This window comes from Bos javanicus, chromosome 1 (genome assembly GCF_032452875.1).
Source record: "Bos javanicus breed banteng chromosome 1, ARS-OSU_banteng_1.0, whole genome shotgun sequence".
Taxonomy (NCBI): Eukaryota; Metazoa; Chordata; class Mammalia; order Artiodactyla; family Bovidae; genus Bos; species Bos javanicus.
Window position 1 is genome coordinate 108,741,218 of NC_083868.1, and position 119,270 is coordinate 108,860,487.

General features: G+C 41.7%; 3 protein-coding genes and 1 long non-coding RNA gene across 5 annotated transcripts; 2 read left to right on the forward strand and 2 right to left on the reverse strand.

Annotated features, from left to right (window-relative positions):
• The first annotated feature begins 13,852 nt into the window (after positions 1-13,852).
• RARRES1 (retinoic acid receptor responder 1) lies at positions 13,853-57,908 on the forward strand. The gene is made up of 7 exons (XM_061425808.1): positions 13,853-13,864; positions 15,545-16,159; positions 41,349-41,411; positions 43,725-43,908; positions 46,833-46,969; positions 57,459-57,521; positions 57,601-57,908. The coding sequence occupies exons 1-7, from the start codon at positions 13,853-13,855 to the stop codon at positions 57,748-57,750; spliced, it is 1,224 nt and encodes a 407-aa protein (XP_061281792.1). The 3' UTR covers positions 57,751-57,908.
• LOC133247990 (uncharacterized) lies at positions 27,633-34,968 on the reverse strand. The gene is made up of 4 exons (XR_009736584.1): positions 33,927-34,968; positions 33,175-33,837; positions 31,925-32,065; positions 27,633-27,747 (listed from the first exon to the last, which is right to left on the reverse strand). It is a non-coding gene; the product is annotated as an uncharacterized LOC133247990 (long non-coding RNA).
• Positions 57,909-60,829: 2,921 nt separating the features above from the next.
• Positions 60,830-116,658, reverse strand: GFM1 (G elongation factor mitochondrial 1). The gene is made up of 18 exons (XM_061417458.1): positions 116,446-116,658; positions 108,619-108,771; positions 107,022-107,154; positions 106,384-106,588; positions 104,311-104,427; positions 101,413-101,563; positions 93,129-93,283; positions 92,493-92,577; positions 89,773-89,910; positions 88,230-88,331; positions 86,871-86,927; positions 84,192-84,329; positions 83,052-83,134; positions 70,855-71,017; positions 69,147-69,291; positions 63,018-63,178; positions 62,202-62,255; positions 60,830-62,043 (listed from the first exon to the last, which is right to left on the reverse strand). The coding sequence occupies exons 1-18, from the start codon at positions 116,536-116,538 to the stop codon at positions 61,912-61,914; spliced, it is 2,265 nt and encodes a 754-aa protein (XP_061273442.1). The 5' UTR covers positions 116,539-116,658; the 3' UTR covers positions 60,830-61,911.
• On the forward strand, positions 75,131-83,016 carry LXN (latexin). Of its 2 annotated transcripts, XM_061417542.1 has the most exons (6): positions 75,171-75,767; positions 76,996-77,058; positions 78,374-78,551; positions 78,867-79,003; positions 82,348-82,410; positions 82,680-83,016. In XM_061417542.1, exons 1-6 carry the CDS (start codon positions 75,639-75,641, stop codon positions 82,776-82,778), a joined length of 669 nt encoding a protein of 222 aa, XP_061273526.1. In that variant the 5' UTR covers positions 75,171-75,638; the 3' UTR covers positions 82,779-83,016. The 2 variants fall into 2 exon arrangements, with proteins under 2 accessions (XP_061273537.1, XP_061273526.1); XM_061417553.1 differs by lacking the exon at positions 82,680-83,016 and having other exon boundaries at positions 75,131-75,767; positions 82,328-82,411.
• Positions 116,659-119,270: the final 2,612 nt, after the last annotated feature.

Genomic DNA, 119,270 nt, shown 5'->3' on the forward strand with positions numbered 1-119,270 from the left:
ATGACATGTTAATATATATTATTTTACATATTAATATATATTATTCTGTTGTCTCTGTTGTTTCTTATTATCTATCTATTGGCTGTGCTGGGTCCTCGCTGCTGTGCACAGGCTTTTCTCTAGTTGCAGCAAGCAGGGGCCACTCTTCGTTGTGGTGCCTGTCATTGCTGTGGCTTCTCTTTGTGGAGCATGGGCTCTGGGGCACACAGACTTCAGTTTTTGTGGCACACAGGCTTTGTTGCTCCACAGCACTTGGGATCTTCCTGACCCAGGGCTCAAACCCATGTCCCCTCATTGGCAGGCAAATTCTCAACCACTGGACCACCAGGGAAGTCCCTATACTATTATATTAATCACAACAGTGTCTTGATATATTTGGAAAGTGAGAGACATGATTTTTCTTTATATACAGAATGCTCAGCTCCCAGCTCCCATTTCTTTATATACAGAATGCTCAGCTCCCAGCTCCCATGTAAGTTGTCCAACCCCACCCTCCTTCCAAGTCTGGCATCCTCAGGGGAAAGGGTGAGGCTGGATAAAGCTCAGGATTCCTTTCAACTCCATGGTAATCTGTGTCCAGGGCTTGGCATCATGCTTGAGCTATAGTTAGTGCTCAGGAAATGGTGGTCACCACTTCTCATTACTGTGACAGCAGCAGGGAGCACACTCCTGTCCTCCCTCAACCACTTCTTTTCCTTCCCAGCTACCACACTGCCCGAAGCAGAGCCCTTGTGGGTAACTGAGTAACCAGAAACCTGACGGAGGCCCTGCTGAGCAAGGGGTTTGTTTTCTCACAGAAGAGGAAGTCTGGAGATCAGCAGCTGCAGGGAAGTCATTAAAGAGGCAGGTCCCTTCTTTCTTCCTGCTCCAGCTTCCTCCATGTGCAGCTCTTGTAGCAAAGTGGCTGCTACAACTCCAAGTCTTGCATCTGCATTCTAGGAAGGAAAAAAAGGAAAAGGAAAGGGATAAGAGCACCCCAGCTGAGCCAGACCCATCTAAAAAGCCATTCCCTTGAAGTCCCACACAGAAGCTCCTTGGATGTCATTGGTCAGTACTGGATCACACAGCCACTGTTGGCTGCAAGGGCATTACCATGGTATTTAGGGGACACATTGCCACCCCGAACAATACTGGGGTCCAGTTAGTAAGGAAGAAAAGGACAACGGATATTGGGAAGGCAGAGAACAGGCCTGCCTCAGCCACCTGTTCTGGGCATGTACACTTGTCACCTCCCTGGCCGTCACCACTCCTTGGGGAACTAAAACATCACCATTCCTAGTGGCAGGGCCGGAGTCTGCAGCCCAACAGAGGGCAAGGATGTCAAGAAGAGAGTGAGTGTCATGTCTTAGCAGGAAGTTCCATGATCCCCCAAAGCAGAACTGGTCACAGTTAACCCTGGGCCCGGGGAATTTTGTTTATGAAAACAGCACTGGTTGGAAATGGAAAAAGGATTGGGTAAGTCTTTTTTTCTTTTTCAAAACTGGTGGAATTAGCATAACTGTTACAAAGAATGTTCTACTAGAACCCTCTGTTCTAAAAAACAAAAATAAAGTGACTGAAAAGTGAGCCAAGAGGAGGCAGGCCTGGTGCAGAGTGAGTAATAATAGTACATGGTTTATACAGAGACTAAGAATACAAAAGAGCTTGTCCTGGTCAGATGATTCACAATTCTGACTCGCTTGCCTACTTGTGCCTAGAAGGTGCCAGTGTGTGTACCTGCATGAACCATACAGGTACCCAGATGAGGAAGCATGTGAAGATGGTGTTTACCATCCCAGCTGCAGATTTCTACACCAGCCTTCCTTGCAGTCTAGTCCCCGGACCTGGAACAGCACCACCTGGGGACTTGTTAGAAATGCAAACCCTCAGGTACATCCCAGACCTCCTGGGATTCTGCTATATGGGCAAGTTTCAGAATCACTAGCCTGGATCAATGGCTAATAGCAGGGAAATATTCAAAAACAGTTAACTGGTCTGTGATTTTCTACCATATAGAGATCACAAGAAAATTACAGTAAAAAATTAAATCAGGACTTCCCTGGTGCTCCCGTGGTAAAGAATCTGCCTGCCAATGCAGAAGACACAGGTTCAATGCCTGGTCCAGGAAGATCCCACATGCTGTGAAGCAACTAAACCCGAGCACCACAACTACTGAAGCCTGTGTGCCTAGAGCCCCTGCTCTGCAACAAGAGAAGCCACCACAAGAAGAAGCCTGCATACCACAGCTAGAGAGTAACCCACGTGCAGCAGCAAAGATCCAGCACAGTCCAAAAAAATAATAAAGGTACATTAAAAAAAGAAAAAGGTATCGAACACTTAAAAAAATTAAATCAGTCTTCTGCACTCTGTACAGTCTAAGTTCAGAAAGAATATAGGATATGAGATGAATTAGGAAAGCTTTCGCTATAGGCCTGCCATTGAATTTAAATTTCTTTTAACTTTTAAATCCTAATCACAGCATCTGTCTTAAAGGTCATAGCAAGTAATGACTTGTTTGCAGAAATTTATTTCATTAGGGTTTCGGCACCAAGTATAGGAATAAGATGTATCAAAAAGTTTTGCTTCCCTGGTGGCTCAGTGGTAAAGAATCCACCTGCCAATGCAGGAGTCAGGGGCTCGATCCCTGTTCCAGGAAGATCCCACATGCCACAAAGCCACTAAGCCTGTGCACCATGGCTGCTGAGTCTGTGCTCTAAAGCCGGAGAACCAGAAGTACGGAGCCCCTGTGCCACAATTACTGAAGTCCATGTGCTCTAGAGCCCGAGCTCTGCAACGAGAGAAGTCCCTGCAGTGAGAAGCCCTTGGACTGCAACAGAGAGTAGCCTCTGCTCAAAGCAGTGAAGACCCAGCACAACCAAAAATAAAAAAAGTTTTGCATGCTCCTAGTATTGTCATAGCCGCAATGCATGAGATAGGCCCCAGTTTTTACGTATCTGTTAAGGGGTGAATTGTGCTCCCCCAAATAGAGGTACCAAGGTAAAGTGAAGTCATTGAGATGGGCCCTAGTCCTATATGACTGGTGTCCTTATAAGAAGAGATTAGGACACCGACGTGCACAGAGGGAAGACCATGTGAGGACACCAGGAGAAGACAGCCGCCCACAAACCAAGAAGAGAGGCATCAGAAGAAGCCAATGCTGCCAAATCTTCATCTCAGACGTCTAGCCGTCAGAAGTGGGAGAAAAATTGTTTTGCTATTTCATCCACCCAGCCTGTGGCACTTTGTTAGGGCAGCATAGCAGACCAATAATGTTACCAAAAGACTTGTGATAAAGCTGGGCCATGCCTGGCACTTCTGTTGTGCCAGGCATTCATGCCGTTCCAAATACTTCAGGCTTCCATGGTGGCTCAGATGGTAAAGAATCCACCTGTAGTGGCAGGATTCCTGAGTTTGATCCCTGGGTTGGGAAGATCCCCTTGAGGAGGTGGACATGGCCACCCACTCCAGTATTCTTGCCTGGAGAATCTCCATGGACAGAGGAGCCTGGAGGGCTACAATCCATGGCGTTGCAAAGAGTCGGACACGACCAAGTGACTAAGCATACATGCAAATACTTCTAGCTCCCCATCTCCTGGGGAACATAATGGTATTGTACCTTCCCACCCTCTGAAGAAGTTAGGCCCAGCCATCGGATGTGCTTTGGCCCATACAAGGTGAGCAGAAGTGAATGTCACTTCCAGCAGGAACTTCAAGAACCTGAGGACAGTTGTCCTTGCTCTCTTGCCCCCTCAGCCCCATCCAGGAGCCGGCACCTGAGGAAGCAGATATGGCAGCCCACTCCTGGAACCAGTGATATGGGCTGGGCTCCCAGCTAACCAGTAATGGACTTACATGGGAACAACAAATAAGCCTTTGCTATTTTAAGCCCTGAGATTACAGCATATTCATTATTGCAGTGAATCCTAGCCTCTCCTGACTGCTACATCAGCTTATTGACCATTTCAAATCTGAGTCATCTCCATTCAATTGTTTTGTTTAATTCAGATGATAGGAATAGCCATTAAATCATTGATTTGGGGGACATTTGGATTTTTTTCATACCTAAAATATGCATGCTCATAAGAGGGCACTGAGCTTCTTGTAGAAGGTGGGGAGATGTCACTGAGGTTAGTCCCAGGAAAAGACAATTAGCAAGTCTCCCTGCACTGAGTGGGCACAGCTAGAGTACAACCTCCTGTGTTCCAAACTGGCAGTTCCCTCTGATTATCATCTCCTTCCTCCCACACCAGGCATTTTACATAGAAGAGACTGAAGTCAGTCTGGGTGGTGAAGCTGGGACTAGACCTCCTCCCTCCTCCTCTCAGACCATAGCCCTGTGCACTAGACTGTACTTGCTAGTCCTGTAAGAATCAAAAGATAAGAATCTCATGCTAGCCAGCAACAGGACCTCCTAATCCTAAAACCTATTCATAATTCTGTTACCAATGAAAACCATTTCCAAAAAACATCTGTTTCCAAAACAAATATTCATATGACCCAACTTGTATGCTTTTTTCAGCCTAGGTTTACAGAAGTTCTGAGGAACCTCCAAGAACAAATCCCATTTCCAGGCCACCAGCTCTTCCAGCTGTTTACTTTACTCCAGGTGGCCCTACTGCTGCCCCTCGTTTGCTGGCTCAGGCCTCCCCTTCTGCCTGGACAGCCTGCCCCTTGATGTTCTCCCAACCTGCCGACTCTTCTAAACCCACCACAGACCCAGCCTGTCTTGAATGGTTTCCTACCTTAAAGATTCACAAACTGCTTCATCACATTCCAAAGAACACCAACCTCTATGTATACAGATGGTGTAGGAGACTGTCCTATACGTATTACTCAGGTGATTTACTTCTCAGCACTTTGTTTTATTAGACTCATGCCCTGTAATGAACCCATGGAAAGAATGGTAAGGAGGGAAAGAAAAGCAGAACGTGAGATTTCTAACACACTGTCCTGTTATCTAGACTGCCATGGCTGGGCATAGGCCTTCCTCCGTGGTATGCAGAGTTGATTTCCCTGATAACATACTCTGTGCAAGTTTGATTGGTAAACATTAGTGCCATAAACAGAGTTTCATAGGTCACTTGCTCCAGGAAAATTATGGTATACAAATATTAACAACTACCGGGGATTTTTTCTTGGAAGAACCTAAAATTCTAAGTATTGCTACCAGAAAAAAAGAAAAAACAAACTTCCAAATCCTTTATTTCACTCTGTAATTAATACAGCATCATGTAAACTTTACAATTTCAAGCTTTATATATTTTTTGCTTGGAACATCAAAGCAGTCCCAATTCATAATTTATTTCACATCACAGTGTACAGATCACCAAATAGAATTTTAATTCATTCTCAGAATGGCAGACATCCTGTTTTAAGTGAGTGATGGGAAAACAAAATGCCATGCCAAGTTCACCAGAATATATATAATTGGTCTACGATGATGCTGTGTTCTTAACTCAAGTGACATGCCAAAAATGACGGCTTACTTTGGAAAACTGCAACATCCAATACATGCAGTACTGACCATGTTCATTTCATTAAAAAAAAATCCATCTGTTGTCAATTACATGTCAAACTCTTTTCAAATCTTTGCAAGAGAAGTTTTTTTCCTCAAAGCTATACAATCTAAATTACTTTTAGTTTCATGGTGGATTTTTAAGGAATTGTTTCCTGCCCACAGTTGAGTGGAGCAGAGAGTTTCCTCACAATTCTATTCATCTGCTGAAGCTTGGCAATAACTCCATATCAAGAGTGGTTGAGCAGAGAGGCTGTTCACGCTGCGTGCTTTTGTTAACATCAGTTTTGAGATCTACAGATGATCTGAATACAGGCTTTTGCTTCAGAAGCCACCAGTTTCTGGTTAGTCTAAATGCTACTCACAGTGCCCCAAGGCTTGAGTTCCTCCTGGACCAGAGTTGGCCCATGGGGACCTGAAGTCCACTCAGGCTCACTGAGATGTGGAAAGAAGTGCCCCCGTGACAGAGGTAAGGCTTTAAAACCTTTTCCTGTATGCTCTTTGTAGCCAGAATTAAGTGCCACTTTCAGTAGTGGTGAGAGAGGCAGCCTGCTATTCTCCTCCAAAAACTAAATACTAAAGACTGATTGGTTCCCTCAGTATTCTTCTCTTAAGATAATCCCAACTTCCGTAACCACAAAGTTGTGTTTTCTGGCCTTAATTAGCTTTGTTGCTGTAAGATAACCCCCTCCAGTCCATCTTGAGTCTCTCTGATTATAGAGCATACAGGATGGTGCTTGGAGAAAGAATGGACCAGACCCAGGGCTGAACCCTTCCCTTGAGCCCTCTAAGGATGCCACCTTGGGCCAGTCACCTCTCTCTGGCCCCCAGTTTATCCCTCTAAATTGTGGGGATTGAATGAGATAATTTTGTTACAGAAACCATCCACCACTGTGTTTGAAATACAACTCTCAAAAACGCTACTTTCTTTCCCCAAATCATTACTGTAGTGAAAGTCAGTTGTCTATAACTGTGTGTCTAAAGTGATCATCACCAGCCACTAGTGACTATGCATATTTAAATCAATCAAAATTAAATATCCTTTAAAATTCAGTTCTTCAACTACACTACCCCCATTTCAAGCACTAAATAGTCACCTGTAGCTTGTGGCTACCATACTGGATTGTGTAAACATAGAACATTTTCATCAGAAAATTCTATTGGATAGTGTCAGTTTTATTCATTTGGATTTCAAGGCTTCCAAACATCCACATCAGTCTTTACCTAAACTACATCATGGGAAATCTTTCCTTTGGTAACAGGAATAAATGCAAGCCCTTTGTTTCCTATCACATCTCTTTTAGAAGAAAACTAGTCTCCAGTTGTGTATCTCAAAGAACTCAGCCTCACTGGATTCAGGCTAGAAATGCTCTCTCCTTATCCTCAGAGATTCAGAAAACAACTATTAGCTGTCCCACCACAGCCTAGACCTATATCTAGGGTCATGGGCACTGTAGCCTCTGCATTGTCCTTGAGAGTCTGGGGGGGTGTGGGCACAACATGGAAAGCTCCAACCCTTCTCTTGTTCCCAAAGCAAAATGCCCTCTCTGGGGACTCACTGCAGTCAGTATGAACCTCAGGTAGCTTATGAGCCCCTGTGTAGGACATGGTGAGTCCCCCACAAGTCCCTGGCACCCTCAAGGGAGAAATGAGGAAGCCACAAGTCTAGGACAGCAGATGGAGTGACCCAAGCCTCTGTTCTTTCCACCACCAGCAAAGCATCTCCCTCCAGGGGTCTCAGGAGAGACACTGTGGACCACCGACACAGCATGGAAAATGTGGAGGTTTGCAGGGTGAACCCAAACAGAAGTGAAGAGGTCACTTGGAGCATACAAGATCGAACCCAAAGAACCAGGTGAGCTGAATTTTCTCCACAAGCGTTCCTAGTTCCAGGGCTGCAGATAGGAGCATCTCAGTCACACCTGAATTGAACTGAACTATGATGAAGCAGCTTTCAGTAGCCAAGGATTGATTATGCATATTCTTCCAATTCCACCAACATTCACTGATACCAGGGAGAAGAATAAAAAAGGAATATAGACTCAATGTCAGTAGCTCCAATAAAAGATGAGAAAAAGGAGGCCAAAAGTAATAGCTGAAATTTTATTTAATGACCCAGCAGTTTTTAGACCCTGCTATTGCTAAAGCTGAAACTCCAGTACTTTGGCCACCTCATGCGAAGAGTTGACTCATTGGAAAATACTCTGATGCTGGGAGGGATTGGGGGCAGGAGGAGAAGGGGATGACAGAGCATGAGATGCCTGGATGGCATCATTGACTCGATGGATGTGAGTCTGAGTGAACTCCGGGAGTTGGTGATGGACAGGGAGGACTGGCGTGTTGCGATTCATGAGTTCGCAAAGAGTCGGACATGACTGAGCGACTGATCTGATCTGATCTCTCTACATCATTTGTGAAAATTTCACAGCTGATTGCATTAGTTTCAAGATTACACCTCAATTTTTAAAGTAAATAATAATCACAATCACAGCCATTACTGTGAAATGCCTTACGTGTGTGTAGATATTAGTGCCCAGGAGCCTCACTGACAACCCTGTGAGGAAGGTCATACCCCCAAGGCCTGGGGTCGGGGTGAAACAATTGGCCTCAGCTCACACTGGTGCAGCTGCTCCTCACACCGGGCAGCCTAGCTCCAAGTCTGAGCTCTGAGCCTCTGTGCTGTCTGCAAATGGAATAGAAACGAACCAAAGACGTACAGTTTGAATACGCCCCTCTTTCCCCAAGCTCCCTTCCACTGTTAGCAGCTTCTGACTGTCCTAGAGACGATCTGGGCGAATGTCAGGATCCAGAAAGGAGCAGTTGGGGTTTTACATCATGTGTGTGTGTGAGCTAAGTCGCTTCAGTCATGTGCAATTCTTTGCGACCCCATAGCTCCCCAAAACCTGCCAGGCTCCTCTGTCCATGGGATTTCCTAGGCAAGAATACTGGAGTGGGTTGCCATTTCCTACTCCAGGAGATCTTCCCAACTCAGGGATCCAACCCGTATATTTACAGCTCCTGCATTGGCAGGCGGGTCACTTGTGTATAAATTGATAAATTGGGGGTTTTCATCTTTACTGTCCCTGAAGTCAACTTTGCTCCCCAAGCCTCCACGGGGAAGAAAACATTATCATTAAGGATACTCGAGATACCCCATCTGCCCCAGCAGTGCTCATGGATCCTACTCTGAGCCACAGCCTGGATTCCAGTCTCTATCTTAGGGGTTCCTTCTCTTCCCCAGGGTCTTTCCTCCCTCCCATTCCTCCTGAGCCTGCTCTTCTTAGAGGAGAGCCTGAGGCAGTGCAGCTGACTGCTGTCCAGCCTAGGAACAGTCACTTCTCCTCCCGGCTCAAAGCTTGGCCTGGCCCCCATAGCTGGAGAGGTAGGGAGTTGTTGGGGGAGAGGGTCTCCCTTCACCACCTGGTTTATCCCAGTGTTGGTGGAATCTGCCAATACTGTCTTCTCAGGTCGGAGGGAGGTCGGGTGTTCCCTGGCCTGGCATGAGCAGACCCCCACGGGGCAGCCTTAGAGCTCTTTGGTTCCTGCCAGTAGTACCTGCCTCAGCAATCCATTAGAAATTTTTCAACTGGGACAGCAAAATCATGCTTCAGTTAGCTTAAACAATAAAGTTGACTCACTGGTTCCTATAACTGAAAGGTCTGGATAGGGCAGGCTTCAGGAAGATCACGAGCCAGCAGGTCAGTAATGTCTCAAGGACCTGGCTTCTTTCTATGCCTCCTCTCTGCCTTCATCCTGACTCCCACTCTCCTGAGGATGGCAAGATGGCACCAACAGCTTCCGGGGCCATGGCTTCTTCTCAAAGTCACAGCAAGAGAGGGAAGAACATGGTGTCTTAGAAGAGCACAAGAGCTCCTCTCCAAGACCCCATCAGCAGCTCTTCATGATTCACTCTCTGTGTGGTCAGGCTGTTCAAGATGGCTGCTCTCCTGCTCTCTGTCCATCCCCTGCTTGACCAGTTCCTGCTTCTCTCATATCACTATCTAGTCTCTTTAATCATAAGGCCCAATCAATAACTGTCTGCGTGCTTGCCCCTTGTCCCAGCCACTGGTTTCCCTGGTAACTGATGAGCCAACTTGATGTTAATTCCCCATGTAAGCGTCAACCTCTTTTTTTTCCTCTTCCCCATAGCAAGACTACAGCCGTGTCCTATCTGCCGTATGGGGTAGGGGGTGTCTCTCCAGGACATAAGGCTTCAGACTTAGATAAGCTCTGCTATCTGATAACCCCTGATGTCTTGCTCTCTGTATTCAGGCTCTTTCTTCCGTCTCATGGCTGGGCAGCTCCAAGGCTTGCAGGCCTGCAGGATGCAGCCCAGCACATGCCCAAATAGGTCCCCGAGTCTATGCCGAAACCCACACACGCCCAGGGGTGTGAAGGTGGAGTGAAGCATGTTCAGCAGCACTGGGGAAGGGCAGGGAATGATGAAGATCAGAGCAGCATCACCCAGAGGAAGAGGAGTCCCTGCTGGGAGACCCCAGCCTTTTTTGTCCTTTTGCTTTTCTTAGCTAGAAAAGATGTTTTCCTCCATTTTATTTGATGACATTTTCACAGAAACATGTTAGTATTTACTAATAAGTCAGTAAGAGACTGCTGGTCAAAAGTCAAACTGAAAGTTTCATTAACAATTAATTTACAAACTCCCCATTGTCCTAGGGATCCCAGGGTGGAGAATCTGGACAGTATTCTGGGCTGGATCTGTAGAGAAACAGAGCTCTTCCAGCTTCTGTAACCTTAGATGACAGCTCTTCTGGCTGAATGCCCACCTGACTCCACCTGTTCTTAGGTGTATTCTTGGGGCTTGGATAAAGAACGGGGGGCCTGTAGCTCGTGGAACTGGCTCCTGAGTCCTCATACACACCCTCTACAAGCCGGGAGAGCTGGGGATGGCCATGGCAGTAGGGTCACCTTGCTCTTCTCTGCACATCACAGCCCAGGCCCCTCAGGCTGCTGTAAAGGCACTTCAGCAAGCCTGTGTTTAGCTACCCGCAGGGAAGGCACATCCCAGCTCCTCCTTCCTGGAAGAGGGGAATCAACAGTTAATGCCTCTCAAAGCCCTCCCACTTAGCTCTCTTGCCTCTTACCACTCAAAGGGACAGGAAGGGGCAGGGCAGGTGCCCAGGGCTGCTGAATACCTCGACTTGGACAATGAACAGCTGCCCATCCTGCAGTCTATTCAATCAGAACTCGGGTCTCCTGGCTCAAGACTCTGCCCCTATTAAAATGGCAAAACCCCTGAAAGAAGCAAGGCAGTGAACTGTGGCAGTCATTTACACCACAGTATGAATTAGCTCTTTGGCTCCTGTCCTGGATAGTCTAATGAGGGGAAACGTGACTGGGCCAAAGACAGGAGAGTGTTGAAAGGTGAGGTGCAGATGGAGGAAGACAAGTGCAAACTGCATCTATAAGCTGAGGTCATGCTTGCTCTGGCTGTGCTGAGTGATATTAATAGAATTGTAATGTCCCTGTAGGAATGGTGATGAAGGAACTGATAGGAAAGGCACTCATACACAGAATTTCATTTATTTACTTAGAATGGGTAATACATGTTAAAAAACACTGCAAAAGATTATATAGTAAAGAGTTTCTCACACTCTTGTCCCCCATCCCGTTATTGCTATTGTCTTATAAACTTGTTCAGACATCTTTGCCTGTATCCACATTTCTGTATATACTCATATCATGGCAACCCACTCCAGTATTCTTGCTTGGAGAATCCCTTGGACAGAGGAGCCTAGCAGGCTACAGTCCATGGGGTCACAAAGAGTTGGACATGACTGAAGCGACTTAGCAAACATGCATGCTTATGTTTATATAGTTTGTTTCTTTTTTTTTTTTCAGGTTGATAATAAAAATTTAACAGTAACATCATAAAATAAACAAACATATAAAAATCAAATATTTAGTTCTGGATGTTAGAAATAATATGAATCATGTAGTAGGATAACTTCGACTTTCAGCAGATGTCTTTGAGTTGGAAGAATTACTTCTGTTTTGAAAAACCTACCAACAGTTTTTATTTATGCATTTAAACATGACTCTTTTTTTCTGTCTACTTGTCATGTCCAGCAATTCTGGGTTAAATAACCTTTTCAAGGGCTATATTTAAATCTTTATTTTTCAAAGATGGACCTTCCAACCTTAAAACATGTTTTCTCAATCCTTTTTCAACCAGTGTCTCTCCTGAACTAGCTCAACCAAAACAGGATACCAAAAGAGTCTTAGAAATCATTGAAAGATTTGATTATGAATGAATAGCTAACATGTATTTCCTGATAATTATGAAGTTGGTTCATTAGTTCCATTTTTACTAGAGGACCAGAACCAGGAAGTTTACCTTTAAACATAGTCTGTGGACTTGAGCACTGACCTAACATATAGCATAAAGTTGCCCTTTTTGTTTTCAACTTTCTCTCATGCATGTGCTTTTTAATTGAAATGCAAAAGGAGAAAGGAATCATTTTTACTTTAACACTGTGACAGTTTTGGTAACTAGTATTCCAAAGTGGGAAAATGTTCACCTCTTTTAATTACATTATGAGGAGATTTAGTTAGATCATTAAGACAGTGGTTACACAGCTTCAGTGGCAGTATGCCAGGTAATACATCATTAGAGATGTCTGAAGTTCAGATGCTTTTTGTAATAAAAGCAGAATATTGGAAACCCTGAGAACAAAACAGTCTGATTGACATAATATATAATTTGAACCATAAAATCTTATCTTGCAGCACTATCAGTACTCTGCTGAATTTATTATGTATATTATTTTAAACAAACAGTAGCATACAATTTGCCCTACCCTACACCTTGCTGTCTGTTAACATTATACCTTAGAGATCTACACGCCTGGATCTCATTCCTTAATGGTGGTAGAGTATCCCACTAGATGGAGGTACCATAATTATTCAGCCATGAGACTTACATTTTTCCAGCTTTTACTCTTCATTCTTTCCTAAAATTTGTACTGATGCCTATGGTATGCCAGACATTGTTCTGGGGTGGAGAGCAGAAAATGAGACATCTGTAAAATGAATTTACAACCTACATAAGAGAGAAACATTCTCATACATCTCTGTGTACAGTGTGGATATATCATTTCTATAAGCTATAGAGGTAGGTTTGCTGGGTCAGTGGGTACATGAATTGCTGATTTTGATTGACATTACAAATAGCCTGGAAAAATATCAATTTTCCTTCTGAATCTTTTCATAAAATTATATCTAAGTACATATATGATGATTTATACCAATATATTTCTTAAACACAAGCCAAATTCTCCATTATAAAAATGCTCACAATCACCTGAGCAATGATTAAGGAACTAGAAGAAGAAAATAGCAACCCACTCCAAGATTCTTGCCTGGAGAATTCCATGGACAGAGAAGCCTGGAGGGCTACTGTCCTTAGGGTTGCAAAGAGTTGGCCACGATTGAGCTAACACACACACACAAACATGACATAGGGGACATTCTTGGCGGGGGGTGGGGGGAGGTGGGGTGGCCAGTCCCACTGGCTAAGACTTTCCTCCCTGCCTGCAGGGCAGTCCTCCCACAACACCAGGGAGGCCGGGGGGGATCAGCCCTGCGACACAAGTTCAGGCCCTTTGGCACACATAGTGCGCCGTTAACATCGCCCGCGCACATGGCATCTGGCAACAAGGAACAACACACACACAGTGTAGAAACTTAGGGGAAAAAATATTAGTGATTCTTGTGACACATCTTGGCCTGCAAGTGAAAATCGCTCAATTAAAAAATCGCTTAATTATGTCTGACTCTTTGCGACCCTGTGGACTATAGCTCTCCAGTCTCCTCTGTCCATAAGATTCTCCAGGCAAGAGTACTGGAGTGGGTAGCCATTCCCTTCTCCAGGAGATCTTCCCAACCCAGGGATCAAACCTGAGTCTCCTGCATTTCAAGCAGATTCTTTACCATCTGAGCCACCAGGGAAGCCCCATTCCTTAGTGTTTAAAGAACTTCTATAAATCAATTAGAAATTCAACAATCTTACAGATAAATGGACAAAGGACACACACACAGTTCTCAATCAAGGGAATCTTCTGTTCTAGAAAATCTGTTAATAAAGTGAATACTGTAATTAACTTTTGAAATGTGTGTTCCTGACCAGTCTGGCCCAAGTGTAGTTACTACCACTATTATAAACAGCTGACCTTGGAAGAGTTCTCTGTACTCAGGCAGCTATGCTTGTTCCCTCGTGTGACTATTTCTTCTTAGGCAAGAATACTAGAGTAGGTTGCCATTCCCTTCTCCAGGGGATCTTCCCAGTGCAGGGATCAAGCCTGGAGCTGTGTCTGGAGCTGTGACAGCCATTCGATAATCATGGAGCTACAGGTGAGTCTATGGACAAAAAGCCAAACAGCTGAGGAGAGCTGTGCAGAAGGATGGAGAAAGGCTGAATCCTTCAAACCATCAGGGAGACACCCGACTCCACACCACTGCAGAGTCCACAACGTTGATGAGTTTTCCCGCAGTTGAAAGCTGCCCAGCACCCACTGGGGGTGAAGCACTGAAATAAAAGAAGGAAAATTTAGTCTTTATAAAACCTGGAAGTGATAACTTCTCAAGAAACCTACCATGATAACCCCTTGGAGAAGATGCTTAGGTTCTAAGAAGATAATTATTTGTGTTAGGCTGCCTCTGAAGGCAAGAAACGGAACCTCCAGCTTCAGTGAACATAAGAAATGAGCTCCAGGATCAGCCGATTTGGGTGCTCAACGTCATCAGGAACCCGGGCTCCTCATCTCTCCTCTGCTCAGCCATTCTTCAGATGGGCTTCATCGCGAGACTGTTGGCAAGATAGGGGCGCACTTACATGGGGCACACCCAGACACAATATACATGCTCTGCCCGTCTTCCCATTGTCCCTCAGACCTGGCGTTCAGTTGTCTTCTCCTTGTCCTCTCCCTCCAGCTGCATCTGCTCGCACTTCTTCACACATGCCAGTGCACTCTGGCCTCGGGGCCTCTGCACTTGCGGTCCCCTCGACCTACAGTGCCCACCTGGCTCCCTCATCTCTCCTTCAGGTCCTTACTTAAATATTACTTTCTCAGTGAGGTCTGCTTTGACTACGCTATTTTAAATTATAACCAACTCCCCATCCTCTTTCAGGTTTACTTTTTCTCCACAGCGTGTAACTGCACGCAACAAAGGGTTCATTCCCTTGCCTCTTGGTCTCCGCCTGCCTAGGTGTGCTCCAGGAGCATGGAGACTTACAGATTGCCCCCTCCTCACTTCCCTCAGGCCTAGCAGGATGAGTGTTCCATGAATACCTTGGAGAAAAGACGGGCCGAGACGGACAACATCCAAACGAAGAAGTCGGGGAGGAAAGATGTTTTCAAAGATGGCGTCCCCATGTCGCGCACCCCCACCCAAGCCTTCCCCCACGCATATCTTATCCAGATTCTTTTTATGTGGGGCTTCAACCAGTAACCAGCAAGGAGAAGGGACTTTCTTCGGCTCCTCGGTAGGGATGGGGTCAGCGAGTGTTGGGGAGGGGCAGACCCCTGAACAAACTAAAGACAGGTGGGAGAACGGGTGCTGGGAGTGCCTCTAATTCCGAGTTCTCCTGGGCTTTCTGTCTGTGGCTTAAGAACAATGGCCATCTCTTCCTTCACTGCCATGTGTCTAAAAAGAGTCGTCAACACTTGCTGCCTCCACAGAACTACAGCCCAATCCATGCCTCACTTCGCCGGACTCTGGTTTCCACGCCCATCTGCGCTCCACCACGGTTATCAACGTTTCCAAGTCCAGTGGGGCCTCTAGGTTCTTATCAGCTTACCACCGCAGCCCCCTCTCCAGCCCCAATTCTCTGGGTATCTGGCTCACTTCAAAGTCATTGTACTATAAGGACCCCCATCAATGCCAGCGTCACGTCCTGTTCTCCACCCGTTTCCAATTTCTTCTTCTGGGAAATAAGCTCCAAGCCTTGAACAACTGAAGCAGGTTTGCTGTGAAACCCTGAGGGCTTCGAAATCACACCAACCGCAGCCAGAAACCAGGTCCCCGAGCTAGGTTGTGGGCGCGGGGTGGCGCCGACCTGGCCGCGCTCCCTGGAGAGAGAAGTCTCCACTGCCCCTTGTCCCCCTGCCCGCGCGGCCCCGGCCAGACATCCCCGCCCCGCGCCGCGGAGGCGCCGCCGCGTCCGGGTACCGAGCCGGGGCAGCTGGAGCTCGGGCGGAGTGGGGCGGGGCGGAGGGGCCCAGGGGTTGCGGGAAAAGCCGAGAGGGACCCGGACGCCCTCCAGCGGGCCGCCCTGGGGGCGGGGGGGAGGGGCCCGCCCGGCCTTATTTCCTCAAGCGCCGGCGCCGCCTACCCGAAGCTCGCACCGGTCGAGCGCCGCGCCAACCCGCGTCCATGCAGCTCCGCAGGCAACCGCTTTCCGCTCCCCGGCCGGGGGACACGCGCCCCGCAGCCCAGCGGCTCGCGGTACCGCTGCTACTGCTGCTCGCCCTCCAGGGGGCGGCGGCGTCCCGGGGCCCCGAGGACTCCGGGTGGCTCCAGGACGCGGAGCCCTCGAGCCAGCTCCTCTCGCAGGCGGCGCGCGCGGCGCTGCACTTCTTCAACTTCCGCGCCGCCTCGCCCAGCGCCCTTCAGGTGCTGGCGAATGTGCTGGACGGCCGCTCGTGGGTGAGTACCCGAGCAGCACGGGGGGCGCGCGCGGGGACCGGCCTCCAGCCGCGTGGGCGGTGACTGCCGTATGCGCGCGCCCGTGCTGGGGCTCCGCCCGCGAGTACGGTATGCGCCAGGTGCGGAGACAGCCCGGAACAGCTCCCGCGCTTGGAAGGGCCCGTCGGGGCGCAGAATCCGCGGAAAGCGGACTTGTTCTTTCTGGCATTTACAAGGACGTAAAGAATTTTCACAGGGTAGCTCCCATACCTGGGAAACAGGTCCGTGGGGAAACTGAGGAACAGGCCCTAAAGGCCAGGCTTGGTCTTTCCAGAGTTGGTTGCTATGAGGTGGTCGCCGAATGCACGACCCACCAGTGGCTTGAGAGTCAGTTCTGGACAGGGTTTTTCAAAATCCAAGCCAGTTCCCACGCCGAACCGTGGACGTTCCCTTGTCAAATGCAGGCCGTCTTGCAAGGGTTTAGGATAATATTGCAGTTTACGCGTTGGCCTGGCCAGGAACCTTCTTAATCCTGGCGTCTGCTTTAATCTAATAAGAGTGAATGACCCAGGGCTGTTGTGTTTGTAAACGGAATGAATGAGAATTTGGCAGCTCGTTGTTTGGTTGCTGATTTCAAGGCTGTAGGTATCATTTTGTGTCCGTGGAGCTACGTTGCTTTTTCAAGTAGAAGATGACTACGAAAGTTACAGAACTACACTTTGTCCCCAAAGTAACGATGCTCTTTCCAGCAACCCCCAATATTCCACAAAGCCTGTAGACTCATCATTGAAGAAGCTAGAGTTTAATGAAGAGGATAAAGAGAAAATTTTAAGGAGTGGCAGTTGAACTTTTAAGATAGTTCTAGACGTGGTGTTGGGGGTGTGAGAACGCCATTTGGAAGAGAACGCCTTGGTTCTTCAAAGACTTAACCCTGCACCCAGTTTGGCTAGATTTATTGACTGGTGAAAGCATTTTTTTTTTCCCCTAGAAAAAGGCAACCTGCTCTTGTCACTTGTAACAGACCTTGCTGTCTCAAGGAGGTTCAGTTTAACTCCCCCCCGCCCCCCACTTCCCCGCAGAGAAGTGAGGGAATAGAACTTGAGAACTTTCTATCAAAGTGGAGAGTAGCCACGTCCCAGAGCCCGAACAGCACCCCCCCCAACACCCCCACTCCCCGCCTGGAGATTTGCTCACTGTTTATCAGTGGGAAGGATTCTCTACAGAAAGCCAAGCTCAGATTTCTAAAGTGCACTAGGAATTTTTCAGCCTCAGAAAAGTTTTTCTTCCTTCTGACCATTAAATAATTGAATAATAAAATAATTTGCATTTTCATGCATTTAGTTATCCCCTTATTTTTTATTTATATAATTTTAAAACCTTTTTATTTTAGATTGGAGTGCTGATTAACAAAGCTGTGATAGTTTCAGGTGAACAGCAGAGGGACTCAGCCATACACGTACATACATGTATGGCATCCATGTACATGTATGGCATCCTCCCATCCAGGATGCCATATAACATTGAGCAGAGGTCCCTGTGCTATACAGTAGGACCTTGCTGGATACCCCCTTTTAAAAAAAATAAAATTTGTGGCATCTTTCACAAAATAAACTAGCTCTCAAAATCCAAGTGAGTGAAGAAAATTTTTCCTTTCTTATCCAGAGAGCTCAGTTACTCTTTTCATCTGCAATAATATAGTCCTGAAGTTTAAAGGGATGCTCCTTTTTGGCCTAAAAAATCCCAGGGGATAATCAATAAATTAGATATGCATGAAAGGGAGGAGGAGTTAAGTAGAAGAACACAGAGCAATGACCCTAAGAAAGGATACATTGCTGTGATCTTCTGGTTTACCTTTACATTTCCTCCCAAAATGATTATAAATGTTTTAACATCAGGGAGCCAAGGAAGAGAACTTAGTGACTTTCAGGGCCAAGACTCACAAGAGACTAAAGTGGTTTCAGTTTCTATGGAAATTCAATGAAATTGCTTGATTGAAATCACTTGATTGATTGAAACTACTTGAATAAGAAGAGACCTTTAATGCAAAGAATTTCTGCTTCAATTACATGAGCAGTTGTATCATTGACAAGAGGTGGAAAATGATAGACTCTCAACTACTTTATCCAGTCAATGCATTGGTAGAATAAGTGCTGAGTTCCTCCAGGACTGACTCTGAGTTTAGCAGGTGGCTGGGTGAGTGAGAGAAGTATAGCTGGTAGCATCCTTCTCCATCCTCTGGGTTATTGTGTCCCTTAGTAGATGAGAGACTGGGACCAAATCAGGGTTTTTCAAGCTAATGGCACACTGGTGGGTTATGACATCTGTTTAGTGGTTTCAGTTGTTTTTTGTTTGTGTTTAATGAAACAATTTGGAATACAAATTGTTTAGTGTGCATTGCAGAGTAAAGGTAAGTAGTGCCTCAAAAGATTGCGAACATACATGTAGGAAATGGTTCATTATGAAGTATGCAGTTCTTGTGCATTTCAGTTGAAAAAAAATTGAAAGCCTGTGAACCAGATGATTTTTAAGACCTCTTCCAGCTCTGAAATTTCTTAATTCTAAGTGATTTTTTGGTTCTGGTCGAATCCCTTATTTTAGGAACACTATTGCCCTCTAGTGGTAAAATGCAGTAACAGCTATGGTAGTGAAAGTGTTAGTCACCAGTCTGTCCCACTCTTTGCCTCCACATGGCTGTCCATGGAATTCTCCAGGTAAGAATAATGGAGTGGGTTGCCATTCCCTTCTCCAGGGGATCTTCCTGACCCAGGGATCAAACCTGGGTCTCCTGCATTGCAGGCAGATTCTTTACTGTCTGGCCACCCGCGATGGTAGTAAATGCAAAGAAGTATTGAGATTCTCAAGTCAGAACTAGCTGGTGAAACCACTTGTGAGTATTCTGTTTTGTTTACTGATTATAAGGAGAGATTGTAAGGAGAGAGTCATAGTGAGGGACACAGGCATCCCTCACTGCCCCTGTCTGATGACCTCTCTTTCCCAACCGTACACTACCCTTCCATGACCAGAAGGCTCCTGTTTCTCTGATGCCGCAGGCCCCAGAGCATGGAAGGTTGTGGTGTTGAGAGCTCCTGTGCTACCCAGGGTACCCTGAATAAGCCTGCTTCTGACCATCTGGGGCTGTCCCCTACAGTGAGGCAAGCACGCTCAGGACACTTGTAAGACCTACGACCACTAGTCCCTGCCCCAGGCAGCTGGTGAGAAGCCAGCCTTTCCCTGGCATTTAGAAAGACTGGTGAGATCTTTGTGTGCACAGACTTAAGAACAAAGGCAACCCATTTGAAATCAGCCCTTATTTGAGGATTGCTCAGAGGACCAGGCCACGACCTGATTGGAAACATTAATCAAAACATTTGACCAGAGGTAAGGCGGGGGGAATTATGCCCAAACCTTAACTGCTTCAATTTAAATGAAAATCAGCAAATATAAAACTATCATCTGTCTTTTGGTGTAGCGTGAAGGACATTAATGGGCACTCCTTGCAATCTTTCAAGCAAGAAGATCCACCCATAATGGGCATCTGTGACTTTCACTTTTGTTTACGTATGATGGCAGAAGCACTTGCAAAGAATACAGTTCACAGTCCTCTCCTTTTACTTCTGACTTTTCTTGCCTAACCCTGATTCACTCATACCCAGTTAACCAGCAAGAGTTTTTAGAGGCTTTATCAATTCTTTTTACAGTATTTAACTTGGATTTTGTGGACTTACGTTTTTTCCTGCCTACTCTTCACCAGTTTACTTAACAATTTTGCAGCTAGGTAATGGGTACACCTGACACAGGCAAGTTTCAGAGCAAACCAGCTGACTTCTGTTGATCATCCCTCCCCCTCCCCACAGGTGGACTGGCTGCTGTGTGCCCCCACCAACCCCAGTGTCTATGGGCAGAACAAAGCCTGTCCATTGAGCCGACAAGACAGCTGGGAGAGTGCCTAGTATACTAAGAAAAAGCTTCTTCCTTTATCCCTTTTCAATCTATAAAGCACTTTAATACAGCATAATTCATCTAATTACTGTTCTCCTTGAAGTCTTCTCTCCATTAATGTCAATAATTCAGAGGTGATAGTTCACAAGAATAGAAAAGCAATGCATCAAGCAGACCATAGAAAAGAAAAACTGGAGAATGAAGAAGGCTGCAATGAATATGGAGGGGAAGGATATGTAATAAAACCCTAAAGTGAAAAAATCTCTACTTTCACACAAGGAAGGCTTCTCAGTGCTTTTACAGCCCCCGTGAAAGAACCACAGGGGGATAGCTATTGGCAGGGTGAAGGTGGTGCTCCTCAGCGCCCTCTGCTGTGTTAATGAAACATAACAATCCAGAAAGCACAGAACAGAGACCTTCCAGGGCACTGCACCTGCTGAAATGGCACCAGTGCCCCCCATGTCTCTGCCCTCCTTCCCCCACCCCCCGCCTGCAGTGCCCACCTAGCCTGCAGGCTCTGACTGCAGAGTTTGGGTCCAGCACCGAAGTGAAAAAGGCCCTGAGGTTAAATCTAGCCTTGGCCTTCCCGGCCTCGTCCTTCAGTCATCTGAGCCAGCTACAAGTGAGCTGGCAAGTAAGAATGCTTTTAACCAGCTTGTAAGAAGTTGCTTTTGAATCACACACTTTTTTTTTTTACCAGCCCACAACATTTCCACTCGTCTTGCCACACAGGGTGTCAGAGCCAAGGATGCGTGTGATCACAGAGAGTTAGTCTTGGCCCCAAATAAAGATCACTGTCATGAATTTAACCACCAGGAGTCTGGCTTGGTGGCATGCTCTTCTTGAACAACCTAGGTGGTTCTGCTGGAGACAGAATGTAAATAGCCCTAAAGTGACTGATCTTAAAGAGACACAGAATGTTGAATACACACACACACACACACACACACACACACACACACACACACAGAGTCTCCCAAATCCCACCCGACCCTTGATCTCAGAGCATCAGCATGAATCACCTAGAAATTCTTTCGCACTTCTGCAGGCTTGGTGTTTATTCGCCTTTGTGATGGTCCCCAGTTTAAGAGGTTTGCACAGAGTTAGTCCCATAGTAGCACTTCTCCACTTTGGGTTACTTCTTAGAATCGTCAGGACGCCTCTGGCCAGTCAAGTTGAGTTGGAAAAGAGCCTTGTACCGTAGTTGTGTAGATGATGTGTCCCAATCCGGATGGCCCCAAGGGAGGTGCCCACACAGAACACTAGGAAGGATCACAAGTAATTTTGTATCTGTATTGATTTCACTGCTGTGACAAATGACCACAATCTTTGTAGGAAAAAACAACTCCCACAAATTCATTCTCTTACGATTCTGGAGGTCAGAAGACTGAAATCAGTCTTCTGGGCTAAGATCTAGGTGTTGAAAGGGCTGTGTTTCCTCTGGAAATTCTAGGGAAGAATCCATTTCCTTGCTTTTTCCAGCTTCTGAAGGTTGCCTTCACTCTTTGGCTCACTGTCCATCCTCCGTCTTCATAGCCAGCAGGCAGCAGCTGATGATAACACTTGTAAGGACCCATGTGAGTACACTGGGCCCACCTGGATCAGCCAGGATACTCTGTCCAGCTCAGGGTCCTTAACCTGATCGTACTGGCCACGTCCCCTCTGCCTTGTAACATGTTCAGAGGTTCAAGAGATTAGGATGTGGACCTCTTTGGGGGCCACTCCTCAGCCCACCACACCCAGCTTCCGGGTGACTGTGAGCTGATGCAAGTACTTGCCACACTGCCAGACACGTGACTCTGCTCAAGAAAGGGCAGCTCTGGCTGATCTCTGCAGCCCCAGTAACAACCTCACCCCCCAGCACGCCTGCCCTTCATACTCTGTCTTGACTGGCACCTGACTGTAGGCTGCTTTGTGCTCCTGCCCTGCACATGTGTCAGCTTCTACAGGGTGGAGGGCATCCCTTCTCTTTATGTCTTCCCCTGTACTGACGAAGGGACCTGCTAAAGACAATAGAAAGAAGTGCCTTGCTGCTGCTAAGTCAGTTCAGTCGTGTCCGACTCTGTGCGACCCCAGATATGGCAGCCCACCAGGCTCCCCCGTCCCTGGGATTCTCCAGGCAAGAACACTGGAGTGGGTTGCCATTTCCTTCTCCAATGCATGAAAGTGCAAAGTCAAAAGTGAAAGTGAAGTCGCTCAGTCGTGTCCGACTCTTAGTGACCCCATGGACTGCAGCCTACCAGGCTCCTCCATCCATGGGATTTTCCAGGCAAGAGTACTGGAGTGGGGTGCCATCGCCTTCTCCGAAGAAGTGCCTTAGGAGGTGCTGATTTCCCCATCTTCAGCCAAATGCTGAATAATCAAGTGTCAGTCAATTCTGTGTTGGCAAGAAATTGAAAGTCTCCAAGTCTAATATTTAATGATTCTATATCCTTGAAGTTTTCTGACTACAAACCCCAAAAGAAAAATATTTAAATATGTAAAACATAGTAATTAAGATATTAAAATTAGATGAAAACAAAGGCAGCTGGAGGGGTGTTGGGACCACTGGGCACCTGGAACAGGAGGAGGCCAGGCCAGGACCCAACCCATTCCCAACCTGCCTACAACAACTCGAATCCCTCTCACAATCAGCCTTTCCTGAGGAGCCCCATCCTAGGCCAGAGGGGAACACTGCCTATGACCACTCCCCAGCTCTTTGGGGAGGGTCAAGAACTCATACCCAGAGCTGACCAAACAGATTAACACAACAGTAGTCTTCCTGTCTCTCTCCACTACCCCTTAGCCTGAGAGTGTCCAAGGCAGAGATCTCCTTCATCCCCACAGGATAGGGCCTGATCTGAAGGTCACTGACTTTTGCTTCATATGTTGCATTCACCTTATCAGGCATTGCCCGAGAGAAGGAAAATGCAATGAAATAACTCCAGGGTATAATGTAATACACTAATGTTCTCCCTGTCCAGAACATAAGTGCAGCACAGCAATTTTTATCCACAAATGAGTTGTTTACTTGTCTCCAACTAAGCCTGACTCATAAAACTAACCTTATAAAATGAAGAAGTTTGCTTTTCCTGGAATGGCATGACATTTATGTTTTCTTACCAAACGTGAAGGCTGGAGGGGACATTTAGAAGCTGAGTCTGTTAGGTCACTGAAGCTCACTGTGCTCCCGAGGGGAGATCAGCATCAGCTTTGAGCTCTCAACAACTGGCCTGTCCCCGCCGCCCACCCCCTCGGTGTGGGAACATGAAGTTTAAGGCTATCACTGCTGGCTCTAAGGCCGCATGAAGGAACTGTGCCTGGAAACCAATGGCAGAGGGGAAAAACATGAGACAGTCTTTCCCTGAAACGTAGAGTTTTCTTTTTCTTTCTTCTTTTTTTTGGCCACACCGCATGGCATGTAGGATCTTAGTTCCCCAACTAGGGGTCGAACCCACACCCCCTTCAGTGGAAGTGGGGATTCCTAACCATTGGACAGCCAGGCAGTTCCTAAGGGTTTTCTTTGTAGAGGTGAGTTTTGGGCAGAATCGTGTCTTTGGAGACTCCCAGAGTCACGGCATTTTTGCAGCCCCTACAGCAGCTGGCAGCAAGATTTCTCTGGGTACCTGCCCTGCTCCTCAATTTGCCCAGGTTTTTGTTGGATTTGATTGAGTTTAAAGGGGATGTTAGGTTTTTAAAATGTGCTCTTAGAATAATAAACACCTATTCTCCATCCCTTACTAGGTTCCTCAGTTTTACATTCAATACTCACATCCCATATTTCAGTGACTTTTAAGCAAGCAAGCATTGTATAGTATCTAATATAATGATAGTGTGGACATGTGCTGGAGGAAACATCTTTGATCCCACTGACATGAAAACAAAAGCTTTGTGTTTTACAGAAACAGCTTTTTACTGAGAAATGAGACACAACTTAGTGGAGTTGCTTTTGGAATGTGTGATTTTTAACTTCTGAATATAAATTGTATTACATGGCCAAGTAGCTACCCATGCAGCAGGAAGCAAAGGAGTGAATTTTCTTCAAAAACAATTTTAGGGACTTGCCTGGTGGTCTAGGGACTCCCCAGGTGGTGCTAGTGGTAAAGAACCCACCTGCCAATGCAGGAGATGTAAGAGACTCGGGTTTGATCCTGTGTTAGAAAGAAAATCGCAACCCATTCCAGTATTTTTGCCTGGAGAATCCTGTGGATAGAGGAGCCTGGCGGGCTGCCGTCCTTAGGGTGGCAAAGAGTCAGACACGACTGAAGTGACTTAGCACACATGCGTGCACTGGTGGTCCAATGGATAAGACTCTGAGTTTCCAGTGTAGGGGACCCAGATTCAATCCTTGGTCAGGGAGCTAGACTGTACATACCACAGCAAAGGTTGAAGATCCTACATGCTGCGACTAAAACCCAGTGCAGCCTAAATAAGTAAATATATCAATAATAAAATAAACTTATCTCCTTTAACCCTTAGGACAACCATAATCCATTCATTTCTTTTTAATCCAGACTACCTACTCCAAATATCCCTGCTTGAAAAACAGCACATCCTATGTCATCATGGAGTTTATCAGTTGCATCCCCTGAAAGAGAGGGTATACCTGTCCCCTGAACTTTGTAAGGCATCATGACCTGATTTGCCAGAGACCCCAGGTGGATCAGAATTTACGATAACACTCCTTCATTTCATTCCGTCTCATGATAGGAGACTCCTCAGGCCTTCGGAGAGAAATGATGGTCATGTCCTTCATCCCCTGGTCATCTGTCTTCTAGTGACCACCTCTGGTGTTTACTTCCTGTCCCTCCTTCTGAACTTCAGTGCCAGAGAGTTCTCAAAGTGTGGTCCCTGGACCAGCAGCCACAGCATCCCCTGGAACTGGTGAAAATGCAGGGGCTTCGGCCCCGCCCCTGGTTTACTGAATCAGAACTGGAGTGGCCCCATAAGACACTGGTGGGGCCAGTGTCTTCATTAGCACGCCCTCCAGGAGATTCTGTTCCAGCTCAAGTTTGAGACCCATTGCTCTAAAATAAAGTCCCTGAAGACACCTTCTCTAATCTGGCCCCACCCATCATGGTAACCTCCACTCCAAGTATCCCCATCACTAACTTGCTGGTCTCCCCAGCCTGGCTGCTCACCTCTCTTCCTGTCCTGAGGGCCCTCACCCTCTCTCTCCCAGGTCGTCTCCATTCCCTCCTCCTCCTGGAGATTCCTGTTCATGTGCTGCACTGACTCAAGTGCCCACTTCAGCCTTGCCTGAAAGGGTGTATACAGGCCCTCCTTCCAGAGTCCTGGATGATCCTCACTTTCATACTTCTGTGGGTTATTGTGCCCACAAAAAAGCTGTGTTGAAGTCTTAACCCCTCTATCTGTGATTACAACCTTACTTGGAAATAACAGAGTCTTTGCAGATGTAATTAAGATAAGGCTATATTGGGTTAGCATGCGCCTTAAACTCAGTGACTGATGACCTTATCAGAAGGTCATGTGAAGATACAGAGAGAAGAACACCATTTAAAGACAGAAGCAGAGACTGGAGTGATATAGCTGCAAGCCAAGAACACCAAGGTTTGCCTGCCACCACCAGAAACTCAGAGAGGCAAGAGGGGATTCTATCCAGAGCCTCAGAGGGACTAGACAACACCTTAATTTTGGACTTGTAGCCTTCAGAGCTGTGAAAGAGTTCATGTCTGTCCTGTTAAGGCACAAAGTTTGTGGTACTTCATTATAGCAGCCGTAGGAAACAGAAATACCCTGCCTGGCCGTCTCCCTTCCAGAAGGTCTTCACTGTCTTGTCTACAGGAAGCATGATTATTGACAGTCCAACTCTGTCAGTCTCTCTGTCCCTCCCTCCCTTTCTCATACCTCATGCACACACACTTCCCACACATACCCCAGGCAGCTTTCCTTCTGTCCTCTCTTAAGGGGAGTGACTGGGTCTATATGTGTAACCTCTGCGCTATTCAAGGGAAGAACAGGGGTCTGGAGCCAGGCTTCACTACTTAGTACCTCTGGGACTTGGTGTAATTCCTTAACTTTGGGTAAGTGCCTCCGTCTTCATCCTTAAATGGGGATAAGATCAGTATTTCCCTGAAAGGACTCTTGTGCTGTGTTAAGTACTTCCTGGGCACTGTGTTGAGCCACATGAAGCATGTAGTGAGAGTTCAGGATATTTGACATGTATTTTGTAGCTTTTATCATGATGCTGCCCAGTGGCTAGCAGGATGCTTTATACACAATCCCTGAATAAATGCTTGACATTTTGATAGATATTTGAGGAGCATTTTTTTGTTTATAAAAAAATACCTAGTGAGATGAGTTGTACTTTGAAGGCATTCTCTGGTACACTTTATTAAACAGGACTTTTAAAGTGGCCTGTTTCCCTCGCAGATGACTCCAAGTGAAGAAAAGTGTTAGTCTCTCAGTCGTGTCTCATCCCGTGGACTGCAGCCCCCCAGGCTCCTCTGTCCATGGAATTCTCCAGGCCAGAATACTGGCGTGGGTTGCCATTCCCTTCTTCAGGGCATCTTCCCAACCCAGAGATCGACTCTGCATCTCCCGCATTGCAGGCAGATAATTACCATCTGAGCCACCAGGATTGCCCCAAATCAAAGTGCTAGTCACTTTTCTAAGGAGCCTGTCCTGAGAGAGGGCGGCTGCGGGGGACTATCCTTGTTCATGGCCTTTGGGGACAAAAACCAAGAAACCAAGAAAAATCTACAGAACACACAAAAAAACTGGTTAGAACATGAACCACATCATTGGTGGTCCATGACTACAATGCATTTACTTCTAGGCTATAGTAAATAAGTCCTCTTTTATATGTAATTAGAAATCTGTAGCAAAGAGTTGCCAATTCATTCCTTCAGGTTATACAGCCACACGGTCAATTGCTTTGTTTACTGATTTGTTGTTGATATAAAAAGCCTCATTCTGGAAAAGATTAGAATGAGGTGCTGTGCCCCGGGCCATGCTTTAAGAGAGGGTTGTGGAGCTTCCTAATCTGTTCGCAGATGGGCAGTTTTGGCAGCGTGATGATGGGAGGAACAGAGCCCTGAGATCCTCTCTGTGGGAACACGCCTCGCATCAGGGTAGCCAGACCTGCCTGTCCCCTTCCCGACAGACCTGGCTCTTAAAAAAGGTTCAGCTTTAAAAAAAACATCTTTTAATGAATGGATTTGCTTTGTACCACGTACCACGTGTAGCAACCCGTGCTCTAAGTGTAGGGAGGACCACCTGAACTTGAGACCTCGGCTGCATCCCAGGTACAGAGCCTCTAGATTCAAAATCACGACAGTGAGCAGTTTATTGCACGCACAGATCTGATCACACCAATATGCAGGTCAAAAGCAGAAGTTTAAGATCCAGGGTGGAGACATCCATACCAAGTTACTTTGGACTTGACTTCTTGCACTTGTTGGTCCCAGGCACAAAGCTGAGGGAGTAATACCCTCATCACCTTTGCTCCCTGGAGACCCCTCTCTGATGATTGGTTATTCTCTTTTATCCCCTTTCCCATTGTCAACTGAAAAAACAAACAAACAAACAAAAGCAGAACCTGGAAGTTGAGAGGTTTGTTTTCTTCGGCGGACTTACTGAGGACTGTAGCCCAGATACAGCTTCTCAGATTGCTCTGAGGGACTGTTCCAAAGACGTAAGGGAAGAGCTAGGAGATGTAGGAGTTTTTGCTGGAAAAGAACAAACAAATATTTGGTTGAACATCCAAAGATTACTGCTGATCACTAAAACAGAGACCTCAAGTTAATGATTTTAGTGTTTTTCTATGTATGGGAAGATGTAGGAGTCTGGGATCATTGAAATCATTCCTTTGATAAACATCTTAACTATCTAGGAGCAATATCCTGTTTTTCCCCTCCTGGTTTCCTCTCAGGGTCCACTTTTGGGGTCTTAAGGCTGCAGTATTCTTTGTTTACTGAAATGGCAGGCAGCATTCTTTGTCCACAGTGCCTGTTCTTGGTCCTAAATTGAGCAACAGTTGGGAGGCATTTCATGACCAGTTTTGTCCCATGGCTCTAGGAAAGCTCATTCCTAGATCAGATGAGGATTCTGTTGATAGGCTACTCAGTGTGCTAAATTTTTTGGACAAGGCCCTGTTGATTATCTAAAATCCTCGGAATTGCCCGTTTTACTAGTCAGTTATCATCCAGGAAATGTTTTCCCTTGTTGCTTCTTCCCATATCTAGAATTTTACTGTTACAGTTATTTTATATAGAGTTATATATGTGATCAATTGCCTCAAGACATTTAGCCATCATTAATTTTTTTCAGTGGCCTGGTTGTGCATTGGGTAATGAAAGAGACAATAGTCTTGTGAAATAGAATATAGGTAATACAGCTAGTAACATTAATAAAATACAGCAGAGAAAGACACAAGGCATAAATAATTTGAAAACAGCAAGAGAAAAAATTAAAACAATGATTAGTGTAACTAGTTGTAATCTGGTCGCAATAAGCCATCAAGTTCACAGGGGAGCCAGCTGGATAAGCCAAATTTTGGAAGGATCATGTAGAGAGAAAAAGATAAATATTTCACCTTTGTTTACAAAGGTATATTTTATCAGCTTGTTGTAGATCAAAAAGAGTATAGGAGGAAAGATTTTCTGGAAAACAAACATTAAAAATCAGAATATTTCAGAAGTCATAAAATTGTAAATCATATTTATCAATTCGTTCAGTTCTGTGTAATTCCAGTTGATTTGTATGAAGTCATCAGGTTTTCCATTAGAGTTTTGTAATTTCTTACTGAGTTCAGTGGTATGATCTCAAAGTTATCAGAAACAAATTTGTCAAAAAGCTCTTTTTATGAATCCTCTTGAAAATCCTCATTTTGTAAAAGCATTAGAGTAAAACAGTGATTGTCTATAAATGACAAAAGACTTAAAATGGCATGGTTAAAGATCTGTTCACAATATAATTGACAAGAAACTTATTTTTGTGGTGAACAACCTTTTAAAGATAATGACTAGAATTATAACTGATAACAGTGTATTCGGGCACATCAGGTTTTTAGGAATTCTGTATAACTTTTGGAATGACTACATTAATGACTTTTACCCATTAAATAAGAAGGTTTTGCTACACTTAGTTGATAGTGCTACCCATGTAATTTAACATGCCAGATAAACCTAATTCATCTCTCCGGGACGCTTCAGGGGTCCTTTGAAACATCCCAAAGTTAGCTGGGGGTCAAAAGAATCTTAATTAGAATTTGATATTTGGGAAGTTTGTTCTTTTTTTTAAAAATGTCAAGTTTTTAAACACTTGATCAAATAGGATCATAGGTCACGGAAGCAACGCTTATTCACTCAACTAAAGAGACAATAAAAGATATTTAAGGCAAATGACAGATCATGTAGAAGGCAGAGCAACTCACAATCTGTAACCAAAAATAGTTCATAAGAAAACTCTATTCTCATAAAAGAGAGAGAAAATCAAACTCTAGTCTTGCACCAGCCCACCCTCAACAACAAAATTTACTTACCTAATTAAATTCAATCCAAACGGAACCATGCACAGAATAACTTTGTCAGAGCAGCCTTTCTACAATTCTTCTACAGCTTTCTATATCCATTTTAGTTTGTCCCTATAGACTACCTGGGTCAGGAAGACCCCCTTGAGAAGGGAATGACAACCCACTCCAGTATTGTCTGGAGAATTCCACAGACAGAGGAGCCTGGTGGGCTACAGTCCATGGATGGCAAAGAGTCAGACACAACTGAAAGTCTAAGAAAGGAAAGATCTTTGATGTACAGGTAGATGCAACAAAGCTTAGGGTGACAGGAGCCCCTGAGAGTTGCCTCAGCCAGACGAAGTCTTCTCAGAACCCCAGTCTATTCCGTGGGTTGCCAGTTGTGCACCATATGTGTACCTTCCAGATGGTAGAGACCAAACTGTCAACACACACACACACACGCTTAAGAAAATCAGGTAGAGCATTTACATCTTAAAGACACAGGGAGAGAAATGCAAGTTTCTCCTAGAAGGGCTTTTGTTTCTGAATTCTGAAAAGATATTTTATTGAGTAGGCTCTTTCTAGCTGCATACACACTTAAAAATGAGTTTCAGAATGTTAAAAGAGCCCCAATTTGACCATTTTGGGTTGAGAGCTCCTAGTATAGTTATTCCAGTCAAGTGAGTATTTGCTAGTATAAATTTCCATATGTGTTGTACATGAACCTGGCTGGGGTGTTAGTTGGAGGCTGGCCATCTATTGCTCTTTTGTTTTGAAAGCTTTGGTCCCCATTGTAAAGTCAGTTTGCCCAGATAAAATGCTAGTGGCAATCCTGTCGCGGACCTGTGTGCCGTTTGCAAGCTTAACTCCGCTAGATGTCACCCCAGAGTCGATCCAGCTCTCACGTGTCTCAGTTTCTCCTTCTGGTAGTGTAAGACCACTCTGAGTGCTCCGGTCACTGAGTGGCCAGCTCGTAGGCTCATCCCTGGCAGAGCAAGTTTTTAATTAAAATGTGTGGGTTTCCCTATAGGGACAGCTGCATGGTATGAGGACGTGCTTCCAGCACTCCCACAAGTTTCTCAATTGCCTGAGAAAGCCCACTGGGAGATCTTCTTCCTTGGAGCTGAAAGCTCTCATGAGATATCTTCAATTTTATTCTGAAAAACTCTATTAAAATAGCCAATCCAAGTTAAAACAACAGGCGAGCTTCCCACCTAATTACATAGTCCAACCCTACTGAGTGTCTTTCAACTGAGGATAACCCAGGTACCTCTTCTTGAAACTAAGTTTTCAGGATAATCTTGGAGGCAAGAGGAGGTTAACACCACCGAGTAAAACTTAGGACCCTCAGCCACTGCTGGGAGAGCTACAAGCCAGGAGAGATTCACCCACATTTGTCTGTACTCTTGTTGCCGGCCAGAATCTTAGCTTTCTCTGCCCACTGAAGCCAAACAAAAGATACAGAGACAGAGCTTCGAGGAAGTAGAAAGGTGGCTTTAATTCTCAGCCGGTGGAGAGGGGAACACAGTAGGCTTATGCCTCAAGATCTGTGCGCCCCCCTCCCCCGCAGCCTGTGCTATGAGGAGTCTAGGGGCTTATGTAAGATGAGGGCTCGAAGTCAGGAGTCGGTGGTGAGGAACAAAAGGGTTAGCATCTTGATTGTTTCCTCTTGCATTGTTTCAAAGACAGTCATAGTCTGCGTCAGTAACCCAGTCACTGAGTCTGGCGGTTGGCTGGCTCTGTGGCCTTCTATAAGAAGAGGAACTATAAGGGGAAGAGGGTTGTAGGGGTAAACACCAGGTCCAGGATGCATTTAGCATAGAGCCAAAGGAAAATAGGTGTGAAGTATAGCTCTTGCAGGGGCTTCCCTGGTAGCTCAACTTGTAAAGAATCCACCTGCAATGAGGGAAACCCCGATTCGATTCCTGGGTCAGGAAGATCCCCTGGAGAAGGGATAGGCTACCCATGCCAGTATTATTGGGCTTCCCTGGTGGTTCAGATGGCAAAGAATCTGCCAGCAATGCAGAAGACCTGAGTTTGATCCCTGGGTTGGGAAGATCCCCTGGAGGAGGCATGGCAGCCCATTCCAGTATTCTTGCCTTGTTCAAAATTCCCAAGGACAGAGGAGCCTGGAGGGCTGCAGTCCATGGGGTCACAAAGGGTTGGACACGACTGAGTGACTAAGCACAGTCACAGCACAGTGGCTAAGCACAGCTGACACAGCACCACTGCAGAGTTAGAAGGCAGAAAAGCAAACTTATTTGCAGACCCGCAGAGTTAGCAGTTAAAGTAAAAAAAAAAAAAAAAAAAAAAAGCTAGGGGATGTTCAGGCCTGCTCACTGTTGTGCTTAATCTTCTTTGTTGTCAGGAAAGGGAAAGAAAAAAAAACTCACTCCTCTTCTTGTCGTTTTCACTGCGACTCTCTCTGAGGAGGCAGGCTGGACTAAGAGGCCACTGCTGCTACCTCGGTTCCGGATCCTGGTGAAGCAGAGAAGCCTGCCCTGGGTCCCTTCATTGGCCACCAGATCTGTCAACTGAAGAAATACATAACCTAAGAGTTGAGAAGTTTGTTTTATTTGGTGGACTCACTGAGGACTATAGCCCAGGATACAGCCTCTCAGATTGTGCTGAGGGGCTGTTTCAAAGAGGTGAGGGAGGAGCCTGGAGATGTAGGAGTTTTTTCTGGGGGGGGAAATGTCAAATATCCAAAGATTACAAGATTACTGTTATTCACAAATACAGACATTTCAAGTTAGAGTTTAGAGCTTGTATATGTATAGGAAGATGCAGGAGTCTGGGCTCATTGAAATCATTCCTTTGATAGACACCTCAACTATTTAGGGCCAGTGTCCTGCTTTTCTCCTTCCTGAATCCCCCTCAGGGCGCACTGTAGGGGCTTTATGGCTGCAGTATTTTTTGTTTACTGATATGGTAGGCGACTCTCTTTGTCTACACCATTCATCCCCCTCCCTTGGGGAACTTGGAGAAGGGCTGATGTATCTTCTTCTGTCTTTGTTTTCTTCTCTTTAATTTGATTGCGTCAGGTCTTCGTTGCAGCCTGTGGGATCTAGTTCCCTGACCAGGGATCAAACCGCATGCCCCCTGCATTGGGAACACTGAGTCAGTCACTGGACTACCGGGGAAGTCTCTGTAAGTGTTCTTATGAGAGATACTGTTGCTGTGTGTGCAAATTTTTATTTAAAACATTTTCGTAAGTGGTATGCTGTGCATTTTCCTGTGTCTGCTGTTTTCACTTCCTGCCTTGAGGGTCTCTCTTAGTTGCTCTAAGTATGGCTAGTTGGCTACCTCTCCCCGCTGTGATCTGTGGTGGTTGTTCAGTCGCTAAGTTGTGCCAGTTTTTATGACCCCATGGACTGCAGCATGCCAGGCTTCCCTGTCCTTCACTATCTCCTGGAGTTTGCTCAAACTCCCGTCCATCGAGTCGGTGATGCCGCCCAACTAGCTCATCCTCTGTCTCCCCCTTCTCCTCCTTCCCTTCTGTGTAGCACCCCCATTCTACCTGCCTACCCCCCAGGGAGGCACAGCAGATCGTCTCCAACTTCCCACCACACACAGAATGCCTCAAGGAACATCCTCCCATAAGTCCCCTGTTACAGTATCACCGTTTCTCTGGGATACACACCTGGAAGTAGTTATTGGATCATAAAAGCATGTATAATCTTGATTTGACTGAGTCATTCAGACTGCCCCCCAGCCGGGCTGCACCGGGCTACCTCCCACCAGCCATGAACCCCCAGCCCTGGCCAACAGGTTGGCCTTATGCACTTTCTCATTCATTGCCAATGTCACAGTTGCGCAGTGGTCCCTCCCTGCTTCTTTAGCTGCGTCTCATAATTACTCACTTGTGTTCAGGCCTTCAGAGCTCTGTTAACCCAGGTAAGACATGTGATATGCTTAGAGCCACACCCAGCACAGGCCCTAGAGGGTATATGTTATTGTTCTATAAATATAAGCATCCTTTAAATGATGGTAGATTTAATAACGTTGTCCTAACACAAACTGTGAATTCTAGTGATTATTTCTGACCTTGAATAATGTATTTGGCTGACCATGTTGGCCTGCGAGTTCACATCCACATCTGTCCACCATACGCTTCCCTGCATTTCTGCCATCCCCACCTTGGTTCATCCCACATCCTTCCCTGTGCAATGTTTGCCAGCCACTCACAGTCATCCTGCTTCCCAGATGGCACAGATGGTAAAGAATCTGCTTTACAACGTGGCAGGTTCGATCCCTGGGTCAGGAAGGTCCCCTGGAGAACGGAATGGCTATCCAGTATTCTTGCCTGGGAAATCTCATGGACAGAGGAGCCTGGTGAGCTACAACCCGTGGGGTCTCAAAGAGTCAGACACGAATGAACATGTCCATACATACCATCATCCTGACATCCCCAAAGTTAATTCCTTCCTAACTTCAGAGTTCAGCTTAAATGTCACTTTTCTGGCCCCCAGACTAGATCACTTCTCCAGTTATCCTTTCATAGCTCCTAAGTCATCCATGACCACATAATCAGCTGTACCGTGAACTATTTGAAGTCCTTCTCCTGTGCCCTGACTGCCCTGAGGGCAGCTGTGACAGTCTCTTCCCTGTCCCCCTGCTCCCAGCCCTGTTTCACGTTAGGAACTCCTGGGGTGCATGTTGAACTACAGAGACCTCTTCATCACAGGATAGTTTAATCAGAGACAGCCAAGGGAATACACAGCCCTAAAGTGGCCTGAGGAGCGTGAGACACTTATCCCAGATGGCCCTGACTGGTCTTCCAAGGCTGCCACCTTATTATCTCTGGAGAACCAGCCACGTGGCCTCAGAGGAACTGGTGACTCAGAGGAAGGGAGCCAGGAGAGAGGGCTTTAGGGGAGATAAAGGGACTGAGTCTTGATAAATGATAAAGTACAACCACAAATACAAAAATCCTGTTTGGGACAAAATGTAGATGTTCTTGCTGATGTTCTTAAGAGTGCCTGATTAGCAAATCGGGAAGGAAAATTACTCTTCAAAAGGACAGCTCCATCCTGACTCAGCTCACAGCCTTGGTAACTCCAGGTGTTTCTTTCCCCGCAAAGAGTAGGTACTGATGCTGTAACTGGGAAGGGTTAATTTTGAATTTACTCTGGATCTGCTCTTGCGACTTTATCCTTTATTTTGCAGCTTTTATTGTTATAAGCATATATGGTGGTCTGCCTCAGGGAAGTAACTTGAGCCGCCCACCTGTGAAGGAAGTGAGGCAAAAACATGGCCCTGCCCGAGGCTTGCCATTCCAGGGCACATTTACAAGGATTGAATAGCTTTTTACTTTGTTTCCTCATCTCCCCCCACCCCCCATCTCTGATCCATAAAAGAACCTGCCAGCCAGGCCCCAAAAGATGGTTATTTTGAGATGCTAGCCTGCCATCTTCTCAGTCAGCCGGCTCCTGAATAAAATCCCTTCCTGATCCCAACACCTCGTCTAGGATTCACTGACTCATCTTATGGTGAGCAGAGCGAGCTTGGACTCTGTAACCGCTCCTCATTTAGCCTCCATGTGTTTTCAAAAAAAAATTACAGAGTTAAATAATATCTTAAGTACTCTATTTGAAATATGCACAATTATATCAAGGTTATAGTAGGCTTTTGTGAATTTCTGTGGATAGCAAACAAGTGTGTCCAGTTTATTAGTTATGGAAAGGTGGGTGGTCCTTAAGATTATTCTCAGTATTACCTTCCCGGGGGTATGACAGGAAATGCCACGGCTTCAACCACCACCTCCACTGAATCTCCTTTTATGCCATCCAGCTGCTTCCTGGCCTTCTTCCATGTCCTGGAGCATGAAGGTGGTACCACCAACTCTGCTGACCTCTCCTCTTCTTAGCACCTGTGGTGCTGACCCCCAGATAGCAGCCTGAGGGGCATCCTGACTCCTGTGAAGGGGGCTGACCCCAGACCCCTGAGTGGAGGTGAAGGGCAGACTCCTAGGCCATGCGTGGAGCAGGTGGGAGGTCTACAGGGCTGGCGCAGCAAGCAGGTCAAGCCTTAGACCTGCCAGCACACGGAACTGCTGCCTCTGTGAGTCTCAGCTGTTGGTGTCCGCGTGGCTTAGGGGAGTGTTCTATGTGTTCTTCTAACTCGGGTCAGGTGTTGAGGAGACTTGGAGACAGATGTATGGGGCACCTTGTTCAGCTACCTTCATGCAGGTCCCATTTATACTCTTTAACGGTTCTCTGTGAGCTCCAGGCAGGAGAAAACCAAAGTAAAAAGAAATTGTTGTTTTTCAGTCGCTCAGTTGTGTCTGACTCTTCGTGACCCCATGAACTGCAGCACTGCAGGCTTCCCTGTCCTTCACTATCTCCCAGAGTTTGCTCAGACTATTGTCCATTGAGTTGATGATGCCATCCAACCATCTCATCCTCTGTAGTCCCCTTTTCTTCCTGCCCTCGATCTTTCCCAGCATCAGGGTCTTTTCCAGTGAGTCAGCTCTTCGTATCAGGTGGCCAAAGTATTGTAGCATCAGATTCAGCATCAGTCCTTCCAGTGAATATTCAGGACTGATCTCCTTTAGGATGGACTGGTTGGATCTCCTTGCAGTCCAAGGGACTCTCAAGAGTCTTCTCCGACACCACAGTTTGAAAACATCAATTCTTTGCCGCTCAGCCTTCTTTATGGTCCACCTTTCCATACATGACTTCTGGAAAAACCAAAGCTTTGACTATAGACCTTTGTTGGCAAAGTAATGTCTCCACTTTTTAATACAGTGTCTAGGTTTGTCATAGCTTTTCTTCCAAGGAGCCAGTGTCTTAGTTTCATGGCTGCAGTCACCATCTGCAGTGATTTTGGAGTCCAAGAAAATAAAATCTTGTCACTGTTTCCATTTTTTTCCCCTACCTATTTGTCACGAAGTGATGGGACTGGCTGCCATAATCTTAGTTTTTTGAATGTTGAGTTTTAAGCCATCTTTTTCACTCTCCTCTTTCACTTTCATCAAGAAGCTCTTTAGATCCTCTTTGCTTTCTGCCATAAGCATGGTGTCATCTGCGTATCTCAGGTTATTGATATTTCTCCGGCAATTTTGATTCCAGCTTGTGCTTCATTCAGCCCAGCATTTCGCATGATGTACTCTGCATATAAGTTAAATAAGCACGGTGACAATATACAGCCTTGCTCGTTCTCTGCAATCTCCAGACAGGAGAAAACCAAAGTAAAAACAAGCTGTTGTTTTTCAGTCACTTGGTCATGGCTGACTGTATCACCCCATGAACCGTAGCACACTAGGCTGATGTTTGAAGCAGTCTGTTGTTCCATATCCGGTTCTAACTGTTAACTTCTTGACCTGCATGCAGCTTTCTCAGGAAGCAGGTAAGGTGGTCGGGTATTCCCATCTCTGTTAAGAATTTTCCACAGTTTGTCGTGATCCACACAGTCAAAGGCTTTACCATAGTCAATAAAGCAGAAGTAGATGTTTTTCTGGAATTCCCTTGCCTTTTCTATGATCCAGCAGATGTTGGCAATTTGATCTCTGGTTCCTCTGCCTTGTCTAAACCCAGCTTGTACATCTGGATGTTCTCAGTTCACATACTGTTGAAGACTAGCTTGAAGGATTTTGAGCATTACCTTGCTAGCATGTGAAATGAGTGCAGTTGTGGGGTAGTTTAAACATTCTTTGGGATTGGAATGAAAACTGACCTTTCCCGGTCCTGTGGCCAATGCTGAGTTTTCCAAATTTGCTGGCATATTGAGTGCAGCACAAGCTAAATGGAGTCTGGATCTCAGCCTTCCATAGTCTCATCCTTGGGCCAGACCCTACTTCCCAGCACAGTTCTAGCTCTCCCTGATGTGATTTTTTTCAGTTAATTTTTATTGGAGTATAGTTGATTTACAATGTTGTGTTAGCTTCTGCCATATAGCACAGGAAATCAGTTATACATATGCATATATCCACTCTTTTTAAACTTCCTTTCTCCTGTAGGTGATTATAGAGTATTGGGAAGAATTCCATGTGCTGCACAGTAGGTTCTTATTAGTTATATATAGTAGTATGAATACGTCAGTCTCAGTCTCCCAGATTATCCCTCTCTCCTCATGTGCCCTTTGGTGACCATAAGCTTGTTGTCTACATCTGTGACTCTATTTCTGTTTTGTAAATAGGTTCATTTTGATCATTTTTTAGATTCCACATACAAGCAATATCGTATGATATTTGTTTTTCCCTGACTTACTTCACTCAGTATGGCAATCTCTAGGTCCATCCCCATTGCAGTGAATGATAGTATTTCATTCTGTTCATGGCTGAGTAGTAGTCCACTGTGTGTATGTGCCACGTCTTCTCCATTCCTCTGTTGATGGACATTGAGGTCGCTTCGTAAACAGTGCTGCAGTGAACACTGGGGTGCAGGTATTTTTCAGATTAGGGTTTTCTCTGGGTATATGCCCAGGAGTGGGATTGCTGGGGCATATGGTAGTTCTGTTTTTGGTTTTTATAGGAATCCCTATACTGTTCTCCATAGTGGCTGCACCAGTTTATATTCCCACCAACATTTACAGGTGGGTTTCCTTTTCTCCATACCCTCTCCAGCATTTATTGTTTGTAGACTTTTTGATGATGGCCATTCCGACCAATGTGAGGTGAACACTCATTTGCGTGTCTCTAATAATTAACAACATTGAGCATCTTTTCATGTGCTTTTTGGCCATCTGTATGTCTTCTTTGGAGAAATGTCTATTTAGATCTTCTGCCCAGTTTTTGGTTGAGCTGTTTGTTTTTTGATATTGAGCTATATGAGCTGCTTGTGCATTTTGAAGATTAATTCTTTTAATTCTGTGTGGGCTTTTCGAGCTGTGGCATGTGGGCTCAGTAGCTGCAGTGCATAGGCTTAGTTGCTCCACAGCATGTGGGATCCCAGTTTCCCGACCAGCAATCGAACGCTTGTCCCCTGCCCTGGAAGGTGGATTCCTAACCACTGGACCACCAGGGAAGGTACCTGTAGTGTAGTTTCAGATCAGGGAGCCTGATTCCTCCAGCTCCATTTTTCTTTCTCAGGATTGCTTTGCTATTCAAGGTCATTTGTGTTTCCCTACAAATTACAAAAATTTTTGTTCTATGAAAAATGCCATTGGTAATTGATAGGGATTGCATTGATGCAGCTGTGATTAGGATAGTTTCCTTATTTTTTTTTGATCTTTCATTGTTAGTGTGTAGAAATGCAAGATTTCTGTGTATTGTATACTGCAGCTTTGCGGGGAGGGATGGTGTGCCACCGTATGTGACTTGTAGGATCTTAGTTCCCCAACCAGGGATTGAACCTGGGCCCTCTGCAGTGAAGGCACAAATCCTTACCACTGGACCGTCAGAGAATTTCCATGTATCCTGCAACTTTACCAAATTCACTGATGAGCTCTAGTCATTTTCTGGTGGCGTCTTTAGGATTTTCTGTGTATAGTATCATGTCATCCACAAACAGTGACAATTTTACTTCTTTTCCAATTTGGATTCCTCTAATTTTTTTCTTCTCAGATTGCTGTGGCTAGGACTTCCAAAACTATGTTGAATAAATGTGGGGAGAGTGGACAGCTTTGTCTTGTTCCTGATCTTAGAGGAAATGCTTTTAGCTTTTCGCTATTGAGTATGATGTTAGCTGTGGGTTTGAACAGGTTTTAATAACAATACAAATAGTGAGCACTGGACTTTTACCCTGACCAAGGCACCATCTAAACTCTGTCGCGCTTTACTCTGCACAACAGCCGGAGCGCTGCAATATGTTTACTTTACTGGGGTTCCCACAGACTTTGGGATCAAGTTCCAAGTCCTCTTTACAAAAAATGCTTTCGTGACCTTGCGCCAACATCCCCAGACAGCCTTTTCCCTAGCTTTGCAGCCTTCCCTGAAACGCCAGCCCCTGCCCTCCCTTCCCACGTCTTTGCCTGGCTCCCCTATGCTCTAGAAAGCCTCCCTAGAGCAAGCGCCCAGCATACATGCCGCTCTGGCCGTATAGGAGAGCTGCACTGTGTGGCTGTTGATGTACCCTTTCCACACAGGGCGCAAGTTTCCAGTCAGGCTGGACAGGATGTTTAATTTCCTTGTATCTCCCTGGTGCCTGGCATACCAGGTGGCCAACAGTGAATGGCTGAGAAGACAGACACGTGTGTGTGAATTTTGTAATTTGTATGAATATCTAATGAAATCAGTGTTTCAGCTTCCACCAGAACTTGTTTCGAGATTGAAAATGAGCCCTAAGCAAACAGCTCTCATGCATGGGCTCTGGGTGCCCCTTGACCCCCAGCAATATCTATACATCCACACATTTAAATATTCCTTATATAAACAATTGCCATAGAATCCTCACTCTCCATTCTCCAGTTTCCCAGAATTTATTTTTTTTTAAACCCTGTGATAGAAATGGATGATATCTCGTCTACTTAAAATAACCATGCTTGGTTTTTGTGTTCCTGGGCTGAAGTTCACAGGAAACGGAGGGAATTCCCTGGTTGTCCAGTGGTTAAGACTCTGCTTCCACTGCAGGGGGACCTGAGTTCGATCCCTGGTTGGGGAACTAAGGTCCCGTGCGGCTGTGTTTCCGCCTCACCCCCACCTCCCACGAAAGGGAAATGGCTGTTTCCTGAATAACTTAACACTGTGTGGAATAACTTCAGCTCCGGGTGGCAGAAGCTCCTTTTCTTCTCTAGAAAACATTCCTTTTACTGAATGATCATTGTGCTCTTTAAAAAAAAATGATGGCCAATAACAAAGTTCTTCTGAACAGTCTAATGGGCTTCAGTGATATGGATATGTATTCTCTAAAGCTCTGCATTGGAATCAGTTCAAAGGTTTAAAAAGGCTAAATATGCATTTCCAAAGTTTAGAAGCATGCCTACTCGTGAAAGCTCCAAAGTGGAGACCATGATTGCCGTGGTAACTCACCCTGCCCCAGGCTCAGCCCATCACAGAGCTCTCCCACCTCAGGCCTCTCATGTAGATCCACTCTGCGCACCCTGCGTCTGGATGCTGCTTCGGCACTGTCCCTTTGACCTCAGCTGAGGGCTCCTCCCCCCAGACGCCTTCCTTAACTACCACTGTCTCTTCACTTACCACCATCTGAAAACCCATCATTTATTACTGGGTGCATCTTTGTCGCCGGATCCTGTTTTCAACTGTAAGTGGCAGGAGGGGGAGCTGCTGAGGCCCGGTGCCCAGCACAGGGCATGGAGGGGCACCGATGGTTGGGGAAGGAAGGAACCCTCTCCTCAACCCTGTGTGCTCACATCTGTTTCTCATCTAGCTGCTCCCACAAAGCCAACTTCTAGTGTCAGGACCAGTTTCCCCCTCTCAACCTTCCTGTTTGTAAGCAGCTGTCAAATCAGCAAGCAGAGTGGCATAACCAGACTAAAATTTGAGATCTTTTCTCCTGGTTAAAAAAAAAAAATCGATTTTATTCAGGTATAAGTGCTACAGCTTCCACTTGCATGTCATGTTATCCCAAGAGAGTAAGCGGTTGTTGTTGTTCCGTTGCTGAGTCTTATCTGACTGTTCGTGATTCCATGGACTGCAGCACGCCAGGCTTCCCTGTCCTTCACCTCTCCCGGAGCTTGCTCAAACTCGTGTCCATTGAGTTGGTGATGCCATCCAACCATCTCGTCCTCTGTTGTCTCCTTCTCCTCCTGCCTTCAATCTTTCCCAGCATCAGGGACTTTATCAATCAGTTGACTTTTTGCATCAGGTGGCCAAATATTGAAGCTTCAACTTCATAATCAGTCCTTCCAATGAATATTCAGGTTTGATTTCCATTAACAGAACTTGCACTTGGCTAAAATTCCATTTCTGTGTTTCAGGTTAATCAGAAGAAGGAATATAAATTTGACCTGGTGTTTACCACAGAATTCTACAGCGCAGAGGTAAGCTGCCATGGTTCGTGAAGTGTCCCATTAGCAATTTTTATGGATTTTTTTTTTAACTGAGAATCTTAATATTGGATTGGCCAAGAAGTTCATTTGGAGTTTTCCATAATAGATGAACAGACTTTTTGATCAAACCTGTATATAGAGGCCTGGAGATTTACCTGTGTGTGTGTGTTTTCCCGTCCTGCTTCATTTTCTATTTGTTCTCAAGAATCAAAGACTAGAGCTTGGCAGGACAACTTCATGACCTTAAACAGGGTTGCTTTTAACAGTCCACACAGCCATCTTTGTCGCTAGGCAAGTGTTTCGCACCCTAGCATCTGCTGCCCCTCCCTCACATCTCAGAATCCCTGGAGTGACTCACTTCTAAATGTCAGCCTGCTCTTTTCCTGTCAGCTGGTGACATTTCTCGTTAGTGGACTGGCATAGCAGGAGACCATCTCCGGGAGCTGCCCTGAACAGAGGTATTCTGTAACCCAGAGCAGCCTGTCACGCCGCAGGCACCTTCAGCCTCTCCAGTTGTGACCCAGCAGGCCATGATTCTCCAAGTTTCCTTTCCTCTGCTGTCAAGAAGAGAGTAAACAGGAGATTCAGACAGAAATCAGAGCTAGATGAACTTCCCAGGGCTGGGCCGAGCTGGGAGGCATCAACCAGAACCTGGGTGGAGGGAGCAGCCAAATCCCTCTATGTGGCTCTGAGTCAGGGCAGCAAGGGTGGGCAGGCAGCACCAAGGTGTCTCAGGGAGGCAGCGCTTCAGAGAAGGCAGGGCCCCTCCAGTGGAGGCTTCTGGAAGAAAGCTTCCCAGTATTCAGAGCTGACCAGACAACAGTACGCCAACTTTGCTTATTAACCTAAGAATTAACATTTTCTTAAAGCATAAGGAGGGTGCTTTTGGTTTCTGTGTTGCCAGTGGAGGTGTTCAGTTAAAGCGAAAGGGAAAATGACTACTAGATTATTTTGACCTGCTGTGCTTCTCTGAAGGGCATGGGGAGCTGATGAGGGGCTGAGGAGAGTTCTTTCATCTTCAGGCAACTGCTTTGATTCTGTGGGGCCAACTGGGTGGAGGGGGAGAAAAATAAAAGAGGACAACACCCGTTTCGTTTCTGCTGCCTTGGAAATAGCTTTGACATCAAGAGCCCACGTGCCAGCCTGTCTTTTGCCCTTGATAAGCCTCTTCTGGAATGCTCCCTTCACCATTTCACTGCATGGCACTGATGATTAGGAAAGCCTATTGCAGTTTTTGTGGAGTTTTTGGCTTTAGTTCTAGGAGGGGGAGCTTATTAGGTAAATCTAATCTTGATTACAATTTGTTTGTGGGCTTTTTTTTTTTCTGGTTGTTTTAACTGGGACTCTGCCCAGTTCAAATGACTGTAAAAGGGAAAAGAACTTGGTCAACTGACCAAGTTGTTACAGGAGTTAACTCGGGCCATGAACTTCCTCAAATCAAAGGCCCAGTGGATGGTTTGAATGAACATACATTTTTCTGGGAAGCAGTTCCTTGGCTTTTATTGTTAGATTAAGGAATCAGTGACCTAAAAGAGTAAAGAACTGTCCCAGAAATGAGTCGTGCACTTGACGTCTACTTAAAGCATCCAGCTACCCAGCTCCACGTGTCTCTGGGGGAGATCCCAGAACACTCAGTGTGTCCAGGTTTCAATGTGAGTATAAGCCGACAGCCCTCAGTCACATGGGTAGTTGGAGCAGCACCACTGGGGTGGTTTGTGCTTCTACTTCTTCCAGATTAGATCTCGGGGCTCTCACAGAGCTAGGGCCCCAGCATCAGATACAGCTCAGGTCCTGGCTGACCACTTACCTACTAGCTGTGACACATGGAGGAGGTTCCTCTTTAAACGTGAGTCTTAATCTGTAAAATTGGAGTAGGAGGACCAAATTCATCCGGCAGCATGATGGTATTGTCACTTGTGTTCATGGAGATCAGCTTCCTCTTGGTCAAAGTTTGCAAGCTTGAGCTCCAACTGAGCATTACATTGGTCCCAGAGAGCAAAGTACCTGTCCTAGAGTTTTGAGTTCAGCAGCACTCACAGCTGTCAGTGAGTATTTCTTTGGAAAAGGCCCAGCCTTCTTTCCTAAGGGCACCATCAGAAAGCAGGAATTTAAAAGACAGCAAAGGTGAAGATTGTTGTGTTCAGTGTGAGCCCCAAAACCACACTCTACAAAGCAGACCATTACATATGCAGGCCAGGGCATACCTGCCATGTACGGGGAGCTCCCCAGTCTTGTGTTTGTATGTTGGGGTGGGTGCGAAGTGATGAGGAACCATCCTTTTTAATTCCAAAATCTTTATTTCAGGAAGGTGAGAAACGTCTGGGAAAATGTTCTGCTCAAGTATTTTTCAGGAATGAGAAACCCAGACCAGCCGTTAATGTGACATGTACTCAGCTCGTTAAGAAGGAGAGGAGACAGGAAGAGGATTACCAGCTCTACAAGCTCATGAAGCAACTTAAAAGCCCCTTGAATGCAGTCAGCATTCCTGGTATATACCCATCTCTGGAATTTCTATATTCAGGAATGAGTGTCATTACTAAATCTCAAGAAGAATTATTATCTGAAAATTTATTTCCCAAATGGCACTTTAATGACAGAAGGTGGTTTACCTCATTATTTAAACAAAATTCAGAAGTATCCTTTTCCGGTTCTTCTCCTCCAGTACAAGATAGTGACTCCATCAGGAACTATCTGTGCCTGCCCACTTCCACCCCAGACGCGGGCAGGGCAAGAGCTCGACTCCAAAAGAGGTGGAGGTCTTTGTAACAGGACCCACACACAGAAGTGCAGTTTTCAGGGTTGAGTCCAGGAGCCAAGGAGACGTTTCTAGAGGTTTCTGGTGGTGGCTTTGGGAACTTAAAGTGATGAGACCCCATCAAGGGCCTTGGCTATGCCCAGCATCGCGTTCTGCACCAGGGCTGGGCGAGCCGACTGTCTCGGGGCCTTGCTGGGAGGCTGTAGTGGAGTCGAGCTGATCTCATTTTATCCAGAGCTAATGGGCAGTGGTGCCGTCTCTTCTGAGAAATGAACCTTGCCTCTCCAGTGACTCAGCTGAAGTGAAGCAGAGCGCATTTGCTCTGGCACTCAGAGACTCAGCACTTACCGGCAAATCCAATTTCCAAAACCGCAAAGTCATCTCTGCACCTGCACTTAGGCATTAGACTTGACATCTGACCACCACAGTGCTCCCTGTGTCTCTCTCTCAGCCTGCTCATTTGCCCGGAGGCTGTGAGAGACCCGTTTCAGCGTGGAGGCCCTGCGGTCCCCATTCATTACTGTGTATGTGTCCCTCCATTACAGGGGCCGAGTGTTCTGACAGACCTGGAGGTAGGATCCTGCTCTTTGCGCTTCTCAAATGCAGAGCTTGGATCGTTCTCATTATAGGTCTCTGACAACTTGGATTAAATCCTGTTCCAAAGAATCAGAATCTCATACTGTAGTAGAATTTGCTTATATTTAACTGCCTGCAATAAGGGGGCCACTGACTAATGCTTACAATCTAGGTTTTTAGGGATTGATCCCCTGCTTGGCTAAGTGCAAATGGGAAGAAAAGGGGGCTTCCCAAGTGGCGCTAGTGGTAAAGAACCCACCTGCCAATGCAGGAGACATAAGAGACGCAGGTTTGACCCCTGGGTCAGGAAGATCCCCTGGAGAAGGAAATGGCAACCCACTCCAGGCTTCTCGCCTGGAGAATCCCATGGACAGAGGAGCCTGGTGGGCTACAGTCCCTAGGGTCTGTAGTCCCAGGCGAGAGTACTGGAGTGGGTTGCCATTACCTTCTCCACGTGTTGCTATGAAATTCAAATAATTTAATAGAGTGCATGTTTTCATCAATGAAATCTACAAGTTCTCTTGTCACTTTAAATTCAGCAGAGACATTTAATGGTGCTATTTATAGCCTGTATATATAAAATTATCTACTTACAACTGAAAAGGTTTGGTTTTGGATAAAGTGAATCAAAATCCATGTTGGAGAAGGCAATTCAACTCTCAGCAGATCCCATTATTTAATTAACCCAGAGTTTTTGACTGTTGAGCAGTTTTCTCTACAATTGGTGAGTGAGAAGATCTAATCCATTTTATGATATCCTTGCTCTGCACTGTTTTTCCCCTAAAAAGTAATTGTCTAGTTTTCATTATGAGTAAAACTTTCACCTTTTCTGATAAGTTCATAAACTTCCTATAGCTGAGCCCAATATGTTACATATAAAAGACTGGGGAATAACCAGCTAAAGTCCAAAGTGACTCTGCATCGATGCTAATGAATTCACGCTGGACACAAATTCGGTTGCTCTCACTATTCGCAGTATTTTGTATAACTGATTTTTCTTCTGTGGTTAATTTGTTTTATCTCGAGATTTAAACCCAGAGTGGCACTGTAAGAGGAAGGAAGTCTGTCACTCTGTCTCACATGCATGTGTGTGCACACACACACCCCCAAGAATTCAAGGCTTAGTTCAAATCTCATCTCTGTGACATTTTCCCCAACTTCTTCAGCCCAAAGAAATCTCCCCGTTCCCTGTGCCCTCCTCTCCTCTCTAATCTTCCCTCTGTTAAGAAAGGTGTCAGCTGCCTTTCTACACTGCCAACAAGAGGAGGTAGGGTCTCTCTCTGTATTGCCCACAGCACCCAGGCAATCAGTGAATGCCTTCTGAGCTGATACTGTTGTAAATCAATCAAGTTCTACCAACACAGAGCAGAATTTATGCAAAAGATTATTTTACCAAGAAGGGTTCATTTCCTAAGTGAGCTGTTAGTATTCCTCACATATTAAATTATTATTGGGCTTTAATACAGACCAGGAATCTCTCTTTCAAACTACATAAAGGATGGTCCATGAACAGCTCATAAATAACTTGCTAAAATTAGAGTTCCTAAAAGTCACAAAAGATAATTAGTCATTGTTTCCCTACCTATCCCAGTATCTGATATTAAGTAATTTTTAAAAAATAAATACTGAATTTAAAAAATTACAGTTCCAAAAACAATACCACAGGAAAAACCCACTTGATTTTTTTCATTTGGTCAAAAAAAGTGACAGATGCTGCCACTGATTGGCCTTAACGCCTAGGATCAGAGAAGGACAAAGACATTCGCTAGGTTGGTAAAGACCAGCACACTCACTGTAGAACCAAAGTAGAAAGTGATGTGGAGAATATAATGATAGATATTCCCATCTAATTAAGAGATTGAGGATTTTTAGATTAATCATTACAGCTCTTAGTGTGCATTTATGTAATACAGCAAGTAGCCCTTAAACTGTTTTATAGTAGCTTTACTTACCAGGCAAGCTGAAGCATGTAAACCTCTATACACTGTAGACACAGATACGAGTCCTGTTTGACTACTGAAACTTCTAAACTTTTGTCCTATAAATGTCTTAACATGAATGCACTTATTTTGTTCCTTCAGACAGTCATGGATATATTGCTCCATCTCTGAGACCCATCTGGGACCTAGCTTTTCTGGGCAGCTCTTATGTGATGTGGCAGAAGTCAACACCGTTTCTACACTACTACATGTCACAGATTAGCAGTGTCAAGCAGTGGGTAAGAAAAACAAAAAATTAACTTGTAACCCAAGGGGTACAACCAGTGCAATGTTCTTAGAAAAAATTCATATGAATTTCTAGATTTGTGGCAAGAGTTTTAACTGCATTTCATTCACTCAATAAATCTGTGAATGTCAGGTACTGTTTTGGGGACTGAGGATATAGCAGTGAACAAAAGACTCAAATGTAGCTGTCTGTATTGGGACTAATTCTAGTGAGAGAAGATAGTGAACTGATACATAAGAAAATGTATCAAATGGTGATAAGGGCTATGGAGAAAAATAAAGCAGGGAGAAGGGAATGTGGGGCATTGAGAGAATTATACTTTGGTCTAAAGTAAGGCCCCTCTAATTTGAGCAGAGGTCCAAGAGAAGTGAGAGCGAGCCATGCCTCCAGATGAGACGGGGTTTCAGGCAGAGGGACCCGAGGCAGCAGTGTGGCTGATGGGCTGGATGAGTCCACACAAGGCCTGGGAGGCCATCAGAAGGACCTTGTCATTTACTTACTATAGGAGTTTTTAGCAGAAGAGTGACAATCTGACTTTCAGATTGGATCATTTTGGCTGCTGTGCTGAGAACAGACTAGACAGACAAGGGTGGAAGCCGGCAGAACAAGAGAGTATTGCAGTGACCTAGGCAAAGTCTGCTGGTAACTTGCACCAGGGCGGCAGCTGTGGGGGTGGTGAGAAGCGTTTGGATTTTGAAGACGGACTAACAGTATTTGCTGATGGGCTGAATGTGGAATGTACGACAGTGAGAAAAGTTGAGGATGATTCTTAGATTTGGCATGAATAACGGGAAGGCTACTTTTCATTTACAGAGGAACAGACTTGGGTAGAAATTAGCTTGATTTGGGGCATTCTAAATTCCAAGTAGAGAATTTGGACAGTCCTCTGAACGTAAGAGTCTGAAGTTCAGGGGAGAGGTCTGGGTTGGTGTCAACAGCAACGTGGCTGTTTCGTCGCTCAGTTGTGTCTGATTCTGCGACCCCATGGACTGGAGCACACCGAAAGAAAAGACTCAGCCTGAGTCTTGCTCAAGCATGAGTCTTGTTTGAGCTTGCTCAAACTCATGTGCTCATCTTCAGATGGTGAAGGACAGGGAAGCCTGGCGTGCTGCAGTCCATGGGGTCGCAGAATCAGACACAACTGAGTGACGAAACAGCCACGTTGCTGTTGACACCAACCCAGACCTCTCCCCTGAACTTCAGACTCTTACGTTCAGAGGACTGTCCAAATTCTCTATTTGGAATTTGGAATGCCCCAAATCAAGCTAATTTCTACCCAAAGTTGTACCCAAATTTATAACCCTGGTGCAAGTTACCAGCAGACTTTGCCTAGACTTTGACTAGATGGAACTTTGTTGGCAAAGTAATGCCTCTGCTTTTTAATATGCTGTCTAGGTTTGTCATAGCTTTTCTTCCCAGGAGCCAGTGTCTTTTAATTTCATGGCTGCAGTCACCATCTGCAGTGATTTTGGAGCCTTAGAAAATAAAGTCTGTCACTGTTTCCATTGTTTCTCTATTTGCCATGAAGTGATGGGACCAAATGCCATGATTTTCATTTTTTGAATGTTGAGTTTTAAGTCAATTTTTCCACTTTCCTTTTTCACCTTCATCAAGAGGCTCTTTAGTTCCTCTTCACTTTCCTCCATAAGAGTGGTATCATCTGTGTATCTGAAGTTGTTGATATTTCTCTCAGCAATCTTGATTCCAGCTTGTGCTTCATTCATCCCAACATTTCGATGTACTCTGCATATAAGTTACATAAGCAGGGTGACAAGATACAGCCTTGACATAGTCCTTTCCCAATTTGGAACCAGTCCATTGTTCCATGTCTGGTTCTAACTGTTGCTTCTTGGCCTGCATACAGATTTCTCAGGAGGCAGGTAAGGTGGTCTGGTATTTCCATCTTGTTAAGAATTTTCCAGTTTGTTGTTGTGATCCACATAAAAACTTCAGCGTAGTCAGTGAAGCAGTAGTAGATGTTTTTCTGAAATCCTCTTGCTTTTTCTATGATGCAATGAATGTTGGCGATTTGATTTCTTGGTCCTCTGCCTTTTCTAAATCCAGCTTGAACATCTGGAAGTTCTCGGTTCATGTACTATTGAAGCCTGGCTTGGAGAATTTTAAGCATTACTTTGCTAGCCTGTGAAGTGAGGGCAATTGTGAGGTAGTTTGAACATTCTTTGGCATTGTCCTTCTTTGGTATTGGAATGAAAACTGACCTTTTCCAGTCCTGTGGCCACTGCTGAGTTTTCCAAATTTGCTGGCATACTGAGGGCAGCATTTTAACACCATCATCTTTTAGGATCTGAAATAGCTCAACTGGAATTCCATCACCTCCACTAGCTTTGTTTGTAGTGATGCTTCCTAAGGCCCACTTGACTTCACATTCCAGGATGTCTGGCTCTAGGTGAGTGATCACACCATCGTGATTATCTGGGTCGTGAAGATCTTTTTTTTTGTATAGTTCTGTGTATTCTTGCCACCTCTTCTTAATATCTGCTTCTGTTAGGTCCATCCCATTTCATTCCTTTATTGTGCCCATCTTTGCATGAACTTTTCCCTTGGTATCTCGCATTTTCTTGAAGAGATCTCTAGTCTCCTATTGTTTTCCTCTATTTCTTTGCATTGTTCACTTAGGATGCCTTTCTTATCTCTCCTTGCTATTCTTTGGAACTCTGCATTCAGATGGATGTATCTTTCCTTTTCTCATTTGTCTTTTGCTTCTCTTCTTTTCTCAGCTATTTGTAAGGCCTCCTCAGGCAACCCTTTTGCCTTTTTGCATTTCTTTTTCTTGGGGATGGTTTTGATCACTGCCTCCTGTACAGTGTTATGAACCTCCATCCATAGTTCTTCAGGCACTCTGTCTAGCAGGTCTAATCCCTTGAATCTATTTGCCACTTGTACTGTATAATCATAAGGATTTGATGTAGGTCATATCTGAATGGCCTAGTAGTTTTCCCTACTTTCTTCAATTGAAGTCTGAATTTTACAATAAGGAGTTTATGATCTGAGCCACAGTCAGCTCCCGGTTTTGTTTTTGCTGACTGTATAGAGCTTCTTCATCTTTGGCTGCAAAGAATATAATCAGTCTGATTTCGGTATTGACCATCTGGTGATGTCCACGTGTAGAGTCTTCTTGTGTTGTTGGAAGAGGGTGTTTCCTATGACCAGTGCGTTCTCTTGGCAACACTGTTAGCCTTTGCCCTGCTTGATTTTATACTTCAAGGCCAAACACAACACAGAAGGCTTTTAAAGCCACAAGAGTGGATGAGATCAGAAAATGGATGTAGACAAAGGTCATGTAAGGACTGAGTCCTGGAACACTTCTAACTTTAGAAGTTGGAGACAATAGGAAATAAAGTCTTTCAAGGATGAGGGCTGATTGTTTCAAATTTTCCTGGGAAGTCAAGGAAGATGAGGACCAAGAATTGGCCATTTGATATAGGCAGTTGGCAAGCTTATCAAGAGTTGTCTCACTGGCACAGTGTGGGTGAAATCTTGACTGGAGCAGGGTAAGGAAAGAATGGGAATGGAAATGGACACTCCTTGTCTCAAGGAATTTAGCTATAAAGGGGAATTTTTTAAAAAAGAGACTGGCACTGGAGGGTGGGTCACATGGGTTTTCTGTTGTATTTTCAGGTGGGGAGGTTTAGCAACATATTTGTATGTTGATGAGAAAAATCCAGTAGAGAGGGGTGAAGGAGAACTGTAGGGAAGAGAAGGAAGACTTGATGGAGTTAGTATCTTTGGAGAGATATAGAGAGGATAAGGTCAATCCAGGAGAAGACCTTGGTCAAGGGCACAGGGTTCACCTGGAGAAATGCAGACAGGTGTGGCACAGATGCTGCTGGGAGGGCTGATGTCATGTGGCAGCTTGTGGAAGTTCTATTCTGTCTCTTCTCAGTGAAAAATGAGGGAAAGTCACCAGCTGAGAGCAAGGATGAGACAGGAGGTGATGGGGTGTGTGTGTGTGTTTGTGGGGGTTGAGGGGGAGTTGTGGATTTGAGCATTACACAGCTCTGCAGGCCCTAGGTCTGTGGTCATGAACTGAAAGTAGGGCCAGTCTTCCTCAGCTGGTTGGGTGTTCTCTGGTGGCTCAGATGGTAAAGAATCTGCCTGTGATGCAAGAGATCCGGGTTTGATCCCTGAGGAGGAAATGGCAACCACTCCAGTATTCTTGCCTGGAGAATCCCATGGACAGAGGAGCCTGGTGGGCTACAGTCCTTGGGTTTGCAGAGTTGGATACAACTGAACGATTACTGGGTGTGGACATGGAGAAGGCTGAGGTGGGGTTTTCTCAGCCAATTATGATGTGCAGGAAGCAGAGGGGCATTTCCAGAGTAAACAATATCAACTATTCTGCAAGAGGCAACTGAGCCAACTTTAAGTACAGATTTCTAAAAATCATTTTCTTCTCGGGTGGGTGAAGCAGTGGATTCGCTGTGGATTGCTCAGTGAGTATCTTCTGAGGACAAGGATTTGCCCAGCATCCAGTCAGCATTATTAATGCCAGTAAGAGCTTGGTGTGCCTTTCAAAGGTCACTTGTAAAGTGGACAACTGTTTGAAATGTATTTTCTTTACTTATTGAAATGAACACATTTCTTTCCCCTATAGAGCACTTTTTAATAGAGATGACCATTTAACTGAGAGTTGTTACATTAGGGGTCTGGATATAGCACTAAATCTTTCGTTAGGTCACTTTCTCTCATTTATCAAGACAGTCATATCCTCAACACAAGACTTTAACTGAGAAGTTAGGGGAAATTTTTTGTTTAGTGTAGAAAATGGTGTCAAAGGAATATAAATAATTTTAATGAGTGTCAGAGGAAAACTCAATAGGAAGAGAGTAACAGAGACAAAACAGAAAAATTAGTGTCTTTTAATGGCAGTGTTTTCCATTTTTTGCATTTGTGTATCTCACATCACCAAAGTCACCACCAGTTTTTGCTGTGGTTCAAAAACAGCAGCTCCATTTCTGGCTCATTCTAGCCAGTCTTGATGTCTATCATCTGTCCATCAATATCCTTTAACCAGCTTACAAAGTGGGAAAGTGGGGACAAATATAACTGTAGGGTTAGGGAAATCAAACACAGGGGGAGAATGGTCACTGAGTAGTTTTAGATTTTTACTCTGTGGTATTTTAGATAAATAATAATTGAATGTGCAACTGCTCGCTGGGTCACCTGAGGCAAATCACTTCTCTTAGGACTATGAAGTGAAGATTAACAAACTTATTTAGATTTATGTTAGCTTCAATACTGAAGCAACTTGGAAATTTGGTTTAAGGTTGATAGCGTTTCAGATTGTTGTTGCTTTATTGAGTTATGTCTGACTCTTTTGTGACTCCATGGACTGTACCCTGCCAGGTGCCTCTGTCCATGGAATTCTCCAGGGAAGAATACTGGAGTGAGTTGCCATTAATTTCTCTAGGGGAATCTTCCTAACCCAGGGATTGAACTCATGTCTCTTGCATTGGCAGGTGGATTCTTTACCACTGAGTCACCTGGGAAGTCCACATTTCAGATCAGAGCTATCTTATTTTTACAGGCAGTCTCCCATCCAAGTACTAACTGGGCCAGACACTTGTTAGCTTAGCTTCCAAGATTAGAGTTCTCTTAAAGAAAAGTATGCACTAACCCTCATAGATTTTCAAATTCTATTTGGTAGCCACTAAAGATTTTTGTGATCTTTCAGGAAAAAAAAAAAAACACAAAACCAGCAAGAAGCAAAACAAGCAACATTTTTTTTTTTTTAAAAAGTCACCAAGATCAGAAAGTCTCGGGACTGTCCCTAGGAGACTACAGCCAGGAAGGCAGGGCTGACAAAGCCAAGACAGAGAAGCAAGGAGTGACTGGAGGGGCCCCGTGGCCCAAGGTAGCTCAGGAAACTACAAGGGTTATAGTTTTACTGAAAGCTTTCTGGGTGGGAATTACTATCTGTACACTCAGGGATGAACTCACCTTTTAATCCAATTGTGTAAGGAAGTGCAGCTTTAGAAACTCACAGCCTCAAGCAAACACAGCCTGAGAGAAAGTGGGCTAAGAAAGCCGAACTACAAATATAAGACCCATCTTCCTGGCAGTTACTGCCTTACAACTGAAGAACAGACGTCATTCTCAGACCATGAGGACCAAACCAAGGGCAGCGGAAATATCTGTTGACCAGGGAGAAAAAAAAAGATACAGACCTACTGACATCCTTAGCTTTACTTTTCTCAATTCACATTAAAGGCTGTTACTTTTCTAGCATTGTTCCAAATGATATTAGTACTAGCTATTGTCGGCACCTCAAACTACCTAACCAGTAGCAGTCAGTCAGTACAGGTCTTCACCCTAACTAGAGGCCCCCATTGGCCAACAACAGTATATTACAGAAACCATCTTACTTACCTTTTTTATTCCGCTAAGAAAACCACTATTGACCTAAATGTAAAACATGATACCATAAAATTCCTTGAAAAGAATGCAGGCAAAACATCCTCTGATAAAAGTTGTAGCAAAAATTTCTTCAGTCAGTCTCCCAAGGCAACAGAAATAAAAGCAAAAATAAACAATTGGGACCTAATCAAACTTAAAAGCTTTGCATAGCAAAGGAAACCATAAACAAAATGACAACCTATGGAATGGGAGAAAATATTTGCAAATAATGCAACTGACAAGGGCTTCATTTCTAAAATGTACAAACAGTTCATATAACTCAATAAAAAAAAAAAAAACAGACCCCCAAAAAATAAGCAAAAGAGGTAAATAGACATTTCTCCAAGGAGGACATGCAGATGGCCAACAGGCACATGAAGAGACTCTCAATCAGTTCAGTCGCTCAGTCGTGTCCCACTCTTTGCGACCCTATGAATCGCAGCACACCAGGCCTCCCTGTCCATCACCAACTCCCAGAGTTCACTCAAATTCATGTCCATCGAGTTGGTGATGCCATCCAGCCATCTCATCCTCTGTTGTCCCCTCTTCCTCCTGACCCCAATCCCTCCCAGCATCAGGGTCTTTTCCAATGAGTCAACTCTTCGAATGAAGTGGCCAAAGTACTGGAGTTTCAGCTTCAGCATCAGTCCTTCCAATGAACACCCAGGACTGATCTTGCTAGTTTATTACAGAAATGCAAATTAAAACTACAGTGAGGTACCACCACACACTTCTCAGAATGGCCATCACATTTTAAATGTCTACAAATAGAAATTCTGGAGATTTAGAGAAAAGGAAACCTCCTAAAACTGTTGGTGGGAATGTAAGTTGATTCAGCCACTATGGAAAACAGTATGGAGGTTCCTTAGAAAACTAAGGAATTGAAAACTAAAAATAGAATTACCATATGATCCAGCAGTTCCACCCCTGGACATATATCCTGAGAAAACCATCATCCAAAAAGATACTCATGCTCACAGCAGCATTATTTACAATATAGCCAAGACATGGAAGCAACCTAAAATGTCCATCAACAGATGAATAGATAAAGAGGATATAGTATAGATACACAGTATTAGTCATAAAAAAGAAATGAAATTGTGCCATTGGCAGCTTCATGGATGGACCCAGAGATTATCATACTAAGTGAAGTCAGTCAAATACCATACAATATCACTTATATGACAAATCTAAAATATGATACAAATGAACTTATTTATGAAACAGAAAGACTCACATAGAAAACAAACTTATGGTTACCAAAGGGGAAAGGGGTAGGAGAGGGGTAAATTAGCAGATACAAACTACTATATATAAAATAACCAACAAGGACCTACTGCAACATAGGAAGAAGAATATGTATATCTATGTATAACTGAGTCACCTGGCTATACACAGAAACTAGCAACACTGTAAATGAACTACACTCAATTAAAAAAGTTTTCATAGCATATACTAATAACCTAAGCCTGCTGCTAAGTCGCTTCAGTCGTGTCCGACTCTGTGCGACCCCATAGACGGCAGCCCACCAGGCTCCCCCATCCCTGGGATTCTCCAGGCAAGAACACTGGAGTGGGTTGCCATTTCCTTCTCCAATGCATGAAAGTGAAAAGTGAAAGTGAAGTCGCTCAGTCGTGTCCAACTCTTGGCGACCCCATGGACTGCAGCCTTCCAGGCTCCTCCGTCCATGGGATTTTCCAGGCAAGAGTGCTGGAGTGGGGTGCCATTGCCTTCAACCTAAGCCTACCTATTCTCTACTAAAACCACCCTGGTTCTGCCAGGGATCATTCCTTTTTTAGAGGTGAGCAGGGCAGTAGCGGGTAGGGTGGGTCATGAGTAAGGAAACCAAACACTTCAGTCTGTCTCTAGGAAGATTACGGTGCTGAATTATCAGAAAATGTGACAGTAGGTCATCAGTTTGGACTAAGGTTTTGACATATGTGATGATTTCAACAAAACTAAGGGATTATTTCTGAATAATATTAAAAATGATGGCTTCCTGGCAGACAGAGCCCTAGGTGTGGGCAGTGCACCCTGGATACTTTGCCAGGTTCATGGATGTGCCTTGTCTGGGCTGCAGTTCTTTAATAAGCCTAATTTCAATCACTTTATTTAATTAAATGTAGAGAGTGTCCAAGCATTACAATAACCCAAATTTTTGTTTGGATTATTAACTGGATTAATTGGAATGCCATCGTTTATTTCAGGCCTTTTCCCGTTTTGCCATAAATCTGGAGATTGCCACTTTCCTTCAGAAATGCTATTTTCAAAAACAAAGAGGCACTGCCCTGAAAACATACATATAAGACCAGTTTTTTTTTTAATTTATTTAAATTGGAGGCTAATTACTTTACGGTATTGTAGTGGTTTTTGCCATACACTGACATGAATCAGCCATGGGTGTACATGTGTTCTGTGACTGATCCAGGCCCACTCTTTTTCCCTTATCCCTCCCTCCCTTTCTTGACCTGATGGAAATTTCATGGCTTGTAAAAAATCTTCATCCTGAACCCCCCAGACCAATTTTTTTAGCTGTAGAAATATATGGTAAACAGATCTCAAGAAATCGTGCAGGCAGCACAGAAGTCTGAGACAAGAATTACGCAGCACAGCAGCCAGCTGTGTCAATAGAGCCCAAGGTCAAGATCGCCACCAAATGAGTCAAACAGGCTAACTCCAACCCCAAAGCCAGCAATGCCCAACTGACAACTGGGGCCTCCAGAAGCTGTTCCTTTGTAGAAAAGAGACTCTACATGTTCTCTTAGGAATTCTCTGACTGTGCAGTCTGTCTTTTGGATATGTGCTTTGACCATTCATGGGTACGCTGCGAGGCAGAAGGCAAACCTACCCAATGATGAAAAGCATCACAGAAAAGCAGTCAATTTGTGATTGATCCAGGCCCACTCTTTTTACCTTATCCCTCCCTCCCTTTCTCCACCTGATGGAAATTTCATGGCTTGTAAAAAATCTTCAACAGTTTAAGCAAAGGGAAGACAGAATGTAGTACCAAGCCCTTTTTGTTTCTGCTTTTTCATATTCTTAAATAGTCTCAATGAAAGCCTGGTGGATTAAAATCACAATCCAAATTAGTTTAAATATTTCTTCCCCCCTTTTTTTTTTTTAACTAAAGGGATAAGCTCTTTTGTAGCCCAAGCGCTTACTGTCAAAATACAGGAAATTGATTTAGTCACTCATAACATTTATAAAAATCAAATGAATAAAAGAGATGTTGGAGACTGCTTGCTTACCTGGAAAATGTGCTGATTTTAGAAGCAGTGTGGTAAAACATGAAGGATGTGGGTGATGGAGTCCATAGATTTATCTGGGTTTGAATCCCCATTTATCACCTACTAGCTGTAACCTCACGTTACCTTCCCTGTAAAACTAGGGCTTACCTGGTTGCTCAGATGGTAAAGAATCTGCTTGCAAAGCAGGAGACCCAGGTTTGATCCCTGGGTTGGGAAGATCCTCTGGAGAAAGGAATGGCAACCCACTCCAGGACTCTTACCTGGAAAACCCCATGGACAGAGGAGCCTGGTGGGCTACAGTCCATGGGGTTGCAAAGAGTCGGACACTACTGAGTGACTACCACTACCATAATACATATTCTTGCAGGACGGGAGAATTCCATGAGAAAATGTATGAAATAAATGCCTAGCACAGTACTTGGCCACAGTGGCCTTCGAGAAATCCTGGTTGCCCTGCCCTTGTCTTAACTGCCTGGCATAGCAGGTCTACATATCAGCTTGAGGTGCATATATGAGTATCAACAGATTCTCCCTATCCTCATAGACCTTAGTCTCCATGAAAACCTGTAAGTATTAGAGAGAAAAAGTGATAGAAAGATCTTACTAGATTTTCCTGACTTGGTGGCAAAACAGTAAGAATCCATGACTTCTACATCTTGATGTAGGATAGCACCAAAGGAGATGAGGCTAGACTCAAAGAGGTGGCAGGTGATTCAAGGCACCCATTGAAGAAGTTATGTAAGACGAGCCTTCCAAATTCTGAGCTAATATAAACCTATCCTATCTGTTGCACTAAATCTTTTTTTCTTCTTCCAGAAAACAAATGATGATGCAATTGATTTTGATTATACTGTTCTACTCCATGAATTCTCAACACAGGTAAAACATAATGGTACATAGAATTGCTTAAACCAGAAGTTTTGGCAGATCATAATCTTTTAGAACTCTTGTTCCCCAGGAAATTATTCCCTGCCGTATTCACTTGGTCTGGTACCCCAGCAAACCACTGAAAGTGAAGTACCACTGCCAAGAGCGACAGACACCAGAAGAGGCCTCTGGAACTGAAGAAGGATCGGCTGTGGCACTGACGGAGCTTAGTAATTTCTGAAAAGCAAGAAAAACCTGTCTATACCACATTCTAAACAAAATGACTGTACTCTGCATTAAATAGCCTAAATCATTATTCTAGTAAAACAGCCAAGTATAAGGCAATCTAATAATTTAGGAAAGCCTGTGATTACAAATAAATATTCAAACATTAAAATATATTGGGATTTTTATTTCTTGATGGGTATGGTTTAGTTTTTAACTCGGAATAGGTGCATACTGAACTCTGGGAATAGGTGCATACTGAACTCTGCTCAGTGACCCCACAGGTTCCTCAGGGTTTCAGCCCCGAAGTATAAAATCTAGTTAATTAGTATATACCACAGCTGGACTAATAAGTATTTATAACAAAACTGATGGTCGCATCTCTAAATCTGCATTTCTCAGTAGTTTTAACATATTGCAGGCAACTAATGTGTATTGTTAAATTGCTTCTATCTAGTATGTAAAGACATGGACTCTTACAAAAGAAAAGAGGAATTATACTATTGTTTTTTAGCAGGTACAGTTTATGTACTGCTCCATTTAAAACCCCAACCCTTTGCATTCATCTTCTCAACATCCACTGGATTTAAGAATGATAAGTTTTCCAAAGCATTGGAAACAGTCATTTAAAGAAAATATCAGATCCCCAACATACATGATAATGCAGAGAAGATACTTTAAGATTTCAAATGCAGAGAAAATACTTTAAGATTTCAAACAAGCTAGTGATAGATAAAGTAGTAAGCTCCTCTAACTGGTTTCCTAAATATTTACCAAAAAAAAAAAGTGCCAAGAGCATTGCGAGCACATTCAGTGTCCTGTGATTTCTAAACTTTCAGTGTCATGTTAAGAAAGGGGTTTCATCTTTCTTGTCTCAACTTTCTAAGTCCTCTCATCCTTGTAAAGGCATTTTTAAGTAGTGAGATTAGACTCACAAATGTAACCTTTAATCCAACCAGGTAAGGAATCTAAGGTAACCTTTTAACAGATTTCAGGGACTTCAGTGTAGCTCACTGTGATTGCAAAAGGCAGTGGGGCGAGGTCTGTGTGTGGACTTCCCTATGGCTCAGATGGTAAAGAATCTGCCTGCAATGCAGGAGATGTGGGTTCGATCCCTGGTTCAGGAAGATCCCCTGGAGAAGGAAATAGCAATCCACTCCAGTGTTCTTGCCTGGAGAATCCCATGGACAGAGGGGTCTGGCGGGCTACAGTCTATGGGATCACAAAGAGTTGGACACGACTAAGTGACTAACACACACATATAAAATAGATTATAAAGGTGAATTCTACCCTTACAACATACAAAAAAATTACCTAATTTATAGATTTACACAATCCACAAAAGTTAAGCCTACTAAAAGTTTCTCAATATCACCATTAGAACATCTTTTCTAGCACAAACTCTGTAATTGCTGACTTGATTTTGCTAGCTAACAATGGAGGAAAATTACTTTATCTGCCTTGACATAAAATGAAAACCTCTAAATTCCCTAAGCCCTCTTTTCATTTAGAGTCTAAAGAATTCTGAGTCACTCTGACACAATGACAGTTATAGGCAGCATCACATTCATCTTCCTAATCTCTTTCCAATTTTCAAAAATTTTAAGACATACAAGATAACACCAGGATTTTGCCTGTATTCCATTTGATTCTACTCATAGTTTTGTTTTGAGCTATGAATAGTTAGAAGTTAATAAGTTCTTCTGAAAGTCATTTGGAAGTTTCTATGTTGGCCCTCGAATGAGAGTCCTTCATGACATAATGAGTTTATTACACTAATTTCTCTCAACTTAGGAAATTCTATGACCTGTTCTGTGACCTTTCCTAACTTTCAAAGTGCTACAACCACATAACATGCTGCCTGGCACTTATGGATAAATGAATGAATGCTCACAATAAACTGCCTGTGAAAACATTAACTATTTCAATGATGCATTAGTTTTATTTGAAGACATTTTAAGCAGCAATTAAAGCTCAAATTCAAAAATTCACACTTTTGGCAATGCAAGTAGATGTTTTCTACAAAGGGATTTTTTCCTATATGTCACAATTTACTGCGTAACCTGGAGGCTGCCTTGGTTAACTGGCATCAACTTTAAGACCCATCCATATTTCAAAAGTATTAAAATATGAAAAACTCTATAACTTCAGTATTAAATTTTAGTGGGACTTGCCTGGTGGTCCAGTAGCTAAGACTCTGTGCTCCCAGTGCAAGGGGCCTGGGTTTGCTCCCTGGCCAGAGGACTGATCCCATGTGCTGCAACTAAAAGTTGCAAGCCACAACAAAGACCAAAGATCCTGAGTGCCGGAACTAAGACCCGGCCGTCACAGCGACAGTGTAGTGACTTCACAACCTAAGTGTAAGAGTGAGCGAGGAGGAAGGCAGAATAGAAAATCGACTGTGTATCTTACAGATAAAGTTACCAAGCTAAGAACTAACAGCCCAAAATCTACCACCACACAAACATTAACAATATGACACACGTGAACATTTCACGTTTCAGAGGTACCGGTGATACTGCAGGGGTCTTTAACCGTGCCTGTACATTAGAATACGCTGGAAAACCTTTGCTCTTGATCCAAAGAAGCAGCAGTACCTAAGGGTTGGCCTGGATATTTTTTAAAGCTCCACAAGGAATTTTTAATTCCCAGCCCTGCTGCCAGGGTTGGGAATCAGGGTGATTCTACTGTCTAGCGCTGCTACCATTCTCCAAAGCAAATAACACTGTCTTTCTTTAAATTAGCCAACAATTATCCTAAGAGCAGGATAAAAGAAACCCTTATTTATAAATGCTGTCATTAATTTTTTCCTTCTGCAGACTTTGGCTGGGAATGTGGTCTTTACCAACTATAACCAAACTGAGTCAACAAAAGATGTTGGTTCTGGTCTTGGATGGGTTCCTATGAGATCTTATTCTTGTTTTTTGGATGAGCCAATTCTGAACAATATAGCAGAACTTCCTGGCAAAGTCCAATATACCCTAGAAACAAAAGCTTAGCATTTGTCTTTCATAATCTCAACACAGTATGTGATACATTCCAACAGACTCAAATTCAACTAACATTTACTGCGTGGATGAAACAGACTACCCAACAACCCTGTAAGTAGTATTTTATTATTTCCAAACTGTAGAAACATTAAAATGAACTCAGACAAGCATATGCAAGGGTCTGTTTTTTGCCTCACAGGTCTGTAAAAAAGCAACATTTATACCCCTGAAAACAAGCAGTTACAAATGTGTATAAGCCACAAACTTATACCATCAGCTCTATATAAAACAGCTAGAAATTTAGCTAGCATTTTAATACCCCAATGAAGAATCTGAAAAACATTCTCCATTAAGATCATATGGAATCCTTTTTTGTTTAAAAAAAAAATTTATCCCCATGACTCATTTATTTTAGAACTGGAAGTCTGTGCCTTTTAACCTCAGTCAGCGATTTCACTGCCCCCCCCGCCCCTTTTAACCACCACCTACTTCTCTGCTCTCTGCGTCTATGAGACTTAGTTTTGTCATGTTTGTTCATTTGTTTTGATTTTTAGATCCACATATAAGTAAAATCATATAGTATCTGTCTTTAACTTATTTAACTTGGCATAATACCATGAAGGGCCATCCAGGTTGTCACAAAGGAACCCCACTCTTAAAAAAAGTGACACTCTAAGAAGTATCATGATATATGCAATTCACTTTCAAGTATTCAGCAAAACAATATTTTTTTAAAGAATGGATGTGACACAGATGGACACCAAACAGCAAATATGACAAATTATTATCTGATAAACACTCTTAACAAAACCTCACTGTTCAGTCTAGACGGATGGTATATGGCTGTTCTTTCTACTGTGTTTTCAGCTTTTCTGTATACTGAAAATTCTTATGCTGAAAAATCTGCACGTTTATATATGTTCTAAGCTTATAAGTAGAACAGAAATAAGTCTCCTCTCTCAAATATTAAATATATTTTGATAATAACCATATTTTTTATTTCGGTATAAAACCAATCAACAGAGTTGAGATATACACAGAATTAACCTTTACATAATAGAAACTCCTGAATATATAGGAAGGGCTTCTAAAGTTACTTGTTTTCAGTCTGAATTTATTCCACTGGAATCCATTAAAGTATCCAAACTTGCAGATACAGTTAAAGTTCGTCAACAAAGTGAGAAAAATTAGTTCTTGGCTTTTCCTTTTTTTACAGGAAGTTGACCTGTAGCTTCCAAATACTTATTAATGAGTTCTTCTTGTGTAGCTGGTGAACATGGCTGATATCTGCAATACTCCATTGTATATTCTCCCTTCCCCTGGGGATTCAAAACAAAATCAAAAAGATTTTAAAAAACCAGACCTCCAAAAACTATCAAGTAAAGAAATTCATGCACAGCCAAGATTTCACAAAGATGATCATTTTGTAGGATGACCTCTTGAAGAGCACTGAAGTAAAATTTAAACACCTGCTTACCTCTGTGCATGACCTAAGTTCCGTAGAATAACCAAACATATTATTCAGAGGGACCTGAAAACAAGCAGCAAATACTTCAGCATTACTTATTGGAAAATATTTGAGAAAAACACAGAAGCCTTAGCCATTTAACTCCTTTAGACTCAGGTATCTACTAGTAACTCTTGGTTTAAAAGAATTAGAAGCCAAAGAAAAACTTTTTTGTTTTATTGCGAATAGAAACCCAATTTGAAGATAATTTCATTTGACAGTCACAACTAGCAAATTGATCTTTCAGTTTCACGGAATGGACACCACTGACAGCTTTCCCCCTCATCCCCACTCCACACGGCTGCAGCTCAAGCACTCAAGTGTTTCTTCTGTGAAAAGGTGAATATTAATACAGCTTTTTTCTGGACTCCTCAATGATATGCCCACAGTAATGTCTTCTAGGAGACCTTAGGTAATATGACTAAACCCTTTCTCCCATGAACTTTAAGTCAAGTAAAGCAAAGGAGATAAATATCCTAGTAAATTAGAACATAAGAAAACAGCTATGTAAATAAAGCTATCATGAGGGAGAAGGGTAATTGTACATCTAAGAAAATGACATACAAAAGGCGTACGTGAAATGAATCTCATTTTTACCTTTTACACTTAAAGAGATGCTCTAACAGCGAAGTATAGAAATTGACACACATATATAAGCACAAATTCAACACTTGAATAGCCAGGGAAATGTGCCAATTTGCTCTACAATTTCCAAACACAAAAGCTAATCCTGGTTTTCTCCTGTGGATAATAAAAGCAAGGTTGTCAGTGACTAGCAGTACTTACGTCTGCATACAGTGTAAAATAGTCCTCAATTCCATCTTGTCCTGTGATGACCCCGTGGCGTCGGTTAATTCCTGCAATCACTGGTCCCTGAAATTCATTTGGGGCTATAACTTCCACCGACATAATAGGCTCAAGAATACATAATGCTGTATTTGCCAGGGCTGGAGTTTAAAAAAATAAATAATACATCGCTTTATTAATCTTTAAACAAACTGGAACTCTTTCCTTACCCAGATGTACAAAAGGGAGATGGAAAGTACTCTCCCAAAGGTACACACAAAAATGATAAGATTAAAAATTTGATCTGGACTCATTTTTCTAGCAGCAGTAGCAGCCACTCTTAAATGGAATTTCCAGAAAGACAACACTTAATTCTAATATTAGTATTTCCATTACCATATTTTTATCCTTAAAAATCATGAGGTTGCAGAGAATAATATAAAAGGGGTCTTAGAACAACATTCAGTAAAGTCCTTTCCCACTTAAATTATGCAGTTAACGGTCACTAATTCTTTCTGAGATCCTCACTAGCTGTTGAGTCTCTGACCTAGGCAAATCAACCCTTTCCTGTTGGTCCCTGGCAGACATTTACACTTGGAGACAATAATCAAGTCAGGCCTGAGATCTGTCTAGGCTAAACAATTTCAATACCTGATTGAGAGCTAGAAATACAAGTTTCTGCTTTCTACTCTGCCTCTAATAAGTGACATGCCTTTTGGAAAAACACAGTCAATCCAGGTATTGAGCTTCTTTACCAACAAAATAAAGACACTGGCTGAGAGGCTAATGGCCATTTAAGCACCATACCCCAATGTGAATGTCCACACTTATTTTGTTTTAGTCCCACTTAGTACATAACCAGAATACTTCTTACTGTAACAGATGCTTAAGGGACAAATGTAACCATGTGGAGAGAATGTAACTTCCAACACTCAAATTTAATATGGACATTATGACAGTGTGGAATAATACTTCAGCCTCAGACTGGATGGATAATCTTTAAAGACTTGAAGCAGGATGTCCCTGGTGGTACAGTGGGTAAGAATCTGCCTGCCAATGCAGGGGATGCAGGTTTGATCTGATCTGGGAAGATTCCAAATGCCACGGAACAACTAGGCCCGTGGGCCACAACTACTGAGAACACACGCTGCCCTTACTGCAGCTGCTGAGCCTGCAGCCGCGCTCCGCAAGAGAAGCTCCGCAGTGAGAAGCCCGTGCACACACCAACAGCAGCCCCCTCAGTGCAACCAGAGAAAGCCCGCACAGCAACGGAGAGCCAGCACGGCCCCAGATAAATAAAGCACGAAAAGGTGACAAAGAAATAGGTAATTTTTCAAAAAATTATTAATTTCCCAAGCATTAATTCTGTTTATAATAAACTAGTCAGCAATTATTCTTGTATATTCCTTAAACCACTTGTTCTAAAGATACTACTAACTTAAGTGCAATACTTAGAACAGCCATTTAATATACTTGCATTTCTTTGAAATATTTTCTAGTTCAAATCATATCTTAGCTCAGACCTACCTCTGACTCATTAGTCCTAATTAGTGAGTTTTGATTTCAAAAGAGGGATAAGTGAGCTCTGCAGATTACTCAGGGTCATTAGTGAGGCCCTGCAGAATTCTATGTAGACATCTAAAGCAGTTTAGACTAAAAATTCTAGACTATGGAAGCAGCTCTATTTCTTGTAACTTCTTGGGTTACCACAATGGCTGGGCTTTCTTGGCTCTGCTGCTGCTAAGTCGCTTCAGTCATGTCCGACTCTGTGCGACCCCATAGATGGCAGTCCACCAGGCTCCCCCATCCCTGGGATTCTCCAGGCAAGACCACTGGAGTGGGTTGCCATTTCCTTCTCCAATGCATGAAAGAGAAAAGTGAAAGTGAAGTCGCTCAGTCGTGTCTGACTCTTCGTGACCCCATGGACTGCAGCCCATTAGGCTCCTCCATCCATGGGATTTTCCAGGCAAGAGTACTGGAGTGGGGTGCCATCGCCTTCTCTGTCCTTGGCTCTAAATAAATGTAACTAATGCAGAACCCAGGTGGTGCTAGTGGTAAAGAACCCACCTGTCAATGCAAGAGACAGGAGATGCAGGTTTGATCCCTGGGCTGAGAACATCCCCTGGAGGGCATGGCAACTGACTCCAGTATTCTTGCCTGGAGAATCCCATAGACAGAGGAGCCTGGTGGGCTATACAGTCCATGGGGTTGCAAAGACTCAGACATGACTGAGCACACACACACAGAGGGACCCAGAAAGAGGGATGTGAACAGACATATTTAGTTACATATTATCTAGTGTTTTCAAAAGGTCAGTAATATAAAAGAGCCAAAGTGTGAAAGAGTCATCATATCCTAAAGGGAAAGAAGGGGCCAAGTATACAGTCCTCCCTTAACTGTTGAGGGCAACCTGTCCAGTTCTGTTTCATATTCCCCCACCCTCCTTTTAATTCCTTCTTTCTTCCCAAATCCACCTTCTGATTCACTTGCCTTTCTTCATGCTTTCTCTGTCCCATTCCGTAATGACAAGACTCCAGAGCTAATTCATCCTGCCATTTTTCAATAGTCACATGGCAGCCAAGTCCTAAAAGCAATTTTTCCTGAAGAATAGCAGGAAGTGAAAATATCCACACCATCCATCACAAGACCTTTAAGTCTAAAGTGGTGGGCAGAGGTGGTAATGTTTCTATTTCAGTTCACTAGGGATAAAGCTGAAAACACCATGCTGGGTGCCAAAGAGTTTTGAGAGGAGGTGGTCAAGGGCTAGGACCCTGGTGAGGGTTTAACTCTCAGTTCCACCACTAACAAGTAGCCTTGGGTCATTCGATTAACTACTCTTGAGTCTCAGTTTTCTCAACTATCAAGTCACTGTGGAAGATATGATAATTCATGTACTTAGCATAATATTAATACACAGCACAAAAGTCATCAATAAATGTTACTGTGACTTCTCTGAGACAAAAATCTGGGAATGGGTGGCATGGAACAGGTCAAAGGTAATATGAAGGGGGGAGGGATAAGCTTTCACTATGCCCAAACACATATGTGCAAGTGTGTTGTGTGCAAGTCACTTCAGTTGTGTCTGACTCTTTGTTAGCCCATGGACTATAGCCTGACAGTTTCCTCTGTCCATGGAATTCTCCAGGCAAGAATACTGGAGTGGGCTGTCGTGCCATCCCCCAGGGGATCTTCCTGACCCAGGGATCGAACCTGTGTCTCTTATGTCTCCTGCACTGACAGTCAGCTTCTTTACCACTAGCACCACCTGGGAAGCCTGTGCAATATTTAAGTACATTCTGATTTAACAGTGTGGAATTACTATCTGCAAGCAGCTGGACATGCCCATGTCCACAGTTAAGTATGAAGAAGAGCCAGATTCAAACTCAGCCCGGGAGATCAAAAAAGGGACAATGATGAGTAAAATGAGCTATGTAATCCTGAGTAGGCCTTTATTTCTCCTGTAGAGTAACGACAAATTAAATGTCTGTGGAGAGACCAAGCACAGTGGTCTAAATATTGGCCAAAGAAAATGACGGTGGGACTTCCCTGGTGGTCCAGTGGCTAAGACTCTGCGCTCCCAAGGCAGGGGTCTGGCTTCAATCCCTGATCAGGGAACTAGATCCCACATCCTGCATCTAAGAATTTGAATGCTACAATTAAGAGTTCGAATGTCGCAACTAAAGATCCCACATGCCACAACTAAAAATACCCTGCAGCTACAAAGCAGATCAAAGAGCCTGCATGCTGCAACTAAGACCAGGGCAGAACATGGAAAGTTAAGAAAAGAAAAGAAAATGATGGTAACGGTTAACATCCATGGGGTGAACCAATCCCTGAAAGAACATTTAATTTCACGTTTCAGTTTTAGTTATATCACTGATTAATTTCAGGGATAAAGTTTAAATTGTGACTGAATATAGTTCCAGTTTTCACTTTTTTAAATTAAAAACATATGAGCACATGAACTATTTTTCTTCCAATTTTGATAATAGAATAGTTCAAAAGTATAAGTTAATCTGATATTAAGCTCAATTAGCAACATTTACCACCTTAAAAGTCTTATATGATAATCAGTGGAGGTAGCTATGTGTATGAAAAGCTGATTTTCTTAAGAGCCCAGCAAATTTTTTTATTCTTTTACACTTTTATCTTTTAATCATGGAGAAAAAAGAATCAGATGATGAAACAGCAAAGTAACTCGTTTTTCATGCTAGCACCCTGTTCATTTGCATGTATTTTTCTGGCGAAAACCCCACAATACGCCTCAGTTCTACGATCATCTAGTGCTCTTCCTTTGCCTCCCTATCAGGCAATTAATCACACAGACGAATATCTGCACACTGAAGTCTTTAAAAACTAAATGGTACATATCTGTTTAATTAATATCATAGACATACAGATTTTTTCCATGGATATACGTATGTGTATATTATGGACATCTAATCTACATTTATTTATATTTCATATAGGTACAACTGAAAAGCATGATGTTCTTTATTGATTCTACCAATTATCTTGCTTTATGTAACCTCTACCCAGGAAAGCTACCTATTTCCAGGATAGAATAGTTCGTGATTTCTAATTTGTCTTAACTATACTAAAAAAAGTATCACAATGCAAAAAGTATCACAATGCATATGTTTATCAAATCATCACTTAAAATATTTCAGTTTTGTCAACTGCACTTCAATAAAGCTGAGAAAAATATAAAGTGATTACAACTAAATTGTCAATTTAAGACTTATTAAAGTACTAAACACCTTTGAAGGCAAAAGGCAAGTGTTATAATCTGCTGCTGCTGCTGCTAAGTTGCTTCAGTCGTGTCCGACTCTGTGTGACCCCACAGATGGCAGACCACCAGGCTCCTCTGTCCACAGGATTCTCTAGGCAAAAATAATGGAGTGGGTTGCCATTTCCTTCTCCGTCATGCCTAATATAAAATCTTACTTTGTGACTTTATTTCCCTTTTCCTATTAACACAATTGTCAGATTTTGACAAAGTTTCTAGATCATAGATTTCAACTGCATTTTTAATAGACAGCTAGCTGGCATAAAGAAAATGAAGGATTCTTTTCCTCTTTCACAACTAGGAAATGAAATAACAACTAATGGCTCCCATTAAGCAAAATAAGGAATTAGCGGCTTGGTCAAGAAATAAACAACCTTCTCCAGCCACTGCCCCACACCTGATCACAGATGCAGACAGACTAAAAACAACCAAGTCCAAAATTCAAACAAAATCAATAAAATCCTGATTCTCTGAATGCCTGGAAATGAAGTGTTAGAATTTTCTGCTGTCCATTTTGACCCTCTTTGATAAAAATATTTATGAAATGTTTTATGAATTATAATGTCATTTTCTGTGAAAACACACTTATGGACATAACTAATGAATCATCATCTAATGGATATGGAAGAGATGACAAACAGAATGAATTTTCTGACTTTCAGTTATAACTTAAAATTCTTTTGTTGAATAACCCTGATATCAAACTGCTGTGTCATTTGCTTTTCTCTCTCAAAAGCAATCAGTCAGATACACCTGCAGTTGTTTATGGTTCTGGTATCATCAGGGTTTTAATACACATTATCCTTGTGAGAAAGGTTGACACTTTTAGCAGTTTAGTAAGAAATCTGCACTGAGAATAAGGTTTACTGAATTCTTTCAAATGCCTAAAAGCCTACAATGCCATATGTGAAAAAACTGTTTACAAATTTATAGATTTTTCTGACATCTGAATAAATCACTAAAAACAGCATGACTATCGTTAATGTTTGTTTAAAATATTTCTTAAAATTCTAAGCATTTGTCTTCTCTATTAAAAATACAGCTTACAGATTATCTATGAATTTAAACATATGAAAAATACCAGATAATGGAAGAGAACAAAGTAGGATCTTAGTTTTGTAAGAAAGAAAACATAGTAATCTTTCCTCACACCGATTCTATGAGTACCTGTCCAGAAGCTACCTTGTTCCCTGGAGTGCTGCCTACTGCCCCAGGGGAAGCGGGCAGAAGGAGTGCGGGTGTGGGGAGGAGACCTAAGCAGCACAAGGCCGCCCTCTGTGGCTCTGACGGTCGACTAGGGAAGCAGACTCATGGATGTGGCAGGTGCCAGGCGCAGCTACCTTGTTTAAGAGCACCTTCTCCTGCGCGGATGAAGGAGATTTCATTGGAATCCACCATGTGATGTGCTCCATCTTGCAGAACAAACCGGAGCCCAGAGAGCTTGTGACCAGACAAAGGGCCCTTCTCGCAGGCATCCAAAAACCCCTGTTAATGAATAAGCTTCTTGAGTGTCTCTTCACTTGCAGATGCATTAAGAAAAACCCTCAAACATTTTAGTATTCAGAAGTTTAACATTTTCATGTATATTTAATTTTTTTTTAATTTCTTTAAAGTTGAACAGCCTATTTAAGCTTTATTATTGTGGAATGTAGATAAACAATCCTTTGGAACAGTCTATTACTTAAAGGTATGAAATGGTTTGAAAACGATGCTGAGTGTTAGCCATCACTTTCTCATAACCTAATATTCAAGAATTACTAAACTCTCATGATACATTGTAGATTAAGCATGATCTTAATTTTACAAGGCGTAAACAGAGGAAAGGCAAATCTAAGAAATTCCCTAAAGTAAAACTTTAATCAAAACTGACATCTTATCAACAGCTGTGTCTTAAGCTCCTACTCTATACCTATTACTGCTCTGACTCACTGGCAGACCACTACATAATAATTTTTGTGCTACACAATGTTAGAACTAAAATTAAAAACTAATTTCATTTTTCCAAAGCAATTCTTTTAAGACACAGCTTTACTGAGATATAACTGATATACAATAAACTAGACATATTTCAAGAGTGCAATTTGCTATGTGTGCAGTTCTTTTTCATTCATTAAATACTTGCAGAGCTGCTACAATTCTAGTTACACAGTTGCACATGTAGTACAATATATTTCTGACACTTCAAAATTGTAAACTCTGAATGCTGTAAAACATCTAAGCTTTCCTTCACCTATGTTAATCTTGGAAAGTAAAAGATAATTTAAATTTGTGTGAATGACACATTCATTTGTGTGAATGACAAAATACTGTTTTGAAATTAAGTATAATGGATGATCACAAAAACTGCTACCACAATTAATACTAAAACCAAAATCATGATCTGTTAATAAAGACTTCTAAGTTAAAAGTTTTTAAAAAATAACCTTAATCTTTATGAATAGACAGTTGCTAAAGGTTTACAACAGTCTTAAAGCCAGTGATGTAGAAAGCTAGCAAAACACAAATAACCCCTTATATGTGCAAAACACCTCACAATTCCCAAAGAAATGTCAGAGTCTTATCCAATCTTCGATTTTGTGAGGGGTTCGGGATTAAGTATTGTATGCTCAATTTACAAAAGAAAGGGGCTCTGAACACTGTGATTTACGCAAGGACATATTAATCATTAGCAGAGATAACAACACACGCAGGTGCTGGGAATCTTAACGCATGACCATTCTACTGCAAGGGCACTACATGTAAAACTTTCACAAACCCCTAACGACTACGGAAAATTTCAATTGCTAATTCTAATCAATCAAGTAGTTTCAGCTTATCAAGAGAAATGTAATAACTGTGATTCAGAGACAGAATGATTTCCTCTCATTGTCATAGCCTATATTTATAGCTCTTGAACTTAATGATTCTAAACCAGATGGAGAGCTTAATCAGATAAAGAAGCAGGACTGGAACAAAAATGAACCACAGAATACATGACAGCAATATGATTTGATATCTAATACACTTTTTTATTTTTTTCAATGCAATAAAGGCTTTGTTTGTTTTTACCTTTTCCACAGCAGGCACAAACTGCTTTGGTACATTCGACCCAAACGTTTCATCGGAAAACTCCAACTTAGTGTAGTTCTCTGGGTCCAGAGGCTCCAGTACACCTATCACTTTTCCAAACTGGCCTGCACCACCTGATTGTTTTTTATGTGTAAAGTCAAACCTGAAAGTAATATGAGAAGAAAAAAAAAATCAACATAGTGTAATTACCAAAATGAAATAAACTCCTACTAACTGAAATGAAAAACCACCTCTCATCAATCTTACTTCTTCCTTCAAATAGGATGGCCTTGCTATAAAATTTTATTATAGAATTTATTTAAAAAGCAATTCGCTCCTTTCTGTTCTTACTTAGAGGTGGGGTACTCCATCAAGTAATCCATGGTTTTAATTCTGCTAATTTATCTGAATTTCACAAGTAGAAAGTAAAAGCATTAAAACAAAAAGCCAGTGGAAGGTTCTTATTCTAACCTACATTCCAAAAAGCTTACCCATTTTCTTTTGCAAATAGGGTTCTGTTTCCCTGGGACACAGGATTCTGTTCTGAATCTCTCTGAGGACAGTTATCTGAAAATAGGAGTTATGCAAGTAATTCATTCAGATAATTATTTGATTTTACAACTTGGACACTATGGACTGCTGCTGCTGCTAAGTCGCTTCAGTCGTGTCTGACTCTGTGCGACCCCAGAGACGGCAGCCCACCAGGCTCCCCTGTCCCTGGGATTCTCCAGGCAAGAACACTGGAGTGGGTTGCCATTTCCTTCTCCAATGAGTGAAAGTGAAGTCGCTCAGTCATGTCCGACTCCTAGCGACCCCATGGACTGCAGTCCACCAGGCTCCCCCATCCATGGGATTTTCCAGGCAAGAGTACTGGAGTGGGGTGCCATTGCCTTCTCCGTGAACACTATGGACTAAAAAAATACAAAAAGGGGAGTTTCAGGAAAGATAACTAACACCTGAAAATGATTAATGGCAAAATCATCACAATTAACATAAGTCAAATCCTCCAAACAGACATATATATATAGACACAGGTCAGTGTTTACTTCAAATTATTAAAGACAACATTAATAAGATGGCATAAGCATCTTGCATGCATATTAAATATATGTAAATATAGGCTACTATATCACTCAAAAAACATTTCATGAGTTTCTACTGTCTGCAAGGCATTTTTCTTTTAAACTGCAACCTTCCTCAAGACCATAAGATGGAAGAAGCTGGCTGCTTTCAAAGTTGTCTACAGATAACTGCAGGTAAGTGGACATTAATGAACATCTGTTCCTGCATAGAGATCTGTGAATGGTTTGGCAGAAGTAAATAGCAATTTCAGTAAGAGATGTCAGCTTGGAATGAGTTTTCATAGAAAGCCTAAGTGTGAATGTGCCTGATGAATTGCCTTTAAATAATGTTGCAGTTGCCAAGAGTTTCAGGATGGGCTGGTGAAAACAATGCTGAAAGGTAAACAGATATCAGAACCAAAAGAAGGACAGCAGAAGAGAAATAACTGCCAAATCACCACAGAATTACTAAGGGATTTCAAAACGGGTCCACTGACATATTCTTAGGTGTCCTCACGTTCTCCAAGACAATGTAAATTTTGTTTTCAATTTAATAATAATATCCATACAACATACTCTAGATATGCGCTGTTTATATGGTAATCACTAACCATGGATATTTAATTGAAGTTAATTAAAATTAAATAAAATTTAAAATTCAATTCCTTAGTTGCACCAGTCACATTGCAAATGATCAACAGGCCAGTGTGGAGAGTGGCTGCTGTCCGGGACAGCGCACCGCCAGAACATTTCCACTGCTGCACAAAGTTCCAATGGACAGCAGTGCCCTGGAAGACCAGCTTACAAACGAGTTATCCATGCAGTTTCAGGGATCCTGGCTGAGTTTATAACCAAGTGGATGCCAAGTAAGAGGATGCAAGTGCCAGGCTTGTGCTAAGCGCTTTTTATGGACTCTAGTACTTATTCTTCATCACAGACCCATGAAATAGGCACTATTTTCTTACCATTATTTTACAGGTGAGAAACCTGAGGGTCAGAGAAGCTAAGTAACTTGCCAAATGTGACGCAACTCTTAAGTGGCAGAGCCAGAATTTGCACCAAGACCAACAATCAAACATGCTTCTAGAAGGACAGTAAGAATGTAAACGGATTTACACATAATGCATTCAACTCAAAAGGCTTATAAGGACACTGCACGAAGAGATTTTCCTAGAGCTTAGAGAAGCGGAAGAACTAAGACATCACTTGGTAGGCAGTGAATACACATGCTGAAGGTAAAAGAATCCATGCTCTTGTGGTCAGACCACTGGCTTTCTGTGAAAGAGTTTCATTTTGGCAAAACATCATCTCTCACATAAAAGTTAATGTTAATTAGAATTGTGTTGGTTTTACTGTTTATTTGTAGATTTATTTTGACATTATAGTCTTACCAAAGTTGCAAGCCATAGGTGTTTTTACTTATTTTCATATAGCTATTTAAAACAATAATTAATTTGCACGATCCCAGAGACTTATAATTGGAGAAGGAAATGGCAACCCACTCCAGTGTTCTTGCCTGGAGAATCCCAGGGACAGGGGAGCCTGGTGGGCTGCCATCTCTGGGGTCGCACAGAGTTGGACATGACTGAAGCGACTTAGCAGCAGCAGAGACTTATAATAATTTTGCTACTTTCAAGGTAACTCATAAATTATTAAACTTTGAGGATAATGATCTCTTGATTAACCATTAATGAAATTTTATGAAGAAACTAAGATCTCAAGGAATCTATAGGGATAAGATTCTCTTAATGCAGTTTAACATCTACACAGGCAACTTAAAGTTTTTACTATGTGCTTCCCTCGTGGCTCAGTCTGCAATGTGGGAGACCTAGGTTCGATCCCTGAGTAGGGAAGATCCCCTGGAGAAGGAAACAGCTACCCATTCCATATTCTTGCCTGGAGAATTTCATAGACAGAGGAGCCTGGCACTTTACAGTCCATGCAGTTCAAAGAGTCAGACATGACTGAGCAATAATATAATAATTATATTTTTAAAAGAACCTAAATTGGTATGTGTGTTTTTAGCAAATAAACGCCTGATATTGTCTGTCACCCAGTACCTCTATTACTAGCCTTGATCTACAGAGATGGTAATTACATCCTTAAAGCTTCAAACTGATGACTTTGGAGGGCTCACATATTGTATTTCTCACAACTCTAACTGGTAATAACACAGGAGATGTTAACTAGCTGCATGTGAAACTTTAACATTTCATTTTCAGCAAAAAGATCTATGTAATCAGAATGTATTTGACCCCTCTTTCTTGGGCACTATCAAAGGAGCACATAATTCACACAGCTATTAAGCACACACACAAACAACTATCTAAGAGGTTGGCTGTTAGATGAATGAGTCACTGGCCCCTCCATCAAAAGAAGAAAAACAGCTTTCAATTTTTCAGAAAAAGCCTGAAGAGAAGAAGGGAAACCCTTTCTCTAGTTACTTGACAGCTGTTGGCTAATATAACTAGAAAGGATGGGAATGCCTTACTACTTACTATTCTTAAAAAAAAAAAAATCTATTTACTCCAAAGACTTTACTAATAAATAAATTTAAAAGGGTATTTGAAGAGGAGAAAATACAAATACATTTTTAACTTTTTTTTTTTTTTTAAAGCAACACAACATATATATCTATCCAAAGAACCTTCAACACCCATTTTGGGAAAAATACCTAAGAATCTTTATTTCTAAGCTAACAAGCTGCAGTGTCAGTTTGGTTACGTATCTTTAGAAAACAAATCTTAGCTGCCAGTTCAATAACATTTCTTAAGAACAGTCTAGACTACAGTGCCTTTAAAGGTGACAGAAAAAGGTAATTAAGAGATCTGGAGAGTAAGAACGCAATGACTACTAAAAGTTTGTGCTTCCTTAAGGAGCTTTTAAAAACTGCTTTTGTCACAAGTACTTAAATGCAGTGCCTTGTATAAACTCGGTTTTAAACTACGTTTTAATCCTCTTTCAAAGTGATCCAGAAAGTTGGAAGTGTGCTCAAAATCTTGTCTTTCTAAGATTAGCAAAGGAAGAGAAGGGTCCAAGTATCTTTTAAAATCCCCCTGCCCTAAATTACATAATCCTCCAAATTAATGCTATCGCTTGCAGTCTTTCAAACCCTGATTTGGGCAGAACCAGTCCAACATCACAGAAAGCTGGGGATGATTAAGATTGTTCCTGGAAAGGAGAGGGAAAAGAAGCAATCACAATCACTCACTACCAGGAGCTCCTCTGGACTTTGCCCCGAGCCTGACACTGTGGATGGTGGATAAAGAAGTTGCTCCAGACTTTTTTCACGGAGAGGGAAACTCGAAGCCCCAGAGGCGACGCTGCAGTAAGGCAAAAGCCAGAAAGCCCCTCCCCGCACTTCTGTTAAGGTTGGTAAAAGGAAGGATGTAGTCCCGGACAACCCACCCCCAACCCCCGATTCCCTCCCTACCCCCACTTAAAGGTGGAGGGGGCTCTCAGTGCAGGAACCGGAGAGTAATTGCAGGCGGCATCAGGGCGGGGCTCCACAAGGGGCCCTGGCCTGGAGCCAGCTCCCAGGCAGCTGCTTTCAGAATAGGAAGGAGGGAAGAAGGAAGAGAGCGGGAAGGAGCTGGTGACCCCGCCCCAGCCCACGCCCAGCCCCAAGACGGCGGGAGGACTCTTCCGGCTGGGGTACCCAGCAGCAGGCAGGACGGGGACGGGGACGGGGACGCTCGCAAGTCCAGCCAACACTCAGCAAGAATGGAAATCCCTCCGACCCACTACCCGGCCGCCAGGGCGGCCTCGGTGGCAGAGAGCTGCATCAACTACCAACAGGGGACTCCCCACAAGGTGTTTCTGGTGCAGACAGTCGAACAAGCCAGCCTGGAGGTGAGTCAGGCAGAGGGCGGTGCGGGCACCGGCGAGCGTTCCCTCCATTCCCTCCGCTCCCTGCTCGTCTGCTCCCAACTCCCCCAGACACCATGCCTGTTTCGGGTCTCACTGCTGCCGTCTCTCTAAAGAAGCTGGTATTTCTGGCATTTCTCTAGTCTCTGGGGGCAGCTCCGGGGCTGTTTATTGTTTTCACAGGGAAGCACACACTGATACAGTTTTTATGGGCACTATTATAAGGAAATGGATAAATGTTCTAAGTTTGCGGCGGCTTCTCCCCTTTTCCCAAGTGAAACCTATAGGAACAGTTTTCAAGTTTCTTAAAACTGGTACCACGTTTCTCCTCTACTGCTCCAATCTGGACCAACAAAAGCTCTGGTCTTGCCTAAGATTCATTGCCTAAATTTTAAGACCAATTGTTCATTTAACCAAAACGAAGTCAGAATGAAGGAACTGTGGGCTGAAGCTTCACTTCCACCACCCAAACACTACTGCTGTTGACTGCTGTGGGTGATGGGCTCTCTCTGGCTAACGGGTTAAATTAAGTGCTATGCTTAAGACGTTAGCAACCACTAAGCTTGTTTCCATTTTACTGAAATCTAATGGATCTGACAGAAGTTTAACTTCCAACAGTCTGTAAGAGCTGACAGGGAGTACATATTTCAAAACCACACCAGGTAACATAATTAGGTATAAACTTTCAAATTGTATCTTGATTCAAAAGTGAAGTACCTAAATGTTTGTCTTAGTTATAAAATTTATTAAAGTCTCATTCTGCAGGTCCACTAATACACAAGTTAAAGCAGTATAACATCTCTAATCACTTTGCAGTAATCTGACTCAAAGTGGAATTCTGTTTGGAGGCTTTATGAAAAATCTTTTCAGTGGGTATCCTATTTGTCATCTTTAGAATTAAAAATGTTAAAATTTCTTATGTGGAACTCAGGGTCACAGATCCAGATGTCAGCGTTCTCTGATGGTTGAAAGTGAATTATAACCGATTATATATGCTTTTATCCCACTCTTGTTCTCATCCAAAATAACCCTGCTTAGAAGACCTGCTAAATTAGACATCACACACACGGTGACATGCCTTGCTCAAGGTCTAAGGCTTTAGTCATTTACCTCCAACAGTCAGCTTCCCCTGGCCCCATCAAAAGAGAATGGATTCCTCTAACAATATAAAGACTTTATTTGTTGTTATAAAAACACATTTTCTTAATTTTAGGATATTCCAGGAAGAGGACATAAGTACCGCCTTAAATTTTCTGTGGAAGAAATTATCCAAAAAGTAAGTGAAATATCCTTTATTATGAAATAAAATTTGATTCCTTACATTCCAGGTCACCTCTGCTGATCAAATCATAGGATTGATTTGGTTTTTTTGTTTTTTTTTTTTTTTTTGAGAAAAAGTTGTGAAATTCCTGCCTCAAAAAAAAAAAAAAAAAGATCACCATACAAGGGTTAGTTTTTACTTTTTGTGTATTCTGAGATACACTTAGTTTTCTATTGAGCTATTTAGAAGAGGCTCTAGATACTTCAATATGAATAAATTTCCTTTGAAAATGTTATATATGCATAGGTCAGTGTGAATTTATGCAAATAATATGAAGAAGTGAAATAATTAACTCTCTAATCATCATTAGGTGTTTTTTATTTCTGTCTCATTCTGTTTCTTTTATTTAAAGAAAGCAAGTGCTTTTAGTTATTTATCAGCAACAGAAAGGCCAACTGATACCACTGTGTTCAGATTAGAATCCTTCAGTAATGGGGCAGGGACAATTTTAAAAATTATACACCTATCTAATTATTAACAAGACAAACTTAAAAGGAAGGAACTGCCACTTGTACAATAACCATCTTGAAATTTTAAAAAGCTTGCCCATTTGTTAAGCATAACTAAGAGATACAGGCTAACAGAGAGAGATCCACTAAAAGGCATCTGAGCTGCTAGACGAATATTCATCTTTATAAAGCAGAACCAATGCTACAATCTTCTCATTTTACATCTGGATACAGATTGAAGAATCTGAGTTTGAGAAAATTTCTGTTATTTCAGGAGGAGAGAAGAATAGAATGACTTAATAAAGTCAGACTAAAATCTGCCTTAGAGATGGACTTCCCATTACTACTAAAATACAGTCAAAGTTTTCAACGAATTTACAAGATTATGAGACTTTATAAGTTATAAACTAAGTTACCTATTTTAGCTACCTCTAAGAAAATTGACTTCCCTAGTGGCTCAGATGGTAAAGCGTCTGCCTATAATGCAGGAGACCTGGGTTCGATCCCTCGGTTGGGAAGATCCCCTGGAGAAGGAAATGGCAACCCACTCCAGTACTCTTGCTTGGAAAATCCCATAGAATGAAAAGCCTGGTAGGCTACAGTCCACAGGGTTGCAAAGAGTCGGACACGACGGAGTGAGTTCACTTCAAGAAAATTACTGGGCAACCATGAATTAGATACCTCTGAAATAGGCACATTCAAGTCCAGTCTGAAGTAATACCATAGGGGGACAATGCTTTAAAGGTTCTATCTCAAAGAATAATAATTAGTAATGGATGTCCATCTACATGTAAAGACCTTTTGCAAAATGTTTCAAACAGGAAGTTACAGTGAACTGCACAGCTGAAGTACTGTACCCTCCAACGGGACAAGATACTGCACCAGAAGTCAACTTCACATTTGAAGGAGAAATTGGGAAAAACCCAGATGAAGAAGATAACACATTTTATCAAAGACTCAAGTCCATGAAGGAACCACTAGACGCACAAAATATTCCAGGTATATAAATATATAGCAGAGGAAAATATTTTTTCAATTTTAAAAACAGTATCAATTTACCTGTGCTCAAAATTGTTAAGATGTTTACATTATGCTGGAAATAAACTGACTTTCACAAAAATATTCATTACTAATCTAACAACAATAAAGGCCTTAGGACTTTATAGACATAGCTTAATTACTTTCTGCACACATTTGAAGAAATGTAAGAAATGACTTAGAATTTATATTTTAAAATTTATATTATAAAAATTTATATTTATATTTCACTATGTAAAATAATTCCATTTATCCTATAAATATTTCCTTCACCAGACAGTTTTGGGAATGTACCTCCAGAAATGAAGCCAGTTCGACATTTAGCCTGGGTTGCCAGTGGTTATATAATATGGCAAAATTCTACTGAAAATACATGGTATAAAATGGCAAAAATTCAAACTGTCAAGCAAGTGGTAAGTAATTTCTATAAAATATACTCTAAATAGGTTCAGTATTTACAAAAGGTGTCATAATTCATGATGGGGTAACTAGTGCCCCTTCAGTCATTCTGTATTTTCAGTAGTGAACTCAGTATTTGAAGGAGAGGTCAGTTACCAAGGCTGGAGAAGGTGAAGCTGCAGTTTCCAGTGAAGTCTTCAGTTATAATTTGGCAATGGTTTTTGTGTGCAGCTTAATACAGATCATTTCCTTTGGCAACCTAAGTTTTGTGTTCTGCTTACTATAATCATATGATACTGAAACTACCTCTGCTTTTTTCCTCTCCTCAAATGTTAGTGCCAGAGCTAGATAGAGGGTTGACACGTTCCCCACCTGGATCCGCCAAAATAAAATATTAGCATCTCAGTCTCTGTGAAGCTTGCTGCAAACAACTGTCTTTGATAACCCATCCAGTCATAACTGCCCGCCTCCTATCTTGTTTGTTGCTAGCATGTACTTTAAGTCTGACAGAACTACTCCAAACTGCCTCTTTCTAGACCTTAAAGAGATTAAAACAAATTGAGTTTAGCTTTATTAAGAGGTTTAAAAGAAAAAAAAATATATATATCAACTAGTAGTATTTAATGGAATGCAAGAAAAAGATTCCGTAAGAGAAAAGCACTTTCCATTGGATTATCTCAGTTTGTTGATAACAAAATGCAAGAAAGCTGGAGCACCTTTACTCCACAAACTTTTGCAACTACCTATCAGATACCTTTGGGCTAGATCACACATAAGTAACCTTCCTGATCTTTCAGTTCAGTTCAGTTGCTCAGTCGTGTCCGACTCTTTGCGACCCCATGAATTGCAGCATGCCAGGCCTCCCTGTCCATCACCAACTCCCGGAGTTCACTCAGACTCAGGTCCATCGAGTCAGTGATGCCATCCAGCCATCTCATCCTCTCTCGTCCCCTTCTCCTCCTGCCCCCAATCCCTCCCAGCATCAGGGTCTTTTCCAATGAGTCAACTCTTCCCATGAGGTGGCCAAAGTACTGGAGTTTCAGCTTTAGCATCATTCCCTCCAAAGAATACCCAGGGCTGATCTCCCTTAGAATGGACTGGTTGGATCTCCTTGCAGTCCAAGGGACTCTCAAGTCTTCTCCAACACTCCAGTTCAAAAGCATCAATTCTTCGGTGTTCAGCCTTCTTCACAGTCCAACTCTCACATCCATACATGACCACTGGAAAAACCATAGCCTTGACTAGACCTTTGTTGACAAAGTAATGTCTCTGCTTTTCAACATGCTATCTAGGTTGGTCATAACTTTCCTTCCAAGGAGTTAACTGTCATTTAATTTCATGGCTGAAATCACCATCTGCAGTGATTTTGGACCCCCCAAAAATAAAGTCTGACACTGTTTTCACTGTTTCCCCATCTATTTCCTATGAAGTGATGGGACCAGATGCCATGATCTTCGTTTTCTGAATGCTTAGCTTTAAGCCAACTTTTTCACTCTCCTCTTTCACTTTCATCAAGAGGTTTTTTAGTTCCTCTTCACTTTCTGTCATAAGGGCAGTGTCATCTGCATATCTGAGGTTATTGATATTTCTCCCAGCAATCTTGATTCCAGCTTGTGCTTCTTCCAGTCCAGCGTTTCTCATGATGTACTCTGCATAGAAGTTAAATAAGCAGGGTGACAGTATACAGCCCTGACGTACTCCTTTTCCTATTTGGAACCAGTCTGTTGTTCCATGTCCAGTTCTAACTGTTGCTTCCTGACCTGCATATAGGTTTCTCGAGAGGCAGGTCAGATGGTCTTATATTCCCATGTCTTTCAGAATTTTCCACAGTTTATTGTGATCCACACAGTCAAAGGCTTTGGCATAGTCAATAAAGCAAAAATCGATGTTTTTCTGGAACTTTCTTGCTTTTTCGATGATCCAGCGGATATTGGCAATTTAATGTCTGGTTCCTTTGCATTTTCTAAAACCAGCTTGAACATCAGGAAGTTCACGGTTCATGTATTGCTGAAGCCTGGCTTGGAGAATTTTGAGCATTACTTTACTAGCGTTTGAGATGATTTCAATTGTGTGGTAATTTGAGCATTCTTTGGCATTGCCTTTCTTTGGGATTGGAATGAAAACTGACCTCTTCCAGTCCTGTGGTCACTGCTGAGTTTTCCAAATTTGCTGGCATATTGAGTGCAGCACTTTCACAGCATCATCTTTCAGGATTTGAAAGAGCTCAACCGGAATTCCATCACCTCCACTAGCTTTGTTCGTAGTGATGCTTTCTAAGGTCCACTTGACTTCACATTCCAGGATGTCTGGCTCTAGGTGAGTGATCACACCATCGTGATTATCTTGGTAGTGAAGATCTTTGTATAGTTCTTCTGTGTTTCTTGCCATCTCTTCTTAATATCTTCTGCTTTTGTTAGGTCCATACCATCTCTGTCCTTTATCGAGCCTATCTTACCTTATCCTTAAAGGACCTTCTTTATTGATATAGTCAATAGGGATTGTTTCAAGAGACTATAAAGAGAGAATAGTTTTATTCGATCCTGGGGCCATCTTTATAATTACTGTTAACAAAAGGAGCCACAGGATTTTTCAGTGCCTCATTATAAGCATTTAAGAGCCTTAAGTACAGCAAATTTCTGATGATCAAGGTTTGAAACTATGTAGATACAATATTTCTGTGTAGTTGATGGTGTACTTTAGATGCCCAAAGCAGTAGACAGCATAGATCAAAGCTTTAGTTACAAAATTAAGTATTACATTTTATTATTTTCAGTTTTTTAAAAAAGAATTTCTATTATAAAATGGTTTTCTTTAGTGTAAACACTCATTTCAGCTGTTTATCCCTTAAACGATGCTTTTTTGAGCAATGGAAATATTAAGGAATTTAAATGACAAATTATCGACTGTAATGTTCTAAAATGTTCAAATTATAGACTATAATGTTATGAGTTCCACAACTCAGAAACTCAAAACAGAAAGGGTAAATGATTTAGAGTAAGAAATGGAAAAAAAAAAAACCAACAAACCAATTTTAAAACATAGTTTGAAAGAAATCTTATTTCTAAGAGAATAGTTTTTCTGCCAGGCCAAATAAATTATGACATTCAGTTTGTAATTTTTTTGGCTGTGCTGTGTGGCACATAGAATTTTAGTTTCCCGACCAGGGATTGAACCCATGCCCCCTGCAGTGAATGCGTGGAGTCCTAAATACTGGACTACCAAGGAATTCCACAACATTCAATTTTTAATTTTACTTAAGTATTATCATCTACTAATGAAAACTGATTTTTAAAATTAAAATATACTTTTTGCCAATGATACTAAGTTTAAAATGCCAGGTTTTTATTTTTTATTATAGCAAAGAAATGATGACTTCATCGAGTTAGACTACACTATTCTCCTTCATGACATTGCATCTCAGGTATAGTATCATTTACCATTATTTAATGTCACTTTGGAAATTGAGACTCACTTTGTAGCCTCAGTGTATGCCTTACTGATTTTGACTCTAAATCAGAATTCATGTAAATTCAAATAGGCACCAGGTTGAAGTATATTACCACTTGTAGCAATTTAACTTGTCTTATGCTATCTTTATGAGGACTGTTTTGTCTCCAACAATATAAATCCAACTGTTTTCCTAAATGTTTTTATTACTTTTATCACAGCATTAGTTTCTTTTACTTGCAGGAGATTATTCCTTGGCAAATGCAAGTTCTCTGGCATCCACAATATGGTACTAAAGTAAAACATAATAGCCGTCTGCCAAAGGAAGCACAATTGGAATAAACGAAGACTGTAACATTGGATTAAGTGTAAACATGCTTGTTAACGATGACCTGTATACCAGTCTTCACTGATATCTAGCTTAAGGGGTTAGACAAGTCCCAAAAGTGTCATTATCTATACATGGCCTGATTACAGTACAGAACTATATAGCTTCCATAATAAAGAGCATCACAGTGTACAAGTGTCTTATCAACAGCAGTGGTGCTGTGTATACCCCTAATAAAACCTTTTAATTCCAGCCTCATTGCTTGTTTCATCGTGTTGGATACTTACGGAACAGGGGCCGTAATAGTCTCTCTGAAAGCAACTTTTGGCTTTCCTGTGATACAAGGACAGCCATATTCTCTTTCCATTCGCTAAAAAGAACAAGAGAGATCTTTTTTGATATATTTAAATTAAAAAATAACAGAAGAAAAATCCTAAGAGTCTTAATTACCTCAGAATTCATTTAAAAGTGAAAGTGTTAGTCACTCAGTCATGTCCGACTCTTCGTGACCCCACAGACTGTAGCCCATCAGGCTCCTCTGTCCATGGGATTCTCCAGGCAAGAATACTGGAGTGGGTTGCCATTCCCTTCTTCAGGGAATTTTCCCAACCCAGGGATCAAACCCGGGGGTTTCCTGCATTGCAGGCAGATTCTTTACCATCTGAGGCACCAGGGAAGGTTATGATGAGCAAATAATAAATCTAAAATAACTTAAGTACCTTATGAGGATAAATACATTACGAACTTTTACAGATTTTATATAAACTAATTTAGACTGATTAACTTACACTTACCTCCGGTTAATCTACTAAAACTTTACCTTTGCTCCATTTTATTACATATTTATTGGGATGGTATATGGATCTATTGTCAGAATTTTCTACTATCTCAACTTCAAAGATACAATTACAACCAGAATTTTTATCGTAAGTCAGATATATTAAAAAAAAAAGTCATATATTTTGATCTCATTCATATACACATAAGACCTTTCCTAGGAAAGAAGGGTCTCCCATCTACCCATTTGTTTATCTATTTTATATTGATCTTCAAGTACTGACTTGAGAAGAAAACAGATAAGAAACGGTCTGGAGAGTGAGTACTGGTGGGCTGACTTTCTCAGCCGGTTTCTCCCTGAGGTTGTCCCCCTAAGGCTGAGACCTTAGGGATATACTTGACCCAAAGAACCATGACCTAGGTATGGATGGATGGTCTGACTGCAATGGTTTACAAATAAAAATATTTAGAGATCAAAAGTAATTAATTAGTAACAGACAGTAGAAGATGCAGTATACCACATCTGGATAAAACCAGAGTGAAGACTGAAGAACCACTATTAGTTTACGACCATTAGACTGAGAATTCTTGACTTTTACACTCTTAAAACACAGACATAAATGACGTGACTTGAACTTGTTATTCACTACCTGAGCATAGATTTCCAGGTGTAATTCTCCCATTCCAGATACAATTGTCTCTTTGCTGTCAGTGTCAAAGTGGACTTTAAATGTGGGATCTTCTCTTGTAAACCTGCCAATACCTTTGGAAAATTTTTCCAGATCATTCTTAAAAAAACAAAAAACAAAAAACATTATACATTGTACTAAGCATGATAAGCAATGAAACTGTTAAAATAATCTGACTGAATGAAATAAAAAACATGGGCAGTTAAATAAAAATGATCTACCATTTAAGTTCTTCACGCTATTTTAATATATGAGCTTGGATACCACACAAGAGAGCAAGGAACAGCTAACTTACACAATTTTCTTTTCACACCAAGATTCAAGAGCCTAAGACTTAACTCTGCCCTTTCCTATTGACAAAATCTCTCCATTTGTGGAAAACTCCCCACAAAACAGAAAGTAGAATCTGTGTTGCAGTTTAGAAATCCTAAACCAAAGGATTGGTTGAGGCTGTCATCAACTGTAACTGTGTTACAGTTTAGAAATCCTAAATCAAAGAAATCGGCATGGTCACCAAGACTCTAGGTTCGAGAGGACAGTTAAGACCAGCAAATGCACACTGAGACATCTCCACTTCCAAATAATCTACCTGGATGTAGTCTGATGTACCTCTATCCTCCTTAGACGTTAATTCCTTATGTGGTAAGCAGAATGGTGTTCTTCTTTAAAGACATGCCCCATTCCCCCCAAATCTGTTACCTTACCTGATAAAAGGGACTCTGTGGATATGAGTAAGGTTACAGACTCTTCAGATGGGGAGATTATCATGAATAATCTGGACAGGTCCAGTGTAATTGCATGAGACTTTAAAAATGGAAGAGGAATGAAGAAGAGCAGTTGAGAGATAAGTGGGAAATAACAGGAGATATCTGAAGCATGACGGGCTCATTTCACTCCTGCTGGCACTGAAGACAGGAGAAAGGGGGCTACGAGCAGCCTCTAGAAGCTAGGGATGGCCCTCAGATGACAGCACGGAAATCTCAAGTCCCACAACGAGGAGCTGAATTCTGCCAACAATCTAAGCAAGCAAGGAACCAAACTGTCCCCCAGAGCCTCCAAGAAAGGAACACAATCTTACCAATACCTGATTTTATCCCATTAAGAACAGTGAACTGTGACCTATACAACTGTAAAGTAATGCATTTGTACTGTTTTTAAGCCACTAAGTTTTTGCTAATTTCTCATGGCAGCAATAGAACATTAACAAGCCCTGAATCACCAGTGTTAACAGCCACATATGTAGCTAAAGAGGTGTTACTGTGCTTTGTTTATGTTATCTGGAATTCTAAGCACAAGGCTGCAAGGTAGAATTATCCGCATTTTACAGGTGACGAAGCTAGGTACAGACAAGTCAAGCGACTTGCTCAAGGCCACACAGCTAACTAGGAGTGAATCTTAAGTTAGTCTACCTCCAAAGTCTTTTCCCTTTTCCCTGCATTGGCCAGGGTCTCAACTTACAAGCTGCCCCACTACTGAGATTCAGGGTTTTATGCAGGGTTTCATTATTTGGTTTGTATTAACTCCAGCAAGCAGACAACCCTGAGACACCAAAAAGCTTTTTGAATATTGATCCATTTGATTTCCATCCATTGTTGTGAACTATCAACAGTAAAATGTCTACATAAACTCTGAATTTAGGAATAAAGAATATTTTAACTTCTAGTCCTTTGTCTTCCAAAGGGAAAAGCAACCAATTTGGCAAAGAACTTTGAACAAACTGGCGTATCACTGTGGTAAGATATAAGGTTTGACTTGCTTCAAATTTCTGAGATGGAGTGACTGAATGTTTCTTGCCACCTCGACATTCTCTTCTCTGTAATTTGAGAAGGAAAATCTCAAGTTCCTCAAAACAGGTGAAGCAGTAGCCATTAATATATATATATAAGACAATCAATCAGAACATGTTCTATAATGATAGTACCTGGATGACAAGAGATCATAAAATGTTCACTCAATGCATAAATGAATTAATTTCAATATAGCACATTAACATGACAGTTATGAATATAACCAACTTAAGAACTAAACAATTATGGTTCAAGATCAGGACTAATTTCAGTGACAAGTTATGCAAATACAGAACCTATTCAAGCAGTTTTGGCTAAAAAGCTAAATGACATGAAATACAATCATAAGACTGTTATATCTGAAAGTGAGTCAGAACAGTCTTATTTGCAGGCCTTCCATGTTATAATCACGTTTACCACGTAACTACCATAGATGTGGAGATGTACTATAACCCATGAGGCAAGTACTTGATGCAATATTCTAATGTTCTTTACAGTGAGGTTTTTCTGCAATTTAAGACAAATGCCCCGGTTTCCTCTTTTCTCTCTCTTATGATCTGCATCTAGGAAGTTACTTACCATTCTGGAGCCAACGATATACCTTTACTATGGTAAGAGTTATAAAGCACAGTCTCATGAATATGTTAAAACCATCAACTTCTTCAAATATTCTGAGGAGTACTTACTAGTAATAGACTGGTAAATTTTAAAAGATGATTTGAATACCAGAAAAGGAAACAGAGTCCATAAGAGTGCTTATGGTCAACCCAAGACACCATATGCATTGTGGAGACAGGTGAAAATGAGCTCAAGGTCTTACTGTGATTTACTAAGTGCTAAATCAAACTCCCACCTTGTTAGACGGCTTCATTGCTATTGAAATGACAGGATCAGGAACATGAATTGACTCCTAAAATATTTTTAAAAGAACAGACAAGAATTCAAACACAGTACTGTATATGTCAGAGATGGATTAATTTTAATGTTCTTTACAGCAGAAAAAACACTATAGTCAACATCTTTAAGGCATACAAAATATATCTTGCTCTACTTTTCATTAAATTATGAATATATTAATATATAAACAAAAGTTATACTGAAATCATTGATAAGAGAAGCAGAGAAAGGGACTAGATTCTTCATACATACCATATCTCCTTTAACCAGTCACAACTCTGAGAGGCAGATGGATTTTATTATCCCCATTTTACAAATAAAATAATTAAAGGGTTGGCAAGAAAAATGAATAACTTGGTCAAGGGCCAGCAGTAGCACAGGGCAGAAGTAAGGCTCTGACCAAGGTCTATTTGCTTCAAAGCTCGAGCGCTTCCCACGACCTCCAGTCCCTTCATACTGCTAAAGACAAGTTTCGAGAAAGTCTCATCACTAATACTTACTAAAAAGTCTACTTATTGAAACTGATTTTTGTAGTGTCCTAACTCCACATGTAAAACCACAGACATCAGAGAATACTTTAGACAAAAAAGCTAAATTATAAAATTAAGAATTCATCATATGATATAGGAGCTACTACAGAGACATCTGTTAGGGCTGGACAAGTTCTTATATATAAACAACCTACTGTAAGCTCCTATCCCCTTTGTACTCATATTCTTCCTTTACTGAATTCAGGAGAGGAAGCACCCTCATAAACACATGGTCATACTGTAGAAGAGCCGCCCTCCTGTGGGGGCAAAAAGGGGGCGGGAGTGAAGGGGACTGAGAGGCAGGAAGTCTTGTAGTTGCATCCTGCCTGCAGAGCACAGTTCTGATCTGTTATGCAATTCCCTGGAGTCCAGCCTAAATGTTACAGTCTGCTCTTATGGTTCTCTAGGAGACTGAGGGAGACATCCTCTCTCCAGCTGCCGGGTTACTAAGGAAGGAGCACTTGGCTGGGACCAGCCTGATGATGGTGACAGCAATCAGGGGTGCACCCACAATGGGAAGGCAGATCTCAGGGAGGAGTCACAGCCACACAGGCCAGGTTACCTAGTGGAGATTTTCCCTCCATGCTAAACCTTGGAGGATGGTGGAATGATTTTACTAAGAAAAATCAGGAAAGTTAGCTAAGTTGACATTAAATGAGCCACAACCAATCTACACTTGATACCTGTGGCACTCAATGAACACTTCTGTGCTTGTTTTTCTGAAGTACTGAAACATACATTCTTTAAATGCAAGTGATAAACAGCTTTGAAGTTAAATGACTTACCATAGAAAGGCCGCTATTATCTTTGTTTGTGAATGTGTCTCCACTGGCACAGTCAATGCCAAACAATGCACAGATGTCTCCAGCAAACACTTCCTCAACATCCTAAAGAAAGAAATAATGCAAAATGATACTTGCAAGTAATTCAAAACTGTACATAATCACTAAAAAGTAACTGCATAATAATCACACTGTGCACAAACAAACATGCCCGAATATCACCATGAATTCCACAAAGAATTAGACAGAATCAATGCAATACCAACAATCAACCCTGGCAAGATACACCTTCAACAGGGCTCTTATTTAAACCACATCTCAACTGGCAAGATTCTACTGTAAATGGAAACTCAGAACACGGCATCTGTACTTGGAGATCTGCAGTACCTACAGAACACAGAGCCTCATGGTTCTAAAGTTATTCCTATAGAATTAAAAAGTATGTAGTACTGTATGTGCTGCCATTGTCTAACAAGCAAATGTGTATGACAAAGGCATACACGGAAAACTTGCAAAGGAAGTTTTGAAAACAAAGGCAGGAGATGTAAGCAGTTAAGAAAACACAGGAAATCTAAGAATAAAGCACTGGGGCCTCTAAACTTCCTAGTCTTTGTCCTGTAACAGTTCATTCATAACAGCTGTGGCTGTGAATGAGCAAGTGCGCGTGTCTTGCTTTAACGGTTACACAGCTATAGGGAGCCTTCTGGCCCATGAAACAGCTGTGACAATCACTAATCCCTCTAGCCTGCCCCCTGCTGCCTATTTCAAAAAACAACGATGTCTAATTTTGAAAGACTGTCTATTCATTTTCCAGGAGATACAACAGTTATGGACGCCAAAAATGTCCACCATAAGATTTTGCTTAGACTAATAAATTTCTCTAGGAATAACAGAGCTAAACTGGGAAAGGGTGCAAGGAGAGGACAATCTCCTGTACTTGGTATTCCTACCAATGCTTAACCCTGTGGACCACAGAAGATAGGACAGGTTCAGAGCCAATTCAAGAAGTCAGATCATAAGCCAAAATTTATCTCCCAGACTAGGCCTTCAGAGGTTTTAAATCTTTAGATGAGTTCTAGCACCAATAAAGCCCTTCTAGGGGTTGATTCTATTTCCATATTTCAGGAAGTAAATCCACTGAGCAATATGGGAAGTTACGTGTAAATTTATTATTCTCATTTACTTTTGAGAACCGCAGTTCTACTAAACTAAAAACCTATTATACTCTTTCCAAGGCTAGCTCTTGAGGAAAGTGCTGTCCCTTCTCCCTAACCCTGGCCACTGAGGAAAGACAGCCAAGTCACAAATGGTGGTAGTTTTATACCACCATTATTAGAACAGATTAAGTGTTCTTAATATGTGCTAATTTAGCCTACACCAAAGTGCTACATGAGACATGTAGCCCACCTAACTAAAAAGGAAGAAGCTAGGAAAACACATTCAACTAAAAGTGATTTTCTTGTGGAGCTCAGGATACCAAAAAAGTAGACCTATTTTAACTGCATGAGACAGACTTCTGATTGTAGAGTGAAGCGCGGGTACTCACCTCCATCATGTCAGCATGCATGCGAACCAGTCGCTGCACCCGCACTTTCTTTCTCGTCCTCGTATTATAGATGTTATCACCTTTCTTCAACTCTCCTTGATAATTGCGAACGTATGTTAACTGGCCAAATCGACCTGCCTAGAAGTCAACATTAGGTAAGGACAGAAAGAGTAAAAAAGAGACAGGAATCAAAAATAAGAGGAAAATTTCACAATCACCTTCAAATACTTGCTCTCAGTTTTAATAGTACAACTTATATATATATGTTTCAGCTTATTGTCATAAACTACTTTGATGCTAGTTTTGAATAAAGTTAAATGGTTCTTGTGCTTTCTGATATCAAAATCCAAGATACTACTTGTTTGCTCTGAAAAAAGTTATTAGAAAAAGTTTTAAAATTATATAATAAGCCAGTTATTTCATAAGTTCAGTTTAATACAGTAAGATATAAAAATAAGGTAAAATTATATTAGAAAGACAACAAAAATATTAGAAAGGAAAGACTATACATGTTATAAAAACTGATAATCACCTGGAAAGCTATACAAATATGAATTCTGTAAAGTAACTGAATATAAAATGAATAATCAGGATCATTTCCTCCTGAATATTTAAAAGTTGCCAGTTCTTCCCATGTTAATATTTAGGTTTAACACAATAGCAATAAAATTCCAAAGAGGACTTTTTAAATATATTATTAGTGATTTTTAATATTTAGAAGAAAAGCTAAAAAAAGAAAATAACTCTGATATACGAACACGTTAAATACTTCAAAATATTAAAAGTAATAGCCCTTATAGAATAAATATCTAAAATGTTTAATTCATTAGTCAATAGATAAAAAAGGAGACATGACAATCAATGAAAAAATTTAACACTGTTCAAAAACTGGTAACTGTACAATTGGTCTTTTATTTGGAGGCAGAGGAAATTCACTTAGATCTGAACACCACATTCAGCAAAACAAAATCCAATAGGATTAACAATGAAAAAAACAAAAAAAACCCACAAGAAAGCAGAAGAGACAAAAGTAAGTATTTATAGAATATAATCAAAGAGGAAGATTGAAAAAATGACAAAAGACGAAGATTGCTATATGTGACTATGTAAATTTTAAACTGTTTTTTTTAAATTTTATTTTATTAGAGAAAGGTTCATACAAGTAAGTAAAACACTTTGACCCTAATTTTAAAAAGGGAAGGACAAAAAAATAAAGAGGGAATTACAAAAGAGGACACAGAATTGCATAATGATTCTATGGAAAAATGTTTTCTATTATTAAGAATTAAGGCAAGATATGGGGAAAAAGATTGGGGCGAGGGATGGTTAAGGAGTTTGGGATGGATATATACACACTGCTACATTTAAAACGGATAACCAATAAAGACCTACTGTTTAGCACAGGGAACTCTGCTCTATGTTATGTGGCAGCCTGTATGGAAGGGGAGTTTGGGGAAGAATGGATACATGAATATGTATGGCTGAGTCTCTTCCCTGTTCACCTGAAACTAAAAATATGAAAGCAATCTGGCAATATATACCATTAAACATTTAAAATATCTTGTATCTTTTACTCAAGAAACACATTCTGGGTATCCTAAGAAAAATATTCCTAGGACTTCCCTGGTGGCACAGCGGATGGGAACTGGCCTGCCAATGCAGGGGTCATGGGATTCATCCCTAGTCCAGGAAGATTCCACACGCCGTGGAGCAACTAAGCCCGTGCGCTGCACCTACTGACGGTGTGCCTAGAGCCCGGGCTCTGCGACAAGAGAAGCCACGGCGATGAGGAGCCCAGGTACTGCGACAGAGTAGCCCTGCTCACCGTAACTAGAGAAAGCTCGCACACAGCCAACAAAGTCCCAGCGCAGCCAAAACTACTAATAAACAAACACTGTCACTGCAATGTTATTTCTACTTTTTAACTTAAAATTACTTTTTCTGGATTTAGAATAAAAATCGTACTGTAAAAATTTAAAAATAAAAACTAGGAAAAAGCACCCCCCCGCCCCCCGCCAGTATAATTCCATCCCAGAAATAACCACACTTGAACACTTCCGACTTATCTACCCTTTTCCTCCTTAAAATATTATACACAGAAGCAACACCACCACAGCAAAAAGCATACCCAGTCCCCAAATCTTGGTTCCTAATACCATTCACAATTAAAAGGAACCAGGACTCTTAGACAAATGGCTGCTTCTCGAGCTGCGGCAGGAAATATACAACGTAAGCCTGGAAGGTAAGGAAGTGCTCACAGAAGCAAAATACTGGGGAACGTCTGAGGGACACAAAAGCCAACTGAAAGAGCACCAACCGCGAAAACTGGTCAGTCTGGCAGTAAAATAAATAACATAGTACTGGGTTTTAACTCAAAGTATGAGACAAATATATGTAAGTCCAGACTGATAAAAACAAATGACTGCATAAATAAATATGGGAGAGAAAGGACAACTCGTCCTTACAGAAGAATCCCACGTAACTCAGAGACACTGCCCCCTCATGGAGGAAGAACGTAATTCCCCACCCCTTAAGTGCGGGCTGTGCATAGAAACCTTCTTCTAGAGTCAGTATGGAACAGAGTAGGGGACAAAGTAAGTTTACAGTGGAGAAATCTGTAACTAAATCTTTCCTAAGAGTCACTTTGTAATAGGAATAAAAGCCTAAAAGAAAAGAAAAATTCTATATACATCAGTTAAATACATTAGAAAGCAACTTACCTCCAGTTTAAAAGCCAGGCCAACAAATGGATGGGAACTGTCTCTTTTGGGGTTCATTAAGATTTTTGTTTTCTCTTGGGAGTCACTTAAAATAAAAGACATACACATTTGTGAGATGCAACATTTGATATTTCTTTTATAACTATTGGCTTCATCAGAATATTACCTGAGGAAAAGCACACATGCACTCAACATTTCTGAGCTTATTCTTAAGTGAAATTTCACTGAATGGGATCAACAAGAATAACTTCTGGCCAATACTGCACTGCGACAGGACCAGAGTAGAATAATAAACACAAAATGCATCTCAGAAAAAAATAATGAAAGCTTAAAAAATTTTTGTTTCTTAAATAACATTAAAAAAAATTGGTTCCAAATGAGAAAATCTTCTAATGATGTAAATCCTGATAATGAAACAAACCATATTCTAACTTACAAATAGAATATGATATGGGAAGGTATATTTTTCTTTATGCCAAAATTGTTACCCAAACACAAATAAAGATTGGTTTTTATAAATTATTGGAAAAAACCCACAAATGCAACATAATTTCAAAAACCATTCTTAAATTCTTTTCCAGTGCACAGATGTTAAATTCTCTGTGCATAGACTAAGAATCAATTTCCAAGACTTACTCCTGATTGAGAATAGCATAATTCTGGACTTCAGATGGATTTGGGAGGTATTCTAAAACAGCATCTAAAAGAGGCTGAACTCCTTTGTTTTTCAAGGCACTTCCCAAAAAGACAGGAGTAAATGACCTGTTTAGAGTAGCTCTTCGAATGGCAAGCTACAAAAGAAAAAAAAATAATAATGATTAGTTCATCTTAAAGTTACATTTTGTGTTTCAGATCAATTACAAAGCAACAAATGAATGAAATAAATTGATACTCTTTGGAGTACTGGCTTTAGTGGAGACTGGAATAGGGTTCTCTACAACTTAAGGTCAAAATACCTTCCCCCTCCCACCAAAAATAGAAAGAAAAAGGCTATTTAACTTTCAACACTGTAACTGCTTTCAACCCTTAGAATGTCACTAACTTTCAATTTGGAGAAAAAACTATATACACACACACAGGACAGTGTAAATGGTATGTTAACAATTGTGTAAAATAGAGGAAAAAGCAACATATATGCAAACAAAACAAAACAAAAATCTATGGAAAGAAACACCAGAAACTATTAACTGGCAACCCAGTTTAGGAATGGGGCCCAGAGTGGCTCAGACATAAAAGAATCTGCCTGCAATATGGGAGACCTGGGTTTGATCCCTGGGTTGGGAAGATTCCCTGCAGGAGGGCATGGCAATCCACTCCAGTATTCTTGCCTGGAGAATCCCCATGGACAGAGGAGCCTGGCAGGGTCCATGGGGTCATAAAGAGTTGGACACGACTGTGCAGCTAAGCACAGCACAGAGTGCCGGGCAGATGAGAGCCAGGTAAGAGACTTCTTACTGTATAACTTCATATAGTTTTTAAATGTTTAAACCATATGAAAGTATCTATTAAAAAAACAATTAACCAATTTGTTTTCTTTTTTTAAAGGATATACATACGGGAAGCCAAACCGGTACAAGTTGCTCATAAATTAAGGGTCCTGATAGTAGCAGGCTGTAAATAACGACCTCCTGATCTTGTACCAACCTCTCGTGCAAGCACCATCCATGTGCCCCAGCCTTGCTCCTCAGGGGCTACTGGCTACAGGCCTCAGAGGGGGCAGTAGAGCTTTAGCTCTGGCGGCTGGAAGAGGCCAACAGCAGTCTGTGCTATGGCCACAACCCACCACAGTTGTTGGTGCAGCAGAAATACGGAGCAGAATAGTTATTTCTCAGTCCTCAGGAAAAATAGAAGCCTAGATATTCCACAAAGCTTAAAGCAACACATTTATAACCACAATTTCTAAACATCACAATGAAAACTAGGATAACAACTGAGCACAATAAAAGGAGTATAAAAAGAAGAAAATAAGCATGTTATGAAAGCAATTAGCCTTCAGAATGGGAGAAAATAATAGCAAATGAAGCAACTGACAAACAACTAATCTCAAAAATATACAAGCAACTCCTACAGCTCAACTCCAGAAAAATAAATGACCCAATCAAAAAATGAGCCAAAGAACTAAATAGACATTTCTCCAAAGAAGACATACAGATGGCTAACAAACACATGAAAAGATGCTCAACATCACTCATTATCAGAGAAATGCAAATCAAAACGACTATGAGGTACCATTTCACGCCAGTCAGAATGGCTGCAATCCATAAGTCTACAAGCAATAAATGCTGGAGAGGGTGTGGAGAAAAGGGAACCCTCTTACACTGTTGGTGGGAATGCAAACTAGTACAGCCACTATGGAGAACAGTGTGGAGATTCCTTAAAAAACTGGAAATAGAACTGCCTTATGATCCAGCAATCCCACTGCTGGGCATACACACTGAGGAAACCAGAATGGAAAGAGACACGTGTACCCCAATGTTCATCGCAGCACTGTTTATAATAGCCAGGACATGGAAGCAACCTAGATGTCCATCAGCAGATGAATGGATAAGAAAGCTGTGGTACATATACACAATGGAGTATTACTCAGCCATTAAAAAGAATACATTTGAATCAGTTCTAATGAGATGGATGAAACTGGAACCTATTATACAGAGTGAAGTAAGCCAGAAAGAAAAACACCAATACAGTATACTAACGCATATATATGGAATTTAGAAAGATGGAAACAATATCCCTGTGTACGAGACAGCAAAAGAGACACCGATGTATAGATCAGTCTTATGGACTCTGTGGGAGAGGGAGAGGGTGGGAAGATTTGGGAAAATAGCATTAAAAAAAAAAAGAAAAAAGAAACTCTCTTAAAAACTTGCTTTTTCTAGGACCAGAAACGGCTTGGTCACTAACCACTGAGGCTACCTTAGGCCACAAAGTCACATTTTTGACATTCCAACCCTCCCTTATATACAAAAGTAAGAATGAATGAATCTTACCACACCTTCTTTACTTCCACTGAATAGAGAAACACATGAGTGTGGTTGATGAATAGAAAAAAGGAGAAATTAAAGCTAAACCTATACCAGCCTAACAAAAGCTATGTTCTTACCCCAAATTTCCCTTACTTTTGTAAGAATCACATTCACACTTGGAAACTGCTGCCTTCCCACTGTGCCTGATACATCCAACGACAACACAGAAGCTAAAGTACACTGCAGCCTGGAAGAAAGCGGGAACAGCAGGACTGAAAGCGCTCTCGCTGAAAGCCCTCTGCGAGGCTGGCCCCTGGCTGGTGTCTGGGAATCTGGGTGTCAAGGGATTCCCAGCAGCTGGGAAGACTGGCTCACTGTGCCTATACTGCTGCAAAAACAATGGGATGTATGCTAAATACCTGCTTTCCTTCTGGAAGTCTGGAAATTGGTATGTGCTAGGCAGGGTGTGTCTATGAGTGTGTCGCTCAGTCATGCCTGACTCTGACCCCATGGATCATAGCTGGCCAGGCTCCTCTGTCCATGGAATTCTCCATACAAAAATACTGGAGTGGGTAGCCATTCCCTTCTCCAGGGGGATCTTCCCAACCCAGGGATTGATCCCAGCTCTCCTGCATTGCAGTTTAATTCTTTACCATCTAACCTACCAGGGAAGCCTTATGTGACCAGCCTCCAGTGAAATCAGCACTGAGTCTCTAATGACCTTCTCTGGTAGACATTTCACAGGTACAGTCACGACTTGCTGCTCAAGGACACAGGCATGCACAGCAAGACTCCACTTGAGAGTGCCTGGAAGCTTACACCTGGTTTCTTCTGGACGTTACCTCACACGCCTTTTCCCTTTGCTGATTCCGCTCTGTACTCTCTCACTGTAATGCACCAGAGCCATGAGTGTGACTACGTGCTGAGTCCTGACTCCCAGTGAATCACAGAATCTGGAGTGGTCTTGGGGACTCCTGACACATTCCTTTTAATAGATCAAGACCTCTCTTTGGTGGTTCTTAGGATACACTGCTCAACTTTATTTAAGGCCCAGACCTATACTTTCCTATAAGGAGTTCTTTAGTCATTAGAGAGCTGAGGTGATAAGGCCTTTGTGAATGGTACAGAACTCAAGCTGAGATATGTTAGTAAGCATCTCAGTTTCAATAGGGTTCTTTCCTTGTGCACCTGATCTATAAACTCCCTGAGTGCACTTATTACACACAATGTTTATTTACCTGATCTCCGCTAAGTGCATGAAGTGGTTTGGCAAAATAAGTGTCAGTCTTTTTTTATTATGATAACGTAAACATCACAAAATTGACTGTTTTAACCATTAAGTGTACAGTTCAGTAGCATTAAGTACATTCACATTGCTGTCACCACTATCTGTCTCCAAAACTTTTTATCACCTCAAATTGAAACTCTGGATCCATTAAACTTCCCATTCTCCCCTCCCCCAGCCCCTGGTAACCACTGTCCTATTAGAAACTTGACTGTTCCGGCTATCCCACAGAAGTGTAGTCATACAATACCTGTCCTTTTATGTCCGGCTTATTCCACTTAACGTGATATCCTTAAGACTCACCCATATTGTAGCATGTATTAGAATCTGGTTCCTTTTTAAAGCTGAGTAATACCCCATTGTATGAACACGCCAATGTTATTTGTCCTTCATTCACTGATTGGCACTGAGTTGTTTCCAACTCTGAGCTACTGTGAATCATGCTGCTGTCAACATTGGTGTGCAAATATCTGATCCTTGCTTTCAATTCTCTTGCATATATAGAAATGGAATTGCTGGACCGTATGGTAGTTCTTGGATATGAATCTGAGCAAACTCTGGGATACAGTGGAGGACACAGGAGCCTGGCGTGCTGCAGTCCATGGGATTGCAAAGAATTGGACACAACTTAGCAACTGAATGAAACGTGGTAGTTCTGGGTTTAATTTTTTTTTGAGAAATCACTACTGTTTTCCACAGAAGAAGCATCATTTTACATTCCCACCAGCGATGCACAAGGATTTCAATTTCTCTAAATCCTCACCAACACTTGTTACTTTGCTTTTTAAGTAACAGTCATCCTAATGAATAAAGTGGTATCTCACTGTGGTTTTGATTTGCTTCCCTAATGACTAGTGATGTTGAGCATCTTATTGAGCCATTTGTTCTCTGTTATGGAGAACTGTCTGTTTAAAAACTGAATATCAGTCTTAAGCAGGTGATTTCTCTTCATTTTAAAGAGCTGAACAATCAAGTAAAGAAATCCATATGGCCTTCCAAATAGTCAGCAGTGTACATTTCTAGTTTATCTTCTTTCTTTTTAATAAGGATATGTCCAAGAGGTTGGCTGTTTAAGTATCCCCTTCATGGCTCACTACCTTGGTGGTGAAGGGGCTTGAATAACTCAATGAAGCTATGAGCCACGCCGTGCAGGGCCACCCAAGATGGATGGGTCATAGCAGAGAGTTCTGACAAAACGTGATCCACTGGAGAAGGGAATGGGAATCCGCCCAGGACACTTGCTGTGAGAATCTCATCAACTGTATAAAAGGCCAAAAAGATATGACACCAAAGACGAGTCCCCCAGGCCTGAAGGTGTCCAAGACACTGCTGGGGAGAGTGGAGGAGAATTACCGATAGCCTCAGAATGAATGAAGCGGCTGGGCCAAAGCAAAAATGACACTCAGTTGTGGATGTGTCTGGTGATGAAAGTAAAATCCCATGCTGCAAAGAACAGTATTGCATAGGAACGTGGAATGTTAGGTCCATGAATCAAGGAAAATTGGACATGGTCAAGCAGAAGATGGTGAATAAACAATGACATCTTAGGAATCAGCGAACTAAAATGGACAGGAATGGGAGAATTTAATTCAGATGACCATTATATCTACTACTGTGGGCAAGAATCCCATAGAAGAAGCGGAGTAGTCTTCATAATCAACCAAAGAGTAGAAATACAGTACTTGGCTACAGCCCCCAAAAAGACAGAATTATCTCAATTCGTTTCCAAGGCAAGCCGTTCAACATCACAGTAATCAAAGTCTATGCCCCTACTACCAATGCAGAAGAAGCTGAAGCTGATCAATTCTACAAAGACCTAGAAGACCTTCTAGAACTAACACCTAAAACAGATGTTCTAGTCACCATCGGGGATTGGAATGCAAAAGCAGGAAGTCAAAATATACCTGGAGTAACAGGCAAGTTTGGCCTTGGAGAACAAAATGAAGCAGGGCAAAGGTTAACTGAATTCTGCCAGGAGAATGCACTAGTCATAGCAAATACCCTTTTTCAACAACACGAGAGATGACTTTACACATGGACATCACCAAATTAGTCAATACTGAAATCAAACTGATTATATTCTTTATAACTGAAGATGAAGAAGCTGTATACAGTCAGCAAAAACAAGACGTGGAGCTAACTGTGGCTCAGATCATCAGTGTCTCATAGCAAAATTCAGGCGTAAACTAAAGAAAACCAGGAAAAACAACAGGCCAGCCAGGTATGACTTAAATCAAATACTGTATGAATTCACAGTAGAGGTAACAAACAGGTTCAAGCAACTAGATCTAATTAACAGCATGCCTAAAGAACCACTGACAGAGGTCCCTACTGCACAGGAAGTGGCAAACAAGATCATCCCAAAGAAAAAGAAAAGCAAGAAGGCAAAGTGGTTGTCTGAGGAGGCCTTATAAATAGTGGAAGAACAAGTGAAAAGTGAAAAGCAAGGGAATGAGGGAAAGGTACATCCAGTCAAACGCAGAGTTCCAAAAAATAGCTAGAAGAGGCAAAAAGGCCTTCTTCAATGAACCATGCTTAAGAATAGAAGAAACAACAAATGGGGAAAGGCTAGAGATCTCTTCAGAAAAACTGGAAACATCAAGGGAGCATTCCGCCCAAAGATGGGTACAATAAAGGATAAAAATGGTAGAGACCTAGTAGATGCTGAAGATCAAGGAGAGCTGAAAAGAATACACAGAAGAACTATATAAAGAAGATCTTAATGAACCAGATTATTACAATGGTGTGGTTAGTCACCCAGAACCAGACGTTCTGGAGTGCGAATCAAGTGGGCCTTAAGCCCTGCTGTTAATAAAGCTAGTGCATGCGATGAAATTCCAGCAGAACTATTCAAATCCCTAAAGGATGACACCGTCAAGGTTTTTATGACAGCCAATCTGGAAGATCCAGTAGTAGCCACAGGACTGGAAAATCCTCATCCCAATTCCCAAAAAGGGTAGTATCAAAGAATGTGCTAACCATTAGACAATTGCACTCATCTCCCATGCTAGTAAAGTCATGCTTAAAATCTTGCATGCCAGGCTTCAGCATTATGTGAACGAAGAACTTCCTGATGTCCAAGCTGGGTTTAGAAAAGGAAGAGGAACTAGAGATCAAATTGCCAACATTCCCCAGATTATAGAGAAAGCAAGGGAGTTTCAGAAAAACATCTATCTCTGTTTCATCGACTACGTTAAAACCTTTGACTGTGTGGATCATGACAAACTGTGGAAATCTCTTAGAGTGATGGGAATACCAGACCATCTTACCTGTCTCCTGAGAAACCTGTAGGTGGGTCAAGAAGCAACAGTTAGAACCCTGTATGGAACAACTGACTGGTTCAAGATGGAGAAAGGAGTACGACAGGGCTGTCACCCAATCAACACGCTGAGCACATCATGAGAAATGCTGGGCTGGATGAGTTACAAGCCGGAATCAAGATAGGTGGGAGGAACATCAACAACATCAAATATGGGGATGATACCACTCCAATGGCAGAAAGCGAAGAACTAAAGAGCCTCTTGATGAGGGTGAAGGAGGACAGTGAAAGAGCCGGCTTAAGACTAAAAAAAAAAAAAAACTAAGATAATGGCATCTGGCCCCATACTGCATGGCAAATAGAAGGGGAAAGGTGGAAGTAGTGCCAGTTTTCCTCTTCTTGGGCTCCAAAATCACCGCACACAGTGACTGCAGCCATGAAATCATAGGACAATTGCTTCTTGGCAGGAAATCGATGACAAACCTAGACAGTGTGTTGAAAGCAGAGACGTTACTCTGCCGACAAAGGTCCGTATAGTTAAGTCTATGGTCTTCCCAGTGGTTCTGAGAGCTGAATGGTAAAGAGCACAGAATGCCAAAAAATTGATGCCTTCGAACTGTGGGGCTGGAGAAGACTAGTGAAAGTCCTCTGGACAGCAAGCAGATCACAGCAGTCAATGTTAAGGGAGATCAACCCTGAAAATTCACTGGTACGACTGATGCTGAAACTGAAGCTAAAGTATTTTGGTCACCTGATGCAAACAGACAGCTCATTGGAAAAGTCCCTGATGCAGGGAAAGACTGAGGCAGAAGAGGGCGTCAGAGGATGAGATGGCCGGATGGCATCACCGATGCACTGAACATGAACTTGGGCAAACTCTGGGAGATGGTGAGGGACAGGGAGGCCTGGTGTGCTGCAGTCCATGGGGTTGCAAAGAGTCGGACTTCGCAACTTTGCAACAAGACTGGGCGACCGAGCAACAACAGTGGAGAACTGTCTATTTAAAAACTGAATACCAGTCTTAGGCAGGTGATCAGTTCATTTTAAAGAGTCGAACAATTAAGTAAAGGAATCTATGGCCTTCCAAATAGTCAACAGTGTACATTTATAGTTATCTTTTTTTTCTCTTTGATACAGATAGGTTCAAGAGGTTTGCTGTTTAAGTATCTTTTGTCTTAGAACAAACTGATTCCTTTCCCATTTTATATAACTCACTACTTAAAAAAAGAGTAATATGCCATGTCACACTTTTTTTGAAGGAACCAATTATGTTAAACAACTTTGCTCAGATTTCATTAATAAAACCCCTACATAAAAGCATCATGTCCCTTCCCTACAAAAAACAAAAACAAAACCCCCCAAAAACCCTCTTTTTCTTGTTCATATAAGATGTATTTTGAGAGCACCTGCCTTTAAATCTGAGATTGAGGGAGTTTTTTCTTCCAGAAACATCTCTCCAAGTTGCTCATCTGAATTAGCAACACATTCAATCAGCTCCTGCCGGTGGTCTGCTGCCGCCGCCCTGAATTCTGCTGGAATTTCCCCATATCGAACAATCTGACTAAGAGAAGAAATGTTTTATTTTGGTACTTTAAGAATATTCAATTAAGTTGTAACTAACTTTACTCCAATAAAAATTAATTTGAAAAAAGAATATTCAATTAAACATATAAGTTATCAGTGAAAAAGATAAACTAATGGCCAAAATGTTTTTTGAGATAAGAGCTCTGATATTTTTGCATTAAAATCACAAATAAGAAAAAAATGTATCTGTAAAATTCAGCGGAATAGTGGACAAAATATTTAAAACAGGCAAAGCAAATTGCTCAAGGTTCTACTACCAGTAAATGTATGAGCCACACACAATTCAAAGCCAAACTGACTCCAAAGCCCATGAGTACAGCTGACCCGTGAACAAAACAAGTTTGAACTGTGCAGGTCCACTTATACAAAGATGTTTTCAATAAACATGCAAAAATACGTGTATTACATTGTCTGCAAAACTTGTACTGAAGTGTATCATTATGTAGGAATAAGTGATATTTAATATGAAATTAAAAATGTATTAGTTTAATTACTGTTTTAAAACTTTGCTTTCAAAGAATTACATCCATACAGTATGCCTCTCACAGAATTAGAGAAACTGCATACCATCACAGGTAATTTTTTTAAGTCACAATATTTCCAATACTGTATTAGGAATATGATTATAATATCATATGCCATAAACAATTTTATAATGACTAGGCTAGGCTACTACTTTACACCAATTATACTAGGCTACCATAAAGCAATACATTGCTGCTTCTTTCTTATCAATGCATGAACTGTTATACCTGTAAATAAATATGAATTTCTTTTCACGTTATCTTTTCATTTTTGATAGTGTCCAGTCAACAGTAGGTTACTAGTAGGTAAGTTTTGCAGGGAGTCAACAGTTATACTCGAACTTTTGACTGGATGAGGGATCGACACCTCTCATCTCTACACCATTCGAGGGTCAACTGTACTGGAAAATTCTATTAGATTAATCAGAATATCACAGTCTTTGACAAGCAAGATAGAGATTTGATTCATCTGGGTCATTAATAACAAATCCAATTACACAATTTTTTTTTAATACAGAATACTCCATTTTGTAGTTAAAAAAAAAAGTTTACTAATTATGACAGACTCTTCAAACTTGACCTCCATTCTCCATTCCTCCAGGGGCCAGATAGCTAAAAGTCACAAATAAATACACACAATGGAGAAATGGACGTCCTCGGTATTTACAAACGTCAGTCTGAACACTTTAAAAGTAGTTCTTTAAAAATGGAGTCTAATGTCAAGCAATTAACAAGCTTTTCAGAAAAAAAACTCCTGAAAAAAACAAGGGGGTGGGGAAGGGAGAAGCAAATCACAGTCAGAAAATAATTCTTATTATCCTAAAGAATGGCTCTTCACAGCCTTCAGAATCTAATTTCTTCCTTCCTGGCAAGGTCCCTGGTTGTCTTTCATTTGGGAAACTTCCTTTCAAAATATACATACCCAGTGGTCTAGGGCTGGGAAAAGGCGCAGGTACATTAAGAAGTTCCACCTGTGGTTCTGATGCACAACAAAGTTTAAAAACCTCTACTTTAGAGGACAGAAACGTGTGCACTGGTAATTCTGGGCAAGCGAAGTAATCATTTACTTAAAAATATTTTTTGAGTCCCTATTTTGTACCAGACAGTTCTAGGGCTGGGGACATAGCAGCGAATAAACCTGATAAAAATTCTTGTCCCTTACATTCTAAGGAGTGAGAGGTAAACTCGGTTGTCATCACTTAGTCGTGGAACAAAAAGTGAGAGAAACGCCTTGTCCACTGAATGGGCTTGATCTTCTCCTTACGTAAAAGATGGTCAATAAAGATAAACTCTATAGTTATCTGATCACAATGGCTTTCATCCACCTGCCAGACTAGTAATCTCAGTTCCAAAACAGAGGAAGGGACCCCTTAGAAAGGACCTTTGGAGAAACTGCCAGGCTCCGGAGCGACTCTTCAGAACAAAGGATCACTTACAACTCCCCACACTGTCTATTTAGTGCCATGCAAACTCTGGCATTCGGACCTGAAACATGAGCACCACTTGGGAGCATTCCAGAAATGCAAATACCAGGCTCCACTCTACAGCTACTGAGTTAGAATCCCTGCTAGTGGATCCGGATATGTGCATTTTTCCAGGTGATTTTTCTGAATGCCACAGTTTGATAACCACTGGGATTTGTATGCAAAGGTCTCTCAAAACTTGGTTGATGGACCAAATACCATGTCAAAAGTTACCAATTTGCTTTTCGTATTGCCCATTCTTTTATTTACATAAAAGAATATGTAACTTCTTTTACACATTAATCTTTTTAACTTTGTAATCCTATGAAGTAAGTAGAGAAGTATTTATAATCCCTTCTTTCTTCCCAGTTTTTATAACAATACTCATGACACAGTAGTTGTTCCAACAAAGTCTACAGAACGAATGAACAGATCAATGAATAAAAGTAGAAAAAGAGATATTACATCATTAGTTTAAGCTGAAGGCCTTTCATCATACCATGTATATCACAGTGTGATATACATATATCATCCAAAGAGCAACATATTCCCCCTTGGACTGAATGCTAAGCAAAATGGGAAGTAACCAGAATTAAATGCATTAAAAGAAAATCATCTTAAATGACATTTTTTCAGTCTCATTTCAAAAAAGTTTATATTTAAAGCACTCATCCATATCCTTCTCTTTGATACTTTTTTAAAATATAAGATTTGAATAGTATATTTTTAACACTTACCCAAAGTCTCCATCAAAATAGATGGCTCGTTCCTCAATAAGATCTATAATACCTTTAAAATCACTCTCTAAACCAATGGGCAATTGTACAAACGCTGCATTATGACTTAGTTTAGACCTGAAAAATAAAAATACGTGTTTACCCCTTTTTCTCTTCATCAAATTTCTTTGAACTGACAAAATAAATTAAAAAAAGAAATCAATGGCAGATCTTTGGAACTGATTAGCAGGTCAGAGCCAAAGGTACAAAGCAGCTGGGAACAGACTGACAAATTCATTGTTCTCAGGAAGCACAACCCTATTTAGGCAACAAAGATAACTGTAAGATAAGTGTTTTTCCCATTAGATCCCCGGAATACCCTGAATCAGACACAGAAGGGAGAAGACAAGTCACTGAGTGGTTGGCCCAGAATACCCTGAATCAGACACAGAAGGGAGAAGACAGGTCACTGAGTGGTTGGCCAGGAAATTAAAGGATGGTGGGATAATTGTGTCCACGTCTCCTTCTTGGATCAGCTAATACAAGTGAAGCCAAGTACAGCTATCTGAAAAGGAAGTTCCCTAGGGGGAAAATCCATACGGTGGTTATTAGACACTCATCATCAGCCTGTGCACCCAATCAGGCACAACCACAGAACGGAAATTACACTCATTGGCAGGAATTCACATTCAAGTAGGCATATGCTGTTTAGTCTGTAACTCTGACCAGATAACTAAGAACTACCAAATACTTGAAGGAAACAAACAGCTTGAAAGAGATGGGAGTTCAAGAAACAGTACTAACTTTCAAGGAAAGAGTTACTAGAGAAAATAAAATGTAAAGATTCAAGAAGTAATCACCTCTATTAATATGAAACTGAACTACATAATTGCTGGGATTAAAAAGAACAAAAAACAGGCTAAATAACAGAAGGGAAGCAGATGAATACCAGAGAAGTGAATTGGAAGACTAACCTCAAAAATTTTCTCATAACCCAGTGAAAAATGAGAAGGAAACAGAAAGTATGAGAAAGTATGGTAGAAAAAGCAAGACAGAGAGGTCAGATTCAGAAGTTTCAAAAGCTATTTAATGGGAATCATAGGATGAGGTAACAGATAAAGGGGAGTGGAGCAAAGCAGTATTTGACTACCAAAATAGTCAAATAAATGCTGAAAGAGAATCTGCCTGGAATTCAGAAGAAGACTTGGTGGAAAGAGCCCGTTTACTGCCAACCACAAGTAAAATATAATTAGAACAAAAAGTGAAAACATTTCACTTTACCAAGAAAGTATTACAAACACCCAGTAAAGAAAAGGTTCACTTGCATATTCTCAAACATGTCATCTCCATCAGAGAGCACACAGCAATACCGTCGCTTCAAGTCCCCTAACACGCATCTCTTGTCATGAGACGCATTAGTCTCTCCACTGACTCAGACTTTCCTGCCTACATCCAAGAGCTCAGTCACAGGAGACTTGGGTAGGAACTCTACGGCTCCATCTACGGATCTACCAAAGGTAAAAAGGGCAATCGACTCTTCTCAAAGGCTGTGTGAAGTACATTGTACTGTGAAAAATGTAAAATCATGTGAAGACCACTGGGTTATGTCTAGAAAGGAAGGACTGCTGCTATCCTAACAAATACATTAACTGATGAAACGAATAAGCATACTATTGACAATTTAAGGCATTAAATTAAAATTCCTCAAATAAAGGTTAAAACTGAAGGCAATCCTTTATGCTTGTTTAAATAAACATGAAGTACTTTTACAACCTATCCTAGATTATAACTTCTCTAATTATAACACTACAAATTACCAGATGAGTTCTGAATTCACCTTCAACTTCTCTAAAAATTTAAGTCATATTTCTCCTATTACACAGAGAAAGTAGTTGGTAAAATCATATCGCAAACTAAACTATGGACATCAGGGTTCCATTTACTAAGATAAGTAATTCACATACGTGAATTTTAAAAAGGAAAAAAAAATTCAGGATAAAGCTTAATGACACTGAATTAACGGTGTTTCTAGATGTACACCTAGCTAGGTCTGGTAGCTAGACCGTAACTCCGCTCTGTTCTAAGGTGCGGTACCTCATTTGCTGCAGGGCCCTGGCTGGGTTGGAGCCCACCCGGTCCAGTTTGTTAATGAAAGTGAGAAACGGAACATTGTAGCGCCTCATCTGGCGGTTAACAGTCATGGTCTGGCACTGCACCCCTCCGACGGCACAGAGAACCAGGACCGCGCCATCCAGCACTCTCAGGGCTCTCTCAACTTCGATGGTGAAGTCCACGTGCCCTGAGCAGACAGACAAGTGTGTGAGGGTCTTAAAAAGCAGTCTGAATTTTTACAACGTGCACAAGTAAAAGTCTACCTCTGATCATTATGGAAGTCTTCTAATTAGAATGTGGACTCTTTAAACCACCAACATCATTCACCAACCACAAGGTCCAGGGGCCCAACAAAATCAAACTCCAAAGCTACTAGGGCACGGGCACCTCTGGGATCAGCAGCAACGTGTAAAGGGAGGAATCTTGCTAGTCACTATTTATTTGCACTATTTTTCAAAGAAACCACTTAAAGATGAAGTATTTTAGGTCCCATTCAAATTTCTCTAATAGGGAATTCACAGTCACACTTTAGGAGTTTTATTTGTTATTAAAAAATGAGCTAGGTCATAGGAGAGGAAAGAACTGTGTTGCTGCCCAAAAGGCTCAAGAACTCAACTCACCAGGAGTATCTATGATGTTGATATTGACATCTTTCCACATGGTATATGTGGCCGCTGACTGAATAGTGATTCCTCTTTGTCTCTCTAGTTCCATGGAATCCATGACAGCACCAACTCCATCTTTACCTTTCACCTAAACACAAGCAAAGCAATTCAGATTTCTCTGTCCCTGCCTTCCAAGAAGGGAAGACATCTTTACAGAAGGAACCAGAACACAGAGAAACTTAACTGTCAAACCACATCTCAGGAAATTTCAATTGAAAACTGATAACAGTACTTGGCCTCTATTAACAGTAACCCTTTTTTTCACTGCTGTTGTCAGCAGCTGCTACCACTGAGCGTCACCTGGTCTCAAAAGCCACCCTGGCTCCCTCTGCCGCGTTTCTTCTACCTGCCTTGTGTCAGTCTGTGAGCAGGTGTGCAGGGAACAGGTATATCCCTTCTATGCTACTTGTGGACTTTGAGGGCTGGGTGGGAAGGATTCAGCTTCTAAAGTCTGTGATTTAACAAGATGGTCTTCATCTGAAGTAACACTTTTAAGTGGAAAGTTGAGTTACTGGATATGTTATGCCTTCAGGAGAGTGCCAAGATTTTCTAAAATAACTTTTTCCTGATAACTGTAATTTTTAACTAGTAGGCTAATACATCATCAGTTTAAACCCTTTCCCCACTTAACATTATAAACATCTCTCCAAAACATATGTAAACATTATTTTTACGGCTGCTTAGGGGTATATCGTATTGACTTAACATTCTGGTTTTTTTTTAATTGGAGGAAAATTGCTCTACAATGTTGCACTGGTTTGTCATAGATCAACATGAATCAGTCATAACTGTACATACACCCACTCCCTCTTAAGCCTTCCTCCCCTTTCTCATTGCACCCCTTGAGGTCACAGATCACCAGGCTGGGGTCCCTGGTTACACGGTAACTTTTCACCAGCTATGTATTTTGCACCTGGCAGGGCATATACGTCTATGCTACTTTCTCCATTCATCCCATTCTCTTCGTCCCCCACTGTGTCCACAAATCCATTCTCTACGTCTGCGTTTCCATTCCTTCCCTGCAAATAGGTTCATCAAAACCATTTTTCTAGATTCCATATATATACGTTAATATACAATATTTGCTTTTCTCTTTCTGACTTACTTCACTCTGTGTAACAGATTCCATCTCACTAAAACATTCTTTTTTATGCCTGGGTAATATTCATGTGTGTGTGTGTGTGTGTGTGTGTCTCTCTCTCTCTCTCCCCCCTCATCTGCTGATCGACATATCAAGGTTGCTTCCAAGTCCTAGCTGTTGTAAACAGCACTGTGATGAACTCTAGGGTACACGTCTTTTTCAATTATGGTTTTCCCAGATTTACTTAACATTCTTAAAAAAACAATCTACTCAGGATACCCAGAGTGATGGTTTCTAGAGAAACTCCTCAGAACAACATTTCAAGCCAACCTGAGCTATCCGCTTTGTGACTGATTAAATTTCCAGGGTTACGATCCTTTTAATCTTTCAGGATTGTGAAGTTTATTAAATCCTTACAAAACAATCAAAACCAAGGTCAAACTAATCTGAAGTCAACCATGAACCCCATACCTCATGCATTTTTGCGATTCTGCCAGTGTAGTAAAGCACTCGTTCTGTTAATGTAGTTTTCCCAGAATCAATGTGAGCTGAGATCCCGATATTTCGTATTTTTTCATTAGGAATCACCCCTGATGAACACCATCGGCAGATCTTCCAATTAGCCTGAAAACATAAAAGCTCAATTCAGTGCACTTTTTATGAGATAACAGTGGACAATTAGAAAGGGCTGAATGGACATCTCTCCTCTAAGAAATCTCAATGAACACAAAACAGCATAGGAGATAGCCTGAAAGGGCAAAAAAGTGAATGTCTCAATTGTCAACTCCTATAACCAAAGAAGAGATTGCAAGGGAGAACAGGAAAAGCATACTCATAAAAAAAAAAAAAAAAAAAACTCAGAAAAAATACATTCAAATTAATTAAATATAAATGGACAGATATTTTTACTAAAAGGCACAGGTCTTAAAACATACACTGGGGCTGATAAAATCAGAAAGACAGTTCCCAACAGCTGCTTTAATAGGAAATAGTTTTCACCCTAAATTTTACTTTGATTTCCCCCTGTTCCTTCTTACTGTAGATTCATAGCTAGCAAGGATTTTTGAGGATTTTTAAGCTGTATGTGGAGGTGCCAATATGTTCAAGGTAGTGTACAAAAGGTTGCCAATTCCTTCTACCCTGAAACAATAACTTTTAAACAGCAACAACAACTTTATTTTACTCCAGTGGTGACGGGGAATTCTGCATTTTATGCAATCAAGACAATATAAATCTCTCCCTACAGGACTGCACATCCAAAATGCACTGCAGCCACTTCTAGATAAGGGGAAGTAGAAGATGTAAAATGGAATCTGGGTGATCAGCACTTAGTTGATTAAACTCCTGGGATATCAGCAAGCAAAGAAAAGTTCTGCATGACAGGAAAGGATCAACTCCTAATGCAGGTCAGGAAGCAACAATCAGAACTGGACATGGAACAACACACTGGTTCCAAACAGGAAAAGGAGTATGTCAAGGCTGTATATTGTCACCCTGCTTATTTAACTTCTATGCAGAGTACATCATGAGAAACGCTGGGCTGGAGGAAGTACAAGCTGGAATCAAGATTGCCAGGAGAAACATCAATAACCTCAGATATGCAGATGACACCATCCTTTTGGCAGAAAGTGAAGAGGAACTAAAAAGCCTCTTGATGAAAGTGAAAGAGGAGAGAGAAAAAGTTGGCTTAAAGCTCAACATTCAGAAAACTAAGATCACGGCATCCGGTCCCATCAATTCATGGCAAATAGATGGGGAAACAGTGGAAACAGTGGCTGACTTTATTTTGGGGGGCTCCAAAACCACTGCAGATGGCGACTGCAGCCATGAAATTAAAAGACGCTTACTCCTTAGAAGGAAAGTTATGACCAACCTAGATAGCATATTAAAAAGCAGAGACATGAAGATGGCGGAGGAGTAGGACAGGGAGAACACTTTCTCCCCCACAAATTCATCAAAAGAGCATTTAAACGTCGAGTAAATTCCACAAAGCAACTTCTGAATGCCAGCAGAGGACATCAGGCACCCAGAAAAGCAAACCAACTCTTCGAAAGGAGCGCGACTGAACAAAGAGAAGAAATACAGTTCCACCCATCAGAACACTGACACAGGCTTCCCTAACCAGGAAACCTTGACAAGCCACCTGTACAAACCCACACACAGCGAGGAAAAGCCACAATAAAGAGAACTCCACAAACTGCCAGAATACAGAAAGGACACCCCAAACTCAGCAATTTAAACAAGATGAAGAGACAGAGGAATAGCCAGCAGATAAAGGAACAGGATAAATGCCCACTAAACCAAACAAAAGAGGAAGAGATAGGGAATCTTCCTGATAAAGAATTCCGAATAATGATAGTGAAATTGATCCAAAATCTTGAAATTAAAATGGAATCACAGATAAATAGCTTGGAGACAAGGATTGAGAAGATGCAAGAAAGGTTTAACAAGGACCTAGAAGAAATAAAAAAGAGTCAATATATAATGAATAATGCAATAAATGAAATTAAAAACACTCTGGAGGCAACAAATAGTAGAATAACAGAGGCAGAAGATAGGATTAGTGAATTAGAAGATAGAATGGTAGAAATAAATGAATCAGAGAGAATAAAAGAAAAACGAATTAAAAGAAATGAGGACAATCTCAGAGACCTCCAGGACAATATTAAACGCTACAACATTCGAATCATAGGGGTTCCAGAAGAAGAAGACAAAAAGAAAGACCATGAGAAAATACTTGAGGAGATAATAGTTGAAAACTTCCCTAAACTGGGGAAGGAAATAATCACCCAAGTCCAAGAAACCCAGAGAATCCCAAACAGGATAAACCCAAGGCGAAACACCCCAAGACACATATTAATCAAATTAACAAAGATCAAACACAAAGAACAAATATTAAAAGCAGCAAGGGAAAAACAACAAATAACACACAAGGGAATTCCCATAAGGATAACAGCTGATCTTTCAATAGAAACTCTTCAAGCCAGGAGGGAATGGCAAGACATACTTAAAATGATGAAAGAAAATAACCTACAGCCCAGATTATTGTACCCAGCAAGGATTTCATTCAAGTATGAAGGAGAAATCAAAAGCTTCTCAGACAAGCAAAAGCTGAGAGAATTCTGCACCACCAAACCAGCTCTCCAACAAATACTAAAGGATATTCTCTAGACAGGAAACACAAAAATGGTGTATAAATTCGAACCCCAAACAATAAAGTAAATGGCAACGGGATCATATTTATCAGTAATTACCTTAAACGTAAATGGGTTGAATGCCCCAACCAAAAGACAAAGACTGGCTGAATGGATACAAAAACAAGACCCCTACAAATGTTGTCTACAGGAGACCCACCTCAAAACAGGGGACACATACAGACTGAAAGTGAAGGGCTGGAAAAAGATTTTCCATGCAAATAGGGACCAAAAGAAAGCAGGAGTAGCAATACTCATATCAGATAAAATAGACTTTAAAACAAAGGCGGTGAAAAGAGACAAAGAAGGTCACTACATAATGATCAAAGGATCAATCCAAGAAGAAGATATAACAATTATAAATATATATGCACCCAACACGGGAGCACCGCAGTATGTAAGACAAATGCTAACAAGTATGAAAGGAGAAATTAACAATAACACAATAATAGTGGGAGACTTTAATACCCCACTCACACCTATGGATAGATCAACTAAACAGAAAATTAACAAGGAAACACAAACTTTAAATGATACAATAGACCAGTTAGACCTAATTGATATCTATAGGACATTTCATCCCAAAACAATGAATTTCACCTTTTTCTCAAGCGCACATGGAACCTTCTCCAGGATAGATCACATCCTGGGCCATAAAGCTAGCCTTGGTAAATTCAAAAAAATAGAAATCATTCCAAGCATCTTTTCTGACCACAATGCGGGAAGATTAGATCTCAATTACAGGAGAAAAACTATTAAAAATTCCAAAATATGGAGGATGAACAACACGCTGCTGAATAACCAACAAATCACAGAAGAAATCAAAAAAGAAATCAAAATTTGCATAGAAACAAATGAAAATGAAAACACAACAACCCAAAACCTGTGGGACACAGTAAAAGCAGTCCTAAGGGGAAAGTTCATAGCAATACAGGCACACCTCAAGAAACAAGAAAAAAGTCAAATAAATAACCTAACTCTACACCTAAAGCAACTAGAAAAGGAAGAAATGAAGAACCCCAGGGTTAGTAGAAGGAAAGAAATCTTAAAAATTAGAGCAGAAATAAATGCAAAAGAAACAAAAGAGACCATAGCAAAAATCAACAAAGCCAAAAGCTGGTTCTTTGAAAGGATAAATAAAATTGACAAACCATTAGCCAGACTCATCAAGAAACAAAGGGAGAAAAATCAAATCAATAAAATTAGAAATGACAGTGGAGACATCACAACAGACAACATAGAAATACAAAGGATCATAAGAGACTATTATCAACAATTATATGCCAATAAAATGGACAACGAGGAAGAAATGGACAAACTCTTAGAAAAGTACAACTTTCCAAAACTCGACCAGGAAGAAATAGAAAACCTTAACAGACCCATCACAAGCACGGAAATTGAAACTGTAATCAAAAATCTTCCAGCAAACAAAAGCCCAGGTCCAGACAGCTTCACAGCTGAATTCTACCAAAAATTTAGAGAAGAGCTAACACCTATCCTGCTCAAACTCTTCCAGAAAATTGCAGAGGAAGGTAAACTTCCAAACTCATTCTATGAGGTCACCATCACCCTAATACCAAAACCTGACAAAGATCCCACAAAAAAAGAAAACTACAGGCCAATATCACTGATGAACATAGATGCAAAAATCCTAAACAAAATTCTAGCAATCAGAATCCAACAACACATTAAAAAGATCATACACCATGACCAAGTGGGCTTTATCCCAGGGATGCAAGGATTCTTCAATATCCACAAATCAATCAATGTAATACACCACATTAACAAATTGAAAAACAAAAACCATATGATTATCTCAATAGATGCAGAGAAAGCCTTTGACAAAATTCAACACCCATTTATGATAAAAACTCTCCAGAAAGCAGGAATAGAAGGAACATACCTCAACATAATAAAAGCTATATATGACAAACCCACAGCAAACATTATCCTCAATGGTGAAAAATTGAAAGCATTTCCTCTAAAGTCAGGAACAAGACAAGGGTGCCCACTTTCACCATTACTATTCAACATAGTTTTGGAAGTTTTGGCCACAGCAATCAGAGCAGAAAAAGAAATAAAAGGAATCCAAATTGGAAAAGAAGAAGTAAAACTCTCACTATTTGCAGATGACATGATCCTCTACATAGAAAACCCTAAAGACTCCACCAGAAAATTACTAGAACTAATCAATGATTATAGTAAAGTTGCAGGATATAAAATCAACACACAGAAATCCCTTGCATTCCTATACACTAATAATGAGAAAACAGAAAGAGAAATTAAGGAAACAATTCCATTCACCATTGCAACGAAAAGAATAAAATACTTAGGAATATATCTACCTAAAGAAACTAAAGACCTATATATAGAAAACTATAAAACACTGGTGAAAGAAATCAAAGAGGACACTAATAGATGGAGAAATATACCATGTTCATGGATTGGAAGAATCAATATAGTGAAAATGAGTATACTACCCAAAGCAATTTATAGATTCAATGCAATCCCTATCAAGCTAACAACAGTATTCTTCACAGAGCTAGAACAAATAATTTCACAATTTGTATGGAAATACAAAAAACCTCGAATAGCCAAAGCGATCTTGAGAAAGAAGAATGGAACTGGAGGAATCAACCTACCTGACTTCAGGCTCTACTACAAAGCCACAGTTATCAAGACACTATGGTACTGGCACAAAGACAGAAATATAGATCAATGGAACAAAATAGAAAGCCCAGAGATAAATCCACGCACATATGGACACCTTATCTTTGACAAAGGAGGCAAGAATATACAATAGATTAAAGACAATCTCTTTAACAAGTGGTGCTGGGAAATCTGGTCAACCACTTGTAAAAGAATGAAACTAGAACACTTTCTAACACCATATACAAAAATAAACTCAAAATGGATTAAAGATCTCAACGTAAGACCAGAAACTATAAAACTCCTACAGGAGAACATAGGCAAAACACTCTCTGACATACATCACAGCAGGATCCTCTATGACCCACCTCCCAGAATATTGGAAATAAAAGCAAAAATAAACAAATGGGACCTAATTAAACTTAAAAGCTTCTGCACATCAAAGGAAACTATTAGCAAGGTGAAAAGACAGCCTTCAGAATGGGAGAAAATAATAGCAAATGAAGCAACCGACAAACAACTAATCTCAAAAATATACAAGCAACTCCTACAGCTCAACTCCAGAAAAATAAATGACCCAATCAAAAAATGGGCCAAAGATCTAAATAGACATTTCTCCAAAGAAGACATACAGATGGCTAACAAACACATGAAAAGATGCTCAACATCACTCATTATCAGAGAAATGCAAATCAAAACCACTATGAGGTACCATTTCACGCCAGTCAGAATGGCTGCGATCCAAAAGTCTACAAATAATAAATGCTGGAGAGGGTGTGGAGAAAAGGGAACCCTCTTACACTGTTGGTGGGAATGCAAACTAGTACAGCCACTATGGAGAACAGTGTGGAGATTCCTTAAAAAACTGGAAATAGAACTGCCTTATGATCCAGCAATCCCACTGCTGGGCATACACACTGAGGAAACCAGAAGGGAAAGAGACACGTGTACCCCAATGTTCATCGCAGCACTGTTTATAATAGCCAGGACATGGAAGCAACCTAGATGTCCACCAGCAGATGAGTGGATAAGAAAGCTGTGGTACATATACACAATGGAGTATTACTCAGCCATTAAAAAGAATACATTTGAATCAGTTCTAATGAGGTGGATGAAACTGGAGCCTATTATACAGAGTGAAGTAAGCCAGAAGGAAAAACATAAATACAGTATACTAACGCATATATATGGAATTTAGAAAGATGGTAACAATAACCCTGTGTATGAGACAGCAAAAGAGACACTGATGTATAGAACAGTCTTATGGACTCTGTGGGAGAGGGAGAGGGTGGGAAGATTTGGGAGAATGGCATTGAAACATGTGAAATGTCATGTATGAAACGAGATGCCAGTCCAGGTTCAGTGCACGATGCTGGATGCTTGGGGCTGGTGCGCTGGGACGGCCCAGGGGGATGGTATGGGGAGGGGGAGGGAGGAGGGTTCAGGATGGGGAGCACGTGTATACCTGAAATTTTAAAAAAATTTAAAAAAAAAAAAAAAAGGCAGAGACATTACTTTGTCAACAAAATTCAAGGCTATAGTTTTTCCAGTAGTGAGGTATGGATGTGAGAGTTGGACTGTGAAGAAAGCTGAGCGCCGAAGAATTGATGCTTTTGAACTGTGGTGTTGGAGAAGACTCTTGAGAGTCCCTTGAACTGCAAGGAGATCCAACCAGTCTATCCTTAAGGAGATCAGTCCTGGGTGTTCATTGGAAGGACTGATGTTGAAGTTGAAACTCCAATACTTTGGCCACCTGATGTGAAGAGCTGACTCATTTGCAAAGACTCATGCTGGCAAAGATTGAGGGCAGAAGAAGGGGATGACAGAGGATGAGGGCTGGATAGCATCACCGACTCAATGGACATGAGTTTGGCTGGCTCCGAGAGTTGGTGATGGACAGGGAGGTGTGGCGTGCCGCAGTTCATGGGGTCGCGAAGAGTCAGACACGACTGAGCGACTGAACTGAATGCTAGTCCACTCTGCGACCTCTGCCCGCGTCCCGCAAAAGGCAGACAGAACCAAAGAAAGGTACGGGGAAGGTAAGGCTACAAATCAAATAAACCAGGTCAGCTAAAATAGACAGCACTCAGCCCAATGACACTCTGTACTGAAAAGAGCACTGGATAATAAGCCAGAAGCCCTGGGTTCGAGCCCTGAACACACTAATTTTTCAGTTGTCTTGATCTTCACTCCAGTTACCTCTTATCTTTAAGGTATACCAAAAACACAAGGCTTAACCGGAGGCCGCCCAACCTCCCAGGGCACAGAGGCGCTGCTCATTAATAACCAGCAGCTGTGCAGATACCCAAGGGGCTTTTCACACTGAGGTCCATTCGGAGTTGTCAGTAAGGAGATGCCAGGGAGGGAAGGGTGTCGCTTCCCCCCTGGCCCCCGACGCACCGCAAGGTCCCGGGGACAGACCGTAGTGCGGTCTCACCCCGTCGGACTCCACTACCTGCTTCCCCTGCCAGCCCAGGGCTGCGGGGACCCGCGGGAGCGGCCCGCGGCCCACAGCCGCGGCGGCGGCGGCAGCTCCCAGCAACCTCATGGCGAACGCAGCACAGGAGAGAAGGTCCCTCGACTCCGGCTCTGTCCAGCAACCAGCACTACTACTGGAAGCGGTCAAAGTCACGCCGGCAATCAGTGCCGAAGAGCACTTCCGGGGCGAAGGATACGAGGGAGGAGAGAAAAAAAGAGAGAGGGAGAAGCTTTCGGATCTCAGAGTAGAGCGGCGTCCTCCTCTGCCCGGATGCCCTCTACCGACTGGGAAGAGAAAGTGCAGTCGCTTTGCGTAGCTAATCAGACTTTTTATGCATGATGCCAGAAAGATGCAGCAGCCTTTATTTTGCTTTGCCTATACAGCAAAGTGGAAATATGTTTATAATCGTATTTAAAATTAAAATTTAAAAATAGTTATTTATGCTACTACAAAATATGAAAAAATAATCTACAGGATATGATCTGTAAAAAACTTGGGAAAATAATAAAATATCTACAAGTGATTTTTCTCAAGACGTTCCATCGTTGTTCGATGTTAAACATTATGTGTCTAGTCCATATAGAAGATAGCATCCTTGAAATTCCACTTCGATTTCTTGGAGGCATAGGAGCTAATGATCTTCCCCTCAAAACCTTCTTCTGCAGTCTTCGTTTCAAGGGAAACTCCATTCCTCGAGTTGCCGGGACCAAAAATGTCACTTTAAACCCCTCTTTGACTTTCCTGCTCTAGTCAGTCGGCATGTACTATGGGCATTACGTTAAAAAATGGATGCAGAATCTGCACCTTCTCCCCACCTCTCAAAGCACTGCCATCTCTACGGACTTACTGTCGTAGCCTACCTGACCTTACTGCTTCTGCCCTGCAGCTGCTCGGTCTATTCCTTCACAGTCACTAAAAGGGATCCTTTTAAGCGTGAGGGTGTCATGTTTCTGCTGAAAACACCCATCCAGTGAATCAGTCACTGTCATCTCTAGCGTAGGCTTGAAATTTTTTATAACGGATTTTTTAATCTGAAAGCTTTTCATTACCTTAAAAATTTAAATAAATTAAAAAAAATAATAACCTTCAGAATAAGCACCTACAAAGCCTTGCTTGAGCAGCCACGCCAGCGTAGCCCTACTTCACTTGCTTTTTCCTCTCCACCTCCTTGCCGACCCTCACAGAACCAGAGCCAGTGCTCTCCTCCTGATCCAGGCATGGCTCTTTCCCTTTCTTCTCTGTTCAAATATCTTCTATCAATTAGCTGTTCCCTGACCAACTCTTCTAAAACAGCAAGCTCTTTCCTATGTTTGTGCACTGCTTCGTTTTCCTTCAGAGCTCTTCTTAGATCCAGACACACTTTACACAACTGTCTATTGTCTGACTCCCCCCATGAGGACTGCTCCAAAAAGACAGTGATTTGATTTTGTTAATTGCTGTACTCCTTGCTGTGCTCAATAAATACTTGTTAAATGAGTAAGTGCAAATAAATAGAAATCAGAGTAAATTACAAGAGACAGGAAAAACCATAGATTTGATGATGAATTTTGGACTTACTTTTTGTATATCAACCATGTGTTAATTTGTAGTAAAGGACTGACTTTGATGAATAAATCCATTAATGTTGAATACACTTTTAAGCAAACTTTATTTGTAGGCTTTCAAAAATTGAGTCTTTATAAACCTTTGTATTTGTTTAAAATACAAAAATTAAATAATAGTTATGTAAATGGTAATACAATTAAGGTTTTAATTTAAAGATATAATTTAAGTAAAAAAGTGTGTTACTTTTGGAATTGCTTTTTGAAATTACCATTTTAACAAACTAAATTTCCTAGAGTAAAAATTCATACTCTTCCTGTGTGTGTATATTTATATTCATATTTTTCTGTAATTATTATACCAAGTATATTCTTAATTTTTTTTAATTAATCACCACTTTTAACCAAAGTAATAAACTTTTGTTTGCTCCACAGAAAGAACTGGAAGACAAAAACCATAAACCGTCTAGCTAGTTTTCACACTTTATAAATTACTTAAATTTTAAAATGGCCAAAAATACACATACATTTAAAGTAGTTGCACATAGAATAAAGATAAATTCAATGAAGTTCCTGATTCACTGCAGTGAGGGTCTAGTCAAACCTCAGTAGACTCTCCAAAATATCCTAGCCTGACTAGCTAAATACTACCGTCTTAGTCCATTCAGTCTGCTATAACAAAAGCACCATAGACTGGGTGACTATATGAAATTTATTTCACACAGTTCTGCAGGGTGGGAGGCCTGAGATCAAGGCTCCAGGAGATTCAGTGACAGTGTGTGGAACTTGCTGGTTCCTGGCGGCCAACTGCTCACTGTGTGCGCACAAGGCAGAAAGAACAGGTGAGCTGTCCAGGGTCTCGTCTGTTGTTTTTGTTGTTTAGTCGCTCAGTCATGTCTGACCCTTCGCAACCCCATGGACTGCAGCCCGCCAGGCTCCTCTGTCCATTGGATTTTCCCAGGTAAGAATACTGGAGTGGGAAATACTCCAGGAAAATACATTTCCTCCCCCAGGGGATCTTCCCAACCCAAGGATCAGACCCACATCTCACGCATTGGTAGGCAGATTCTTTACTGCCAAAACCACCAGGGAAACCCAGGGTCTCTTTTTTGTTGTTGTTGAGTTGCTAAGTCATGTCCCACTCGTTGCAATCCCATGGACTGCAGCATGCCAGTCCGTCCTCCACTATCTCCCAGAGTTTGATCAAATTCAAGTCCACTGAGTTGGTCTCTTTTACAAAGGCTTTAATTGTATTCAGGA

Bases quoted from the DNA above. Each gene is read 5' to 3' on its own strand.
- RARRES1 (XM_061425808.1), top strand. The intron at 16,160-41,348 runs GTGAGTACCCGA...TCTGTGTTTCAG, and splicing joins TGCTGGACGGCCGCTCGTGG to GTTAATCAGAAGAAGGAATA. The intron at 46,970-57,458 runs GTAAGAAAAACA...TTCTTCTTCCAG, and splicing joins TTAGCAGTGTCAAGCAGTGG to AAAACAAATGATGATGCAAT.
- LXN (XM_061417542.1), top strand. From the start codon at position 75,639: ATGGAAATCCCTCCGACCCACTACCCGGCCGCCAGGGCGGCCTCGGTG. The intron at 75,768-76,995 runs GTGAGTCAGGCA...TCTTAATTTTAG, and splicing joins TCGAACAAGCCAGCCTGGAG to GATATTCCAGGAAGAGGACA. The intron at 78,552-78,866 runs GTATATAAATAT...TTCCTTCACCAG, and splicing joins AGACGCACAAAATATTCCAG to ACAGTTTTGGGAATGTACCT.
- GFM1 (XM_061417458.1), bottom strand. From the start codon at position 116,538: ATGAGGTTGCTGGGAGCTGCCGCCGCCGCCGCGGCTGTGGGCCGCGGG. The intron at 107,155-108,618 runs GTATGGGGTTCA...GCTTGTGTTTAG, and splicing joins GAATCGCAAAAATGCATGAG to GTGAAAGGTAAAGATGGAGT. The intron at 93,284-101,412 runs GCAGGTGCTCTC...TTTCTTTTGTAG, and splicing joins CCTCAATCTCAGATTTAAAG to CTTGCCATTCGAAGAGCTAC.